Source organism: Patiria miniata, unplaced genomic scaffold (assembly GCF_015706575.1).
Source record: "Patiria miniata isolate m_02_andy unplaced genomic scaffold, ASM1570657v1 HiC_scaffold_7, whole genome shotgun sequence".
NCBI lineage: Eukaryota > Metazoa > Echinodermata > Asteroidea > Valvatida > Asterinidae > Patiria > Patiria miniata.
Window position 1 is genome coordinate 34,128,458 of NW_024037074.1, and position 144,179 is coordinate 34,272,636.

Sequence of the window (144,179 nt, forward strand, 5' to 3'; positions counted from 1 at the left end):
TTTATGAATGGGAATAAATATGTACTCCGTCGGTATTTATCACTCTGTTTAAAACCACTTAGAGTCTGGGTGCTGATAATTACCCTCGCCTCCGGCTCGGGTAATTATCAGCACCCAGACTCTAAGTGGTATTAAACAGAGTGATAAAAACCTCCGGAGCACACATTTATTCCCTTATTAATGGGTTTTGAGCATAGACATAAAGAACCTATGTCTATGGTTTTTGAGATCGTACCGTTAATTGTGAAGAGCGCCGCCTGTTGTTTGATGATATCACCATTATTGTCGGATCGGAGTAGCGCAGGAGACGGGTCATATCGTGTAAGTCTTGACTGCCAACACGATAAATATTGAGACAGACAAATTTCGTGGTGACCAAAAAAAAAGGCTTTTGGGAATTGACTCAAATTTAAGGCAGCTATTCATGTTGACAAATTTTTTTTTTACGGTGATTAGGAGTGACTGTAAACGCCTAGGGTATATAACTTGTCAAATTCAGTAAATAAAGGGCGGACCAGGCCCTAGAGAAATGGTAACGGTAACGGGAGTGTGCCGAGGCCGAAGGGCTCTCTCAAGTGGAAAAAATACCTTATTCGAGAACAATACGGCTATATTGAGAATTTTTTCAGGAATAGGCCTACACTGTAATTTTAATTAAGGGAATTAAGATTGTTATTTTTGTTACGCAAACCATGGAGGTAGAATTTCCATGCGCAAACTTTTTAAAAAGTGTATATCAATGTTGTTAGCAAATTTTTGTTCTAGGTAATATGTGTTCCTTGCAATGTGAACGAAAATAGTTTCACAATTTTCTCCTCTTTCACACCGACGGAAAGTGATTTTTTTCTGAGCAAGTGCCCCTTTTTGGTGATCCCCCCCCCCCCCCGGGTGAAAAGCGTTCCGCGTCGCTGGTACGGTATCCCTACTGATTCGAAGTCAGCATCGATTATGGAGGGACTGGGAACTAGTCTATGTTCGCATGTGAATATTGCATAGAGCTATATAATAAATATTGCTAATAGCGCCCTCTGTTAAATTTAAATGACGATAAATAAAAGGAAGGTGCAACGATTGGAATATTGAGGGGGTTTAAATTGACCCTCGATCAAACAGTTGACTTAGCGGTCGAGTATTTGGACATTAAATGCAAACAATTAGTTAGAGAAGAAAATAATCATCAAATTAATAGATTTAGAAAGAGTTATGTGTGTCAAAACGGAAACTTAGCAAGCCTGACAGCAATAATTGTGGTTGAACACGGCATTGCACTACCCATTTTGTAATGGTTGAATCTGACAACAGCGCGTAACCGCAGCATATACAACGTGTACACAAACGCCGCTGGACTAGCGCAGTAAACGGCAGGTGCATTTTGTGTACACGTTGTATGATATAAAAATGTAAATTCTGGATAAAAAACCACAAAAGACAATGATTAACTTTCTCAAAGTCCAGATGTAATTCACCAGTGTCACAGTGAGTATACTGTTCATAGTCGTTCACTTAAATCGACATAATTTAGGACTGGTTAAATATTAACCAACAACTTGTTTAAAAAGCAGTGTTTGTTGATGAATGGGGGGTGTCTCCTTTTCGTAGACGATGCGTCATCGTACACGCATTCCAATGTCAGTGAGCAGTGTGTATTAAATCCATGGAGGTGATTAACAGAGCAAAGATCACTCCACTTTTCATATTATGGTTGCACTTGCAAAGCTTATTCATTTGCTTATTACTAAACAAAATTAACAAGTTGCTCGTCAATGTTGATTGGTAATTTCAAGAAATTAACTGACATTTTTCACAATTTCCAAAATAGCATGCAATGGGGAAAAAATGTTTTTAATGTATTTTAATTAGATGCACCATAGAACAACATGTACAAACTTTTGTGTTGGACTTTGAGTTGGTTTATGAATACACATGTTTGTCATTTGAAAAAAAAAATGGACGAATGCTTTGGCCTAAAAATGTTAACTATTGTGAATTATGTCAATCATAATGCGTGGGTTGTGACATTTGAATAATTTATCCAAGTTTATTGCTTCGTAAATGGAATCACTGAAATTTTACAGACATTGGGGCTATTGGGATTATTCAACAACAGCTGTTTCATGGTTTTTTTATGGATTCTTATGTCTGGACTGTTTATATTTCATTTTGAAGCAGACCAATAATGAGAGACTTTTTTATCTTTACTGTAGGATTGTTGCCTTGTATTAAACTGCCTTTGTTCAAGTGACTACCTTCACTACATGAACACACACACCATTGGAGAAAGAGATTCACAACCTTCCATCAGCGATGCCAATAAGCGAGGAAAATGCAGCCAGATCGCTGTGCCTCCTCACCGAATTCCGAGACGCGTCAGGCAGCAGTGCGCAACAGCAGGAAGATGTCCAACGCAGCATCAACGTCCTCAGTGCCTACCTCAACAGCATTCTACCCGCAGCCACGTCAGTAGCTGCAACCACTGCGGCTAGCCAGGCTGGGGCAGTAGGATCAGAAGCCCCCTACGAAAAGCCTGGGGGTGAAGGTGATCGCAACAGAGAGGAGATCAAAGTTTTTGCGTTTCAGTCTCCCCCGGCCCCGAAGAGCACCTTAGACTTCGGGTTGATCTTGCAGAACGGCGGCGCGACAACGGCGACGCTGCAACGGCAGCAGAAACCGGAACCTTTTGTAGCACCTCCGGCAAACAGCAAAGCATTGGGGAACATACGCATCGCTGCGATCGCACCGGGGTCATTTGTGCAGCAGGACGGACAGCTGAAAGTTGGGGATGAAATCATTGAGATCAATGGACATCTGATGGAGCGATGCTCTGCTGAGCGAGCAAGGTAAGGCAGACATTTGTGTATTATCTTGTACCTTCATTGAAGGTATACATGTATATGTACTTACTAGAAGATATCCCTGTAATGTTCCAACTATAGCTGTGGCCCAATCTACATGTATAGTTGCGACAGTCCCGACTATTGTTGAGGCGATCCTAACAATAACTTGGGATCTTCTCAACTATTGTTGAGACCACCCCGACCATAATTGGGATGATGCTATAGTTGGAGCTTAACATACCCGCGCATAAAAAAATAGTAATGTTTTGGCGTCTTTGTTGTGCATACATTTTTTTTTTGCCTCAGGTTTGTATAAATCCGTTTGACAGATTGTTCTGTCCATAATTATTGTTCAATAACGATGGTGGATCTGAACAAGATTCGGTAGCAAATAAGACTTGGTCGTCATAAACTGAGACATGGCCAATTCAAGAATTTTATTGATGCCCCCAAAGCATGTCTAGTTTTCCAAATTTTCTGGAGGAGCATGCCCGCGGACCCCCTAGTAAAAGTGTTCAATGAGCACCCAAACCCTAACGGTCCTGAATCCACCAATCATAATAGGATTTAACACACAGCATCTAGGGAGTTTTCATTCAAAGCTGATGTATACCTTGGAACCCCAAACCTTGGCCTGCATTTCAGAGTACAGGGATTTTTTGTGTTCCCCAAATATGCAGTGTATTTTGTGTGTTGTTTACACTGTACACAAATTGTGTATTGTCCGTGATTGCTCAAGTACAGTGATAAGACTTGTTGAATGGACAAAAGTTTTTTTGTTTGAACACGCAGTAGCTGATTGTTCAAACAAACTCAAGGGTCCCAAAATATGTAGCTGATGGTCAATCTGGCTAGATATGAAATTACTAAAGTGCAAACTCTTCATTCCCTCGCATATAATCCTTAACCCCAGACATTTTTTTTTAAGTTGAACTTTAGATTGACTGGAATTTCGAGTAGGTCTAATGTGTTGTCAGTATTAACCAGCTACAGCAAAAGAGGCATAGGGCCTATAGATCATAAATTTGCTTTTCATGCTTTTTGTTCATTTCCAATAATAACACCACTCAAAATCCAATTAAGAGGTATATTTCAAAACCTAACCCATTAAAATTTCAGCTCATGATATTTCACTTTCAAGAAAACAGTGAAAAACAATGCACGATATTAACCCAAAATGCGATTTTGTCCATAGCAGTACTCTTTATTTCCAAAAATCAGTCAGAACTGATCGTTGGAAATCACCTACGTTTCTCGATTTCTTCCAAGTGACAGCAAGCCGAAAGGAATTATTTCACAGGGCGTTTAGTACTGGTACGATCTTTAATTAATAGCTTTTAAACTTTGGTCGGTTACTTTTGGGATAAATGCAACATACCTTTAAATGTCAGATGTGGAAGAAAATAATATTTTCCTGAAATTCCCAGAAATCCTTGGCAAGCTCTGCCGTGGGTATGGTTTCCTCTCTCTAAAGGGCAGATAGAGGCAGTGATAATTTGTTCTCTTCTGTTGGATAATTAAATTGTCAACAGTTCCTGAGAGCTGTGTATAGGGGTCTCTTAGGGAACATGGAGGAGCAAAGGATGTTTCAGATTACCAGGGGGACTCCCTGTCAGATGTTGTTATGAGTCGAGGAGCCCCAATTTTCTGTGGAAGTTCATTTTAATGAGATATTTAAAGTTCACTTGTCCTTGTGTGTTTCAAATTGGGAGGTAGGCCTACCGTTAACTCCTAATTACATCAAATTTGCCATAATCCAGCACCTGGCAATGCCGACTTGGGACTCTTTACATTAAGCAAATATTTTCTAAGGGGCCAAGGGGCTTGAAGTCCCAATGTTGTTTATAAATGCAGTATATGAAGAAGACAATTTGAAAGAGAGCGTGTACATGTATAGAGCGCCCTGTGTGGACAGAGACTTGTTCTTCTATGATCAGCTCCTCAAATCATGACAGATTCGATCAATTTTGTGAGAAGTTTGATTGGGTTGGATTTCAGTGAAAATGATAGTAAAGGCAGACGAAGAATTTTCAGGCGGCAAACAAAAAGAGGACGTAAAGGTATGCACCTTCTCACATTTGTCTGGATTGATAGCAAAGTCATTTTCCTCACTTTACATCGCATCGAGTCGCTTCGGTCAAGTAGCTGACTATTTGAGCGTGTGAAAGTTATGTCATGTCTCGATGTTAACATGTTACAATTCGATAACCATTTAGGTCAAAGGTTATTGTGCACAGTGCCTGCAATATGTGACATTCTACAGCCACTCACGGCGAATAAACGTTCCATCGGTGTTCAAAAAATGATGACAGTGAGTCGAGTACGTTTCTGCAAGGCCGCGAAAGAAAAAGTCCAGTGGGAACACGGCGTTAGCCCATTAATAAAGTGGACTCTAGGCTTGGCCTTTGGGCCCAGGAATAAGAAACATTTATATTACAATTCAGGACAGGTGAACAAAAAGTGGTTTAGTTTTAACTTAATACCAAGTAAATTTGTTTCTAAGCAAAAAACGATAAGTTTGTTTCATAATCATGTCTTTGTGATTGACAAGCATTTGGAAAAGACAAAGTCTCCACAGCAATGACAGCATGTATATTTAATAAGTTGCATCGTCATTTTTGCACAGCACATGCCCCACAGCTGTTTGATTTTTTCCATTGTGAGCAACAAAGAAAAAAATTATATGATGAGATCATTTTGTTAAGTCACTGTTTGATAGGGGAAGCCCACATTTTGGAACTTAGTTCAATCTAGTGTCAATTCATACTAAGAATTATTCGTCAGTTTGTGTCTGCAATGACAGCTGGGCCATTTTGTGGAATAACGATAAAAAAATTAGAAAATTATTTAAAATTGATTTTAACAAAAGGTATATTACACAAACTTTGTACATGCAAATTGTACTTTACAAAACTATTTAAAATTGATTTAACAAAAGAAATGCGTGTAATTTCAAATCTGAAACATGCAAATTGTAGGCCTACTTTAGTAGGCCTAATTGTAATCAAGTAAATTGAAGTGGATACGGATGTGCTTGGCAAACCTATGGCAATTTGATTTTTCAAGTAATCCTTTGCTTAGCACATTTATTAAACAGAAACTGAAATTGTGCCAATCTTATAATGATTGTTCCTATCCAATGTGTACACTGTAAATGATGATCACTGTAGTTCACTAGTATTCGTTTATTTAGTGAGCACTGTCGATATTAGAATGTTCAATAAATGATACCAGTATCGAGAATGTTCAATTTATTGATAACCCTTTGTAAAAGTACAAGACCATGAAATAAAAATCTTAAATCCAGATTTCTTACAGCTTTCTCGGCATATTACACAAACTTTTTCAAACAAATCTCAGTACTGACAGTTTGTCCAGAACAGGCGATTTAATTTCTTTTGAGGTTTTACATTGGGGAGACCGCAAATTCCAGCGAATGCAGCTAGCTAGAAGCGACATCGCGTGGCATTTGAATAAACAAACTTGTACAAGTACTATGTACAGCAAACGTCAACACAAACAGGAGATTTATTTTGACAATAATCTAATAGCATTTTGCGATATTTTTAATATCATTCCTTAATATCGAAAATTTTGATATTTTGATATGATTAGACAATTGCTATCAGCAATATTTATATCAAAATGATATCACATAATCGAGTAATGATATATCGACGGTGCTTAACTTAGGCCTATACAGGCATGCAACTTTTCCTCGGATCAGCTGATTTCCTCTTCTTGTACTTCCCAAGTGTGCCATTGAAAATAGAAAAACACTGTACAAAGTCTGGGGAAAATTTAAATTTCCTCTTTTTTGTGATTTCCCAGTTGCATGCCTGCCTATAGCAGACAATAAAATACAATCAGTCAACAATTTACAATAAACAATTTGTCGAGTGTACATGTGAAGATAGTCATGAACTGGAAAATTCTTTGCATGAGATCTGGCAAACCTGTGTAGTTTGTTTTAGGCTAGATAGCTCCATGCTATTATGATTTGTGGAAAAGCTGGAACAAAAGGTCACTACCCCCTGCTGTCAAGGTTGACTGCTACACTTTTGCCATTGCCATAGCAACCTTGGCATTCCTCTATACATGTACCTGTACCCCCCCCCCCCCCCCCCCCCAGGGCTCAGTGGTTCAGGTCCAATGGTCAAGGTTCAGTGTTGGGCCAAATTCTTGGGCCCACTAGTACAAAAAGAGTGGAATTCAAAGTTGAAATCCGCAGATTTTAAAAGGGAATTGTGAAGGTGATGAAAGACTTTCCAAATTTAATGCGAAATACACAGGTGGGGGATTCAGGTATAAGAAGTAAACTCTAAAGTCACACATGTTTCACTGAAAGTCCAAAAGAATTTTGTAGAATTCATTGTTTGGTGTCACTGATTTAAGTTAACAGAAACATGTAGAATGCCATAAATATTTTGTAAAGACTGCCTTTTTCCATTCAAATGCCTTTTTTTCACCAGCGCTTACCCCCCCCCCCATATTTGTAAAGAGTGCCCTTTTTTGTTAACAAACTTGTGCCTTTTTTTCTGAATAAGTTCCCTTTTAAAAAAAAAGTTGTGCGCTCTTTTGTGCCAGCAGCTGTTATGAGTGTCTTTTTTTTTACATTTTGCGCATGTTTCGCCCAGAAAAGTGACAGCGCCCCCATCGACAGATGATACCAGCCCCCCTCCCCCCCCCCCCTCACTATATGATTTTACAGAGGCCAAGTGTCCGGAGAGAAAAAACGTGTGTACATTTTCAGTACAGATGTGCAAGTGTTACCCCCCCCCCCCCCCCCCCCCCCAGTAAATATGACCTTGCTACGCCCCTGCAAATACATGTAACATTCTTTTCATGAACCGGGTACATGTTCCCGGGAACTCCCGAACTTTCATGGAATACTTGAACAAAGTCTACATTGTACTTACTGACCATAACATCTTCAGGGTTTTATTTGATGTGAACCCGCTTCAACATGTTTTTTTTTACCCGCACATTTTTTTCAGAAACATACATGTAATCAGGGGTGTGAAATCTCAGCTATAAAGCTGATATCAGCTTTTTTTGGTTTTGGATTTCAGCTTTTTTCCCTCACTTGCTGTATACAAAAGTATAGGAGATTTCCAAAGTTCAGCCTTTTTACACCTGTTTCAGCTGTTTTCAGCTATTTTCATCAGTGGTCACTCACACCCCTGCATAATGTACACACATTATACATTGTACAATTGTTTGATTTTCTTCAGTTCTGTAGCATTTCCTGTAACACGACATTTTAACATTTTGCTGGTTGCTACAATTGCAGTTACATAACTTTGAGCAATAACTTAACTGTTTTTCTTTCCAGATTATGAAGATTTTTCACAAACTTTAAATATGATTGGAACTTTGAGGGACTTTTCCAAACCATTGTTGGGGGACAAAGTTAGAAACCTATTCCTTCATGAAAGGAAAAAAAAACAGTTTTACACATTACCTTGAGCAATAATCGACTGGGTAGCAGGTTTTTCTTTCCAGATTATGAACATTTTTCACAAACTTTAAATATGATTTGAATGGAATGAAAAGTCTTGCCCAAACTTCCTCTTTCGTGTTATAAGTTTTGAGGGACTTTCCAAACTATTGTTGTGAGGGAAACTTTTCTTTATGTCGCCACGCTAGGCTGTCCTTGTGTGGGGCACGCATTGTGAGCTTTTTAATACCGAAAATCCGATGACTCATTTTTAAATGACATGTTGGGATTGCAACAATTTTGGGGGTTTTACCTGCAACTTGGGAACAATGAAGATAGTTCCCGTTCGAAATCCTTGAATGGTTTGCTATTTTGTCAGGTATGTGGGCTGGGTAGTTGGGTTCGCATGTTTGCTTTTAAGAAAAACTTGCAAAATACAGAATTGATCTCTGCTTGACACTTTCAGGAAAAATTTGATAAAAAAGGCCAATTTTGTTATGCCACGTACTCAGTCGTGTGTCTGTGTTCGTTCGGACAGCAGGAAATATTGCAACTTTTGTGTACGGTACTGTACTTTCTATTACTCCTGAGTAAACACTCTAATACAGTGTGGAGATGCAAAAAGAATCCAGTTTGCCTGAAGAGCAGTTTCTGAAGGTACGCACCTTACGTTTTAGTTGGTTTGTCTTTTGTAGGCTAAATTTGAGATTTGTAGAATGGATTCCTAGAATGGACTGTCTCAGTGCTATCCCACTGCCTCATAAATATGTAATATTGCTGTTGAAAATGCTGCAGGGGCATATCCACCATATTTTACAACCATCAGACGTAATTGCAAGGAATTAAAAAAAATTATATTGTTGCCCTGGCAACCGTGGATTGAATCAAGTATTTTGGCTAATTGGTGTGAAGCAGGCGTGCATCCAGCAGATGTCTTCTGGGAAAAAACATCTGTGCCAGAATGAATCAATATATGATTATCATAATTTCAGTTCTTGATTTTCTAATTTTCTGAATGTCGCAGTTGTTTTCATAAAATTATTCATCAAAGGATGTACAAATACATGCTGAATGAAAATGTACTTCGATTCATGACAATTACATGTGAATGAATGCTTAGTTGTGACTTAATTTCGTGAATAATGAAAGTGCAATCTTTTTTAAGGCTACCTGTACATGTACATGTAGTGTACATTTTTTTTTTATGTTGAAGAAACGGTAGAATATTGATTGTTTCAATTACTTAAATATTTTATAAATATATATTTGTTTGTTGGTGTGTCCTGCAGGTTGTTTGTGTTTAATGCAAACTATAGTTACGGTGTAGTTCGGTATCTTGATGAAGTTGACCAGGTCAAAGTTCATTCGGAAATAAAATCGTCGACGCGATGTAATGCGAATGCCCATTCAGCTTGTCGTGCGAGCATTGTGCGACCATCTCCTTGCGCGTTCATGCACCTTCAATGAGCGTTTGATTATCCCGAATGCCCCGGAACCCAACATTGTGCGCATGCGCAGTTGAAATACCGAAACATTTCGCTTAGTACATTATGTAGTTGGGACTCTCTCAAATACTAGACTCTATAGTCAGGACTGACCCAACTAAACTTTGGGGCCATTTCTTACATGTTCACACTTCCCCCCCCCCCCTTTTTTTCAGGCTTGTTCATTGCACACTACCAACTTTTCTGAGGGAAATTGGGGAGGAGGAGGGAGATTAAGTTCTTTGTGGTGTACTGAAGATTATTTTAAAACAAACTATCTTAAAGGGAAAATACAACATTTGCAAACATCAAAAAATAAAACTACCAAATCATTTTGAAATACCTTGCTGGACTGTTACAAGTGTTAGTGAATGACAGTGTAAAGCATCCTGTAAAATCATGGCACCTGGTATACTGTCATTTTCAAGAAAAGTGGTGTTTTTGTATCAATTTGACCATCAGTTGACCATCGCACTTGTTTGCAATCGATTACACACCTATGAATGGGTACAAGCCAGCTAGACTGGTTCCCTGACCTTACAATTTCCCAATGTATGTAAACTGCTCTGTTTCTTCTTATATGGAGTCAGGGAACCAGACTACAGGAAAACGATTGTTTTTCTTGGTTTTTATAGCATTTTCGAACCCAAAACCTCAAAAAAGTCAGTGTAACTATATTTGCTATATATTTCCAACCCCCCAATTCCATCCATTTCTGAAAATTACAGCAAAAGCAAATGATGTATATTCCCTTTAAGTTCTTTGTGGTGTACATACGGATTATTTTAAAACCAACTATCTTAACTTAGGGGCAACTAGTGTTAGGTACAAGTGTAAATGGTCATTTCAAGAAACTGTCTGCAATCCAAACTGATGATAAGAGTAGGCCTACACTGTACACATCATAATGACTCAATTGAGGGTCGTCTAATTTGTACATGATTGCCCTGCAGATTTGGCAGATCTTAACGGAACCACAGACTCATTAAAGCCTTGCGCCACTTGCAGGCCGAATCAATTCCAAGGGTTTCCTCTTTCGCACACCCTCTCGGCGTGCGTGCAGACCGTGTTTACTTCAGGAAATAACCTGATCACTGCTGCCCTTTCCTGTCTCAGCTTGATACACCCAGAAAGAGATAAGAAATTCTAGTCTTTCGGCAAAACAGAAATATGTAGGAAAGTGTTAAGGCCATTGATTGACTGGATAATAATAAGTCCACTTTGCTTTGGGAATAAGGAATTGTGGATCAGCCCTCAGGCAAAACTGTGTCTCTGGAAATGGTGTCTGGTAAGTGGATCGTTAACCTAATTTGGGTGTGTTTTGATTACTTTTTTTTACAAGTAGGCCGGCTTGTGAAGGGGGATAATCATGTTGGCCCAATTTCAGGGCTCTGCTTAGCGTAATTAATTTTGTTGCTAAACTATTGAAGAAAAAGTTTGAACTAATGGTTATTGTAGTTTGTACAGTTCACAGGTTAACAAGCAATTTGGGCTTGTCAGCACGTGTTCTTTAACTTAAGATTTTGTGCTTACAGGGTATGACGTATCTATCTTTTTAAGCACTGCATGTCTTGATGTACACATAGGCCTACACGTTTGCAGTGTTGGAAAGAAAATCTATTTGTGCTTATTCGACTAGTTGGATGAAAAAGTTGTTTTTAAAATGTATAAAAAGTGCAAAGTAATGAAATCCCCAGAAAGTTGTATTGTGTTCAGAATGGCCAGGGCTACATTTATATGTTTGAAAAAAAAGTAGAAGGAAAGTGAGAGGAAAGTGGAAGGAAAGTGAAAGGGAAGTCATAAATTTGAAATGAACCTCATACTAGTAACTGACATAAATTTGGCATTCAACTTCTATTTTGAAGACTAAGAGCATACATACATGTACATGTACATCGTATATTGTGCGGCTCTGATAACATTTAAGAAAGATCAAAGTCAGCACTGTCCTGTCTGGATTCTCAAGAGCACTTTGTGATCTGGAGTGGGCAGTGGCCCAAATGAAAAAGAGGATGGTCCTCAAATTAGGGTGTTCAACATTTTTTGCGAGCTATAAATAAAATGCACAAAAGCAACACAGATAGTACTACTATACACATGTACATGTGAGTATAAAACAGGAAAACAAGCACCTGCTATTACAATAAAAATGTCTAAACTGCCTTATTCTACTCGCTGATGTTCCAGAGCCACCTCGCAAAAGTACAGGATATTATGCCAGATTTTATTTTCAAAATTTAGACTTTGGCTTGCATGCATGCAGACATTTGTTTTCAACACCTTGCCACATAACGTACACTGTACATACATTGTACATCTTTTCCTCTTGTTTATCACATGCCTAAGACTGAACATTCACAGTTTGTGATCTTTATTTCTAGATGGATTACTGGCTTGGCATATTTCACACAGTATACTGTTTGTGTAAACAGGGCCAACTAATGCACATTTTTTAAAGCAACCGTCTCTTCTTGGGGGGTTGTTCTAATGGGGGGGGGGGGGAATTGGGAAATAAAGAGGTTCACTGCAGGTTTTGGTGAACATTCTTTCTGTGCTGAAGTGGGCACTTCATGATATGTACCCCAAACCTGGTTGGCAATGCCTCCTTGAAGTCTACGTGTACTTTACCATCTAAATGCGTCAGCCATCAGAACATCCCTGAAAGAGTCACTCAGCCTACATTGTATACACGTTGTTCAAGAACCCATCCACACAATACAGAGTTTTGGAGTATATTTACAAACAAGCTACCCGGAATGAAGTTTGATCTGAATACCTCCGAGTTGAATATTAATCTTAGTTTCTTGTCAAAATATTTAATCCTTAACTTTTGAACTTGAGCAGGCGTGCTTGACCTTTACACAGCGTCATTGTTGTGATTTTGGAGTGGTCCAGTGTATAGTGGCTTCCATGTACACGTATGCTGTATAGTCTAGTAGGAGCTAGCATGAGTTCCTTTTCAAGATTCGTGTGGATCTGGTGTGGATATAAGTGCACAAATGTATGTTGTGACTGATAACTACCAACAAGAAATGTTGGGTATGATTATTCTTTACAATCTTTTTGAGAGAATCTGTAATGCACCGTATACAGTGTATATTTAAACACTGTACATGCACATGGCTGTACTTCAAAATGTGAGAGATTCATGACTGCAGTTGGTCAACAAATTCACACAAGTTTCAGTTGACTGTCAACGTTTTTTCCAGGTACAGGTTTTGTGTAAATTTACACACACTGATGACAGTTTGCCCAGCCATTTCCAATGCATTTTGTATGTCATGTATGTACTCTTTGTACTTGTAAATTCTTAATTATGGGTTTTTTTGGGCAAGTTTTCATTGCGTTATCCATGTGTCTACATGTAAAAATGTTCACATGTACAGGTACGCTGTACATGTATACATAGACCGTACATGTACATGTACATGTACATGTACATGTCATGAGTGGCCAACTCAAGTGGTTTCTCTGTGCATGGAGTAATGTTCACCTGTGGAATTTCGTAAGTTGATCATCCATGACCTTAAACTCTGGGGTCCTAATTCTTCATGAATGTTACACTCTCAATTTCGTTACTTGGTCCTGTCAACATTACTCCATTGCCCCACTGGTTTGCGTCCCTCAAGAATTGGCTACATCCATGTAGCAATTTGGCATACAGCCATGCTTTCCAAAGAGTAAGGTTATGGTATAAAAAAGCTGGTCACTGCATTAACACTGCATTCAAACACAACTTGAAGGACGGGTGAAATTTGAAATCAGTGGAAAATTATTGAATTCCCTAGGTGTGTTTTAGCCAAGGGGTTCACTAATGACATGAAATTGGGACTTGAGCCCCTCGACTTCCCCCCACCCCCACCCCTGACACCTGGAATAGGCTCCATTTTGTTACCAGTACTAGCATGACTAGGGGTGTGTATCGGAACCAGGTACCCAAGTACCCGACTGCTGATGTCAGGAACCGGTTTCAGATTATGGGATCGGGTACCTGTAACCAACCTGACAAATTACTGAGTAAGTTCTTAGACAATGAAAAAGAAAGGTTTTGAAAGCCATTTGTGTGGAATTTTCAAAATGAAAACCTGGCTATAGTATAGGCCAACATGGAAAACCCAAAAAGATATTCCACGTTTGTGCATATTTATGCGCGACAGATGACGCTTGTGAAAGTTGCAGTTTTACACCGTAAAGCTAAAGCCTTCGAAAAACTTCTGGGATTTGAATTTTGGGGTTAGGTTTCTTTTACGAGTACCCAGTTACCCGTGTTTGCTTTAATTGGGTACCCTGTTCCCGTACTACCCGTAAATGCACACCACTAACCAGTACACATACATATGCTACATGTTGGCTTTGATATGTGTCTGAATTTTACATCAAGTTTTAATTTCTAACCTCCTACTATTTTTTTTCTTTCTATTTTTTAATTTTTTAATACTTCAAGATTATATATAGTGTTTATTACTGGAAAGTGTGTTCTTGAGTGCTTTAATGGCTACATTTTGATTAAAATCAGTAGTTTGAAATTTGACCTCAAAATTACGAGGTACAGCCCGTCTCATGTGTAAAGCGTACTTTAGTCAAATGTCAGGTGCCGGCCTGTACATATGTGAGATGAAAATTCAGACGTTTGTTTTCATAATGTCTGATCCCAGCTTTTTGGGGGAAAAGGCTGTCTGTGTTTCTCAAGCTTCCCTAGAGGTTTTGGAGACTGCAAATTTGTAAAGTAACTGCACAATGTTTGCCTTCCTCCTTCAGATTCCTCTTGGATAGTGCCTTAAGGTCAGGTAAACTGTGCGTGGCTATCTTACGGAAGACCAAAAGGAAAGCGCCCAGGCCCCCTCCAGGTAGCAGCCCAGCCCAGACGTTGGACCAGACCAGCCCCCTGCCGGCTCGCAGACAGGTATCCCTCCCGCCGCCAAGCAGACAACCACTTAGTGCCCCTTCCCAGGCAGCCGATCTCAGCAACGCTGCGCTTCATGCCTCGCAACATCTGAGCGCGATTTCCCCCGAGACTGAAAGGCGTGCCGGCATCAGCGGTCAGCCTCGCGGGACGCAACATCTGAACGCCATTTCCCCCGAGGCCGTGGCCAAAAACAGCAACGGCCCGGTGCGCAGCACACACCATCTGAGTTTGATCTCGCCAGAAGACCAGATGAATTTCAGCAGAGGTCAACCCTTACCCGTCGGAAGTATGTGGGGCACCGGCGGGGAGAGGAGCCAAAGTACAAAGAGAGCAGCACCCAGACAGCCCCAAGGGACGGGTGCCAGTCAGGAGACACAAGCAGGCAGGATGGATGAGCACGTACCCCCATCGAAGACGGTCAAGGTATCGGAGACGGCACCCCCTGTGTCGGTGGCCAGGAGTGACTCGGTGCTATCCAAAATGTTACCAGAAGTCAAGCGGAATGTAAGTGCAGATAATCACCTCTCTCATCATGTTCTCTGTTGTCTTTGTGAGTACTTTTTGAATATTTTCCAAAGTTTTATGTACTAGGAAACTTGCTTTATGGACACTTATGAGGAAGAGACCAAACTGGTACCGAATCTGTTTGAATATTATTCCATCTCTTATTTTTACATTTGTATTGCATGTTCCTGGCACAAATGCAAACCGGGTTTGGTTTTGAAATGAAGCAGAAAAATATTTTTAAAAAACAGTACTTAAGCCAATTTTTTTGTAAGCTTTTGCCTATGAAAACACCACTGTTTGACACATGAATATGAGAAGGTCCATTCGTATGAAAAAAACCAAAAACAAAACAAAACCATAAAACACCATTAAATGGCACTAAAAAGATTGAACATAAAGGTAGAGTAAACAAAACATTCCATTTATGGGCCATTTAATGTCAGTTTTACATATTACCAATACATGTACATGTACCTGCACCACACATGTGTACACACGTACTTCAGCTTCAGACAATTTTTTTCAATGAAATGTGCATACATGTACATGTACCTTCCAATGGCTGAATTTGAGGAACATGTCAACATGACTGTGAAATCCAGCCCTGTTTATCATTTCTCATTTTTTGGCGTCTAGGGATGACCATTTTTCAACAGATGGAAAATGTGTTCCGAACACCTGCGTCTTTCTTGACACACAGTGACCTTTTCCGGCAGCACTCCAAAACAAAATGTCGCAGAACCATTTTGACAGACTTTGACACTTGAGCAAATTAACCATTTCCCCCCTGCACTCCGATGTACCAGGCACGCAAGGGAGTTGAGATTCCCTTGGAGACACAAAACATGAAGCCACATTTGTTTGTCCATCATTTTTATCCTAAATGGTGACATTGTCCATTAAATTCAAGATCGGTGTCGTGCAAGCTTAAAACTGAAATGTGATATTTACAAAATCCGGCTTTTTTAAACAAGACGATGCAAGCTGAGTAAAGCTGGTCCCAGAGTGCCTAAAATTCTATTCGATTACAGGCGATTCCAAATACAGTGCGCCACCAAGAGTTTCCCACGGAGAGCCCCTTTTTCAACTTTACGGTCGACAAAAACATGGCCGTCTTTTTTGAATGAATGGCCGCGATTTGAAGGAAATGAGGAAAAATTTGAGGAAATGTTTGATACATTGCAGCCTAGCATTCTGAAGCCTCACAAAAAAATGCCATCTTGGTAAAAAGAAAAGAAAAGAAAGATTATTGAATCAAACACGAAACTAACAATTTTAAGTGTCTCGCGCCTAGCAAATTTGTCGAATGTCTCCCACAATGCTCTGCGAAAAAATGGACTCTTCTTGGCAAGGAATCTTTTTTAGGAATCGCCTGTATTGATTCAGATGATTGAGAGTAGCTGAAAAGTTTGTCAAATAAGTAAGGTGATGGAAATGAAAATGTTATCAACTTTCAACTTATTGTCTGCACATGTATCATGTAAGTATATGAAAGAACCAGCGGCAGGCTAATGCGCATGTGGTGAGGGATGCAACAACACACAGGCCTACCCGAATAGGAAAGGGGTCGTAAAGCTGGTCGCAGGCCAGCGTAAGTCACAAATGACAGTCTGGCTGTAAGATAGGTAACCAGTCAAGTTAAGACGTGAGTCAGTGAGATAGGTATACATACTACATAGAAGACATTATAACACCTCACCCACAGGTTCTGTATCTTGATTGGCCTAAAGCGAGTCACATGGTATTCACTATTTTTGCTATCTTGCTGTGCTATCTTGCGTATATACATGTAGCACCATACCCTTAGCAACCAAAGTACTATACCCTTAGCAACCAAAGTACTAAGGCTTACAAAGTACTATACACAAATGCATATATGGGTGTGCGTGTTGCGCGTTCAAACATTTCGTGAAGGGTTGGTTTGAAAAAGGGCAAGTAAATTTTCAACTATAATTTCGTATTCAAATAGAAGTACATTTTATTTTTATTTAGATGAAATGAATCAGATATTGCTTAAAATCAAGCAGAATCTGTGGGAGAGGTGTTATAAAACAAACATTGACTGTTTTATCTTGTGGTATAGTAAAACTAATGTATGTTTGATAAAACTATGTTTGATGTTGCTGACATTTTCCTGTTTTTTTCTATCTTTGTTTTCAGAAACGGGAAGTTGTGAAAATCCACCTTGTCAAGAGCAAAGGAATACTGGGTATCCAGATCGCTGGCGGCAGAGGGTCCAGGAAGGGAGACATTGGTATCTTTGTGGCTGGTATAGACTCTGGAAGTCCTGCTGAAAGGTGAGAAATTCAAGCATCAATTCCAACAATGTCTTTTTTTATTCATGCCAACCAGACTAACACACACTGTCAAAGTTACTGGTATGTGGCTATGGCTAGCCAGTACTGCTGATTTGTATTGGAAGTGGAATTAGCCGCATCCATTGCGCATGTGTAATTGCAAGCCATAGTCAAGTACATGTAACTTGGACAAGGCCTTGGAACCAAGTACTCCTATGTGTGATTATTTTATGTGACAAGTGCTAGTCATACAATTATTAGCCCAGACTTGTGCATCAAAAGTTGAACCAAGGTGATCCCATTGTAACAGCGCTTGAGATACCCAAATGCCTCACCCCCCAGCTAAAAGGAAAACAAAAATGTTAATTTGTTCATGAAGAATATTCAATGTACTTATGTCATAAAAGTAAAGATGGTTTAAAGGTCTTTATTAAAGGATGCCACTGCTTGCCTAGAGGCACAGTATCCAAAAACACAGCACTAAGGGTGCTTCTTAAAATATTTTAATTCACACAAACATTTCTGTGTTGCTTTTTAGGGCTGTCCTGAATATACTCCAAATATTCGACCATCAACCGAATATTAGAATAGCTTTCAAATGAATATTCGAAGACAAAGAAAACTACACACATACACACGGCATTTTAATGTCAGGAGCCACTTTTTTTGTGGAAAGTAATTTTTTTGTCGATGGCAGTTCATTGTTTATTTCCTTTTAGCAGGTTAAAGCCATTGACAATTATATAATACTTACTGCAGAACACTCCATATCGATCGCCGCACACAAAGTTTAACTGGCGCTCTGCATGCAACTTTTGACCAGCGCGGCAAGTATTTGCAGCTGGCAGTTTCGAATATCTGAATATTCTGTCAAACACAGTTTCGAGTAATTGAATACTAAATTATTAAAAAGAATGGACAGCCTTATTGCGTGTACATGCATCTGTTTTAGCACATTTAAGTCAGGTGAAATGTTAAGTTGGTGCTTTGAAACATTTCAGTTGGCTGTACTCATGTAAATGCAGTATTGGTCAATACTTCTCATTTTCAGTTTTTTATTCGTCATTTCATTTTAGTTGTTTCATGTTCATTCTTTTACATTGTTTTTGACAAGTGACAAACACAAACGGTACTTAAGAAAAAAGATTGAGTCCAGTGTGACTGAATGTAGGCCGGGTCATTTTCTTTAAAATAAATAAAAAAGTTCGTAACCAGATCAGAGTTACCATCACTTGTTTAATGGTCACCAGGGATGGACGTCTTCAGAAGGGGGATGAGATACTGATGATCAACGGTCACAGCCTGATCGCCGTGACTCACCAGGACGTAGTGGACATCCTCTGCCGGTCCGGAAGCATCGTCCAACTGGTCATCGCGAGAAAGGTACGGTCAGCTTTTGTCAGGGCTGCTGATGACAGATGCCTTAAAAAGTTTGAAAGGGGGATAGGGGAGAGGGGAGGGGGATGATTAGTAATCAAAGTAACAAAAGCATCTTTGTGAGAAAAGTACTGCATTGATGTGTGCAGTTTAAATCATATTTTTTCCTTGTTATTATTTTTTAAAATATAAACTATCAGAGGAACAGCAGTTTATATTATTATTCTATTGTATTAATAAATTCCTTAGACAGTTTACCCATTCCTATTGGTCGAGAGCCTGACATGTGGCCAGTCTTAAACGGTTGATAAAACACCCACTGGCTGGTCTTAAATATTTTTCAGTGTCTGTGAAATTTTTACTCCTATGAAATCCGGTCTCTTTTATCCTTGTATTGGTTGAACGTTCACAGTCCTTAGTTAGGCCCAAACAAACAAATAGTTCTGCTTCCGATTACATGCCATTGGCAAATAGGGTAGGTAGGTAGGTAGGGAATTTTTTTTTTTTTTTTGGGCCAATTTTTTTGTGTATGATCATATGGAGGCGTCTGCATGTAGGCAAGGGTAAAAGGTAGAAATTGATGTGTTTTTTTTTTTTTTTTTTTTTCATTTTTCCCATAAAAAAAATTAGGGTAGGGGCTGTCTGAATAGGGTAGGTAGGGAAACCGGAAGCAGAAGTATCTTTTTTTTTTGGCCTTAGGCATGCGCAATACTACCAATGAGTTCGTACATGTATTTCATAGTCCTAAATTCACACTACACTGGCAAAGCTGCATTCTGCGCCACATCGCACAGTATGCGCAACTTGCGTGCAATCTCTGTGTGAGGAGTTGTTTAATTTTGACCAAAAAGATATTTAATAATTTGGCTCGGGTCATTATCAATGTCCAGACTCCAAGCCAGTCTGAAACATAGTGTTTGAAGTCTATGGTTACATTGTATCTCTGTATCTGGATGAAGCTGTTGCACATGTATGGAGTTCGGTAAAGAAATAAAAGGTCTTTCACTTGATAAAACAAAAGGTCTTTGATCCCATAGGCTGTCAGTACCAGCGGGATGACTAAGCTGTCAAAACGTGTTACCAACTCTCACACTTTTTTCAAGGGTGCGAGCCATCAAATATCCCCCTTCAGTATCTAACACAGATATGTCAGCAGAAATCCCATGGGGCTACGGGAAAAGGCTGTGAGAAATCTAATCCACAAGCTCAGAAGAAAAACCCAGGGTATGCTATTGGATGGTTGGCTTAGTGAACACAACTAAATTCAGTAATTAGGGCCTATGCTTTGAGCTAGTAAACCTGACTTGTGTACAATATTTCTCCAAGGGCTGCAAAAGTGGCTGAGTGTAAGACTACGTTGGCTACGGCTGGCATTAAGACATACGTCTATGGGAATGGATGTAGCCACCTCTATGGGCTCCGTGTGTTAACAAAAGAGGGCATGTTTTTACCTCTTTTGAGAGCTCCGTGGACAGGACACACAGCGTGCGCGTACTGTACTGTTAATGGTTCGCGTGCGAAGTATGCATGATTTCCTGAATGTGCGAAAGTTATAGCCACCGCATCGTCGCGTGAGCGTCAGGCGTCATCGGCGCGCGAATACATTCGAATTCAACTTGCGATGGTCTCAGAGACTAATCCCAGCCTCCAATAACTTTGGATACATTCAAAATACGTAGTGGATGGATCGGGAACCAGTCTAGGTCACCCCCAACTCTCATTTTCTGGCCGTTGATGGGGTACTTGTGCATGTAGCCCATAGGCGTATGTGTTGGGCTCCTTCTGAGTCTCTTGGCTAGGGCTATTGTCTAGGTCTTGGCCAATTACATGTACAATTACATGGGAACATGCTGACAGTAGATGTAGCCATAGCTCAGTCTTCAGGCTTACAGACAAACAGCAAGGTAATTGGTGGTTTAGATGCAGTCTAAGACTACAGGCAGAAAATTTTGCCTGGAATCCTTGAGTTCATGGCACAGGATCCTCAAGAGTTTTGGACCTCTTCATGATGCTGAAGAATAATTCCTTCAAGTTACTAGGCTTTAAGAAAAGTTCCAAACAGTTGCCAACAGTTCCACTTCAGTGGTACGTGAATACTTTTGTGATGAATGCAAAGATGATTTTCTGAGAGGCTTCGATCGACATGATGCAAGTTTTTACCTTGTAGGCTTCAGAGACTCAAGAAAATCAGATGCAGAACATTTTCAACAACTATGTTTTTTAATTGTTTAAATAGGTAATTTTTTGGCCTTTCAAAATCCTTTTCTTCAAAGCTTAAAGGGAATATACAACATTTGCAAACATCAAAAAACAAAACTACCGGTACCAAATTATTATTAAATACCTTACTGGACTGTTAGTGAATGACAGTCTAAAGCAGCCTGTAAAATCATGGCACCTGGTGTGCTGACATTTTCAAGAAAAGGGGTATTTTTTGGAAAGGAACTGGCTTTTTTCAAATACTGCCCCCAAATTACCATATTTAGTTAGTCTGAATTTTTGATTACACATCTATGAATGGGTACAAGCCTTCCAGACTGCATGGGTCCCTGACCTTACAATAAGTTGCTCCATTTCAACTTAAGCGAGGTCAGGGAACCAGACTACAAGAAGATGATTGTTTTTCATGGTTTTTTTTCTGGCATCTACGAACACAAAATTTCAAACAAGTCAGTGTAACAATATTTGCTATAAAATACTAATCCCCCAAATCCATCCATTTCTTAAAAATTACAGAAAAAGCAAATGTTGTATATTCTCTTTAACAGGAAGTGGATCTGAAATTAGGCTTCAGAAATTCCAATCTGTGACGTGGAACATTTTCTGTAGCAGATGTATATGTATTGGGCCACTGATTTTTGTTTTCTTCAAATATTTGTTTAAAAGAATATTCTTGGTAAAATTCCACAACCTCTCAGAAACCATTTTCTGTGAAGCTTTTTCAGGGTAGGTTTGTTCTTCAATTGGCTTTAGATGTGGAAAATTCAAAATGTGACGTTGAACAATTTCTACATACATGTAAGCTGTCATTGGACACTATAACATGAATTCATATGATGGTTCATTAAAAACATATTCTTGGTATAAACTGTTTTGATATAAGGAAAGCTTCTAAGAAAGAAAAAATACTCCAAAGATCTTGACCTTTCCCAGATTAAGTGATGCTTCATCCCCTGTGAACTTGAAGCCTAATAGTAAGCACATGCTTTTCTCAGGAATAGTGCCAACCCGTACCAGTAGGCGTAGCTCGCAGTAATAGACTTACCATCGGCCCCATCTAACCTTTGACCTCAACCTTACCCAGGTGAATTGGGTCAGTTTTGGATGTTTTCCAGCTTGAGTTCATTGCCCTAGCCTTTAAGTGGAAGGTCCTCCCGAGGAGGTTTGTTGTGTGTTGTGTTTTAGGGAGGGGGAAATTTTATGCTGTTTGAAGAGATAAGCCATTTTCCTGTTACGCTGGCTGACTTTTTCGTTTGGGCGTGACGATTTTGTCCTAAGGTCATACGCTTTGGCAAGCAAATCTATTTATATCAAAGTGTTTATTTTGCTTTGTTGAAGGGGGAGGAGAGGGGGGGGGGGTAGTGGTAGGGGTAGGGGCTATTGGGCATAATAATATGTACTGCGGAATTGTGTTATGAAGTGCTTTGTTCATGAAAACTGCTGTTTTGAAGTTGATGCGTTGTCTAACTGGTAACCAATGTAATTGTAGAAGGAGTGGAGAGGCATGTGTGTATTTGGGTTGAGATAATGTGATACGAGCAGCATTGTTTTGAAGCCGTTGGAGTCGATCAACCTCATACTGATTAATACCATTGAGAAGAGAGTTGCAATAATCGAGTCTGGATAGTACAAGTGCTCGGACAGCGGCATAGTATGTCCTCCATTTCATGCAGGTGGTTCCCAGATGCTTTTGTCTCAACTTCACCTGAAAAGAGCTAGGTTTTTAGGCCCCCTTACAGTGGGAAGAAGGGGTAATTCTTTCCCCCCCCCCCCCCACCTTCTGATCTTTACGGAAGCAATGACAGACATACACAAGTACATACATAAAGGTTATGCAAAGATTTAGCTCCATGGGAGAAGGTGCTTTGTAAATGTTACGGTCTGAGACTGAGACGGGCGTTTTCCTCCTCATGGTCACTGGAAAAGAAACCAAACCCCCCAAGGGCTAAATCAAGTGGCACAAGTGGAAATCCTTTTTAAAATTTGTAAAGTGCAACAGTTTTTTTGTTTTTGTTTGCAATATTTTGATCCCTTTTTATGCACACAAGGTTTTTAATGTTCAGACAGCCCTGGCAATCTCGGTGGTCGAGTGGTTACGGTGTCTGCACTGGCAAGCAGGTGGTCGTGTAAATTCGGTCCCACGTGAGTGTTTTATTACTCGCAAGCTCTCAGACAACACTGAGCATATAGTGTTTATAAAATCATAACTGCAGACAGTGGGAGGGGGGGGGTGAGGGGTAGAGGTTAACACCCCCCCCCCCCAAAAAAAAAGGAGTGTGGAAGGGAGGGCAGAAATAAGGGAGGGTTAGCCGTACATCTGATCAATGTGCTGAACGTGCTCTGTGTACACGGCCTGCTTGCACATATCCGTGGCTTAAACCATCAGCCACAGTAATACCCCCTCCACCCATTAATGATAATTTTCTCACTACGCCTCTTTAATGCAGGACTAAACGTGATATTGAAAATCCCAAAATTCACATTAAACCAAACGGACGCCGCTTTAGTGACTTGCATCTTGTGGATGCTGAAAGCGCACTGTTAACCCCAGGAATTGGCCCGAAATCAGCTTTTGTTAGATAACATCTCCCACGTACCTGTTCCATCCGATTCCCTGGGTGTGTAAACCCTAAACCAGGCTGGTACAGCCTCTGGCGATAGGCACTCTACGTGTCTCGTTGGTCAGGTGAGTCAATACACCTGTTACGTGTTACGTACCTGAACGTGAGTTGGAAAGTGAGGGGAATTGCGGAGACTTTCATCTACCTACGACTATTCTATGACACAATTTTACTTCTTTGAATTGAATGTCTTCCCAGGTTTCTGAATTATGTTGCAGAGATTTTGTCAAGTCCTTAGATGCTAATCATACAGTTGCCTAGTCATCAAAGTCACAAGCTTTTTAAAAACGCACCTTGCAAATTTACTGTGAATTGACTTGTGATTTATTCCTGATGGTCTTGGCATCTACGACAACAATTTTTCCTCTGTGAATTTGAATATCTAGCATCCCCTCAACAGTTACAGACGGATTGAGGGACTTTTTGAACGTGTTACGCAATTTGACTATGGTCCCAACTTTGGATGGGACCATTCCAACTTTACCTGGGACCATCCCAAGTGTGTTCCAGTTGGACCACTTGTGTCAGGATAGACCAAAGTTGGGACCAATGGTCAGGTTGGGGCGTAATCTGTTGGCTTTAAGCCTGAGGCTTATACGAAGAAGGCATGGGTTTGTGAAGGTTTAGATGAAAAGTAATCAGTCGTACCTTGCACCAATTTACGAAGTGCAATCTACTATTCATATCACAAAGTCCTTATACCTCTTTGACATTGACATATGCCTGTAATGAACCCATAACCAATGTTGTAAGAATGCCAAGTTTACAAGTAGATCATACATGTATAAAAGTGGCACCAAACAGCAATAGAGGGCTTTCAGTATTGAATGTAGTTTTCATGTTGTTTTGATCAATGGGATATTGAACCTGACTGTTAGTAAATAAACCACATACACCATACTTAACCTTTTAGTCCAGTGGGTTCAAAGGGAATTCCCTAGACAGCAAACCTGGATGATGTGGGCTCAGCTTGATATTTGCCTGTATCCCTAAAGTTGAAGAAAAGTTTGAAGGTTCATGCCCGGACCTATACCTATACAAAAGTTTACATGTATGTCTGTTCTTGGACATTAAAATTGGTTGGCATTCTAGATTTCATTTTAATGTAGTTGAGAGCGTTCAGCAGGGTACAGGGTGTGTTCTAATGGAACATACCCGTACTGTTTTGGCATCGAGTCCAAGAATTGTGTTGACTTTTATTAATGCCATATCATTGTGCTGCTGTGTACTTTTTCTGTATAGCATGATCAATAATATGAGTGTTTTGGCAAACTATATGCAGGCATGCAACTTATCTTTGGATCAGCTGATTCCCTCGTTTTTTACTTCTCATGAATGCAATTACAATTGAAAAACACTGTACAAAGTCATGTGTGGTTTGGAATTTCTGCGTTTTTTCTACATACCCAGTTGCATGCCTGTACATGTACTTTAGAAGAATCCGGGCACGTGATCACTGTACACTCATGAGGGCCCCCTCCAATGGAGAAACCATGGTGCATCCTATTGTCACTTGTGCACAGCAACTACCCTGTGACGGATCATCCGAACAATAGCTAGCACAACATATTTGCCATTGAATGGGCCTTCATGATAGAATTGATAGCGTGTCTGGTTTGCTACCACTGCCAGTATGTATGTACATGTATGCCAAGTATGCACCGGTAGGTGTACATATACATGTACCGGTATATGAACATGTTGCTTTCATGTTCAACACAAAATGTACTGCCTGTCATTTATGCAAGGGTGTCACTTACAAATTTGCAACATGTAATTGCTAAGCTAGCGTCAGTCATCAGTAAAAAGTTGAGCAAAGACATTTGACTAGAGCAGGATTTGAACCTGCAACCTCTAGAGCACAGTCCTTACACTCTGCCAACTGAGCTATCCATCCCTGTATTGTCAGTCTGTGAGTTTGTCAAGGAGCTTACAAAGCTCTTCAAAACAAATTGAGTGCATATAAATGTTATTTTTAAAGGTCTTGTTTCATTTTCTTTTGACAGAGGAAACACCGCCACCGCAATCGTCAACAGCACCTCGCCCTCAACCAAACAGCGTCCAGCACCTCAGAGTCCGACAGTATCTCCAGCCAGCACTCCACGCCCCGCAGCTCACCGCGGGGGTCGGCGCGGCAGATCCAAGAGAGGAATAATGCCGCAGCGGTACTTAGCCCTAACCTCCTGGGAACCGTCGCAGACGAGACTGATCTTGGGACCCCTAGGTAAGGAACCCTCTCCCTCCCCCCCCCCCCCCTTCCCACGGACCGTACTTTGAAATTCATTCAATTTCCAGTCGCTGATCAGAAACAGCTTATCGTCTCATCGCATGCATTACTGGCTTTCCTCCGAGCGAAAAGTCCAGATTGAGGAGGTGGGTTGTTGTCAAACATCGCATGAAGCAACAGTAATCCATTGCTCTCCCTTGCAGCCCCCCCCCCCCCTTCACCCTTGGGTGGAAGGAAGCAATTGTGGAGAGGAATACGCAACTACGTGCCTAGTTGCTCCAGATTTCCTGTCGTATCCGCATCCAGCATCTTGGAATTTTTATGTAAAGGGCTAGGTCACTTTCGGTCAGAAGGCGTCTCTCAAAAATATTTGGTGCGTCATGTATGTTTGGGAGCACATGTTGCATATTTATGTGTACTCAAACAAGTTAACGTGTACTTTACTTTAATAGGCAGAGTTCCGGCATGTCATTGCATATACATGTATGCACTTTGCTGTTTAGGTCAGATGATAATGCCTTATCTGTGCATCACCCGACCTCGTTTTCATGGTACATGTATTTCAGGGTTTTCTGTGAACAGAACCTGTGTCCAATTTGCAGAAACCGAAACCAGTAAGCACTGCAACGAAAACAACTAACTTAAAGAGTTTGAATTTGGTTGAAAAATAAAAGAAGTCTCCATGTGCATGCAAGTGTTCAAAAATGTAGGCATTGACATGATTTTGCTTAAAACTCTTTTGCTGAAAACCTGGTTCATTGCTCAGGCAAGCTTCCAGAGCGAAGCAAATTTGTTAAGAACGGTGACAAATTTCTATCGTTTGTCATGACATGAGCTTTGCTTTCACATGAATTGTGAACTGACCTACAATGAGCGCATTACATTTTGCCAACCATTCGGTAAACTTGAAACCTGATCTCATCACACATTTGTATGAGGACAGGCAGTGGTTCTGAAATCCTATTGGTTGCTATGCACCTTGACGATGTGCTTTACCAACACTCTGATTGGCCTTCCTCTCCAGTTCGCTTATCATGCTGAACGCATCACCTCATTCGTATATGAATGCATATATTTGAATGAAGTTGACCCAAACATGAAATCCAAAAGATGCACTGGTGGATCACAGACTCGAAAACTGCCCTCAGCAAGATTTTGGGGTTTTGCACAAACTATTCATTCAAGTAGCTGGCTGGGCCTTGTCTCTTTAAGGTGAGAGGAACTCCATTTGATAAAGCTATCAAAAGTTGCACTCGATATTTTTTCCCACAGCTGTGACATATTTTGGTGCCACAGAGTGTCGTAGTGGATAAAACCTGACAGTTTGGGTTAAGTATGACAAATTTATCAACAGTATAGAAGGTCTATTGGTTGGTGGGTGCCGAGTGTCTTTCTTTCACACGGACGAGAAAGCTACCGGTAATACTCCCAGCCTGATAAAGATGTGTGTGTTGAGGTCTGGTAAGATAACGGTATTTTGATTGAGGAAACAGGTGTTTCGGAAAGCGGAAAGGTTCTATGAAAGTGGAGGATGTACAGATGTCCTTATCTGAGATTCCATGGTGCATGCATTTGGAGTGAGGTGCAGTGTGCATATTACCTAAAACACTTTAGCATGCAGTACATACCGGTATTGCAGTGCGTTATGCATCTGTGAGCGCAGTTGAACAGTTTTGCAGTTGTTTTTGTTTACAATTACTGTTGGTGATATTTTTTTAAAGATAATGTATTCTCTTTTGTTATATCCTTTCCTGGGTACTGAAATGTACATGGATATGCAACAACAGTCAGAGCATCATCACAAAATTTCCAATCCCCATTTCCAACTTCCCAGAAACACTGTATGTTATTGTTGGGGCTGCTGGTAACCAACAATGCAATCAACCTTATAGTTGGCTGATCCCGAACAGTCAGCCAGACTGAATTACATGTACATGTATAGTCCGTAGGCGTTGGTTCGAGTGAAGATAGTCTAGCTACGGTATGGTTAACCCTAACCTTGCTTGTAGTTTACAAGAGTAAGACACAGTGCCGTGTACTTTCCTGAAGTCAGCGCTCTTCAACCAGGGAAGGTTCCCTGCACTCTGTCATTAATTCACAGTGGTTTACAACACCGGGGAACCTGACCATTGCCTCTCGCAGAGAGAACTTCGATATATTGATTTATCATGAGTGGTAAACAGTATTGCTCATACTTGGAATAAACGTACTCGCACACACAAAAAGCAAACGAGGAAGCCACCTCTAGATGATTGATATCTTAGGATCTGTAGGGCCTCATCTCATGGCCGGGACTTTGCCAGCCAATCCCAGCTGGCTCTCATTACCGGAAGAGATAAAGTTTGCATTATTCCGGTGTTTCTGCAATTAGAAAATTCCCAGGTGGTGTTATACAGACATTGAAGGTACCAGGTCATACAACTAGTTGCATGGTGCATGTATGTGAGAAGACCTACCACTATCTCAAACGATCGAGCCTCTTTCACATAGCGACTCACGCTGTTTATGCGTGTTTGGCTGCAGATGATTTTACTTTTTACACGGACATGGTGATTCAAGAATGTATGACATACATTGTAGCAAGTACCGTAATCCGAACTTGCCTAAATTTTGTAGCAAATGTTTTGGGACCAAATCCAGCTTGCACATTTACAATCGAATGAAGTATGAGCCAGCCTTTATACAGCAGTGTCTTTAATTAAATTCTGCTCACATATATGTGTCCGCATTGGATTGTACAATTGTCCTATTTGCTATTGTCTCGTTTGCACTGTGGGCTCCTTTCTTCCAACAGTGCAAGCAAAGAAAACCGTCATTTTGTCATTGTGGGCTTCTCACCCCCCCCCCCCCCCAGCAAGTTTAGGAAGCATGCTTTGCAGAATGAAACTCAATCAGGCGTGCCATACAATCTTTCATTTTCCAGACGGGCGTTACTTTGTCTGGATTCTTATGAAAAGGGTGGCTAATTCTTTAACCCCCACCCCCTCCAAAAAGGTAATCGTTTACCAGTTTGCTGAAAATTCATGTTTTTTTCTTCTTCTTTTTTCTAATGCAAGAGTGACGTATAAAGCATGGTGTCCTCATGGGTGTTCAGGCACTATATCACCCCTGCATTACCCAGGAGGCCTGTAGTGTGTACTGCCATAGATGTCAAACATAAGTACAAGGACCCTGTGACCTTACCGCGAACTCTTGACTCCCCTCCCCCCACCTTTTCTCCACAACACCCCCCCCCCCCACACACACACACTTTCCACCTGTTATCCAGTGCAGGAAACGGGACCGGGGATTAACTCCGAAATCCCTTTTGCCTGCTTTAAGACGAACCGGTTGTAGACTTGCAAAAGTCTTTCTCAGAATTCCTATAGTTTCAATAACTGGTTACTATGTTTTGGGGCTCTCTCCTTGGTGGAGAAATATAGTCCCATAGATCGTGTAACCAACTCAGTATGTAATGGTACATACATGTACATGTACAATGTAGATGTGAAAAAGTGTGCTGAGCATTCAGAATTTGCTTAGTTCATTGAGGCTATGTTAACATAGTTCAGCACTAGACTTGGTGCACACATTATGGCCATTTGAGTTTCATTGCCGCCGTGTTCTCGTGCTCATGTGCTCACATGTGTTCCTCTACCAAGATGCTATAGGTGTGCTAACCACATTTTAAAAAAATTGGTTGTGCGCACTCCCGGCAGATTTCAAGTCAAGTCCTCACATGTCAGTTATCAGAAGCCAGTCACAAGTTCTTCAGTCTCAAATCAAGTCGCAAGTTGAATTGTGCCCAAGAGACTTCTCTGTCCTTGTTCATCTGCTGACCATACTGTAGGATTGACTTGTATTTTCACTTGATGGACTTGTGATTCAAAGATGGACTTGTGATTCAACATGTGATGGACTCTTACGCTTCACACATGCTGTGAATCAGTGCATATCCTGAACACAATGGCCCTCAGGGGCATCTAGAAAGCACCATCAGACTGTTCCGAGAGAGTCTGCAGTGTCCCCAAGCCTCCATTTCAGCAACACTTTCAGCAGTGTCAGCTGCAAAAAAGCTGTCACTTTTAACACCCCCAGAAAAATGTGGGCATATCGCTTGTGATGACAGTTCCCCCCGCTTGCATTGTCACGGCGTGTTTTGCTCAAGTCCCTGGATACTTTCAGCAGCTGCAACTTTTCTCCTCAAGAGGAGCAGAGTTTGAACAACTTTGTCAGATACCTTATGTTATGTCCCATATCTGTGGATTATATTGGCCCCAAATGTACAGAATACATCATTTTTTTGAACCAGCTTCCAGGATATTAAGATCCATCCAGAGAGCAAAGAACAGTGACAGCTGAGAGTTATTTTTGAAGAAACCCTGTTGGCGGTGGGCTTGATTTCGCGACCGAGGTGCCATGTTCGATAGTCAAAAGTCTTGATGTGATAATTTGTACTGGCGTCATCGGAACTTGGAAGTTTACAGCTCTGTACATCATCAGAGCAATGAATCAGCATTAAGTTAATTTGTGTCAGATTTTTGGCAAGGAATTTGGGCTGGTGTTACATGTACATTGCGTAAGGACACTGAAATAGAACATTAATGTTTCCACGTGGCGAAAACCATTTAGCACTTGATTCTTTGAAAGCAGTTTTGAAGAAACTTAACAACACTTTGCCCCTCCTTTATTTTTCTGGAAACAAGAATTAAACACTGATCATGAAAAAGATCTGCACTATTTAGTTTCACTCCAGTTTTAAAGGTTGGCTCGTGTTTAGGACAGAAAAATGAATTGAAGCAAATTTCATTTTGTCTTGTCACAACAAGCATTTGCGCAAATTGAACACAATTTGACTCGGGTGAATTTTTTTCTGTGAATGCTTTGTGACAACAAATTCTTGTGCTGTCTGTATAGACAAATCCGGTTGCAGCCATTTTCTGCGGTGGCACCAGGCTCCCGTGAGTGGCACTCAGGTAGTACCACTGATCTCTATATAAAGACTGGATAGCGGATATGCATACAAGTGATACAACATTTCACACAGTAGACTTTGCATATTGACCAATTCGCCCCCGGTCTCACGAAGATGGCCGCGTATAATACGAACGTTCTACGCGTAAATACGCGCGCGTTGTATCAACAGTTTACGCGCATTTTGGTCACGTACACATATTATGATGTTCTAAAAGGGACACATTTCCGTAGTGATTATTATTTCAAAAACGTCGAAAAATTGATTTGCGGCATTATAAAAGTAACCACGACGTTAGAAAAATTGTAGTAAACCTTGGTCAGTTGGTCAGTGGTGGTGGCCAAAATTTAAGTCAAGTGAACCGCGACGTTACAAAAGAAATCATGCTGTCTATAAAGACGGCAACTTGTCCTTTGTAGATCACCAGCCGGTCTCACCAATATGGCGTCAAATTCATTCATTGTGCGGCTCTTTATTAGCTATCCAGTCTTTATATAGAGATCAGTGGGTAGTACACACGCACTCCAGGCTCCTTCGACCAATAGGAATACCGAAATGCGTGTCTGCCTCAGTCTGTAAGAACGCGTGCAGTTTGAGCGTGATCTTGACACCACCCCTCTTATTCTGGTCTCCAGATTCCACTGCATACCCCTTAAAGTATGGCCAATATCTGGCCTGTATGCTGATTTGCATGTAGAACACGTTTAACGCTCTTCAAGTTTAAAGGCAGAAATTTCAAACCATTGTGGAGAGCTTTGTTACCTATTCCGGGCCCAATTTTCCATGTTATGTGTGGTGAGATGGCACCTGTCGCTCTATGCTCTGTGCCCCTCCATTAACCACTGTTCAACTTGCAGAAAACCTTATGTGACAGTGGAAAGTGTCATACATGTAATACACAAACTAAAGACTGAGGCAAATCCATCAACGATGCATCTTGAAGGCAAATTGCAGCTGAGCTTTGCGGTTGCTGTAAGAGGATAATTCCCTACAGCTCTCTTACTTGTCATATAAACCACCGTGTCCTGGATCGTAGGCATCTGTAGTCTGTTAATGTCAATCGCAGACCTTTCGACGTTTCCATTCAAGTGGGAAAATGGGGAAGTGAGGATTATTTATTACTCTGCGCCAAGAAAAAGATTGCCTCCTAACATGCCTAAGGCTAAATTTTTCCAGAGGATTTTCTGTTGTTCCTCTTCCATTTTCCTTTGTTAAACACCTTTTTTTGCAACAGCTCTCATTGGTTTTGTACACGTTTTCTAATCGAGGTCTTCCTCCATTTGGTTCCTGTCCTCAATTCATCGATGATGTACAATGTAGCATGTGTGTTTCCTAGCTTTACACCATAAATACGCACAAGTGTGTATTTGCCTGCAATCGGGGACCCCCTATTGTCCCTCTTTTGTTTGTACTTTGGGGACCTTCGGGAATAGGTCTGGTTCAAATGACGTCATTTCCTACAGACCATCAACGTGCATCGGCATTTTGAGCGTCAACTTGCATAACGCACATCGGCGTTTCGAGCAACAAGCGTGCGTGTTTGGAACATTTTCAACACAGCGCAATGCGTGCTTGATTGCATAAAATACGCAGTTGCATTTCTCCTACAGAGATGGCCGACATTGAACGAGCCCTATTGGGGACCCTATTGTCCTCTATTGTTCAGGTTCCCCTATTGAATGAATGCAGAAACAAACTCACACACACACCAGTAGTGACAATTACCAACAGGAATTCCTTGGCTAAGCATCAGTTGACTCATACAGTAAAAACCACACTATTGTGGAAATTTCCATGCAGCCTCTTGATGCCGTGAAAGGATTCGTGAAAGGAGACAATCCACTGACATGGCACTGAAGATTCCTTTTCCAAAAAAAAAGAATGTCATGCCACCAGCTTTGCTGTAACTGGTATGGAATACTTTGCATATGTACAGTTGACAACCATGACTTCTCTAACCTCATTCAAATCTGAAGTACGTAAATCGTTCAATCAGTAATATTCCTGCATAGATGTCAGCAATTCCGTTAGATTTATTAGATCTAAATCTGATTTACAAAGTTGACAAACTCTTTATATGGAGATTGGCGAGTGTGTGGCGTGTACTGCGTGTCATAGTGTAGTGCGCGACATGGTGTAGTGTGAATTTAGGAGTCTATGAAATACAGACTCATTGGTAGTATTGCGCATGCCTTGAAGTGAAGATTGTAAGAACATCCAACCAGTAAAAGGGTAAAAGGGACCAGATTTCTCATGAGTCAAAATTTCACGTAGCACCGGAAAAGTGTTTAAAACCAGCCAGCTGGTGTTTTTTATCGACTGTTTAAAACCACCCACGTGATGGGCTCTCGACCAATAGGAATGGGTAAACTGTCCTAGGTATTATACAAACACAGCATGGTTTGAGGGGAAGTAGTGGGAATTACAGGTTCCTCGGTGTAGGTCAGCTTGACTACCTCCCGACGCAAAGCGGAGGGAGGTATTCAAGCTGACCTACACCGAGGGACCAGTAATTCCAACTATTTTCCAGAAATAAACCATGCTGTATTTGTTTTACTACACCTCATAAATATTTAGCAGCCTCACTGTCATTTTAGTAGCCTCACTGCCTTGTCGATAACGGCCTTCGTAGATTTTGCATCTTTATTCAGCTTGGCAGAAAGCTCTATTGCTGTCTTTGTACACAGAGAACTTGTTCCATAAACTTTTAATACAAGTCCTGGAAAACTCCGCCGTGTACATGTGGCCTCAGCATCTGAGTTCGGAGGCAGTGACTCAGAGTTTATTCAGGAAATTCACTTCTGGTTCCAAATAAGAACAATAATGCAAGAAAAGTTCTCTCCAGAGGGTTTTGCAAAAGTGTAAGACTGCGTCTGAATTACGTGGCAGCAACGCACGTGCGTGCGTAGGCAAGTGGCTGCAGCCATTTCCCATAGGGGCGTGTGTATAGTTTGCAAGTCATATTATTTGGCAGCGGCTTAACGTTAAATTGGAAAGTGTAGACTTCTTTGTAGTCAGTGTGTGATGAGATGCTGATACGGTTCTTGATCTCTTCTTGATTGCTTTTTGTGTTTTTTCTTTCTCATGATATGCCTCGGCATGTTCTGTTGTGAAGACTGTGGCGGACTTTATTTTATAATTCGTACTGTTTTTGTACTTTTGGATAGGAAATAAAGGCAAGCACAACCATATATCAATTGAGTGACTTGGAGGGGAGAAAAAAAATGATACAGAATCTTACTTAAAATTAAGAATGCCAACAAATCAAGCAGACAAAACAAATCTAAAAGTAGACAAAAATGGAGGTATGTGAGTGGTGGCTCTTTTCCAAAACTCACCCATGCACATTTTTTGTTTACACAAGGGCGAGATGCGCATGGCTTTATAGCTGCCTCACTATACAAGTAATATCTTCCAATTCTTGTTGCTAGTGTTCAGTTTCAAATATGTGCAAAGAGCAAATATTTTCAACAAATTTCTTCAACACATTTTAAATTTGTGCATGTTTTATTTTTAAATTACTCTTTCTGTTAAAGATGTCTGCAACCTTCTGGGGAAAAAAAGGCTGTCATTTTCGGTGGTATTTGTGCCTCTAACATACTTAAAAGATCTACCTGAATTTTTGTCGGGCAGCAAATAATTTGAACCTGTAAATTAATTATTCCATTCTATTTATTTTTCTTCAACAAATTTCAATTTGTACATTTTATTTTAATGACTGAATTATTCCATACACTATAATTGCCAGAAAAATAGCAATGTAAGGTAAAAATGTAAGGTGTAAACTCAAAAGGAACTTCTTAAAGATTATGTACATGTAACTGTAGCCATCTTGTGTCATTTTCAGACAGTATGCCGACAGAATTCTCTGTTACTCTATACACAATCTGGCCAGCAATTGCAGCCCAAAAAAAAGGAAACTAAGTTGGCCCTGCCCGCCCTGCCTAGTTCCCTTTTTTATTTTCAGGGACGCTATAGATTTTACTTCATATAATCCCAGTGACTGTATGAGTCATGCCGCGCGCCGGCATCGGAATCACCTCTGTGCCAAGCACTGTGTGCAAACAATTTATTTGTGTGTTTCCTTCCATTTTTTTTCTTGGAGGTCTGTTGGACTTTGATGCAGAGGAGAAAACAAAACAGCAAATGGAAATTTGTAGCATCCTCTTTGGACTTATCGGTGTTTGTATTAAAAAACTCCTCTTTCTTGTGATTTTCATAGAGGCACTCATTACATGTACATCCACTGATTACCATCAGGGCAAATTTCAAGGCTCTGCTTACCCTAATCTAGTCTGAGTATCACCCGTTGTCCAACGGAGCCTCTGTCTCCAGTCCAACATCTGATGTAACTAATAAGCATGCGTGACGTCATTTCATTCCGAAATCTGGACTAAGATTTTGATTGGTCAATTTCAATGCAAATTTCAAGGCTCTGCTTACCCTAATCTAGTCTGAGTATCACCCGTTGTCCAACGGAGCCTCTGTCTCCAGTCCAACGTCTGATGTAACTAATAAGCATGCGTGACGTCATTTCATTCCGAAATCTGGACTAAGATTTTGATTGGTCAATTTCAATACAACAGCCTGTACAAAAGGCCGTAATGTCCCTTTAAATGTAAAGTTCTAGTAAACCCTTAAATGACTTGTGTCTGGAACATTATGCACCATTTTCAATTCAAAGTAACCTAATCTACCCGAATTCCCACTCGCGTCCCCTCCCTGATCCAGGAACTTCGTCCACCCAGAACCCCACCTACTAGATTTGTGTCCTCATGAATAACTCAGGAAGCATTGTTTTCCAGGTCACAGGGAGCTCATTGTTAATTATTGTACAGCTAGCAGTGAGCCTTCCCCGAGGCACAGGCAGTAGCAGACAAATTGACCCCCTTCCTGCACCCCTTACGCCCACTCACCTTCACCACTCCCCCCCCCCCCCCCCAACTCTCTGTCATACCTGTAGAATACAAAATCCAGGGTCTGGTCATAGAAGGGTGTGTATACATATGGCCATATCCGATACAGGCACTGTTGTCTAAGACTATAAGGCTATCCTCTGTAGTTCTATCCTCTGCAGAAATAAGCTGCAAAATAAGTTATTTGCATCCTGTTAGTCCGATCTCCGATTTTAATGTCGCAAATAGGCTAGATCGATTGCTCATGGTTCAGAACACAAATGTACCAACATTCGTGGGGGTAGGATAATTTGAAATGGGGGTTAGTGGTCATGAAAGTTTGAAAATGTTTGTGCACAAGTCTATGGGAATGTCTACCTAAGGTACCATTTTCTGTGGTAATATTAATAATACCCTATAGAATGATCCAATGACCCATTCCCCCCCCCCCCAAAAAAAAGCAGGGGGACATGCATACGTGTATGATCTCCCATCCCCCATGATTTACGTCCATATCAGATTAAGCCAACTTAAAAACTTTCTGGGTTTTTTTTGGGGGGGGGGGGGGGTTTAGAGTTGGCCCGGAGACCAGGGTCTGAGTAGGATTACCTTTGACCTTGAACATGGCTGAAAGGAAACTATGTTCTTCCATTAAAGCTTGCATTGCTTGTATACACACTTACAAAATCAGCAGCAGTTATCTTCACTGTGCATTATCACAATGAAGAGGAACAGGGTGTGGTAATGTAGTTAAGTGTCAGCATTAGGGAGGGGAAAGGGGGGGCATGCCCCTTCCCACTCATTTCCTCTGGAAGTTCACACCCCTTACTCCCCAAACCACCCCACCCGTTCCACCCGACCTCTTCCACCCCCCCCCCCCATGTATAGATGGTAACATTCATAAGGATTAAACATTTGTAGAGTCCAAAGCCATCAAACGTGTTCAATACAAACTTAAAGGGAATATACAACATTTGCAAACATCGAAAAACAAAACTACCAAATTTTTACGAACTACCTTAATAGGATGTTGATAAATGACAGTCTAAAACATCCTGTAAAATTATGGCACCTGGTGTGAAGTCATTTTCAAGAAAAGTGGTATTTTTGTATAAATTTCCAACGGTGGTCGGCCGACCACCGTTGGAAAAACCTAACTATTTTTCAACTACTGCTCCAAATTTACCATTTTTTTTTTCAGTCCAAATTTTGTTTGCTATTGGTTACATGTTCACGAACGGGTGCAGGCCATCTAGACTGGTTCCCTTACCTTACAATTTTCCGGCATCTATAAATTGATCCATTTCATCTTGAGTGGAGTCAGGGAACAAGACTACTTGAACATTTTTGTTTTTCTTGGTTTTTCCAGCATTTTCGAACACAAAGCCTCAAACATGTCAGTGTAACAATATTTGATCTATTATACTTACCCCTCAAATAGTTCATTTCTGAAAAATAAAGCAAGAGCCAATGATGTACATTCCCTTTAAATACGACTGATATAGCTCTTTGATGCTGTCTTGGACAAATTTTCATCCCATATTTTCCTGTGTGTAATACTTCACCATTCTCAAATGTTAGTTGGGATTGTGATAATTGAGGTCATGGATACAAGTTGGACAATATTTTGGATATGTTAACCAGCATTACATGCTCCGTCTTACTATAAAATGTTGTAATGAAATCGTAGTTCTTGCTTTCTAGAAAATTAGTTTCCATTCCAGTTAGGCACATAGGAAGACAGTCAAGAAATACAATTCCAAATTGAAATGTTATGACTTCAAAAGTTCTGTGTAAAGCCAAGTTCCCATGCGTATTCCACTCTTTTTCTTTTTTGTAAGGATCCCACTTGCAAAAGGCGTATGTGGTTTATTATTAGAAACTGTATCATGTTTCATAGTCCTATACCTGGATGAGTAATATTTTCCGTACCTTTGCTGGCAACTGTCAAGTTGACGCCATGGCTAATCCCTTGGGCTCTTGGAAACAGGTGGGGACACGCACGTGAGTATTCAAAAGTCTATTATCTCTCTCTCTCTCTCTCCCCCCCCCCCCCCCCCCCCATCCGCCCGCCCTCAAGCTTCCCTACCTAACTGTTGGGGATTGTCACTTTCATGCTTTCAGAGGGACAGTGCTTCCCCTCGGTCTAAATATGCCAATCAGTCCCCTATCTTTCTCCCCCCCCCTTCAATCCTCCCTCATGCCCCACCCCCCCCCCTTCCCCTTCCCCCTCCCCCTCCCCCTCCCAACCCTACCACCACCCTCTCATACTGGACATGACACCGTTCGACAAGTATCTCTGTTGGTTACAGTAAATCAAAATCGCACCAAAATCCACTGCATGTCAAACCCTGCTCAAAGGTTAATCCGCAACAGGAAAAACCCCATCAATTGGCAGTGTCTCTCCTCCCAAAATTAATTAAAATGACAACCGGTGTTTGCTTTGATAAAGGTAAAATTCTCGATCCTTACCAGTCAAAAAAGGAAGCTAGCTGGTGTCATTTTTCCAGCCTAACACAATCAAGCCATTTTATTCGCTCTGATGGAAACAGTGATAAGGTTTTTGTAATCAGATATTAGTCCTTAATTATAAAGGGAGTGTTATCGCGATGATAACGTGAAGTTGCAAGCTCAGTGTTTACCCTGCGTCTCAAGTTAAACTTTTTGACCGATCTTTTAGCTTGTGGTGTGACAGATTGCTATGCAGCTTGGGGCTACGGCCCTTGTACCATACAGAGTTTTACAAAAGCAGAAATCTAGATTGGTTGCAATCGTTTAAGAGCAGTGTTCTTTCTTAGTACAGAATACTTCGTCTTAACAGTTACAGATTAACAACCAAAAAGTCATTTGAAATGCATATTTTACAACTGCAAGGTAAGTTTGCGGAAATACCGTGTGAAATTAATCGCTTTTGTGTTGGTTCTGAGAACAACCGGTTTGGACTCAACTTTTTGGACAGCATACTCTGTCCATCGTCAGGAGACTGGAAATTAAAGGATTAATTTCACATGGTGTTTCCACAAACTTACCTTGCTGTTATCCTCACCAAGCAAACTTGCCAAGTTCTTATATTTTACAACTGGTTTTCAGCTCATTTTGTTTCCCTTTAGGATACAAATTTGCTTGGAAATATTTTTTGCTTAGCAGATTTGGCTCTAAAGACCCCCCCCCCCAAATAAATTGATCATACAAAATGCTGATGTGTACATGTGCATAGAATTCATGCATGCATTGATCAATATCCTAACTAGCCCTCTGATTGGGAGACCACCACCACAGGGCTGGATAGCTCAGTTGGTAGAGCACCATGACAGTTATCAGGAGGTGGCAGGTTCAAACCCCATGCCAGTCAAGTTCTGTATCCAGCCTTTATTCAATTTCCCTTCGTGGTCAAATATATTGATGAGTCAACAGTTTTTAATTAATCTCTCAATTCATAAAAGTCAGGTGTTATGTAGCTGCCTAATTGGACCGATGGCGATGGATCCTCAAAAATCCCAAATAAAAAGGACGGTGGCGAAGGTCACAGGACTGCCCAGCCAAAGCTCGTCCAATTATGACCGGCAGGTTGGACAATCACAAAAGGAGCAAGTGTTTGATGACAAGCCGTGATTGTTTGCCGTTTGGATGGAAGCGCGCCGCTCGTGTCATTCTGTGTCCTACATCTACAACAACAGTCCACTGTGTGCTTGGGTATTTTCAGTCTTTTGTGGTAGATGAAGTGGGTGGATGCACAAATAGAATCGGACCGATGCCAACTGTTTGAGGGTTTTCTGCAGCGACAATAATATAGGGGCGGATGACAACACGCGATGTCTGCTGCGTTACTGCTCTCTGGCTCCCTGTATTAATAGATGTGACAAAAGTGTACAGGTTTTTCTATATTGGGGAATCGGGAGGGGTACATGTGTAATACAGATGATCTGCAGGATGCTTGTAATCACACAGTATAAGGTGACTACAATTTTAGTTTAGTGTTTGGAGAATGGAGCTAGGCAGCAGATTGTTTCCCAGTGGCTTTTTCCAGAAAAGGTAACAAACTTGTGCATTTATTTGAATGAACCTTTCAATGCTAAGTGTATCTGCATTGGCCCTTTAATAGTTCTGCGTACGTAAAGCGAGTGTGGTAAAGTTTGAGAGTTGCAGTGTATTGTATCGATGAATCAAATGTTCGGCTGCTGCGTGACCCGTGCAGGTTCGCTCCTGTAATATTTTCCTTTGTAATGGAGAATTCATTTTTTTGCAGCTTTGGTAGTGGTATGTGCTTATAGTGATTGTCTGTTTGCTTTTAAAAATCCTCTGGGGACTTTTATAAACCTATTCTGAACTTTGGTACTGTTCCTATTGCTCTGACATGTCTGACTTGTCTGAAGTTAATATTTGCCATACACTTTGTCGCAGATTGGGTTGCTTATTCTAATTATAAAGTTCTAGACCAGCAGCACCCATAAATGTGGGTACACACACGTTCCTGCACTATCCAATAAATTGTACTTCTTACTATATAACTATTGATGGAAATCTTTCCGAGGTGTGTATGTATGGGCATTATACATGTAAGCCCAGTTGTTAACATCTTCTGGCACTTTTCTTTGAATAGGAAAATGTAATAAAGTCTTTCTTTTTGTCCAATTTCATCCAAATATCTCAGAAATACAAGCTCACAGTCCAGTCCAGAGCTTCGTTCCTTCATTGTTGTAATCTCGAGCGCATGGCTTACAAAATTTTCTATCAATAAGCGATAGTTGAGGGTATGCAAATCATTATTAGGTCAGCGTAGGTGATTTTGGGCCCTTTACTGGCCTGCATCCATTACAACCCGTTCATTTAAGTCTTTCAGTTATCCCAAGTGAATATGTAGGGTACATTTTGTATGCACCTTCCTTTAACCCTCCTGCTATCTGAACAGTCACAGACGGTCAAACAAATCAATCCTCTTCCCCTGCCATACCTTTCACACTGGCAAGCCACCAATAGTCAGATCATATTTCAAGCAAGCACTAATTCAGTCAACAGACAAAAACATGCAATGTAGGCACAGCCGGCTTATCAATCACCCACAGTCAAAGCATAGTTGTATCAAGTTACATAAACAGTCAGCCAGCCAATCCATCCTGCTTTATGTAGGCTGGGTGCTCCTAACTGTTGAAAACAGTCACTTGATTGATTTTGACTGAAAGGACAACTTTGCACAGAATGTATTTTGCATAGGAGGGTTAATATTTCTTCCCTTCTTCACATGAGCCCATTTTATCCTCACTGGTAGTGCCCACCCGCATCAAGACGCAGTTGGGGAAGTCACCTTTTCTTTTGTGGATTTGCGTTCTGTATTCTTGTTTACCTATAAGCTTAACCTGGTTGTGTGAGTAAACAGATTTAGGTTGTGGCTTTCCATCAAGGACTTGACATGGTTCACAACTACTTTTGAACAGGTTTGCCACAGGGATTACTGGTACCTTGCCTACATGTACCTATTTGGCACTGTTAGGCCAAATGACAACCCCCTCCCAACAGACTCCCAAAATCATAGTGCTGTGGCCATGTCTTAACAAATAGGTGCAAGTGGTGTTTTTTTTGTATAGACATTACGCATACAGCCATAGGGTGGACTTCACACAATTTTCAATCAGTAACAATTAATTCCCAAAAGAACTACACATGCCTATCCAAGGTCTATTCTTGTCCACTTTTGCTTTCACTTAAAGGGAAGATACAATATTTGCAAACATAAAAAAACCAAATGATCAAATTATCACAAAATACCTTACTAGATTGTTAGGGAATGACAGTCTAAAGCATCCTGTAAAATCGTGGCTCCTGGTGTGCTGGCATTTTCAAGAAAATGTGTATTTTTCCAACGCTGGTCGGCCGACCAGCGTTGGGAAAAACTGGCTAATTTTCAAAAACTACTCCTAATTTTTCATATTTAGTTATTCCGCATTTTCTTTGCAATTGATTACACACCTGCAAAGGGGTACAAGCCTGCCAGACTGATTCTCTGACCTTACAATTCCCCAAAGTCTACAAATTGCTCCATTTCATCATAAGTGAGGTCAGGGAACCAGACTACAAGAACGTGATTGGTTTTCTTGGTTTTTCCAGCATCTACAAGCCCAAATCGTGAAACAAGTCAGCTTAACAATATTTGCTATAACATTCTAATCCTCCAAATCCATTTATTTCTGAAAATTGCAGCAAAAGCAAATGTTGTACATTCCCTTTAAAGTAAGAAATCACCTTTTTAGGACTGAGAAGCATGATATCTGGCAATTGGGATTGGTCAGCAGGAGATGAGATCTTCTTCTCCTTCTTCTGAAATCGGTAGTCTTCCTCTCAAATTGATTGAGTTGTTAATTTTTTTATCTGATGATTCAAAGTGGATCTCATTATGTATGGCCTTCTGGCAAAATGAGACGGAACTGGGCACAGGCCGTGATTGAATAAAATGCAAAAACCGAATAGGGGTGATTTTTTTTCTATTTTCAGATTTATTGATATTTGTAATCTTTGACATGCCGGTATGTCTACTACACATATTTCAAAGAAATAGTATAAAATCATGGAGTACAAGTGTTTTTAAGGGAAATCAATTGACATCTTTCATTTTCACGAAAACAAAGCAGGAAACTTTAAAGGCATTTTTCTCAGTATTTTACTTTTTTGACATGTCGATAAACGTGAAATTTAAACAACCATAACCTGTTAACAGACTGTCCAATTGAAGTGCAACAAACAGTATTGTAAGAAGAATGTTAGTCTCTTTCCAAATACTGGCAAAACCCTTATTTTTGACCTCTGTTTCATTTTGGCAGAACGCCTCACATATTTGGTGTCAGACCCAATGTTGTATCCAACATAGGAATGGATGGGGACTTATTCACTTTCTACGCAGGAATGCTAGAAATCCATTTGTAGCTTAGAGAAAGAGAGAGAAATGTCATCTACAGAGCTTTCCGAGTGTCTTGTAGGTTTTTACAGATTTTCTGAGATGTAATAAGGCTTTACTCAATGGAAGTCTTCCGCACTTCAGGATATGGCAAGCCTGTTTTTAAGACCCATAAAGCAGGCACGCCCACCGTTACGGAACTTGTTAAACTGTGCATCCTTTGTTCCGCACATCCTGAACAACATGAGGCAGTTATTAGCACCACCAGATTTCACAAAAATAGGCTCACTGTCAGATCCATATTTCTTCTCTGAGTTCCAAATGAATACCAAAAAGTTTGAAAAGTTGTTCCCAACGACAACTGATGTCTGTTGAGCCAGGAAGAGGTTTGGCTGTTCCTGTGTTAATTGTAGAATCACCAGGTTTCTTGAAATCATGTTTTGCAGGTTGGGGGCACGGGAGGGGAGGTGAAACATTCCATAGGTTATTTGTCCAGGTACATGTGCAGTCTGCCCCATCTAGAAAATTTGGAATCAATTTAGGAGTTTCCTGAGGAAATCTGCCTGTGACTTGTGCCCACGTCTCCTTCCGAGCTGAACCTTTGATTTTCTCTCTTTAATACAAGTTATTTTGTAATTGTTTTAAAAGAACGGCAGAATATATTTTTGAAGTTAAATTTTTGGATCAGTTACCATCAGTATTTCATGTCTGTATTTCATCAGTCTTAATTTGTTTTAGACTGTTTTTGAGCGGCTTTAACTTACAACTACATGGAAGTACTAGCCATGAAGAATATCTCGACAGCACGTTTTGAACATTCACCATTTTTAATTTAACTTTGCAAGCTATGAGATGATGATAAATCAGTCAGTTTATTTTTGGATTGTTACAAACGTTGTGGTTGGCCCTTGTAATCTTGACCAAGAACTTACAGTGCAGTGACCAAGAACCCAGACTCCGTGTACACTCGCCACCCTTTAATTTGAATATTTATAGACAAGTGAATCATAGGTTTTAGTCACTTCTTGCGATGCCTAAAGTAGCACCCGAAATTGGCACAAATGTACCTCACCTTTGTGCAAAACCCCTCTTGTAATTTGTAAGTTGGTGAGTTTCCAACTTTTGGCAAATGCAGGCACAGTTGGCCAGTGAACAATGTCATGCCTGCAATTATGCTGGCTATATTTAGGAACTTACATCAGCTGCCAAACAAAGTTATAAAGAGAAAAATTGTTTTTTGTTTAGTCAAGTCATCATTGATTAAGTTCGAGCAAGTTGTGTGGAATATTTTGAAAATTGTTCTGGAAGTTTGGCTGTCAATGTGGCATCGCCTTTGACTATCATTTCAAAGAAAAGGTCCCCTTTTTGTCCCATACGTAACACCAGGTTTTCTTTAATTACGTAATCAACGCAAAGACCAGTAACATAACAATTATTGTGGGTATTTTCCTTGCAGATGACCAACAGTAGAATAAAAATAGCACATAAATATCTTAGAGGGTTAAACTTTCGTTAGGTATGGGACGTAGCGGGCGCGAATTCTTGGACTTGCCCTACTAGGTAGTTTTAACTTCTTGGCCTTTGTTTCTTACTTCATATTCCATTGGTTTAAAACATCCCACCAAATGCCATATAAGCTCTTTTCTTTTATCAAGAAGGAATATTTCCCCTTTTGTTTTCTGCTGGATTTTTGTTTTGTTTTGCAGTCCCTTATTGTTTTACAAGTCTGCACAAACTTTGCAGGAATATAGCTGTTTAAAAGATGATTTGATACAAAGCTACGTACCTGATAGTTTTGTATCCATAAAAATCCACATGTACTAGGTTTGCAGTGGAGTGTATTTATTTCTGTGTAATCAGGCAGTGTTGTAGTTGAGTGCATTTGGACTACTATGAGTATGAGTATGTTCCTATGAGTATGACTACTTCGTTATGAGTGCAAGGCCAATGTTTTCTATGAGCACAAGTACATGTATGAGTACCAAAAAATTAACCGAGTACAAGTACTTCTGATGTTCTACTTGTTTTCAAGGGGGTTATCAAACTAGGCATTAAGCAAACGCTCCAAATGAGTAGCAAACTGGTTCTTTTCTTGCATCTAGCTCTTAATTTTTTTTAAAATTCTTGCGGGAGAATATTTGCAAGAGTACGACTACGAGTACAAGTATGAGTACAAGCATGAGTACGAGTATGAGTACCAGTCCAGGTAATTTTTTTTGTACGAATACAAGTATATATATCCACGAGTACGAGTACCAAAAAAATGTTACTAGAGTATGAGAACTACAAGTATGGCCCAGCCACTATTGACCCAGTTTGATCAAAGTACAATGACTGTGTCATTTGTTGTCACTTCTCATCTACCATATTCAGTACTGAGAATGTCTAATTTCTTTTGTGACTACTAAAATAGTTCAACCCAGATCTTATAATTGGTTCAACCCATAATGCAGCAACCAGATAGAGTAAAGTTTATTACTGTCATTTTAAATTTTTAGAATTTATTGTGAAAGTAATTAAATTTCGATTTTTTTTTCTTGCTGATTTCTCCAACAGGAAGACCAGCTTGGAGACGCAGCATGAAACCCTGGTGAATCGGTTGGCTGTCCCCGATGCGTCATCTCCACCCAAGGTTTGTCATTTTTTCATTTCTGGATCCAATTTTATAAAGCTGCTAAGCAGACAAATATTGCTTAGCTAATTTATATGTACAAGCAAAAAACAGCTGAGAACCAGTTGCAAGCAATACACATTGCATGACATTTTGACTGGTAACCTGTTTCTGCTGAACAGATATTTTCTGTGCTAAGCAGATTTCTGGCTTAGCTCCACGAAATTTGCCTGTTTATTTGAAAACATACTGATTAAGTTTAAAGGCAGAGTATATGATTTGCAGCTATCTAAAAAGTAACTGACCAAATTATTGTTGAAAACCTACTTGGGTTAAAGATAGTAATGGCAATAAACTCCCTGTGAAATTAGTCTTTCTGGCATGCTGTCAGTATGAAGAAAACCAAAAAGAAGGCCATTTCCAAAGATAAGTCAAGTGACACATTTTTGGAAATTTCCATTAGTAGTGGTTTGTATTCTCAGCGAATCCGTGAATGGATCTGCGCAAGCGTCGACAAGAAGCACAGGCGTGCGTGGTTGCTATTATTCGTCGGTACGTGACATCGCGTAGCTGCAATCAGCTGAATGAGAAAGTGTCCCTTTCGCTGACAACAACATGTGCGCCTCTCCAGTGCCAAAGTGCATGTTCCAGCTGTGCATGTCATACCCATGTACATGTACATGTACGTGTACATGTACATGCATCCTAGACTCTTGTGCATCCATGTCAGGCATTTATCACCGCTGTAATTGGTCAAAACGTCATGGAGCGAGACTTAATGGATCTACTTGAATTCATGCAGCATCGATTGCCTTCTTTTTTTTGCCAGTTCCAAAGCAGAAAATCGTCCCCAGCTGTTCCATCTGCTTTGAGTCATACCTCAAATGAGGATTATTGTTGTGGATTACAGTGCGGTTTAAGCCACTTTTCTACGCCTCGTTTTTTTCTCCTCGAGAGAGGCTACAGCTGGGAGGAAATGGGAAAAGCGTCAATTGATGGATTTTTAGCCGAGGATCGGTTTGTATTGTCTCGGAAATTGTGCTATTTCGAGTCTTGTTCATCCTCGTGGAACAATCACTTCGCTTTTATTTGATATGGGCTCTGTAATCCAGTTGATCCACTTTGCTGTGCTGTCAGTCAAGTTTAACAGTATGTTTGTAAGATGTTTAGAACTACGTGTAGCTGTAAAGCATGATGCCCAGTTTTTTCAAGTTTTAAAATGATGCCCAGTTTTTCAAGTAACAATAACAAAAAAAGTCCTCAAACACACACTACATCATTAATATACTCGAATACTGGTGGTTGTTGGGAAGGTTGTTCTCCAAAGTACATTTAAAAAAATCAAATCAACGTGCTGGGGATGGATGAAACAAGTTTCAGGAAGGGAGTTCCAGAGAGAGTCAGTATGAGGGGAAAAACTTGAGAAGTATCTCGCAGAACAATCCTTCGGAACCCCTACAACAATATAGCAAAGCAGAGTTATGTTAGATATTGCTACAGCGTAGCAAGCAACATTGTGGTGTTTTTACACCCCACCCAACTCCTGTGTTCCTCTTCTGAAGTAGGGAAAATATCTAGCCTTTTGTTATTCATAAGACACACCCATTTCTGCTCCATCTGAAAAATATCTGGCTTTATGTCTGCCACCCTGGCTATGTGTCGGCCTCATTGCATGTACAGGATACAACCTTTATTGACTTGGATCAATTTCACAATGAAATCATAGGTCTTCTTGTTGTTTTTCAAAAAAAAAACCCTTTTCAAAATTGGATACTTCAGAAAATCACAAGTAGGGGTGTGCATCGGAACTGGGTACCCGGGTAATCGACTGCCGATGTCAGGGAACGGTTCCAGATTATGGGATCAGGTACCCAAAACCAACTGTACAAATGACAAAGTTACTTCTCAGACAATGAAAAAGACAAGTTTTTGAATGTCATTTGTGCGAATTTTCAAAATAAAAACCAGGCTACATTGAAAATCAAAACAGATTTCATGTATAACATGCAACAGATGATGCTCAGGAAAGTTGCAGTTTTCACCATAAAGCTATTAAAAGCCCTTCAGACAACTTCCGGGATTGGAATTTTGGGATGGGGTTTCTTTTACGAGTACCCGGTTATCCGTGTTTTACTTCAATCGGGTACCCGGTTCCCGTACTACCCGTAAATGCACACCACTAATCACAAGCCGTTCCAGTTGAGAAACCTTTACAAATAGAAGTACATGTAAGCAATTTGATTGAGTAGTTTTAGTCATAATGGCTTGGATTTCATCAAGAAAAAAGTCTGTTTAACTTCAAGTCTGGACAACCAGATTAACGAGATGAAGTATTGGCCGTCAAAAAGGGTGGACCCCCCCCCCCAAAAAAAGTGCAAGAGCACCATCAGGATAGGCTTCTCAGTTACACAGGCTGCTATCTATTGAGTAATTATAATTAACCTCCTGCTCACCCCAGGAAAACCCCAAGCCTGAGCTTGATCGCCCCCCTGTGTCTCTCCCAAACCCCCCCCCCCCCCCCATTGCGTGCCACTCTGCGGCGAGCCCCCGTTGTTCCTCGGTAATTGGTGACATCCTCAGGAGGAAGGACTCGCTTGTTAGACGGGCCACGGCGCAGCGGGGATCAAATCTCCCTCCCCTCCTCCTTTTTCACTTCTCTTGGCGGCGCCGCTGAGTGAAATTTCCTCTCTGCCCGGGCTCTCTTCTTTTTCTTGTCACCTTGAGAAGTTGATGATGGAGTTCGCAGCTCCACCCCCCTGAATTTCTTGGGGTAATTTCTTTTTTGGAGTCGAAGGCTCAAATTTGATTGGGATTTTGGTCGCTCGTTTTTTCCTGCCATTTGGATAAAAATCTTGTTGAACTGCATAATTACAGGCCCACCTGGATTTTGTAGAATTAAATTGTTTTCTTCAATAGATTGTTTTCTTCAAAAATCTGGCGAGATATGAAATCTGGGGGTGTTCTTTCTTTTCTGCCCTTTGGATAAAAAGTTTGCTGACTGGGGCCAATTTCAAGTAGTCTGAGTATCACCCATTGTCCAACGGTGCCCTCTCAGTAGCCAACGTCTGATATATCTGAGCAAGGCAAATTTTATGCAACCCCGCTCGCCAGCCAATCGGAAGCGAATTTAGAAATTGTGTTGTTATTTCGATCAGAAATGTGGACTACATTGTAAGCTTTTTTTTGGTCAGTTTGGCTGAAGTGTTTTTGTCATACAACAACGTCTTACGGACGACCCGCTAGAAGTAAGGCACCCGCTGAATGGACAGAATCTCGAGGTCAGGACACAGTCTTGTTGTGCATAATTAATCACCGATTCTGCTTGTTTATCATAGACCCTTGCAGTGCAAGGGGGTACTCCATAGACTATATTTCAAGAAGTTGCCAAGAATCACACATAATTGCTTAGCACAAACATAGTATGTGCATAATAGCAAACATAGGTTACCAGCCAAAATGTCATGCAATTTACATTTCATGTGACTGGTCCCCAGCAAATGTTCACTCGGCACACGAATCTGCTAAGCAATATTTTCTACAGAGTAGCTTTGTGCAATCGTGCCCTGGATGCGCCCAATTAGAAGGGATTAATAAGACAGTGACCCATAACACATCTGCATCACTTTTCAACTGAACAGTTGGTCATATTTCTGCATATTTATTTTTAAAACAAATAATAAAACTGCAAAAAAACCTCCTTGCGTTCAAAGTGATTCCTGCAAGTTCTCACACTCGCAGACACTTTCTGTGATTTCGTTCATTCAGAAGTTTCTCAAAGATCCCCTTGTGAAAGCCACAAATACAGCCCCAAGCTATCCGGTGATAAGACTCCCAAGATTATTACAGGAAGCTCCTGGTATATCCATATCATATTTCTAGCCCCCGAGGCATTCATATTCGGACGACTCTGGCTTATGTTAACCTGACAAGTCATCCTGGATGTACGGACCAGGAGAAGGTGCTGTTGAATCAGTCAGGAACTTGTACATTACAGGTGCATTGATATGTGATACCTGTAGCTGAAGGAGTTGAGCTTATCTGATCAGAGATTCCTGGACAGGTAGACTGGATACCTTGCCTCGTAGTGTACCAATATCTCCATGTCGGACCCAGGTCCAAAACAGAGACTTTGGTAATTCCTTTTGCTCAAGGAAGAATCCAGCATGGCTTCTATACACGGGTCCAGTGCTATTTACACGGGTAAAAACCCAACCCTGGTTAGGACAAGGGTTGAGAAGCATGGGCGTCGCCAGGATTTTTTCTAGAGGGGGGCAAAACATATTTTTCCCCAAAAAATGCCTGTATTTCTCAATATATTCCGAATTTCTCAATTTAAGAGGGGGGCAGGGACATTTTGCCCCCAAAAAACTCTTTAAATTTACACCACTATGACTTGGCGTCTCTTTTTCTTTTCTTTTCTTTTCTTTTTTTTCCTTCCTTTTTTTTTTTTTGGTGCTTTTCCAGGGGGGCAAGCGCCCCCCCCTTGCCCCCCCCTCACGACTCCCATGTTGAGAAGCTCTACGCCGACCTGTGTACACACTGGTGTAAGTGCGGGCGGGCCGTCACCGTGTTACAGGGAAGTTTTTATTGTTGGGGAAAGGAGGATCGAGTTGTGGGGACTTTCTGCTGTCCCCACAGCGTCTTCGGTCCCCATAATACCATGGAACAACACGTGTGTAGTCCCCACAGTTACAGAACAAGAGTGTGTGAACAGTATGCCTTACCTACCCCGATTCAATGGGACCCACAATCCCGGTCCAAAATGGTTGGGACACTTCCTGAGCCTGCCACGGTCACCCACTCCCCCGCTCCCCCGGTCAATGTTGTTCTCTCCAGCTGATGGAGCACACACCGCGCAATGAGAGACAACATTGAACGGGGGCCGGGGGTTGGAGGCCCAGCAAGATTTGGCCAGGATTGCAGTTGCACTTTTAGTGGACCTGTGTTGATGTAAATAAATATAAATTATTAATTTATGTAAATTTTAACATGGGTAGGCAAGATGTAAGTGTGAAAAGGTATTATGAGAACAAAACAATGCCCATAAATGTACTCAAATTTATTATTGAAATACCTGCAAAGCTGAATTGTATTTGTTGCTGGCTCAAATAAAGTGAACTTTTTGCTTCTGTTGGGCTGAGGTATTTTGATTTCTACATTGTTCATCAAATTTCCCCAGTTGTTTCATATATGTGTATTACTAGCAAAATTTGACTTGAAGAAAAGTGACATTTGTGTGTGGTGAGTGTTAATCAAACCAAATCATTGAGTGCATGGGTTTAAAATGATAGATATATGTACCAGCCAAAGTCATGATTAAAAAATAAAGAACGAATGGGGCCTCGCCTTGCCCACTGCATGGGGTAGGCGGCTTCACCGCCTGGCCCGTTATGTGGACAACATCCACCTTGCCAGCAATCATCTTGAGAACAGTCAATGCTTGAACAACTCATGAAGACACACATCCACATTCTTTTGTGCTTTATGATATAGCACAATGCTTTGAACATGCAGCATATTCTGTTACGGCTGAGTTGGCGTCATGATCCATGCACGTACATTACGACCGTGTTCGATTACTTCCCTGCACTTACTCATGCAAGTGCGACTGCGTCCAATTTAACTCTCACATGACTTCTCTCGCTTACTCAAAGCCTGGCCCAAGTAACCGACCCGCTAAGCTGGTTACTTGGGTAAGTATCCCACAACACAGTGCGAATATATTGCTATGGCTCGACCTCGAGCAACCCAAGGTCGATCGTTTATTGCTACAGATTGGGCATACATGTGCATCTATACCCAAGACGAAAGTACGGGTAAGCACGAGAGAAGTGAGGGAAGTTATCAAACGCGGTGGTAATTAATGCATGTGTGCTATTCAAGAACAGAAATGTCAACCTGGTGTCTCTGGTTTTTATGAAGCTGTGAGAGCTGCCACATGAGACAAGGAAGCTGGTGTAAAGCCATTTCAATGCCACACTATTAACCAGTCCTTAAGCTCACCCATTTGCTGTCAACTTGCATTACACAAAGTTTTCCTCAGGATAAAACTTGTTCCTCCCACTGATCTTGCCCTACATGCGTACAGGGTCAAAACTAGCTTCTGTTTAGGGAAGTGGTCCTGGAGCCCAATAAATCAAAACTTATGGGGTGTAATGACACTTTTTTGCAATTATCTGTCATCCATCATTTCAGATGAGGGTTGCCTGATACTTTAATAGCCCTCCCCTTCCCCCAAGCAATTGGTTTGGCCTTCATAGTTCTTGCACCTCTCCCCATCCACCTTTTCCTTCCAATTGGGGAGGGGAGACATGTCAACGTAGATGATGTCCATGAGGCACTTAGGACTTGGCTCTGTAGGATTCCAGCTGTTTTGCCCCTCCCTTCCCCTCCCAGTTTGACCTGGGGGGACATTTTCAGAGAAACATTGAACCCTTCCCTTCGAAAATCTGCATCATGGCTATAAAGTACTGTAGAAAATGTGGCTTAATTAAAGGCTATGGTAGATCTAGAGACTAGTGGCTTCTTCACACTGTCATCACGCGTACCAGTGTTAAAATAAACAGGGGTCCACTATACATGGAAGATCGGATCGATCACAGGTTGACAAGGCATACAACTCACACTTGACACAAACCAGAGCTAAATTGTACCCGTGTAGAGTGCTGGACCTTCGCAGAAGCCATGTTAGATTCTAGCTAGTGTGAAAGTGTTCCTGAAATCTCTGGTTCTCCTACTTGGGTCCAACACAGAAATTTTGCATAGTGTGAATGGGCCTTAGGCTTGGGTGATTCAAGAATAGAATCAATTGTGAACATGGAATAATTTTGGAGGAATTGATTCCCTGGACAATTGATTCCAGACACCTCAAAACAAATGACCTCGTGATTCATGTTTCAGTTCTATAGTTCATTAGTGAAATAACAGTATGTATTATTTTGTCGTCCAAAGACATTTTAAGGTAGAGTAGATCATTTGTCATTTGTGCATTTGTTTCGTTTGAAGCTACAAAAATGCTCTAAATCTACAGACGGGTGCTTCACAACTAACCTGATGAAATTTTAGCTCAGTGAATGCTGTATATTTTGAGGAAACAACATTCTAGAAGTTCCATTTTAACTCAAAACTTGTCAATTCATATTTTGAATTGCGCCCCAAATCAGCATCTGGAACAAGTTCCCATTCAGCTGATTGGATGTCACCCACTGAACCAACGAATAATAGCAACTGCACGCGTGTGTGCGTTGTGTCAATGTTTGCGCGCATCCACAAACGGATTTGCCAGTTACAAACCAACTGCTATTGGAAATTTCCAAAAATGTGTCATTTGACACATCTTTGGAAATTCCTTCTTTGATTGTTTTCCTCAAATGATAACATGCAAGCAGGAACAATTTCACAGGGAGATTAGTGCCATTACTATCTTTATACCAATTAAGCATTTTTTTACAATAATTTGGTCAGTTACTTTTTGGGTAGCTGCAAATGATGTGCTTTTTCCCTTTAATTCAACAGTGTATTCCCATATGTCCGGAAAGTCAGTTAATTTAATTTAAGGGGGAGGCGAGGGATTATCACATTGACATGATAATAAATTGAACTGAGTAATCATGTGCTACAGACAGAGTATATCAGAGAAATTTTAAAAAAAAAAGTAAAAAAATTTTGACAGCAGAGTTGGGTGTCCATTACAAGTGAAAAATATATTGACATAATTGGGTCAGATCGTCAATTTTGTTGCCAGTGATGTCTGATCCACTCGTAATGAAGCGTTATTTTACGGGAAGCAAGCCATTATTCAATTGGCAGGAATATATCCTGTCCTGTGGGCAAAGCTGCCAAAAATGGAAATACATCGAGACTCAAATTGTGAGACTATTGGGAGCTGAAAGGCGTCAGTGTCAATCTCTTTCATCTTTTGTCTAAGCGAGATATCGCTTCAATCAACAACTGTGAGATGAAATGCCGGCGGCCATTTTGGAGTTTACAGGAAAAAAAATTGTTCGGGTCACTCCCTGACCCCGCTGCTAATTGACGATAATATTTTCCATAATAACAAATAGGAGGCAGAATCAGAAAGCCTGTAGTCCTCTTTGCACTCGACTGACTGAATGACTGAGTCACTTACTGATTTACTCATTGACTTTCCCTCTGACTAAGGCTATGTTCGAATTACTTGCCTACGGCTTAAAATTACACACGAGTCTACGGGAAGCGGCTGCAGCCACTTCGCATAGACTCGTGTGTAATTCAAGCCGTAGCCAAGTACATGTCTGAATTACTTGACTACGGCTTGAAATTACACATGAGTCTATGCGAAGTGGCTGCAGCCACTTCGCATAGACTCGTGTGTAATTCAAGCCGTAGCCAAGTACATGTCTGAATTACTTGACTACGGCTTGAAATTACACATGAGTCTATGCGAAGCGGCTGCGGCCACTTCGCATAGACTTGTGTGTAATTCAAGCCGTAGCCAAGTACATGTACATGTCTGAATTACTTGACTACGGCTTGAAATTACACATGAGTCTATGCGAAGCGGCTGCAGTCACTTCGCATAGACTTGTGTGTAATTCAAGCCGTAGCCAAGTAATTCGGACATGGGCTAACTGTCACTTGTGAATTAGACTTGCGTAAGGCTCACCTTTGCCCAAATGTTTGAAAAGGATAACCTCATAATGCCAACAACGAATGGGCTAAATCCGGCCCATTTTTTTAGGCCACATGCATGGAAAGACTTCCAGTGAATTGCTGTTCTGAACGGATTGAATAGAATTTTTGTGCACTCGTGGACCAGCCTTACTAGGCTAAGAACCTTCCCGATCCTCCACGATTCTCCACGGTGCAGGAAATGATTACTACATTCTTTGCACTTAAAGTAACTTAAAGTTCCAAAAGTAACCGACCGAATATCATCAAAAACTTACTCAGATTAAAGATCAGACTGGTACTAAAGACCCCATGAAATTATTCCATCTGGCTTGCTGTCAATTAGAAGAAATTAAGAAATGTAGGTGATTTCCAGCAATCTGTCACTTGACTGAGTTTTGGAAATAAAGAATGCCATGGACGAAATCGTGTTTTGTGTTCAAAACATGTCCATGGTTTTTTTCACTGTTTTCTCAAAAGGTGCAATATTCATTGAGCTGAAACTTCCACAGGCTAGGTTTTGACCATTCTTCTTTTGGATTTTGAGTGGTGTTATTATTGGAAAAAGAACAAAATGCATGAAAAACTAATGATCTTGTATGTCTTTAAACTTTGAAGGGGCATTAAAACACCCATACATTTTTAGTGGTTGATATAATATATCGACATCCATGGGCAAGTTCGCGCAAGGACTATAGTTAACCATTGGTCGACTAACGCTTGCCCGAACTCTGTCTAGTCGACGATTGTTAACTACGCTAGTCGACTATTTGGAACCAACCTACTGGGGTTGGTTGCTTCGCTGGTAACCATAGCCGGGCGCGTTCATAACGTACAGCAGGGAGCCGGGATCCAGACGTTTTGCAATGACATTTTGACCAGCGTTCGACTAGAGACGTTCGCACTTTGCTATTAGTGCGCAGGCGTAAGGTACGTCACAAATCAACCACTAGTCGACTAATGGTCCTTGCCCGAACTTGGCCCATGTAGCACATTTATTTTATTCTGTCTAATTAAGACAACTCATTCTGCACACAAAGAGTGATTATTCCTTATTTGTTCTAACCAGCAGCCAGCAAGGAGTGACAGCCCCAAGCTTTCCCACCACCCCACGGGCCGGAATTCGCCCAGCCTCACCGTGGTGCAGCAGATCGCGCTCATCAAGGGGGCTTATGGGAAGGGGTTGGGGTTCAGCATCGTCGGGGGCGAGGACTCGATTAAAGGCAAGATGGGGATATTCGTCAAGACCGTCTTTCCATCGGGTGCCGCTGCTGCCGATAACAGACTCAAGGAAGGTACGGTGCAATAGACTTTTTGCATATTTCTTTGTCAGTTCTGTTTTAACGTGAAAGAACATACTTTTGGTGAAAATCCAAGGGGCTTTTTCAGGCAACGTCTTAGGCACCTTGTGACACCAGTTTTGTAAAATTGGACTCGCATTTTTGTGTATCATGGGCACATCTGGGGGGTGTGGGGGGAGGTGTGGCATCGGGGGGAGGTGTGGCATGGGGGGGGGGGAGGTGTGGCAGATCCCCATATCCCAACATGCCAAATTCAAAATATCACATTGCTCTGACCACCTACACGTAGATCCCTGACAAAGCCTCTGAACCCTGAACACCCCCACTCCCTCCCCCATACCCCACCCCACCCCCACCCCCACCCCACCCCACCCCGACTCACCCCGACCCACCCCACCCCCGCTAAAAACAATCCCTTACAAATGTACTTGGCATTCTTATGAAAGAAAATGCTATTGGATGTCCATTTTTTGTTCATAGGAGATGAAATACTGGCAGTGAATGCTGAATCCATGGAAGGAATGACCCACAAGCAAGCAATCAACAAATTCAAGGTATTTCCAAGATAAAAGATCGTTTGTACTGTGAATAAAATAAGATCATCTGTACTGTGATTGATATTAGCTAGTACTACTGCCGAACAGTGTCATGGAGCTGTGTGAGCTGAGATAGTCTTTGGAATGTTTTCTGGGCCCGTTGTGCAAGGTTAAAAATGATGTAGGGCCTTCAGCACCAATAGCCATGGATGTGTGACTTTATAAATTTATGCACTATTATTATTAACTTGGTTTAAATATTGACCAGTGCACATGTGTGTGATTTGCCATATCATTGCTTACAGTTGCGTACATGTACATGTATGTACGTCTAACCTCTAACCTGGGGCATAACAGCGAATGCAAATTCATAGTTTTTTGGGGGGGTCCTTGCTGTCCTTGTTCGTGGGCCAGATATCCAGTCTAGTAAAGTCTAAAGGCCAATGCACTGTCTTGTCTCCACAGGCTGATGAGCGCTATTGTAACCCTAACTAATTTTTTCACCTGTGCCCTGTCCTACCAGAATTCCAGTCTGTTCACCAGGCTATCTACCTGCCATGTCTGTCAGTCTGTCTGTCAGACCGTCCATCTTGATTAGCCTGGCAGTCAGACCCTCTGCTGGGACTGCCAGTCCATTTCCTGTCTGCCATTAATTCACACCTGTGGGTGACCCACCCAACTTTTTGGGGGGCACAACCCGGTTAACACCCTGAATGGCGCCTTTTCATATGTCAGGATTTCGAAGTGGTGTACTTTTCCAGAATAGGATTTTGCGTTCAGATTTTTGAATTCCTTTTTGCAATTTTTCAAACTTTTTTATTGTAACAAATCTATAAATTGAACCGTAATTTGGCCACTATGGCTGTGAGAGTTCGGACGTAAGTAACAAACAATGTATTAAAACCTTAATCTTGAAGAGTATCTTAGTATGGATTCACATTCAATTAAAAAAAAAATTAAAGGGAAAATACAACATTTGCAAACATCGGAAAAAAAAAACTACCAAATCATTTTGAAATACCTTGCTGGACTGTTAGTGAATGACAGTGTAAAGCATCCTGTAAAATCATGGCACCTGGTATACTGTCATTTTCAAGAAAAGTGGTATTTTTGTATCAATTTCCAACGCTGATCGGCCGACCAGCGTTGGAAAAAAACTGGCTTTTTTTTCTCAAATACTGGCCCCGATTGACCATCGCACTTGTTTGCAATTGATTACAAACCTATGAACGGGTACGGGCCAGCTAGACTGGTTCCCTGACCTTACAATTCCCCAATGTATGTAAACTGCTCTGTTTCTTCTTATATGGAGTCAGGGAACCAGACTACAGGAAAATGATCGTTATTCTTGGTTTTTTATAGCATTTTCGAACCCAAAACCTCAAAAAAGTCAGTGTAACTATATTTGCTATATATTTCCAACCCCCCAATTCCATCCATTTCTGAAAATTACAGCAAAAGCAAATGATGTATATTCCCTTTAACTAACCTCTTTCTTATCTTAATTTTTTTGGGGTTAATTTTCTTTACATTAATTTTGCAGCCCATTAAAAATGAATGACATTAAAACAGGTTCAACATGAAGTTATTGCCCTAAAAAAAATTCTCTTTAAGAAACCTCCCTCATGCAACTTTCAAGCTGTTAAAAAACCTAATCAGCTCTACTCACCAATTTCTGATCCCATTTTATCTCTCGCCGGTCAAAAGTAAAGAAGTCAGGAACCTTTTTAGTGCAATCACACCATCATGTTTGGTTTCCATGGCAACACAACACAGGAAATCAAAACTGAGCCCCGTGAAGGAAGTACCTTGTTTGGAGTAGCTAGGTACTAGTTCTGACTGGATTTTATAGACAGAAATTACAGCTTAAAACGCTCCCCCCCCCCCCTCCCAAAAAAAAGGCCATGACTAATGATATAGCCTGTCTTGTATTGGATAATCGGAACATAAAACGTAATGTGATCTATTTCATCAATGCGAACTGTTTGACAGGCAGGAAGAGTCAATAGCTGTCAGGGGCCAATTTTATGGAACAACATGGATAAGGACACAGATTGCTGAGCTCAAAAAAGAACTCCCCCCCCCTCCCCCCAAAAAGGAAAGTTTAGGCCTTTTCACACTAGACAAATCTCGGAGATTACACAGGGTTGACACGTCAGGGTTGACGCAGGGTTGAAAACATGTAGCATTTCACACTTGAAACTGTTCAACCCAGCGTCAACCCTGAGCTTGATTTTGCCCGGGGTTGAAGTCAACCCTGCTCCAGACCAGGGTTGAGATTTTCAACCCGGGTTGAAACTCTCTACCGTAGTAATTGAGCGAAATAAGCTCGGTTTGCACGAAACAAGTGTGAAACAATGCGGGGTTGAACGCGGGGTCGAAATATCAAAACTTCAAACCGGGGCGGCACTGGTTCACCCAGGGTTGAGTTCAACCCGGGTGGACAGGCTCTAAAGTGAAAAGGCCTTTATCATGAGCCACCAGCTAGGTTACCAGCCAAAATTTCATGCGATGAACAATGCTTGTTACTGGAACCCAGCTAACCATTTTTAGTGTAAAAAAATTCACTAAGCAATATCTTTGGTTTTAATCGCCGCAAAAATAAGGCCCCGGTTTGTCAGAACAAGCTGCTTACTGTGACCAACATGTAAACTCTTCACTTATTCTTTGTACATTACATACAGGGTGAGTAAAAAAAACGAAACCCAAATGTTGGGACCATTGGTTTTAGGGAGGTTCTGCATGTAGCATTTTCAAAATGTAGGATATGAAAGCCCAAGTCTTAAGCTTTCTTTTAGTACAAAAATCATTCAAATCACTCATGTACTTTTCATGTTACAGAATTTTAAACACAACCACCGTTTTAAGGTTCTGTGCACGGATCACAAAAAGATCAGTGTTCTTACAACAAAACGAAAAGAAATCACATAGAGATGTGTGTGAATTGTAGTCGTTTTGCTGAAAGAACGAACACTTTTTTTGTGATCCGTGGACAGAACCTTAAAACGGTGGTTGTATTTAAAATTGCGGAACTTGAAAAGTACATGAGTGATTTGAATGATTTTTTTCTTAAAAGAAAGCTGATTAATTGGGCTTTCATATCCTAGATTTTGAAAGTGCTACATGCAGAACTTCAATAAAACAGTAGTCCCGACATTTGGGTTTCATTTTTTTTACTCGCCCTGTATCGTTGGTCGCACCACGAAGTGAGGTATCTTGTGCACAAAGTCCATAGACGATCCGTCACTTCGTGGTGCACACGACGATGTACACCCTAATGAATTGTGTGCTGAGTATTATTATCTAACAGCAGTGATTCACCTCCCCCATCTCTCACACTACTGCAGCTGTCCAAAGCAATTGGCTGGTTTCCTATTTAAAACGAAAATCTATTACAGAGGCTTAGAATTCAGGTTATGTAATCAATTAATAGGGATTACAAATGGGGCTTGACTGTCCATTGTATACAGATTTGTCCAGGAAGATGTTTGTTTTCACTCATTAATTGGCCATTTGTTGATATTTGGGACAGATTTGTCCCATTCATTCCAGCCCCCCCCCCCCCCCCAAAAAAAAGAGCACAAGTGAAAAGAAGGAAAGAATGTTGCAACCTGATGCCACTTTTTCTTCATATATCATCTCAATGACGGTCAGTCATTGCAAAAAATGATGATAAGACATGAACCTGGGACTGAGAAACATTTCCAATTTTGTTAAGAAATACTTAGACAATTTTCTTGACTCTCCATAGACTTTGTACACAACCGCTGAATCTGAAACAAAACTCACTGTTTGCTTTTGAATGATGATTATCTCTGCTTATTTTTGGGATGTTTCTATTTATAGCAAATAAAGAAAGGGGTCGTGACCCTGACAGTGCGGAGCCGACTGGTTGGGAGGCCAGCCTCGCCCGCAGACAGTCCGGTGGCCCCGCCCAGAAGGTAAAGGGATCAACTTCAACTTCAAGGGATTATGATTAAATCGTCACCTCCGACACTTCCCAAATGAATACCATCTTCCTGTACCATACTTTTCTTTTCCTTCTGTTAAAGAGAAATATACCGGTATATTTATATTAGCCATATTCATAAATTGACTCTGTTATCTTGCTTAGAAAAATGATCCCTGTTTGAGACCAAGTTCCTTTACTTTAGTTTTCTCAATAATTCAGTTGGCCTTTTTTAGGGCAAGTGTAAGGCATTGAAGACCAACTCCAACAATGAATGGAAACTGCAATAAAGAGTTCCGTTCCTTATTTTTGGACAATTTTCGTACTCATTTCAAAGAAATCAAGCAGCTCAATTTTGTTCAAATACGGACAAACTACGGACATTGGAAAAAATATTAGACAATTTTCCAAACAAAAATTCACACTTCAGCCACCGGGGACACTTTATGCATTTTATCTGAAAGAGGCATGATTGGAGGAGCAACACTGTTTGCCCTCTGGAAATGTTCAAAAGGTGTCCTCAAAGCTTCATGTATCACTTTTTCAAAGCAACCGAATACTCATCATATGTAATAAGATGAACTTTTTGGGGAAAAAAGGACTTTTAAAACTTACTGAGTACATATTGCATTAGATTTGGGTCAATACTTTGCATCTTTGTGTGATACTAATATTGACAATGCCAGATTTACTTGTGACCAGACTTGTAATAGACTCAACTACATTATTACATGTAACCTCTGACTCGCTTTAACAGGAAGAGGTCTCGAGCTGAGAGTGGTTTCAAGGATGCAGCCAGGCAGTACTCTCCAGCCTCTGCCGTTCAAGATTCAGCCCCGGTCATCAAGGAAGACCCCAGTGTCAAGATGACCAAGGAGATTGTACTACATAAAGGTAATTGGTGCAATATATCAAACCTCTTTCCTGACCTGAGAATGGGAGGGTCATCAACCTCCAAAGTGGAAGTTTGCATCTCAATGACACAGCATGTGCCATGTTGTGTTTGTGCGACGGGGTTCCCATCCACTCCGTTCACAAGTACCCCCTCACCGGCAAAGAAAGCACAGTTGGGGTGACCGACCGACGCCATCTTGCTTGACTGCAATTTTGGCCGCGACGCGCAGCCGTACCATGTACCACTGCGTGTACATTGTACAAATCCCCTGGTGTACGTGCGTCACACACAAGGAACGGTGCGCGTCAACCAGCTAAATGTCCCGCCCATGGGACGTTGTTGCTAGGTAAAAGGGCGTCCTCTCTCATTGGCGCACGGAGCCCATATAGCCACTTTGGAAATCAGGGAAAACCTTGAAAATGGCTTTCAATTTTTTTAGACACGGGAAAACTTGGGAAATTTGTGAACAACGCCAAAAAATCAGGAAAAACACAGGGAGTGCGACACTGACCTAGGAGGGAAAATTTTTCGCCAGTTTGGTGCATGTGCGTCTTGTGTCATGTGTCCAAGCTGAGTGTATTGATTGTCTGGCTATGGTGGCTTTTTAGTGTTTTTTGCAGTGTGAATATTACTTTGCTTTGCTGCAACAATCTCTTGACTTCCCAGCAACCTCATTAAATGTCATTGTACTCAAGGTTACTCAGCTCATCTGGGGGTGGGGGTGGGGGAGTGAGGGGCCCCAAAGTTTCCCTCCAGTCAAAAACAAGCCAAAGGTTAAAAAATCTCAATAATGTTGAATATTATTAAGTAATGAAAACCTAGCCTCCATGTAATTTGTTTCTTTTTGAATTACTGACATCTAATTTACGCTCTTCTTTTCTGTCTCTGCCTAACCAGAGCAAGGAGAGAGTCTAGGCATCGGCGTCGTGTGTCTGCCAGAGCCTGACGCTAGTGACGAGAGGAGGGTGTATATCCAGCATCTTGAAGAGACATCGCCTGCCAAGAAAGACGGCCGATTGTGGTAAGTCTCACAGGTGAATTCTTGGAGATCCAATATACTGGAATCCAATTTTGCATCCCCCTTATCCATTTTCTGGAAGGGGAAATAGTTGGGTTTTAATAATGAACAGCCCTATTTTGCGTTGCCTACAATCTTGAGGGGATCATGGGGGATAAAGAGGCCTCGTGCAGCTTGATCCCCCTCCCACCCCACCCCGTTCCTCATCCCTTGTCTCCCTTGTCCCCTCCACAATCTTGAGGGGATCATGGTTGAGGGTAAGAGGCCTCGTGCAGCTTGATCCCCCTCCCACCCCACCCCGTTTCTCATCCCTTGTCCCCCTCCACAATCTTGAGGGGATCATGGGGCATCATGGGAGAAGGTTAGGGTCCTCGTGCAGCTTGATCCCCTTCCCACCCCACCCTGTTCCTCATCCCTCATGTCCCCCCCCCCCGCCCCATTCCACCATGCGCCCCCGTTAGTAATGCCACTGCTTGTCCGTAATGGAGAGACGTCCAGAAAGCTGCTGTGTAGTGCTGCATGCAACTTTTATTTTACTAAGTAAAGACGGAGCTCAAGGGATAATTTAATTGAGTTGGCCATATACAGAAAGCACACAAAAATATTTGATTAGGAAAAGAATGGTAACCAGCCACGCTGTCATGCAATAAGCGTTGGCTGGTGACTGATTCTTTGCCGAAATTTGCTTTGCAGATGCATTTGGGAAGATCTATTTTCTGCGTCGCAGATTCTAGAAATTAGGCCGAGATGTGGACATCACAATTGCTTAGATGGAAACCTGTTCTTGCTTGTAACCTATTATGTGCTCAAATGTCTTGGAACTTTTACTTCTACATTCACAGATTAACTGCCTCGTTTCCGTGGTGGTCTGTCCAAAACAGGCCTCCATATATACAACCCTATCCAAAACAGGCCTCCTAAGCTTATGGCTCTGTCTTTTGTCAGATAGTTGCCACAAAGTTGTCTTTGTCGAAGACGTAGACAATAGTGCTAGACAAGAGATTCAGACATGTCCTACTTTCCATGATAGCTTGTAAAATTTGTCGGACCAGTTTCCGAAAGTAATGAGGCTGCAACCAGACCGGGCAGAGCATCGTACAAGCTGGCACCTGTCAGGCTCGTTGAACTGTTGATTAGTTTTGTCAGGTTATTAGGAATTGCCCGGAGAGAGACAATGCCTGTAGGAGGCTCTAGTGACCTGACCCCATTGTCCAAAAGGATGCTTAAAACTGGACATTCCCGCCATGCTTAACACCCTCCTTCCCCCAAGTAAAAACTTTGCAGGGTTGTACAGAACATGATATAGATTTTTATGAATACAATAAGCACATGTATATTAAGTAAACGACCTCTGACTTTCTGCCATTTTCACATAGGAATGTATGTTAATTGTTTTCGTTTTGCTGAAAGAACACTTATCTTTTTTGTGATCTGTGGACAGAACTTAAAAACGGTGTTTGTGTTTAAAATTCCATAACTTGAAAAGTACTTGAGTGATTTGAATGATTCTTGTACTAACGGCAAGCTTATTAATTGGGCTTTCATAGCCTAGATTTTGAAAGTGCTACATGCAGAACTTCATTGAAAAAAAAGTCCTAACTTTTGGGTTTACTTTTTTGTTTTTACTCACCCTGGACTTTCAATAGATTGTCAACCCGTGGTTGGCAAAAAAAGTGCTAACCACGGGTTAACAAGGTCTGGGAATATACTTGAATGGTTTCAAGGGAGAGTACCAGTGAAAATTAACTCTTGCAGGGGTAGACTTTTGTCAGGAGTTTGGAACCAGTGAATTTCTAAAGGGATTCATGTAAGAATGTGCTGGGAGCCAGTGAAAGGATGGGGTACCAGTGTCCTGTAATTGACATCTTTGGGGTTTAGGAGGTGAAAATAACCTTACCAGCGATCCGGTGAACCGGTAACATAGGAAAGGTGTGCGGCGGGCTTAAGGGTTACGCACCCGTCAAGTTTGACTCGCGGGTTAAGGGGGAGGGGGTGGGGGATGGTTTTGTCGGGCATGCAGCCAAGTTAAGGACAGGAAATTAGGCCCATTTCATCATTTGTGGGTTGCCCTCTTATCTATAATTATATCTGTCAGGAAGGCTGACATGCACTGGCCAGATAGGCTGATTTATGAGGATCATCTACGCAAGAGACCTGAAAAGAAATATCTATAGGAATGGTCAAGTTCAGAGTGTTCAATGTCAACAAAAATTATAGTAATTGCTCAACAAATTGGGATTATAGTTGCAGGTCGTAATTTGGATAGTCGTGACCTAAGATTCAAATCTCCGGAAATGCACAGAATTAGTGCTAGACAAACACACAAACTGTTTATTTGTGTATTTTTTTTTAAGATTATGAAGTTGGGTGAGGCCCAATGATGAGTCAAAACAGACCAGGCCAGTCCACACGCAACACCTAATTAACTTCAATCTCTGTAAATTAGGAAATGAATGACATTATTTGATCGTTCAATCAAACTTCTAGGTAGCAGTGTCATGCCGTGAAAAGATGATTCCGTTTAATACATAAATGACAGTGGAGGAAATGTTAATTACTGCGAGTAATCATAGTGACGTTTGCCGTAACGAACTGATGCTGTAAATAATGATCATAATTTGAATTTAATGTATTTTACATGATATTTTTATGCAGGTCGATGCCTGACTAACAAAAGAGAATGCTTTGTTGCTATGGCAACAGAGTGCCAAATCACACCTGTTTTTTTTCCCCACATATCCCAGATGATGTCATCTACAGCTGTTATGTGTGATCATCGTTATCATTGTTAAAAAATTAATTTATATGGAAATTTACTGAATTTTGATGTTTAATTTTTTTTTCCCACTAGCCGTGGCTCTCAGTTGTTGGAGGTGAATGGGGAAGATCTACGCAATGTGAACTTACAGAGAGCACACAAAGTGTTTGGGGCTGTGCAGTCCGGCCCGGTTCAGCTGAAAATTGCAAGGCATCCTAATGAACAGGTATTCAAATTGTTTTTTTCTTGTACTCTCTGAATATGCAACCATTGTGAAGTTATGTCAGCAATTGGTGTGCATTGAAAAATCTGATCATTGCATTCCATTTTTTTTGAGAGGTTTTTTTTTTTTAGTGAGGCATTAACATCAATATGGCAACAATTGTAATGTGTCCAATGTGTGTAATACAAATCGGACATAATCTTGGATAAAATTAAAGATCTCGCGTAATGTGAATTATTAAGGCAAAGTAAATTGGATTCCATGCAACATTCACATGAGTACTGATCAAGTGTTTTAGTGTTTTCATACCCTATGTTCTGGGGGAAGTTAATTGACAGTGGAACCCCCCCCCCCCCCTCCCCCCCAAAAAATGGAATGTGGTCTGAATTGGATAAACAAAAATAGAGGAAAACATGATGTGTTTTTTATAATGACCACATTTCTGTTAAATATGTAATGTTAGTCTGGAATTTCCTTTTTTTAATACAAGGTGGTCCAATAATTGTTTTATACTTATTCAGATGCAGACTTGTCGAAATTGGAGAGACGTGTTGACATTTTTAAAAGATATTCTTAAACTACAAGATCGTGGTCGTATATTGTGAAAACGGCGGTGGCCATTTACAGAAAAATGGTCAAAAACCAGTTTGTCCACATGTGTGTATGAGATATGGTCGTCATTTTTGCAGTTTGTTTTGCACGCAGTGCTATTGTTTTGACCATGTCTCGTAGATTTACGTGTGGACAAACATTTTTTTTACCATTTTTTTGTATTAATGGCCGCCATTCTTAATTTAGGCTTTATTTTCAACGCCTTTATCATTATATACCAAGATCTTGTACATTGAGTTTAGGAATATTTTAAAACAATTTCAACATGTCTCCCCAATTTCGAGAAATCTGCATCTGAAAAGGTGTAAATTGGTTTTTTTTTACACCCTGTAGAATTTTTTTTTTTTTTTCCATTTGACAAGGATGGGTATATGCTTGATGGTCAGTCATGTCTTGTCAAACGTTTTTCAACAATTTTAGTCGGTTGTCTTTTTTACCGTTTCCCTTGTTTTTTTCGTGGAAATTAGGAATGTGAAGCAGAGATGGAGAAAGCCATGGAGATGGTAGCGTTGTCAGGGCAACCAGATGATAACAACATTGACATAACATCAGAAGGTAGCACCCCACGACAAGATCTCTCAATGGGTAAACTCAATGTCAATCATTTTTGTTTTTAAAACTGGAAACATTGTCACATGTCAAACCAGGTTGTCTGTAACATAAGTTCCTTAAACGTTCACAGATTTGACCAGGCCTGTGAAAAATGGCTTTCTCTCCTTTTTTTTTTTACTTTAGCAATGTCACTAATTGGTGACGTTTTTACTGTAATTTTATACCATAAAATTTGACATGAAACTTTGTCTTTGGCATTTACATATCATAACCTGCCTTGTTTTTGTGTAATTAAATAATTGAAACAAGCAAAAAATATTAGGGTTACTCAGCCCAAAACAGGAAATTCATCTTGTTTTTATATTTAATCCTACCCCCTAGGCCCTTTCGGCTAGGAACCATCCTCAATCCTGCAAAATCCTCCAATTGCCACCATGTATAAATTGGATTCAGCCCAATCCTCCACAACCATCCATTATTTCCTGAATTTGTTCAGTGGAGGGGTGACCATTGCCTCAATCCTTCGAAATCCTCCAACAATCACTGTTAATGGTTTGAGGCATGCCGATAACATTCAGAAGCAATGTGGATGATATCGATCTTAATGCAGGGCTCAATTATGTATGGCTGAACATAAACAATGCAGAGTACAGCCAACGAACTCGACACATTGCATCCTCCAAAATCAACCGACACTTTTTTGCCATTCAGCCTCAACCCTTCTCAATCCTCTTAAACCGCCTGGAGGATTTTGGAGGATTGAGGAGGGTCAGGGTTAATGACTATAATGATGATAAACATAAGATTTCCTGCTGGAATATCCACAACAGTGTCCAAAACTGTACGAAATTTGTTTTTCATGACAGAATCCACTTAACAATTGGCACATGTTAACCCTAACCCCCTAGGCCCTTGTTGCTTACAACCATCCTCAATCTTCCAAAATCCTCCAAAATTGTTCAACTCCGCCTAAATTTTTCAAAATTGTCAGACAGTCCTGCCTCAAAATGCATTCATCCTCAATCCTCCAAAATCCTCCTCATCCCAAAACTTTGCACTCGTGTTTAAATGAAGGATAACCAACGCCAAATCCTTCAAAATCATCAGACAGTCCTGCCTCAAAATGCATTCATCCTCAATCCTCCAAAATCCTCTTGTGCTTCATTCACCATTCATCCTCAATCCTCCAAAATCCTCATGTGCTTCAATCACCATTCATCCTCAATCCTCCAGAATCCTCATTTGATTCAATCACCATTCATCCTCAATCCTCTAGAGTCCTCCAAAACCGCCAGGAGGATTTTGGAGGAGTGAGGTGGGTTAGGGTTATTAATTGTGGATCAATGCAAATTTTGTGGTCTTCCCCACAGATGTGGAACCCTCAACTGAAGAAACGGAACCCCCACAGCCACCAGCCAGGCCCAAGGTAAAGATCAAAATTAATTTGCTATAGTGTGATTTCACAAACATTTTATATGTAGATCTTGCTTCCTTCCGACTTTTTCTACCTCATCTTTACTTCATCTTTTGTCATGTTATTTTGCAAGTCATTTCTTCACATTAATTTCCATGTTTCATCAATACGGGCGATTACCAATACAGTGCGCCAACAAGGGGTTGCCTTGGAGAGTCCAATTTTCGCAGTGCATTATGGGAGACAGTCGACAAATTTGCCACAGTGCAGGACACTTAAAATTGTTTGTTTGTCCGGTCAGTAGTTTTGTGAGCAAATGATTTAAGTACCTTTAGTATTTCTTTCCTTTCTATCAAGATGATGTTTTATGTGAAGCGGAAGAGTGCTATGATCTATCAAAAAAATTTCCTCAGGTTGTCTACTGACAATCGTTCAAATCACAGCAGGTTGGCCATGTTTTTGTCAACCGTGAACTTGAAAAATGGGCTCTCCATGGGAAACTCTTGGTGGCGCACTGTATTTGGAATCGCCTGTATTAACTCATCTTTTAGTAACCTATCAGTACTTATAATGACAGCTAAGGCCAAAAAAAAAAGTCTCCGGTTTCTGGTATGGAGCTTGCCCAAAAAGTGGTGCGGCTACGCATCTTTTTTTTTTTTTTTTACCTGATTTTTTTGCTTGAAATGTCGGCTGATGACTGCAAATGGTGCCCGACTAAACTTAGTGCAAATATATGGGAGTCCAGAGAGGCCACATAAAGCTTATTCTTGACCATAACCCAATCTAAAAACACGTTAAAATTGTGCAGCAGCAAGATTCCAGTCAAACCAGTGAGTTTGGCGGTTTTGAGATATCATCTTTCATTGAAAAAAAAATGTTTTCATTTTGCCGACGCGCATGGCTACAGCGACGCGCGCGCATACCAGAAACCGGAGTGGTTTTTTTTGGCCTAAGGGCTTGTTTATACGTGACCCAAAGTGAACTCAAAAAATGGATTTTTGATGTCACGTTTAATATTCAAGTTGCACATTCACAAAAGTCCAAAGCCTTTTAGTTGCTCTGAGTTTTGCCATGTGTGATTCATGACACAAAACTTGCTTTTTATTTGACATGAAGTCCAAACGACTATAAAGTTGTCAACACCAAATACTAGGGTTTGTTTAGCAGGAGCTGTTCAGTAGGGATAATCTCATGTTTGTCTTAGAAGTTCAGAAAGCAGTGAAAATCCCCCATTGGGGGAATGTATATTCCCTACAGCAGTTAACTAGGCTCTGACATCAAATCTTATCACTTCTTGGAGGGACATGAGTAACTCTGGAATCAGCAGAGTACATGAGTCGCGTGTCCCATGTTTTGCAGCCCTGATAAGACGCAAGCGACCTTGGGTGATCCTTGTCTGGATATCACCCATGTTGCATGATCGCAAGTTCCGCTCGGTGGACTTTTACGTATGATGTCTGGGGGAGGTTGCTATAGTCTGGGACCCAGTCTGTTTGATAACAATCACCTTCATCGGGTGTGTTTCCTTCCTGCGTTAGACCTAGCATATTCCCGCTAGAGTGGTCCCCAGATGTTTTCCCATGTCTCCATGCTCCTGTAGGAGGTCAATGATTTTTTTTCCCCCTGCTAGTTTTTGGGAGGGGATTTTTAATAGGAGTGCTCATGCAGTCTGATATGACATGCAGTCTGACAGGAGTTGTATTTTTATGGTGTATATTAAGTAGGAGATTTTACTGGGCTTTAGTCTATATCATTCATATTCAGAATAGGCAGGTTTCTGTTTTGTTTTTAAGGACAAACAAAAAATGACTAGTAACCACTGAAATGTTTCTTTAAGAACTCAATTCAATGTAAGGACCAAAGTTGACATTGTAGGGCTGTCCATTTTTGAGTGATTTAGTATTCGATTACTCGAAACTGCGTTTGACCGAATATTCGGATATTCAATAATGCCAGCTGCAAGTGCATGCTGCGCCGGTAAAAATTTGCACAAAGTGCGCCAGTTAAAATTTGCGTGCAGTGATCGATATGAGGCACTGGAGTGTTTTGCAGTATTTTATAACAGTAAAGGCTTTAACCTGCCAAATGGATGTGAACAATGAACTGCCGTCGACAAAAAAGTTACCATCGACAAAAAAAGTGGCACTTGACAATAAAGCGCCGCAACTTTAAAATAATAAAATAAAATAACATCACGATCGTGTGTTAATGTGTGTAGTTTTTTAATATTCAAACCGGCAAAAAGCTATTCAAATATTTGGTTGATGATTGAGTATTTGAATATTTGGTGTATTCGGGACAGCCCTATGACATTGGTGTGTTGTCATATCAATATCTCAATTTGTTGTAGAGGAGCAATGAAGGTACTAAAAGGAGACTAAATACTAGTCCACTTTAATATCCATGTGGGCTTTTCATCCATATACATTTGAAAATCAAAGGGTGCTGTCCGACTTGGGTAAACACAAAAGAGCCAGTCTAATCAAATGCTCACATGCTCTCATGCTTCTCACATAAGTAAATGTCAAGGTCAACCAGTTTTTATTAATGGGATATAGCTTTGGGGTTATATTTTTGGTTTTTATTTAATTGACGGTGTGGGGAAAAGTTGTAGCTATAGATGAAACTGCTGAATTTGGACAGAGAGTGAGGAGTCTAGCACTAATTGATGCGTTCATTGAATTAGACATTCTTAAACGGCATCCTTTTCAAGTAACTGAATTTTTTTTTTACATAAAGCCTGCATCATTTCTGTCTTTTTTAAAATCCCAATAATGTCAAATGGATATCTCCAGTTGGTGTGTTTTTTTTTCAATCTCTAGCATCATTTAACATTTTTTTTCTCTTGTACCCATCTCTTTCTACTTTGCATTTAATACTAACAGCGAATCAAACGTGTGCGGTGGGCATCAAGGGTATGTTTGCATGCATACAGCTTCAGTGCATTGATGTGTACAGGGTTTCGATCTTGCTTCGCCAAATTTTCAAAAAGCTTTTTCCCTTTCCATTCAGCTGGTTAAACTCTGTGGCTTATCTTACAACTTCTGTGCTTTGTCGCTTATCATGTGTTCTGTGTTTGCATCTGTTTTTATCTTTGCTTCATTGTTACTCGTTTAGTGTTGACTAAAAAGAATAAATATGAAAAGGCAACTAACGTTTGTCCGTGTTTGTACAATTTGGATATGCTCACACGCTTTTGGTAGAATTGAGTAACAGTTGCTTTCAGTGATACCGGTATTCAAACAAAAAGACAACAATGAATACTAATAGGTTTACACATTTCAGTTAAGGCCAAAAAAAAAAAAGTCTCCAGTTTCTGGTATGCGCGCGCGTCGCCGTAGCCATGCGCGTCGGCAAAATGAAAAAGTTTTTTTTTTTCAGTGAAAGATGATGTCTCAAAACCGCCAAACTCACTGGTTTGACTGGAATCCTGCTGCTGCACAATTTTAACGTGTTTTTAGATTGGGTTATGGTCGAGAATAAGCTTTATGTGGCCTCTCTGGACTCCCATATATTTGCACTAAGTTTAGTCGGGCACCATTTGCAGTCATCAGCCGACATTTAAAGCAAAAAAATCAGGTAAAAAAAAAAAAAGCCGCGTCGCCGCACCACTTTTTGGGCAAGCTCCATACCAGAAACCAGAGACTTTTTTTTTTGGCCTAAGAGTACCTGTCCACACCTTTTTTTCAATACCTTCCCTTCAAGTTCAGTTGCCCGCTTTGCTATTGGTTGTCACAAAAATACTATTTTCTGTTGGTTCCATAAATGTACCATTCTTTAATAAAAGGTTCCTATATACCTTATGTGTTCAGGTGGAGTTAGACAGCAGTGGACAGGCATGAGTAAGCCTGTTGCGTCTTCATTATTTCTAAATTGAAATAACAAAGCACCCCCTCTGAGGTCCAAGCAATGTGGCTCAAATTTCAAAAGTTAGCCATTCCAGACCCTCCACCCAGCCTTGCCAGTCTGCTTCATTTTTCCCCGGTGTCGTTGACACCATTCCTATTTTGAAGTGGATTGCTTGAGACCAGAGCCAATATTGTTGGAAATCTGGACCAGCTGTCATTTATTCCCAATCTCCCTTTATGACGTCCAGTCATAACCGCTGTTCGGCCAAGCAACTGCAAACTAACGTCACCGCATTTCGTGGTGTAACCCCCAATGGGTGTTTCTGACTACTTTCCTGTGGATTTCAGTCTCCATTTTTCTTTCTTAACTGAGACACAATACCTAAAATTGTCTGCTTCCCCTAATTGTGTGTATACTTCCCAGAAGCTGACAAATTGCATTGTTAAATAATTTTGAAGTGTAATTGTCAGGTTGACGGCCTCAGCATTTCCCCTCATTTTTTTTTTGCTGCTGTCTTTTGCTTTGTACAATGTACATGTATAGTTGTATTTCAATTTAACAACTTTATTGTTTGTATGCATGTGGTGTGCATTTGAGATCAAATATCTTGGTGATGTACTGTGTACAAATACATGTACAAAGAAGTGTCTTTTAAATACTTGGACCATGAATGGCAAGTCTGAAAAGAGATATAAGGCCAAAAAAAAAAAAATATTCGGTCTCTGGTCAGACCAAAGTTCCAGAATTGACGCGGCCACGCGGCTTTTTTTTTTTTTTGCTTTTTTTTTTTTTTTCTTCAAGCTTGGATTGTACAGACAAGGTGGGTACTATTTTGCTTTTTTGGTGTCCTCATGTACATTGGTGCCCTCCATAATTTGCCTTGGTGCTTTCGATCATTTGCCTTGGTGCAATTTCCCATTCCTTGGTGCTCTTTGGTAAACAAAATTGAGGAGGTGCGGAAATAGAGGGCGCTGTTGGAGCTACCGCGGAACATTTTGGAAAAAAAAAAGATCGACGCGCATGATTAAAATCGACGCGCGCGCTGACCAGAGACCGACTAATTTTTTTTTTGGCCTAAAAGGCATTTTTTTTCTTCACTGGCAAATTTCTGTGATATTCAAGATAAGCTTTAACGTCTCAATTCACATATAAATATCGACAGTCACATCACACAAAGTCCATAGATGATCTATCACTTTGTGATGCACCTGACGATATGGTGAGAAATTGTATCAACTGGAGCCTTAGTTATAGTCGAGTCCATCAAAAATCACTGGAAAGTCAAATCACAATTTAAGTCATAAATAGCAAGGGATGAACATAGACAAAGGAAGGACTTTAATCACAGATCATTTGAGACTCGTGAGGTCTTATGTGGACTTGACATCTGTTCTGGCCGGAAATGTGAGACTTCTAAAAATGGTCGTAAAAATGAGGTGTTTTATTTTAACTTGTTCAATTTCTTTGTCTTTGCTTTTTGTTGTATAACAGAATGAAGAATATGCCATTGACAAATCAGCACCAATCACTGCCGACCACGTGGAGCCAGTCATACAGAGCACCACAGCGTCTTCATCTCACCAAGCCCCGCCCGCCAGTGGTAGTCTCCAGTCCCCGACAGTCAGCGAACTCGCCATGGCAACCATGCAAAGCATGAACTTTATGGGGCCGAGACGGGACCTGAAAAACGAGAAATCGTCATCCTTGTCATCGTCCATGTCATCATCATCCATGTCTCTCATGGACAGCCAGTCCTACAAATCAGGCTCTGAGAGTGAATTGAACAGCAGCATGGAGAGGGAATTAGACTCCGCCTCAGACTTGTCACCCATCCGAGCCGTAGGCAGGCCCGGCCGACGACCTGGCAATTCCAGACGGAAAGGTAGGGTCGGGTCGGACCTAGCCAACGAGTACGAGGCCTACCTTCATTCCTGCCAGAACAGCGATGTCAGTGAGGAAAAGGAAGACGAGGGGAACAAAGAAAACAGGGACCAGGGTAAAGATACTTTCCAGGAATTGGCCCCAGGAAAACAGATTGACATCCTACAGATATGCCGCAGCCCTGGGGAAAGACTAGGCATGGGTTTAAACATCCAACACACTAAAGGGCCCAACAGCATCATCCAGGGGGTCTCTGTGAAGAATGTCACTCCAGGTGGAGCAGCAGAGCGAGCGACGGGAGGCCGACGGGGAATATGCATCAGCGATGCCATTCTTGCCATAGAGGAGAGCATATTGGAAGTCATGACCTATGCCGAAACGGTCAAACTTCTCTCAGAGTTGCCCCTGAATATTCAGATTGTTGTTGCCAGGGACATGAAGGATCCTCCGCTGGAAAATCCAACTTCCATCTCGGAAAAGATGACCGAAGGCATTTATGAGAATTTGCAAACAACTGAGGTTGCTCTGACTGAGAACCAATACTGGGAGCGTATTGAGCAAAGCGAACCCAATGCCATCCTGCTGAATGCGACCAGACTCATAAACACCACAGATGCCGAGAAGCGAAATGGCATCACCTTGGAGTACAGGACACAAGAATTGTGGAACACCATAGAGTCCTGTACAAACAACTCCCTCACAAAGAAAACCAACGGAAATGCTAATGATGCCGCAGAAGAGAGTATGGCTGAGCAGCTAGATAACCACAGAGACAGGGTTCCAGACGAGTCACCTGCCAAAAAAGAAGTGAAAGCCACTGATGCAGATCAAGAACCAGACTCTCCACAAGCCTCAAAGAAAATCTGTTTGGCCAATGAGAACCATTCTATGTATCCAGACGAGGATTCATCTGACACAAATGAGGAGGATGAGGAGGAGGATGAGGACCTGGGTGATCTACTGATGCTGGATACTGAATTAACTGATGAAGAAGATGACGTTGAACCGATCATCGGGAGGCACAGGTATTCAATTCCCCTGCCAAAACCACAGAGAGACTCTCAACAGGGTGCTGCACAGAAAAAAACTGAAGACCAGATTACGGTTGCTGTAAACCACAGCGAAGAAAACCCAGTTAGCCAACAACAGATTGACAACCATCGTCTTGGTGGTAATGTTGGGGGATTTGAAGAACAAGATGCCATGGATACCAGTGATCCTCCAGTCACGGACATTGATGATCTGATATTGTCCGATGAAGAGGATGTGGTGGAGATGAATGAGAATGAGGAGGCTGCAGGTGGTGTTGGAAAGATGTGCACACTTCCAGACATGCCCAACTTGCCGACGTTTACCTCCTATGATGAAACAGATGCTGGGCAAAATCATCTTAGGAACCATCGGCTCTCAGAGGTTGTCGAGGAGGAGATTGTCATGAGAAACGACACTCCTGTCTTCACCCCACCTCCTCTGATGAGGGACTCTGTAGCAAGCTGTGAAGTCCGTGACAGTGATGATGAAGATGACAGCAGGCCAGAAGCAAAGACCCTGGATACAGATGACGAGAATGCCATCCCTCCTCCATTACCATCCACCAGTCCTCCCAAGGAGTTCATCCTGGAATTTTCCCACAATATGCCTCCGTCTGTTCCCATCACCTCTCACAATAAGGATGAGGACAGTGCAGATGGGCATTTTAGCGAGGCCAGCCAGATTCAGTCAAACCTGACCCGATCCATGTTTTTACCCAAAAGGGCCTCCACAGAGCCAGTGGTCAAAGGTAGTCAAGGCCTGCCTCTCCTGGCGAAACCCAAGACCCTGTCAACACTTCCCATTGCAAAGGGCAAAGAGTCTGATAGTCTGAGAGTGACCTCTCTGAAATTGGGTCCTGGGTCTGCATCCCAACTCCGCCCACTCTCTCTACCCTTGAAATTACCAAGCCCTCTGACAACTCCAGTCAAGTCTGAGAAGTCTGCTACTCCTGCCTTGTCCAGTCGGCAAGATGACCAACTCAAAATGAATCAATCTGAATCTGCTGATTGGGAATCAAAACCAGTAGATAACTCTCAGGATAGCTCCCGGGAATTGAGTTCTGCCGTCGAAGACATTTTTGCATCTGTCATGGACAATTCTGAAGACTTGTCAGACAACAGCATGGAATTGATTGTGGAACACACAGAGGAAATGTCTGCCGAGAGCGTCCTTCAAGTTCCAAGTCCTGGATCCCCGGAGAAGGCATCCTCTTTTTTTATGAGACCACCAACAGGATTTGGAGATGATTCGCTGAGCTCCTGCTCTTCCCCTGACAAGGAGTACCAACCCATCATTTCAGAGAACGGTCAGATTGAGAGAACAGTCAGTGAATCCTCATCATCTCTGAATCTAAGCGATGCCTCTGACCAATTGTCAGAGGACGACTTCCAAGCTGTTTCACCTCTACCTTCTGACACACCTATGACACCTTTCCCGGAGACCTTCTCGAACCTAAACACCACCAACAGCAATTCAAACAACACTACGCAGTTGCGATTGTTCCAGAGGGCACAGTCTCTGGATGACAGTGCCATCAAGGGCAGGAAAGTCATCAAGGCCAACCCAGCATCATTCAATTTTGATCAAGATTCCAGTGATGACGAAATCATTCCCAGTCATGTTCGCATGAATGGACTCAGAAGAGACAACTCAGACACTAAAGCCTCAGAAAAATCAGACATAGCAAGTGCCAAACCTAAAACCTCTCTACAGCCCAAAGTTGCCACTGGTGTGGAAAACAAGAAGCCACATTCTTTTGCCCAAGATGCTGAACCGGAAGTGAAACCAGAAAACCTTACATCCCACCGCCTTCACAAGTTGGACAAGTCAGACTCTTCTGGTAGTGACACAGTGACTCCTACATCACCAAGGTTGCCACCAGATGGTCACGAATCCCCTGAACAGATCTCAAAGTGTCCCAGTGCCGGAAACTCTCCTTCCCCTTCTCCAACTGGGACTATTAAAACCAGCAGAGACCTACTGTTTGAAAAAGTGCCTAACCCAATCATAACTGAAGTTGTTCAGAGTGCCTCACCAGTTGAACCTTCCAAACCAGTTGACGTGGTAAAAGAGCCTGTCAAGCGACCCAGTGAAATTAAGCTGGGTTCTCCTGACACTTCAGTTTCACCAACTTCAAAGGCTTCCATTTCTCCGAATCTTCTCAGTACACTGGATGAAGACAAGGAGCCAACAACACCGACTAGTGTTAAGGAGAGAGCCTCCATGTTTGGCTCTGTGCTCAAACGTCGTGCCCCATCAGGATCCCCCAAGTCCCCTGTTGCTCTATTTGAGACGGATGGCGAAGCTTCAAAAGACCCACAGGTGGCAGAGCAAAGAAAGAGCCCTTCTTTTACACCAGTTGGTCGGAATCTGAAATCATCACAGGACAGTAGTTCTGGCAATGATGATAAATTTGCCAAACATGAAGACAGGGTACGTGATGATAGTGGAGATGCTACTGATGACAATGAAGTTCCACCTCCTCTTCCAGGAAGCCCTCCTCCTCTCCCAAATAGCCCACCTCCAACTGGTCAGCAGTCTGATGAGCTGTACAGTGATCTTCATCCAGAGGAATTTGTTCCAGAAAGTACAGGTCATGATGAAGGCCTTGCAAACCCACCCTCACCTGTCCTGATGAGCAGCCCTCTGGAAAAGACATCTCATCAATCACCAGGAGGTGCATCCAATCCTAGGAGCTCTACACCAAAAAGATCAGAGAGTCCTCCAAGTGCCTCTATTGACCCTGTTGAGGAGTTGATTGCACCAAAACATCTTCAGGAAGTGGCAGCTATACCGTCATTAAATCGATTGCCATCCAACTCGGAACCTACTGCAGACATTAAGACTTCCAAACTAAAAGAAAATCGCCCTGTTCCAAAGGCAAGGTCTTCAAAGGTAAAGCTTTCACCCGGAGATTTTGAACTAGAAAAGAATAGTCTGGATGAGCTTCCTGTTACGACTGATGAATCATCCACAAAAACAACAAAGATTCAACTCTCAGCTGCCAGTCTTGATTTCAACTCTGAAAGAGATGATGCCACATCTCCTGTACAAGATCCACTGCCTGTTGAAGACACTACTAACAAGGAAGACAGTCTCGCAAACACTGAAAAATCCATGCCTACCTCCTACCTCTCCAAGCCATTGTCTCTCCAATCTCCCGAAAAGAGTAAAAACCTGGTGGTTCCCCCCTTGAGAGCAAGCCAGTTTCCAAAGAAGCCATCTATATTGGATAGCGTCGGCCCAAAACCGGTCGGAGCTTCCAAGCTGAAGGGTCTGTCTGTCCCTAAGAAGCTCTCAGGGTCTGCAACAATGACCAGTCCAACTCAGGGAAGCCTGCCAAAAATTGGTACGTCAGCCATCAGCCCCAAGTCAATGCCTGTCCTCCTGTCAACCAAAGCTAACAGTCAAGGGACAGCAGGGCCTTCACGCACAAAGTTGACGATGAAAACGTTCCCGTGGGACAAAGAAGTGTCTGGTTCAGAACAAAAAGCTGATGATACAGGTGCAAAACCGAGTCAACTCCTCCAACCAGGCATTAGAGTTGATTCAAAGCCGGCGCCAAAACCAGTTGCGAGGCTGAACCCACCACACATTGGTCCTAAACCCCAGCCAGAGCCCAGGATGTCTGCACTTGCTCCTGCAGGCAAGTCAACATTAAGGCAAGGGATGCTGAATGTTTCGTCAGCTTTAACAAGTCCAGTGCTAGGGAACGACCAGTCAAAATCCCTAAACTCGGAACTGAATGTAAGGAGAACTGCACAAGCACCAAGCAATGCCCAAAATGCAAAGTCGCCAATATGTGAATGCCAGAAGGATGTTGCTCCCCTTCCATCAAGTGGACCGCCTCCCCTACCAGAATCCTCTCCGCCACGGACCTCCACTCCAAGCTCTAGCCCACTGAAGTTGGATGAGGATGGGGATGAGTCTCCCCCGGCTCTTCCATCATTACCACCTCCATCCTCACTTGGCAACTCCCCAAGATTGGATGAAAGCATCGAGAGCCAGGACGACCCAGATGAGGGTGTGCTAGAGATAAAGGTAAGACCAAATTTTCTGACTTTCTCTAAAAAGAAAGAGGGAAGAATTACACCTTGGATACCTGAGAAAAGTTGTATATTCGGAAATAATTTTGTCTGGCATTCTTTATTTGAAGAAGCCTCAATTGTATGTTGAAAGACCATCACTGAAAGATGATAATGCAACTATAAAATGAAGGCATTATGTTTGTACCATGTTGACAAAATCTAATGCTATATTTTTGTTTGTGAGGTTTAACATCCACACTGCTGGAAATTAAACAGGTTCATTTTAAACATCCTGAAAATGTGGATGATTGGTATTTATATTAAAATGTCCACAGTGTATTTCATGTCATTGCAACCAAATGCATGTGGCCATCACTCACCTTTCGTCCCCAAAAGGTTTGCTGGCACAGTACAGTGGACTCTCGTTAATACAAATTCTGTTAATACAAATTCTGCTTATAGCAAACATAAAGCCTTAATTCTGACTGTGCATATTATGTGCACAATGAATGGGACCAGCACTCCACTTACAAAATACAAAATTCTGATATACAAACATTTTGGCTAAGTCCGGCTGAGTTTGTATTAACGAGAGTCGACTGTAGGACATTGCTATTAGAACAACTATACCAACAAATTCACGATAGTGAACTTCCAGTATACCAAACAGTCTTTCATGGACCCATTGCGTTTATTATAGCAAAGTTCTACTGTACTTGCAAAGAGACACATATGCTTTCAGAGGGCTTTCCACACTGTACAGCCTGTCTCAAAAAAAATGGTACAATCAGAAAAACAGTTGGTTAAATATGAAATTTCAAAATAATAAAGAACTAATTTCTAATATTAAAGAACAAAGACTGGGCTTTCCAATAGTGTTTGTTTGATCTTATTTGCTTTTGTCAATTCAGAGATATAATCAATTTAGTGCGATACACCAAAATCAATTTTGTGCCACTTTTATGCATGGGCAGAGTTGTTTCGAGTACTGTGCCATGCTGTCTTGAAGCTCACAAAAGATTGCAACTTGGCAAAAGAAACAAACTCGATTTTTGTGTTCCGCAGTAAACTGGAGTTATCTCTGGATTGACAAAAGCAAATGAGATGAAACAAAAAGTATTGGAAAGCCTGGTCTTTTTTCTTTAATGTGATGCTCAAAACGACTTACTTATGTTGAGATTTAATATTGAAAAAAAAATCATTTTCGATTGTACCATTTTTTTGGAGACAGGCTGTATATGCATGTAAACTTTGAAAACACACACGTGTATGCTTACCCATGTTCTTCTGATCTTAGATGTACGGGTGTGCATAGGAACCGGGTACCCGACCGTTGATGTTAGGAACCGGTTCCAGATTATGGGATCAGGTATCGGTAACCAACTTAACAAATTACTTAGTTACTTCTCAGACAATGAAAAAGAAAGGTTTTGAATGCCATTTGTGGGGAATTTAAGAATGAAAACCAGGCTACACGGACAACCAAAACAGATTTTGAAATTGTAGTTTTACACCGTTAGACGACTTCTAGGATTTGAATTTTGGGGTTGGGTTTCTTTTACGGGTACCCGGGTATCCGTGTGTAATTTCTATAGGGTGCCCGGTTCCTGTACTACCCATAATAAACAATTAGATGTACATGTATACACTTCAAAACAAACCAGCCGTGTAAAACTACAAATATTAAGTGACGAGCTGAATATCTGACATTATAACACCTCATGTGAAGACGCTGTCTCTTTATTTTCTCAGAGGATGCCGCGCTGTATTTGCAGTTTTTAACTATTTACCCCCACACCCTCCCGCCCCCCCCCCCCTCCATCGAAAAATATATCATGGCCATAATATACTATTAAAAAAACAAGGAATGGAGGAGCAAACTTATACATTGAATGCATGAACAAGTTTGAAAGGATGAATATGACAGATACTAGGGCAAATAATAATTACTTGTTGACTGCTGAGATGTGGGATATGACGTTTGTAACACCCGAGGGGGGCATAGCACGTTAAAAACGGCGTATCCCACATCACAGCAGTCAACAATTGTTTTGTTATATCGTGCCAATAACTCAAAAAGATACATGGTTGTAACTTACAGTGTGAGAAATAAATTAAATCTGTGTGACGTTACCTTTAATAACCGAAGGCTTTGGTGTCCTGCCGGACATGAGACTGAGCGTTTGACGTTGCAGTTCTCATTGTGCGAAGCTAGCGCCCTGGCAGGTTCCACACGCGCGCGCAACGTGTGCAATGAACGCATTGGGACATCACCCTCAGTGTGTGGCATGCGTTTTTATTGTCCAGACACGTGGCCATCCTAGACCAATGAAATTACAGTATCCAAGAACACGATATAACAATATTAATTGTTCATAAGGCAGAAAAAAAAAAATCTCTTTAAAATCTCTTTTTAATTTGAAATATCTTACATGTAGTTTAGCACTTTTTAAATTGAAATTAGATAAATATACTTTAAAATTCCAACACTTTTTTCTCATGCGGCAAAATCATCAGCTTTGGAACAACTGCATAAATAAATTCACAAACCTCCAAAATATGCTGTGTTTTGAAAAGTCCATCTTCGGAAACCCAGATCTGTGAATTGAATTCCATTCTCTGCAGGTCATGCATGCAATGTTACATTTTATTAAATAGAATGTGTTATTGAATTCTTCAACAGCTGGGCAAAAGATCATGTCTGTTCACATTAAAGGGGCTTCGTTTTATTCTACATGTTCTAAACAAGTGCTTTATATATATATATGGGTCATTCCAAAAAAAATGGCATCTACTTTTTTTCTGTCCCTGTTACATCTGACATCAAATAAGATTGAATAATTTTGGATGCATTCTTTAATGTAGTCATCCTCCAGAGTGATTACAAATAGCAGACTACTAACCAAACAAAAATGTTTGAAGTCTTTATAAATGATTTTTGAGTGGCAGACTACAAAGTACCAAGGTGACAGGGTAAGGAAAAATGTCACACGTTGGACACTAACGTTATACCATGACACATATACAGCTTGCATTCAGCAGCCATTGTTGAGGTAGTTTGTAATTCAGTTACAATGAATGCACAAGAGGTCTAGAGCCTGTCTACTCACGCATTTCCCTGTTGAATGATTGCACACACTTCTGAAATGGCTCCAGTGCAAAAGATCTATAAACCTCCTTTAGCATTATTAAAATGCTGTCAGACCATTTCTTTGCAATTTGTTTAAATCCATAGAAATAAATGGTATCTAAGTTCAGCTTATTTGAATAGAGCTTTGCACACACTTTTATCTGTTTTCACATTTACATGTAAATCATTGAATGTTATTAAAATATAATGCTAGAAGAAGTAAAGGCAGGATCCCTTAAAAAAAAAAATTTTCGTGGGATAAATTGAAACATAATTTTGTGCTATGAACAACTTTTTGGTATATATGTACATGTAGGTCATTTTGATTGAATACAATCAGATCTTAAATATTTCTAAAAAGAAAATTGAGTTTCACTTTCAGGAGAAAACAAAACAGAACCTGAAGGACATTTGTGTTATGTTCCTAGTGATTTCATGTTGGATGTTGCATCACAAGTGACTCACAGGGACACCCCTTCCCCCTCCCTAGAGATTAGTTCCTGGAAGGGGCTATCTACAAAAATAACACCAGTAGATAAACAAACCATCCCACATTCTCCCTCTATTCATTCCATGGTCCTTAGCTCCCCCTCTGTCCCTGTGGGGTTTCACGCCCCATTTCCCGCCAAAATTTGATTTGAATAATTGATAAAGAAGCTGGATAAATCCAGCTTGGGTCGAGAGTGGTCGAAATTACTGCATAGCCAATTGGGCAATTTTTTTTTCACACTTGACAGTCGCTGTGTCAGCCAGACAGCAGGGTGATTACCTCCTTATTATTACACAACTGACTCTCGGCCTGGGCAATTATCATTGACCTCCTTTTTGTTAATTAAATTCAGGGCCAGTGCTTCAGGTGACTTCTTCTGCCTAAATCATTATGCATTTCTTGGAGATTTTGAAATTGTGTTTGATGTACATAACCTTGCTTTTTTATTTGAGGAAAATGTTGAAAGTTTATACATTAATTCTTGTTTTTATCCTTGTTGGGGCATGTATGAATGTGTAATATTTCATTAAAATCAATGAAATATTTTGATTTTTTTTTGCTATTCAAGCTGTCAGGTTTGCGGGTAAATATGCCACTACAGACGAACAATTATCATGATTTTATAAATTTAAAGATCAGATTCGCAAATCAAATAGCAGAAATGCAAGATTTGTAAGTATATGTTATCTCTTTTCCAAAAAATAAATCAGATAAGGTGAATTTAAAATGTGAAAGATTTCCACTGCAATACAAAATAAATTAGGCTTAGTTCACACGAACGGAACTTTTGTGTTGCAAGTATCTCAGACTGTGATTCTTTGTGATTTTAATTTAGTAGCGATAAAAGTACAAAAGGTTAACCCATGCCTATCCAGGCGGTACACAACCATTGCCCACCAGCTGCGCCTTCACACATCAGGCTGAAGCTTGATTAAAATTGAATAAATGTATTCTATCCTCAAGAATATATTCTGTATCACAATTGAAAAAATCAGACATGTCAACACCCATCCTCTCCAACAAAAAAACTAGAGCACAATTTTTGAAAAGATAGTCTTGTTTGTGAGTCTTGCTTGCCCACATTGCCCAAATCAAATCTTGAGAAACTCCCACAGATTCACGCTTGAGGTAACATCATTTAGTTTCCAGCTGGCCGGCCTGATTAAACCGTTGAGCCTTGTCAATCGCTGGCTCACTCGCTGGGGCTGGATTGAGGGTAAAGTTGTGATATTGCATGAACTGCGTGTTGTGTCAACCAAAGGACTGAAGAGAGCTAGCTTACAGCTGAAGAGCAAATACAAGCCCCGTTCTTCGCACCTGGCCTATGTGGTGGACTCTGCTCACCCCTTGACTTGTTAGCTTTGGCACAGCTAGCTCGACAAAAACCCTCTGGATTCTCTCTTCAGCCTCGCACAGCACCAGCAACTCTGGTAAATTTTGGGGGACAACTGGAATATTTCCTGTGTAGCACTATGTCCGTGTATGGTCGGTGCATCGATGCCATACCTGGAGGGGGTCTTCAGTTCCATGCCTAATGATGCGGATAACATTTCGCTGAATTGTGTGTGTAAGTACCATGAGCTCAGAGTGCTGGCATCTTTTTCCTGAGATATTTTCTTCCTGTCTACATTGGGAACGACAACCTACAGTGCAGCAAAAATAAATTTTTAAAGGAAGCAAGCTGTGTCTTCTTCAGTTTGTATTTCTGGTATTTGATCTGGTTTTTCATCAGAGCTGCACCGTTTGTGCATTTGTAATGTTTATGTCACCTCAAACTCAAGTGAAACATCTGCATTGGAATGTGCACTGAATTTGTTTCCAATACCACTGGCATTCTCAGGAAGAAGTATTATCTTTCAGTTTGGCTTTTTTTTTTCTTCGTGCTTCATCATTCATCAAGTAAACATCATGGTTCTAGTGCGTTCATTGTGAAATAAGTTATATCCCACAAAATCTCTGCATTTTATTGATGTTGATGTCTGTTGTAAAATGCACATGGTCTCTGCTTGGTCTTTGCAGTGGAAATTAGAAATTGGCAAAGATGGGTATTACAGAGAAATCTCTATCTGTTTTTTTTAATAACGGCCCTCAGGTGTGATTGTCAGATTCACAATTTAGTTGTAAATCCAAAAGATTAACACATCTGTGTGTACATTTATTGATGCAAACATGTATCTTCTGACTTTGTGGGCTGTGGCATGGCAAGTATTCACTCGGCAATTAAAAAAAAAATCTGCATATTTTAGATCTCAACATATCACTTTCATTAGCATCTACCCCTTTCTTATACTTTGATGTGTTTTACATGTCTACCAGTTTCTGTAAAGGAAGCTATGTATGTGTGTTCATTATAAAAGAAATGTGGAGTCAGGTTGGCGTAGCGGTACTTTCCTCGCCTTCCACTACTGTGACAAGGGTTCGAATCCCGCCTGGGCCAATATGTGGATTGGGTTTTCTGTCCCTACATGATTCCGTGGGTTTTCCCAAGAATATTCTTCTGGGGTTTTCCTCCCATCACTAAAACTGTAATTTCTTCTCATTGTCTCCTCTCGACTGGTTTATTCAGGCTTTCGAGCTAAAGTGTTTAGGGAACTTTTGAGGAATCCTTGGTTTTATTACCAGAAGATTTGTTTAAACTTTAAAAAAAAAAAAAATGATAATGGAAGGGCCTGGAACAAGCCCTCGCAATTATCTCAAGAACTGAACATGTAAATTGGTGAACAACACACTATTGAAGCTCAAGAGCCCTTCACTAGCACTTGTTGGGCTAACACAGTACCCAAGGCGCTTTTGAGAAAATCATTGGTTTCATTACCAGAAATAAATGATGATAATAAAAAAATATAAAAAACTTGCTTGGTATGTAACACATACATGTAGTTGTCTGCAGCTCAAAACCAACTTTGGATACACTCCATGAAAGTGGCCACAATTTATTGTACACACATAGAAGAAAATAAAAAAATCAACAGCTTCATTTATCATGGACACAATGCATAGTTCTGCTTCATAAAACCCACGCTGGTTGGCAAGTAATGTTTCTGTAGCTTGAAGTTGGCTCATGCAGACATAATGCCTGAATCAACGACTACAGAACTTCAGGCCATCATTGAAAAGTATGAGCCCCTACAAATTGCACACTAAACTGTGAAACTACGAAACACAATACACAAGGGAGCTCCCCATACATGCTTGATGAATCTCTATTCTATGAGGAGATAAAGATTTGCCTCCTGGTTCTCAAAGCTTCTTAAATCTCTGTCACTATTCTTGCAGTCTTTTTGGGACACAATGCATAGACGCTGGATATGTACGTAATGCACAGTGTGGATTGGCAGGGATATATTGAAAACGTTGCTCAACCATGAAAACTGTTATTTGTTGAGTAACGCCGCGTATCTGTTGTGTGCATTCGAGGAATACAAAAAGTAAAGGTGCAGGGAATTAGATAGACATGCACATTGCTGAAAAAAAGTCTTGGATTTTAAAATGTCTGGTGTATGTACTCTACATACCGGACATTTTGATTCCAACCTATTTAACAACACACGATATGTATACTTTATACACTGTATGTTGTGTTTTTTTCCACAAATACGAAACTTGAGCGGTAAATTTTAAAAATAATTCCCATGTCCAGAAAGTAACATTGGCAAAGCAATCCGAAAAATGTGTGTGAACAAATTTAGTAAGTTAATAAAGAGAAGAACAACGATCAAAGGTTTTAGCCATAGGCGATCATTTTTGGACAAACTGTTAAAAAAAGTGTGCAAATTAACTTGCCTTAATCCATGGTAAATTGCAGTACATTTAAAACTGTGCTTGTTTGCATCTTAAATGTATCTCATGTTAGTAAATTACACCAAAAAAAACACCTTGAATTGAGAAAAAAAAATGATCGCAAGAAGAAAGTAAATATATTTTCCAATTCAGATTTGGCTTGACCAATAGCATTCCATTTGTAGTTTGAAAAACGACTATCTAAAAAAACTCATGTCTTTAAAAAAAAAATGTTAAAAAAAAAAAAGGATTTGAAAAACCCTGATGATATAACTCATTTGATATTTGCCCTCGAACAGACTAACTCCTAGATACACTTTCAACAGACTTGTTATTCTGTGGCGGTACTTTGCCAAAAAAAAAGAATCTGTATGCGAAAAATTCCTTAAGCTTTCTCACAGATGCCAAGCGGCACATCTTTCCACGTTCTTCCTCATCTGTGATATTAATTTGATCAGCGACAGTTCCCTTATCCCTGTTTAATTACTGCGTGGCTTCTGGCCTCAAGGCATTCCAATGCCATGGGTTTATATTATTAATTTGCAGCATATTCCGGTCTTTAATGGAGTGCACATGGTGGTCAGTGGCCTGGGCCATATTTCACGAAGCTTTAAGCAGAATTTTGTTTATTTATTTGCATACATGTATTTATAATATGAGCTTAAATCGGCTGGGAACCAGTCACAGGCAATATATAATGTAAGGCAGTTTGGCTGGTAACCACTTTTTGCTAAACAAATAATATATGTGCTCAGCAATTAATTACAATGCTTGTTAGCTTCATGTGATTTTGCCCTGGTTGGATGTATTTACACACAAAAATGTAAATACCATTTGGAAAAAGTATTAAATTTCTCTCTGAAAAGCATTTTATAGAAAAACCTATCTGAAAAAATTGACTTATTTGCACTTGTAAGTAATGCAAGTCAGACGAGGCAAAAGTTGTGACTTTTAATTTTAAAATGTTCTTGTGATAATTTAATTGTACACTCAATAGCTTCACATGAAGTGAAATTTTGACAGATTTGTTCTTCTCAGAATTTATGCAGAGTTTGACGCTAGTGGCTTCTCGCGTCCTATCAAACAAAAGTGAATTCTCTTTGAATTGATGACATTGAATGGAAACATGACATACACGTATGTTGCACAGGGAGGGGCTATAAACTGAATATGCCACATTCCCAATTGCTTCTTTGACATAGGTCACCAGGCCAAGTTGAATATTTACCCAAAACCACACGCAATTAGCATATCAATAGGAGACATCTATTGACATTTGCAGTATGTAGCAAAAGCCCAATGTGGGGAACTGCACAGAAAACTTTACAGAGAAAACATTGGGTTGTAGGCTGAAGACCAAAGTCTAACGATAGAAGTTTAGAAATAGCAGTGCACCTGCATGTATGCCTAACTTGTAATAATAACATAATAACAGTCTATAAATTGCCTTAATTGGGGGTAAGGTTTCAGAACTGAAGTTTCAATTTGAATCATCAGAGTGATTTATCAAACAAATTGTTATGACATTATTCGAAGGTGATAAAAAAAAATGGGAACACCAGAATTTCTGAAATTGCCTTTAAATGTATCATCTCCACCCACAAACTTCAGTGGGTGCTGCAACAGTGCGGGTCAGTGAAAAGCAATTACAATTTGATGGTTTGTATGGAAATGGAGATCATGTAGAAAGCGTCAAGCCCAACAGTAAAGCAAAGTTATAGAAAGTCTGTTTTCAGGCCCTCAGGACTTCCAAAGGAGTGGACAGGTACCTTATAATGGCCTTACAAAAATACAATAAATGTGCCATTGGGTTCCTGTGCAGTAGCGGATTTTAGAGGCTTCTGAAAAAATGCCTGCAATTTTGCTCTAAATTTAACAAATCTGTAAAACTATGATCATCCAGTTTCATTATGTGGCCTCTTGCTGGGTTCAAACCCAATGTACACGCACTGTCATCATGCCAGCACACCCAGCAGTAAAGTGCAAAGTCTACAACATTGATATTTGCTCCATGGAAACCGTTGCGAGTCTGCGACTCTTTTGTCAAACTTAACCTAGTGAACTAGTAAAGGTTTGCATTGTGAATTGACAGGGGAAATAACGATAGAGAGTTATAAACCAAATAAATGAAGATTTCGATAGAGGAAGATACAGGGAAATTATCTCTGTATGGGTCATTTAGTACAGCCATCATATTATTTCTGTTGACAGAGATTGATAGATGTTCAAAGTTTCTGAAAGTTCACGATAGCTTTGAAAAAAAAAGATTTCGCTACCTGAGCTGTTATGACTTTTTAGCCTCGAGCCTTGCGCATCTTTTGATACCAAAAACATAAAAATAGGACCACGGGTAGCCGCGCAACGAAAACTTTTCCAGCGCTATGTGCCGTGAAAACTGAATTTTCCCATATACGTCGTGTACATAGAGCAGAATTACCATTTGTACATATGAATAATTAATTAGCCATAATTCCAAAACCCTTTGACCTATAGTCATGAAATTTCTTGGGTATGTTCATGATAAGTTGCTCTATCATCTATGAATGTACCGAGTTTCAAAACTTTTCGTCACTCGACTGAGAGATGGTCAAAATAACCCAGCCCTTTTAGAGTTAAAGAAAAAACATGAAAAGTGGGACCGATGTAAAGAATAGCCCCGTTCCATTTTAAACTAATTTAGCAATAGGAAATGACTGGAACTAAGCATGCCACAAAACATCATACATGTACGTACATACAAACATGTACATATAACGTGTACATGTGTATATGAGCTTGCTCAAGCATTATGATTTTTTTTTCCAAGTGAGTTGTTTATTAATCAATAAAAAATCTCAAACTCTGCTTCACCCTTTCAAACTTAATATACCAGACATGTTCTACATGCATGGTGCATACACAAGTAGAACTAGGAAACATGTCATGAATGGCATGCAGTATGCTGTGCCAAGAATTTAGAGGTAAAACATGTATCTCATGTCAGAAATTGAATGGGTTATTATCATGTCTTGTCTTTCCTCTTCTCTTTGCTCCAGATCGTGAAAAATCCTGGTGAGAAACTCGGCGTCGGCATCGAGGGTGGCTCGGACACGTCCAAAAGCTGCATATACGTTAAGACCATCGCCCCCGGATCAGCCAGCCGCCGCACTGGTAGACTGCGCATCGGGGACCAGCTACTGGACGTGAACGGTAACTGCATGGTGGGCATTACCAACGCCCAGGCCATGAACCTTCTGGAGGCCGCCCCCTCCCACATCACGCTAGTCGTTGCCCGGAAGAAACCGGAAGAAAGCTCATACGCGTCGGACACGGACGAGGAAATCACGGACCTGGCGACGGAACTTGCTCATGCCGTAACAATGGACGGTGCCTCTTCAGACGAGGATTCAAGTACCAAAATCATTAGGGGACACGGGAGACTAGACAGTGACGAGCCAGACTCTGTATTTTCGGGAAGTAAGTCCTCCACGCCAGAGCCGCCGTACAGCCCAAATTCAGACGGTGGCCCCAGCCCAAGGAAAACCGCATTCCCTAAACTCAGCATGGATGGAGATGAGCCGGACTCCAAGAGCGTGGTCATGAGGAAAAAGATCAATGAAAGAGCAAAGAGGAATTTCCCTATGGGTGAGTATGAGGCCTCATGTTGAGGGAAAAACTCATCCATGTTTAGCTCCCAACCTCTGACACATATCCTCAACAGCCAGAAGCCTGATTCATACCAGAGACAAATTTCAGGGAGCTTCATGGCACAAAAAACTGTTAAGCTCAAAGTAGTTACTTAGCAGAAAATGGTTACCATCCCAATTGTATGATGTACATTGCCTGTAAACGTTTCTCAGGTGATTTTTTGATGAAGCTTGTAAATATGGTTAGCACATATATTTTGCTGGGTATCGTATTCTTTTTAATCCCCCCATGTATGAAGATCAAGTTCTCAGACCACAGTGGGTTTTTTTTCTCTGATTGAACTTTAGAGAAAGGAGAGGGCAGAGGGTCCTGAGATTGTATCCCCCCAACACACACACACCCTTACATAGGCATAGAAGTGGGGTACTTCCTTTTGCAATGTCGCACACTAACTTCAAAATGCTCTTATTTTAACCAGAATTAATTTCCTGGGCTGAAATTTGGACTTAATATCCCTTTTCTAAAACTCTTCCATTTGCGACAGATCAACCAACCTTGGAAATTCCTAGTTTTTTTTAGTAAAATCCATATATCTATTTTGTGAAAAACTTGTGGGGTACCAAAACGGTACCCCACAAGTCGGTGGGCATTCCTTGTGGGGTACGTCCCATTGTTCAGGTACCCTGTAAGGCAGTGTTTATACGTTCATTTAAGGGTGAATCTGCCTGCAATCGGGGACCCCCTATTGTCCCTCTTTTGTTTGTACGTTCTTAATTTTTATATTTTTTATTTTACTGTATTCTGGGTTCTCTCTTTTTGTTTCAGAACGAGATCCGCGAGGACTCTTGGAGCGTTCCTGGTCAGAGAGTTCCACCTCCACCATCCTGCTATCCACCAGCGAGCTGGAGAAGCTGATAGAGGACGCCAATGAATCCCTGGATGACATGACAGACAGCAACGTGTCGGTCGTCATCCTGCACAAGGAGAACGAGACCCAGGGACTCGGGCTGACTGTGTCCGGAGGCATTGACCAGGAGAAGAAAGAAATAATGGTAGGTCCACGATCCATCGCTGGGCAATTTGGAATAGGCACTTTGCAGTCAGTGGCCATCTTAGAGGTATTATGAGTTACTTTACTTCATTTACAGTGCGTGCAAAAGATGTCATCAATTATTTTATTCATAAGATGGAATTTGCGTCGGGGAGATGTAAATCACACTAACGTATAAACACTATATTCTCAATGAATTACCTCCCGATTGAAAGTTGGAAAAAATCACACGGGAGGGACTCGAACCCACGACCTCCTGGTTTCTAGTGCAGACATCTTAAACCACTCGACCACCGAGCTAACGGGATCGGTTGGCTGGTTCGAATCTGATGCACAATCTAGCAGCGGATACCGCAATTAAATTATTTGTAAGATGGAATTTGTGTCAATTATTTGTTTTATGTTTAAAAAAAACAGGTGCATCGGGTGATACCCAACGGGCTGGCTGATCGCACTGGGCGCATCCAGCGGGGAGACCGCGTGCTATCCGTCAACGGCCGGGTCCTGAAGGATGCCACTCACACTGAGCTGTTGGAGATGCTCAAGAGCAAACGGCAGGACGTGGTGCTGGTGGTGGCAAGACACCACGTTCCTGAAGAGGGTAAGGTCACATACATGTAGATGACGATCAAGAAATGTTCTCATTCTATCAGATATACACACCAGAATCCCTTTGGCTTCCCACCAAACAAACAAAAATCCAACAAAATTTTTTTTTCAACAAACAAACAACCCAATAAACAACAAAAATTCAATTTTCTTTGTTTTTTGATTTTTTTTGTTTTTGTTTTTGTTTTTTTAATAATTAAGCCAAAAAAGAGTGAAGACAACTCTTTAGAAATCGATACAGTTGTCTGTTCATTGTCGTTCAATAGATTTGCAAAATGTTGATAGAAAGAACGAAAAGAAAAAAGTGGAAAAGAGGTCCCCCATGCATCATCTGAATGATGATGATTAAATACAATATATTACACAAACTACATCTTTTGCATAGAGCATTAATAATTCAAATATGGAGAGTATTTAACAAAAAAGGAGTTGATCTCCATGTCACAAACATGAGGCCGTTACTCTGGTGTTAAGAATCAAAAGCCACCGACAGTAAATGGATATTATTTGCAATGGTGCATATTCAGAGTATATAAAATTGTGCGTACTTCTGGCTATTATATGCACGCAAACCAGTACGTGCATGCTGTGTCACATCCACTGCCCTCTAAAATAGCTCCCTCTCTTGTTCACGCATGGAGCACATAGCTGAACTCCTCAAGTAGACCATTCAAAAGCAACCTTCCTGTTATTTTTAACAATTTCTTTTCAATTAGCAATCACACATATAATACTCGGTCCTCTAAACATAAATACACTCAAGTTAAATGTAAAACCACAGCTCTCCAACACAGCATTCGCTATCAAGGCTGCAAACTCTGGAACGGATTGCCATCTTTCATTTCTGAAGCGAAGTCTTTAACTGTTTTCAAAACATTGTATAGAAACTACCTGCAAGGAAATTGATTTTGTTTTTTTTGTTTATTACTACTTTTCCACTCTCACAGTGTTTACATTGTACATTGTTTTATACATACATTCTTGTCTTTATTAAGTTAATGGAACATCTTAGGTTGGGGTGGGGTAGTTGGGTGTAACGGGAACACTTGGGATTTTCTCTCGGGGGTGGGGGGTGGGGGGTTTAAAAGGGAGTGTTTCATAAGTCCTTGGACTTCTTACAACTTCCTTATAACTTCTCTGCTTTTCATTTATCTTTGTTACTTATCCTTGTCATTTACTTTTATGTTTTGTTTATCTATTAAGTTGCGTACTTTATATGTTTTCATTATGAAGTTATGAAATAAACTAGATTGATTGATTGAAGGATTCAGTAGTTTATCCTGCTTGTCTCATCCAACAGAAGAGGAATCGCCAGCCTCTGAGATGGCCGATATCGAGATGGCCAAGGGGCCGGCCGGGCTGGGCTTCAGCGTAGAAGGCGGCAAGAGCTCCCCAAAGGGTGACCTCCCGATCACCGTCAAGAAGATCTTCACTGGCGGGGTGGCCAATCGCAGCGGGCAGATACATGTCGGGGACGAAATCGTGGAGGTCAACGGCAAGAAAATGGCCCCCATGACCCATTTTGAGGCCTGGACCTTTCTGAAAGCCCTGCCGATTGGGATCGTGAAGATGAGGATCAGACTGGCCAAGAAAGCAGAGTAGTGCGCACCTCAGTAGGTGTCCTTGCTGAATTGGGGGAATCACTGTGCACAAAATAGTGCCCTCTGTTGACCCGGATTTGACAACCAAACTTATGCGTTCTGTTGAAAGTGAAGGACAGTCAAAAATTGCGCCCTCTGACAACGGGGATTTCCAAGCCAAAGTAACATCCTCTGTTGACAGGGATGTGTCAGCCAAAAGTGTGCCCTCTGTTTACGAGGATTGCAGAGGCAAAATAGGGCCCTCTGTTGGCAGTGATGGACAGTCAAAATAGCGCCCTCTGACAACAGGGATTTCAAAGCCTAAATAGGGTCCTTTGTTGAACCGGGATTTCATCAGCGCCAACATAGCTCCCTCGAAACAGCAGTGTGTGTGATGGATAGTATTCTGTGCTAAAAAGTTTCTGTTCAGAAAAACGTGTTGTCGAATATGTCAAGAGCTTATTCCTATAATAGTTCCTGCATGTGAACTCACTGTTGACTGAGCAGCTTTATGATGCACATTAATAGGCAGAATATTAAAGTGAAAACACTTCACCGCTGGCCACTACCGTAACGTTTGTTGAACTAGTCGACGCCTCTTAAAAATTGGCCAACCTAGTTGGCAATGTTTCCTGTTATCGTGTTTATGGCTTCAAGCTGTTCCACTGACTCCCATCAGGTAGTGAATGGAGAGGGTAGTCAAGTTCACTCCTACCCAATACCCTGTCCAAGAGGCCTGCAACCGCTCATCTCTGTCAGAAAATTTGGGAAGTGAAGATATCGCCAAGCATTGTTATAGTAAACACCGCAAAAAAAGGAGAATTCCACGCTCATTGGAAAAGTTGCAAATGTAAAAGATTACGTGAGTGGAAATTGCGCTGTGACAATGTTACACTGCCCGAAATGAAAGCCAGGGAATATCGATCCCACAGTGCTTGTATGCATTGGAGCACGCAGGCTATTTGAATGACCCCCGCTTTGTTCGGGCACTGTGCAATCTATAGCGGCCAATGACGGGCATGTGTGGTTACGCTAATTTCCCCTCTTTTAATTTGCAACTTTTCCAACTGTGTCATTTTTCATAAACCGTTGTCAATGTTGGACAATTACAGTCTTCGGTAGCAAACGGGGTATCAAAATGTAGCTTACAAAATTCCCCAAAGGTCTATATAAAAGGCATCATCACAAGACGATCAGATTTAAAATTATGACCCCTCCAGTGAGTGTGGACTTTCTTTTTTTGTGGTATTTAGTTTACTGCCAAAATCAATCCACGAACATTCCAAACACACATGTTGCGCATATGCCGAAGTGTTGACCAACAAGTGTTGTTGGTTAAACAAATCTGTCCAATGAAACTTTATAGATAATTTAAGAGATCACCAGGGCCCATGGATTGGGAAGAACAGATGAAATAGTTGACTAGCCTAAAAATAGCCCCCTCTATTGTCCATGCAGGGAGACGTTAGTGCTATATATTGGAGTCATGTCTTAGAAATGTAAATTGTGTGCTCTTTTACATTTATTCTTGCTCTTTTATCCAAGTTCTTCACGATGGACTTTTGGTGGTGACGACCACCTATTTGTTCAATGACTGGAAAATTCTTGTTGATATTATAAATATTGGTAAAAAAATTATGTCATTTTGATTATTGGGATAATGAGCAATAAAAAGCTGCCTTTATTTTTAATATTTTCTGCACATTATATGTGTGTATTGCAACTTTGTGATGCTCTATGTTTTAATTTTTTAATGAAATGAAACAATTATCGGAAGCGATTTCTTATTCATAAATAATTTAAGAGTGCAAATAGGCCGTTGGAGACTTGAGATGTTAATACACATACCCATTGATTGTGTTTATTATTTTTTCTCTTCATTTGTAATATGACAAATGGGGGAAAAAAGGAAATTAGAAGACTTTTAGTGAAATTTGCCCTTTTTTAATCACCATCCATAAGTCGTCCCAAATTTAAGCCTAATCCCTCATAAATGTTATTCTAATTTGCAGAATTTATTTTTTGTGTATAAATATTGTATTTTATTCGGTTTATTCACAACTTATGAATTTAAAAACATCTTATTCGCTCATCCGTTTTATGTATAATTTGTAAATACTTTTATTTTTATGTAAATAAACACGTGCAATATCAGTGTTCTGTCAACATAGCCAAAAAAATATCCAACAATTGAAACAACATAATGAAATACAATTCAATTTCAAATTATTTGTTCCTTAAAACTTGATTTTTTTCTTTAGTGTAGGAACCTTCTTTTACATTGTAAATCAATGACTTTTTATATTTTTCTCAGTGTTTACTCCAGAGTTGATCCATATCCGAATCAGTTTCAGGTTGGGGGGGGGGGCAATTTCAAGCAAAGGTTTGGAGATATTTTTGTTGACTTTTTGTAACAATTGTACATTTCATTGTCATTGAGCCCTAAGGGCGTTGTCCAATGTGTATAGTAATTGTAACTGCATAAATGTCCCACTTCTATTTTGTACATTTATTTTAGTGCATTAATTTTCATTTCTTTAATTGGTGTCAATCCATAAAGAGGGGACTCGCCTTTTGTTAAAGGTAGAGTCCATCATTTGTAATTTGTGCATTTTGTTCGTTTGAAGCAACAAAAGAGTTCAAAATCTAATGAAGGATACTGAGCAACTAACCTGATGAAGTTTCAGCTAAGCTTCAGCTGTACATTCCGAGAAAAACAGCATTCTAAGATCTCAATTTCAAATCAAAAGTTGTGAATCATGTTTTGAATTGTTTTGAATTGCAACTATACGCGACGTCGCGCACTGATCGGACGAATTATAACAACTGCGCGCGCGTGTGCGTCGTTCGAATACTTGTGCGCGCTGCGCTGAATAACAAAACGAACTACTAATTTAAATTTTCCTACGGTGCTTCTTAAGAATCACCGTTGGAAATGCCTTCTTTCGTTGATTACTTCAAAATGACAGCTTCCCAGAAAGAGTAATTTCACAGGGAGTTTAGTCTCCTTACTATCTTTCAACCAAGTTAGTTTTTCAACAATAATTACGCCAGTTACTTTTCGGATGGCTGCAAATGATGGACTCTACCTTTAATTATATCGTGCGCAAAAAAAATAATTAATTCAGGATCTAAATTGCCTGAGAACTTTAATCAAATAACCATTAATTTTTCCCTCCAATCTTTAAGGCTGAAATAACCTTGAGTTGCCTTGATTGCTACAAATGCCTTGTAAAAATGTCCAAAGTTCTGTTGTGTTTTAAGTGTAATTGTAAAGCTAAGAATTGCTGTTTTAGTTTGTAGGTCTGTGGATATCTGCAACTTGTTTGCAACCTGTCTTCCGTGTTTGTTCAGAGAGAAAAATACTATATTATGCTGTTGTGGGCTAAGTAGATATTTTGTAGGGGAAAAAAATCTATATGTATTGTATTCTTAGCTATTTTTTCATTATTAAAAATACTGAAACGAAATCTGGAATTGTTTTCTGAGTGCACTTGTTTTTCTTTTTCCCAGCAAAAATAGGATGTATCCCAAAACTTGAGACAGTGAAAACTCCTGCTGAACAAGAAAACTGAGTGGTGCATAAAATAACTAGTCCAACCTACATATTTGTTTTTTGTATTTCTATATTTCATAAGTACTGCATGATGTCAAGCAATCTGGTACCTGGTCTGGTCCCTGTTGTACACAACTTCTTTGTAGTCATGGCACCAGACTACTTTGGTTTCAAAATTTGAAACAGTTGGCTTTACTCCATGGGACCAAAAATAGTGTTGAAAAGAACTCTTCTTTGGACATTTGGAAAATTGAGACCTCAAACATGGCTGGTAAAATACAAAGGACTTTATCTTGACCCTGTGGACATGTGGGAGAATTGTTGTCAGCTTGTGGGTGAGTAGGCCCTACTATATTATTGTGAGTTCCTGTACTGTTTTAACTGTTTTATGGATATGCATCTGAAGCGCCCTGTACTGACAAAGCTGAATTTGCTGGAATTGGTCAAATCATCATTTTCTGTTCTGAAATAATTGCTTATGTTTAAGGCTTTTTTAGCTGTTTCAGGGTACATGCTCCGATACAACTTTTTTTTAGCTGTTTCAGAGTACATGCTCCGAAACAGCTCTTGTTTTTTTCCCTCTTTTTTCCCTCTTCCCCCCCCCCCCCCTTTTTCCCCCCTTTTTTTTCCCTTTTTCAGACTTCTTTCCCTTATGTTCACGTTTTCTTCCACCCAAAAACTTTGACACTTTCGCAAATCCGATCGACTTCAGACTTGGCACACACTTAGGCCACCACTTGAAGATGTATGCCGAAGATTTTCGTCACGATTACATAAATCAGGTGCCAAGTTATGTCACATTAAAGGTTCATTTTTCAAAGCCCTATACATGTATGTTCTGAAGTACAAGTCTGATTGGGTTGAATCGTTAGTTGGTATATAGACAGGAATGGGTTCTAGATGTGCATTTAAGTGACGTCGTGATGACGTCATCACGTGTCACATGACCTCACATTAAAGGGGCATTTTCTGAGGCCCACATCTAGAGGAATAAAGGTCCACCTCGGTTGTACTTGATAGTGTTTATCATTGTTATGCATTAAACATATTTAGTGACATGAATTCACGCTGAAACATCACATCACAGAGGCTGACAGAGCCATTTTAAAAACAGACAAAACAGCTTGTGGTCGTACACAAACACATCTGTAGTATTCCTCCTAAATACTCCATATTGAGTTTTAACTGGAGAAACTGTTTTTCTTTTATTTCCAAAGATAAAACATCTTCCCATGGCCCTATGACAACCAATGTACACAATCTTCAAGTACATTCTGAAGAAAATCGTGGAGGGATTCCCCAAAGTGTTTCCTTTCCCCCACCCAACAGATGCCCCCTCCCCCCCCCCCCCCCCCCCCCCCAGTTTTTCCCCAACACTTTATCTACAAATAGAGTAATTATGTCTATTTTGTTCGCTGTGAAGAATAAGATACATACATGTAACAAGTTGAAGATAGAGAGTGAATCATCGGTTCTGTGGACACATTTTGGGCCAATGAGAGCATTATAAACATTGGTACTTTGGTAGACAAAACACGCCACACATGCATTTATGAACCCGAAGATAATCAGCCAACGTCTTTGTACATTTGTTGTACATTTGTTATACACCATTCTGCGGTTTGATACATTTCTCATTCAGAAAAAAGACTACACTCTACTTATTTCCAGACCATTGACTGCCCCCAACAAATATTTCCTTGCCCCCCCCATCCCCCCCCCCCCAAGTCTATGGTCTATTATGCATGTTATGTGTGAACAAATTCGCTGATTAATTAGGCAAGGCCCCGCCTCTTGACCTCCTAGATTTTGACCAATCAGCGGGTGCTTTCTATATGTGCCATTCACCTGTTGCGCGTCATAGACAATGGATACAAAAATTTGTGACACGCTCTGTATCATGTTACGCGATATCGCACCTGCATGCTGTTGTTGTATCACAAAACACTGCATTCGAATTGACCATCAAACCATTTAGTCCCGATTTAGGAATGAAATGACATCGCGGCTTGCATATATCTGCATGTCTAGACATATTAGAGCAGAGGTTATACAGGACTTGGTTCAATGGATAACAGGTAATACTCAGACTACCCCCCCCCCCAATTTTTTTTTTTTTGAGAGTCTGGCGCCGCCACTGGCCCCTTTCAAATGTAAAGCTTACACATTTAAGTGATGATATCTTACCAGACCAAATGATGCTGACTATTTCTGATCGCAATCCGGCCAATTACGTACTAGTCTTATACCAGCCGCGCCAAAGGAGTTCAGCTGAAGTTCACAGACAAAATACGACCAACGACTGGTCATCAAGTCTAGGGGGGGGGTCTCTTTGGCAAATAACCTTTTACTAATTTCTAGAACTTATTAAACCAAGCCCTACATGTACCCCAGACTATATCTAGGCCAGTGGTATTCCTTTTCGAGTTTTGTTTAAAAGACTGAATTTTTTTTAAAATAAACAACGCATTGAAATGAATTCCACCACAACACTCGTTCTTTCTTAGCTTAAATCTTTATTTCTGTCATTATGGTATTAGATTTACAAAGGGTTTCGTACTCAGTATACACAAGGAAGAAAAAAAGAAAATGAAAAATGAAGAACAACTTAAATCCAATACATACTTGAGAAATATATACATAGTGGAGTAATTGGGGTTTGAAAACCTGACCATGTGTTTGAATATCTCAATTTGGTTACATGTACATTTGTTCTAAGCTGGTACTAATGAACAAAATTTCAAATTTATAGTTTTCTGTCAATACATGTCAGGATACATTTCTTTTGAATGTGAATCAAATAGCTACATTATAAATGTATGTGTATTATGTATATGTGTCTCACAGGCACATTTTGAGGTCATCGCACTTGACGTACAAAAAGTAAACATGTATTTACATGAAACAACTGAAAATAAGGGTCGGGCTGTGACCCAAGTAAAAGATGACACACGCATTCAGATGTAACATTTAAGGTTCTTATGAACAGGGCCCAATTTCATGGCACTGCGTAACAGTTAGCGGAAAAGTTTGGCCAGTCACAAGTAATATACATTGCATGACATTTTGGCTGGTAACCTGTTTTTTTGCTAAGCAAATGTTTCCATGCTTAGCAGCTTTGTGAAATCGGCACCCACAGAATCTCCTTTCGAGAAAGCCACTGAGTACTACACAGTTTTATGTACGCATGACATATTTAGTATCTTACAATGAGAATACGTCTAAATCTTGTTTCATCTCAACACATGAAAAATTTTGAAATATGTGTCTTGAAAAAAAAAAATTCACAAAGACATTGCCTGTTTAAGCACATTGTTAAATTTTGTGTAGACTTAATTAGCATCCTTAGTAAAACAAAATTAGCAGTGGAGAACACTAAATGTGCACTTGTTTGACCAGTTTTCGTTATTGAACTTTTAATACACGTTGGATAGTTATCACTCTTGATTTTGAATCTATCTCCCAGAATTACCACCTCCTACAAAACCACTTCAAAAATCTGCGTTCTAACTTTTAACTTGCATCAATATAGCAAATCACCAAAATGGCTTATTACTTTACTGGAAAAAAAAAGAATATAGATACAGTAAGACCAAATTTGTGTACATTACATAGATTTACATTCTAATAATAATAATAATAATAGTGTATTTATAAAGTGCACACATCTACCATGTGCTTGATCATACCCCTGTTCGTCAAGCCCACAAAGCAGTGTGGGTGGTTTATCAATGTTAACTGAAGTTTATACGGCGACTCCGAAAAAGTAATGTTGGTTTGGTAAGACAAAAACAGATTTTTTAACATGGAAAACCCTACAGTTCATTACAAACATGATCGATAGACTTCATTTTCTAGCAAAATTGGGAAAAAAAATCCCCCAAACATTACGCAAATCACACCAACTGCCCTCAGTCAAGAATCTTTTTTTTTTCCATTAATTTCAAAAATATCACTACTTCAAAATACGTGACACAAAAACAACTCAAAACTCTTGTATCGTGCCAGTGTTTTCTGCTTATTCTTAAAACACTTGAACCTCCAATAATTTTAAAAGCAAACAATATACAGAAGCCACAAGAAGAAGTTAGGAAAAAATTAAAATCAGCTCGTGTCCCTTCTACACATACTTTGGGTTTTTGTTTTTATTTCACCAACTTGAACAAAGCTGTGAGACCCAAATTTAAAATTATTAAATTTATAATACAGTCAGGAATTACAAATCAAAAATAAATGTATGGAAACCTACTTTTTCTTTGACACTACACTTTATAGTTTCTTTTTAACATGCAACGCAAGTATATACAACCAAATATAGGGGAGATGGATTTTTCCACAGAACTACCGGTAGATGTAAAAAAAAAAGACCAGCGCATCAGTGTGTGTGCAGACCTACGGAAACATCAAATTTTTTCAAGAGCATCCAATTTGCTTGACGCAAACGATGCATGAGAATGCTTTTTTTCATTGTTTTTTATGAGAACGCATCCTGAATGAATGTAGTATTAAGAAAGAATAACGCGATATCAAGCTGCACTTGACACAAACCTTCACATTTTTACAACGCCTTAAATACATACAGGATTTTTTACATGTTATACCGAGTGTCCCATGCTCTGCATCTGTTGAATACTGTGTAAACTCCTTCATAGGACATCCCGCACAGGGGGATACAATGTACATGTATACGTACTCGGCAATTTAAATGCCAGATACTGGGGTGCGCTCCAATTACGCGACTAGTACCAACGTTTGCCAACAATTGTGCAAGTGGGACTCACTATTTGTCACCAACGTTGGTGAACGTTAGCGACAAAGGCTAATGGCCTCCCAAGTTGTATGCTATGTTTCCCAAAATGGCCGACGCACACAATGAATGTAATGATTTTGTTGAGGGCTGAAGTTAGTTCATACATCAATGACAAGAGTTGACGTCTAGTCACACTTGCAGGATTGGCATACAGGGCACCGCCATTTGACAACAGCCTTTTGACAACATTACCGCTGCATATAAGGCTGACTCATTCACAGAGCCTAACAAATGTACACATGTCCAAGTAGTTTACTGTGACTGTGTTAATGTAGTGCACTTTCCTCAGTGTGCGACAAGTCTTCTAGACTACATATAACCTGTGATTACAGTACATGCAGGTGCATGTATAAAAAAATAGTGCTGTCAACTCTCACAGAGTCAGGTTGGCGCAGTGGTTACTTTCCTCGCATTCCACTGCTGCGACCCGGGATCGATTCCTGCCTGGGCCAACATGTGGATTGGGTTTTCAGTCCATGCCTGATTCTGTGGGTTTTCCCCAGAATATTCTTCTGGGGTTTTCCTCCCGCCTCTAAAACTGTAATTTCTTCTCATTGTCTTCTTTCTACAGGTTTCCTCAGGCTTTCGAGCTCAGTGCATAGGGCACTTTTGCGGAATCCTTGGTATTATAATTAGCAGAAAGATTTGTTTTAAATGATAATGGAAGGGCCTGGAACAAGCCCTCATAAATTGGTGAACGACACACTATTGAAACTCAAGAGCCCTTCACTAGCACTTGTTGGGCTACCGAACACCTTCTTCAGTTCATACATAGTACTCATGTGCTTGAACAACACGCAGTAAACATACATGTACAATGTACCCTGGAAAAAATATTCAAAGTGCATGCACCACTGAAGTACAAGAAAGTTCAACTATTGACAAATCCAAAACTAGCACTGAAACTGAGGCGCTCAGTGCTAAGCCATTGTACAATTTGAGGACCCGGTTTTTTTTTTTTAATCCTCTCAACAAAAGACAGCACTATTGAAATTCCTCTATTGCAAACTTGCTCAATGGTTGACCAAGCACGTGAAGATAAACGGACATGTACATTGTACATGTATACATGTACAAATTCAGTTAGGGTACATGTACATGAACTGCACAACAGAGGATGTGACTCAGCAACGAGTCTAAATGCACATGTACATGTACATGCATGCACAATTGTGTGGACCTTTCAGTTATATTTTGTGATTATTGTGAAACAACTTATGTGTTCAAACATGGAGGACGGAACACCAAGTATGTAAAATGAAAGTAGCGGAAGTATTCTCACCACAGAGTTTAATATTAACCAGTTACGTTCCTTTGTGGCAAACACAGTAAGCAATGTAAACAGTTTGGAGTCATTACCAATGTCCGTTTTTTTTACAGCCAATTTTCCCGTTCTTGAGTTTAACTTTACACAAGATTTTTTAAATTTTTTTATAAAACAGCTATCTTACAATGCACTGAATACTCCATCACTACAACTGACCAGGTTACCTCATTAGCCTTTACCTTTGTTTTATTTTTGGAAGCAAAAGAAAATTAAACAAATAAATAAATTTGAAAAAAAAAAAAAGATCTAGTAGTCAAATCCTTAAACCAATAACATCAACTAATTGTAAGGGGAGAATGCAAAACTGAACAGGTGATCACTTGAGGTTCACCTCAACTTTTTTAACAATTTTTTTTTCGGGGTTTATTGGGTACATCAAAGGAGTTTTGTTTACTCCAAACAATTCTGCACTGCAAAATTTTAAAAAATGTTCCAGTCTTTATCGATTCATGTTCCACCAGTTCACCACCGACAGTATACATTCGTTATTTATACATGTACATAAATAAACACACAGGGGCAACCATTTTTGAAAAAATTGAAAAATTTGAGCACCTTAAATTTCTTATTCCTAAATACCCTTTTTCCCAAGAAACTCATTCATACGTGTATCACATTTACCACATTATTGTAAATAATTATAGTAATAAAAATAATAGTTGAGCATGTGTGTGTGTGTGTTAAACACATGGGCAAAAAGAAAAGAAAAATCTTCTTTAGTATATAAACAGCTGACCCTATTTATGTACATTTTCCAATAGAGGTTTTAATTCAACTCTTTCAACTACACCTGGCGCAATGGGCGCTGAATAAACATAAGCGGACAAAACGACCAGATGTTCCTATTATTTTTATTAAATACATGCACATATATGTAGAGGTTAGTGGGTAGAGTTAGAAATTGGTTGTATTTTAGAGATAATGCATTTTTCTGTGCCAAGAGGAAAATGACTTTTACAATAAAATATTGAATAGTAATTACTGCATTTTCTGTAATTATGTTATCACACAATGAACTGGACGATCATCTGTGCAAAAGAATAGGTACTATTACTATACTGCAGATAAATTTGTAAGTCCAATGGCATATGCACAGCATAAATAATGCACATGTGTGCACATATTTACAATTATCTTTTGAAATTATCTTCAAGGTTGCTAGTTTTAGAGAAGGGAAACATTCACAAATGTATGTGGTTTATTTACAGAGAATTTTCTATAAAATAGGGAACTATTTCCGTTAAATTTGAAAATGTATGAAAAAAGGCATGCAACTGGGAATTTAGAAAAACAAAAATGTGTAAATTCCAGACCACACAAGACTTTGTACAGTGTTTTTCAATTTGTAATGGCATTCAGGAGAAGTTAAAAAAAAAGAAGAGGAAATCAACGGATTCGAGGAAAAGTTGCATGCCTGTTGTTTTTTTTAGCCAAGACCCATTTTGGTATCTGGTTGAATTTTAATAGTTGACTTTACACGGATTATGTTACCTGTTCCTGTTTATGAATGTAATTTTAATTTTTTACAAAAAGAAATAAAAGGCCCTCAGGTACATGTACTTAATAAGTAAAATAGAAACTCTGGATTAGAAGAATTCAAATCGGGAAATTTTGTCCATTGGTCCTTTTTCGGGGATAATATTTTGAGCTAAATTTACGAATCTTGGAAGTGTTGTCAACTGAATCACAAACTTTTTAGTTCAACTAAAAGGTTTTCAAAAAAAAAAATAATAATAATATTTCTATCATATCAAACAGCGATGCAACAACATTCATAGTTCCAGTAATATCTACCAAGGCATCTTGTGCATAAATGATCATTTTGCAACCAAAACCAAAAAACCCACAATCTTGTTGCATCATTTTCACTTCATCAACTTATTCGGTTCCCAACTTTTTTTTTTTAACAATAAACTATTCTATGCAGAGTTGAGAGAAGACAAGTTTTACTCCCACTTCATGAAAAAAAAAAAAAACTCTAAGTACAAGTAGGCTTACGTTAACGGAGATCATTTGATGAAAGCTGCAACAACGGCCCACATTACGTCGTTGACGCCCGGCTTGCCTATCTGGGCGTCGGGATCCAGGTCTAGGAGTTCACGCACTCGCTTCATCGCCAACTGAAACGCAAAGAACAACAGAAACTTGATCATTCGTTGCATGTATGCTACAGATTGAAGTGGACAAGAAATCTGATTTAAGGCCGGAAAATACTTAGTCTATGATATGACAGCAGATTTGCTGATTAATTAGGCAAGACCTCTAGATTTTGACCAATCAGTGAGCGATTTCTATATCGGGTCATTCACCCATTGCGCGTCATAGACAACTGAAACACAAAGAACAACAGAAACTTGATCATTCGTTGCATATATGCTACAGATTGAAGTGGACAAGAAATCTGATTTAAGGCCGGAAAATACTTAGTCTATGATATGACAGCAGATTTGCTGATTAATTAGGCAAGACCTCTAGATTTTGACCAATCAGTGAGCAATTTCTATATCGGGTCATTCACCCATTGCGCGTCATAGACAATGGATAAAAAAAAACTGTCATGCGCTCTGTATCATGTTACGGGATATCGCAGCCAGCTGTTGTATTACAAAACACTGCAATCGAATTGACCAATCGAACAATTTAGTCCTGATTTGGGAATGAAATGACGTCACAATTTAGTAAAGTTGACTCCGATTGGCTGGCGTGTGGCTTGCATATCTGCATGTCTAGACATATCAGACGTTATACAGGAGACTTGCTCCATGGATAACGAAAGACTCATAAATACTTGGTTTTTAAAGCACATATCAGAAATTTTTGACATTGCTCTAACTTACTCTATGCAACTTTCTTAAAGTGGAACACATTTCAACTCCAGCAAATTTTGCCGTGCATGTTCCATGACATCATCTTTGCTTTGCAAGTGCATTCGCATGAAGTACGAGCTGGCCTTTATGATATCAAACTGTACATCATAACCATGTACATGTAAATTATGTACATGTAAATTATGTACATGTAAATAGAAAGTTAGTGGTAGTGCTATGCATTTTTGAATAACTTAGTATCTGATTATTCCATCTTGGCATTGATCGCATATTCAAATCATATTCAATTTTGAAATGTACCGGGTGAAAAAAATTCATGCGCCAGCTTTAATCGGCTGCCAATTGGGATTTGCATGCACCTGCACTTGTCAAACATTCTGTTCGGATATATTGAGTTGATGGTCGAATATTCCAATGTTTCATATATTTGACACAGCCCTAGTTAATAAAAAGATACAGTGCAAACTATACTGTTGGCATTTAATGTTGGTAGTTTCAAATTGCAGACAGTCAGCCATGCTCATCTCTTCCAGAAATTGTTGGGAAATTGTACAATTGCAGTTGTCCCTTCACAAATTAGCACCAACATTTCACCCACAAGATTTTCTTTTCTTTTCATATGTTCACATCTGTGAATGTATTCAAATGTGTGGGACAAAGAAAAATAATAACATCTATAATAAGCTTGTTCTTCTTGGCATTAAGGCATTTGCACACGTAAACCAACCACTAATACGAAATAATCATTTCAAGCACTTGGTTAAAACTTGCTGGAATCTGGAGATACATGTATGTAAATGGTTCATTATTTTATGCATGCAGAGGACTTTAATAATCCCTTACCACTTTGATCCTGAATATCTTGAGCTTATCAATTTCAGTTTTGTCCTTGGGACAGCTGTATATGTCTTATAGGGCTATCCATATGCTACCATTTACATATTTTTGTTAGTGTGTTGATTTGGATGTTTTCATTCATGATATCTACATTGCACTTGCATCTAATTGTAAAACAAAACTAGTACGCAAAGGAAGTAGCATCAGGGGAAAGTTAGTGCATGGTGTGCATAGGTCTCTCTTAAATGATGTCATTTCCTAAAGACCAGAAGTGGGCATCGGCGTTTTTGAGCGTCAACTTGCATAACACGCATCAGCTGTGTCATATTTCGAACACATTTCGAGCAACAAGCGCGCGGGAGCATGTTTGGAACAGTTTCAACAGTGCGCAATGCGTGCTTGATGGCGTAAAATACGCAGTTGCAGTTCTCCTACAAACCTAGAATCTAGTCAAATCCGAATCTAGTTCTCCAGAGACCTAGAATCTAGTCAAATCCGAATCTAGTTCTCCAGAGACCTAGAATCTAGTCAAATCCGTATCCCTAGCCATTTCCATGATGTCGTGATATACGTTTTTCAATGACTCATAAATGTCACCTCGTAATCTTCATCGGAGAGTGGCGCAAACGCATTTTCCAGGACGTCGGACGAGTGGGCCAGATAGACGAGGGACAGCAGGCGCTTCTCGATGCGGTGGGGGTTGTTGGGCCAGCGGCTCAGCATGCCGTCCTGCACCCGTTTGATGAGTCGCTGCTTGGCCGTGGTGTCCGTCAGTGGGTGCGTCGTCATGTCAAACAGCAGGAAGTTCTGTTTCTCCGTGGTCAGGACCCCCTTCTCTACCAGGTTCTTGGCCAGGCGTTCCCGCACGTTGCGCAGCTGGAAGCGCAGCTTGGCAGGGTTCCAAGTTTCACCTACAACACAAAAAGATTGTATAACGTGACCAGATCCCACAAAATGAGTCCAAAGGAAAGTCAGTCACTGATTGGCGTTTCACCTGCAGTAGGAAGTGTATAATCTTCATTTTGACATAGCACTCAGTTTGTTTCATTCAATATGCAGATATTGAGTAGGTTGAAAGGTTGACTGTTTCCACCATGTAAGATTATGTTAACAGGCCAATTACTCAAAAGGAGCTCTGGCAGGGATGTAGTCGAGTCCATCACAAGTCCCTGCAAGTCCATCACAAGTCCTCCAGTCCCAATTCAACTCACAAGCTATTCAAATGAGCTTTGACAAAGTGATTCATTTGTTATTGTTCATCCACAGTTATTTGTGATTTACATGTACTTGTGACTGGACTTATGTACTTGTGATGAACTGGCCTACATTCCCGACTTCTGGCGAATTTTGGAACTTGACAAACTAGTTCCTTTGGCAAAATTGAGGGAACTATTTTGACAACTTTCGATACTGAGGGGAGCTAATATCGACTGCCCACCTGAAACAAACCATGTTTAAATATACCTCAAAAACCCAGTTGGCACTATTTTGTACTTTCAGGAGCCTGGGAAAAGAAAAGCCATTTTTCCCACCGTTAAGTGGAAGTGGGGCGTCCGTACCTGTCCCTACGTCTTGCAATCCACTGGCATCCCGTGATATAGTTCTATACTGATCAGTAAAGCACACGCATAGTAGACTATCGCACGAGTGTCCAACGTAATAGTCCACTTAATAGTGGATCTTTTAAGCGACGTCGTAAAAAAAGGCAGCCACCACGTACACCACCCACAAAACATATAAGCAATACATGTACATAGTGCCTCCACTGCTTTTCACATTAAATTAGGGGCGGAAACATTTTAGACCAACTTTTCCAGGAACAAAATTGTTTGTGCCCCCCCCCCCCCTCCAAAAAAAATTGCGTTCTGGATCCAGCCTCGAGTCTACTGTATCACATGTACATTCCCCACGCAAATCTTTTGTGTGCACTTTATATTTAAAAGACAAAAGGAATGACTGGCATGTGATTGCAAATAAGGTGTTTCACGGTAATATGCCCCATCTTGGGGCAAAAAGAACAACTACAATATGGCTCTCTCCGTCGTGATTATGTATGAGGTAAAAGTAATTTCCTTCTCAATAACCCACCGCTGAGTAGTTCGATCCAGCCTTGCGTCGTCTCCATGTTACTGGTGTCTTTGATGAGTTTCAAGGCCTCGTCTAGTAGCACGTCACCAGTGGGCGTGTCCGATTTGCACAGGACCTTGCGATTTAATAGACTTCTCCGCCTCATGCCTGTCTTTTCAAGTTCAATGCGACCTTTCAGGCCCAATTCTATTAGCATGCAGCCGCGCAGGCCGGATGATATACAATCGTTCCAGAATGATGTGTACCCCTGTGGACAGAATAAGACATACCTTTGTTAGTGTTGCATGTGATCATTGCATACAAATTGTTTATAATTTATTTAAATTTATTATTATTGTTTTTACTGCAGCACCCTAACTCTGGATGTAGCAAGTTTACCCATCTCACTGGTTTGTTGTTTAAGGCCCAAAGGTGGGCATCATAATTTCATTCAGTGTAAATAAAAATATTTCCCTATTTTTTTCCGGGTACCAGTTTCTTATTTAAATGTAAATGATGATGGGGGGGGGGGGGTGGCGATCATGTAGTTACAGGCACCTCTTTAGTTTCGATCAAATTAGAGTCAAGGGTGTTTTGTATCCTTCAAAAATGAAGGATTTTCAAACCTAATGTCGTCTTCTCTCAATTCTAATGACATTTTCCCCAAATTCACATCTATGATCTTTGAGGTTTGAAATCACATTTTTACCCGAGTGGGCCCAACACCGGTAGGTACTGGAAAAGTCAGCAAGTTGGTCATTTATACTGGAAATATGTGATGTATATTTTCCCATTTCAAGAGCAAGTTTTGAGACAAAAATTCTCAACATTTCGGTAAGGATGTAGGATCCAGACGCCACTTCTTTGGTTGTAAATAAAGTCTTTGGAGAGTTAAGTGCATTTTCAAAGTATTTTGTAACAAAATTGGAAATATTTCTCAGTCCCAGATTCACGTCTTTTAAATATTTGTTTCAATGTGTGACCTTCACTGATAATATGATGAAAAAAGTGGCGTCAGGATACAACATTCCTTCCCAAGTTTATTCAAAAATATTATGTGCAAATTAGACAAACAGCAAATAGCAATGGTGCCCAACCAAACCCATACCAACCCAGTTTCCCAACTCAATTTATAGGACTGGGCATTGGGGAAAAAGTAACGTAGGCCTAGGCAGTTTGTACACAAAACAGCGATCGTGTAGTGTAGGGCCCGGTTCCTATAACTAAGGGAACAAAATCCACTTTTTAAGTTATTTGACCAACCAAACTAGTTGGCGACATTTAGAACATGATAGGTATGTCATACTCATAGATAAAGGGCAGGGTTTTGAATTTTTGAAGGAAATTCGAGGGTAAAATGACGATGATGACAAAACGCAACACGAAAATAAAGATGGCGATCACTGCGCGTCGTACATTGAGCACGCAAGTCACGCTGCACGGCACCAACGGGCCGTAAACCGCGCTGGAAAATCGTAATTTCTACCCCAAGAAACTGTTCAAAAATTACCAAAAAGTGTCATTAGATTGAGAAAAGTCTGCTTTAGCATGTTTAGGTTGACAATGTCGAAACAAAACAGGGGCCCTACACGTAGGGCATGTAGGGGCCGTTGACTGTCAAACATCATCACATGCACCTCCGAGGCAAAGAATATGTTACATTCCCAATCAAACGATTTAATGTTGTGTGAGCTTTCCTCTTTAAAACCAAAACTTCTGAAGATGAATGACGCAATTCCAGCCGTCAATTCTGACCTCTTTATCTTTGAGTCCAAGCAACAACACTTCTTCCATGAGTGTCAATCTCTTCTCTTTCGACGAATCCTGGTCGAATTCCTCGTCCACTTCCTCGACGTCTGGTGAAAAGTTTTCCTCTTCATCGCCGCCATCTGCACCAGCCTTGTGTCTCTGGGTGAGATTCCCACCCCTTCGAGTCAGAGATGTCATGATTTTTGCGCCTTATTTCTGACGGAATGTGGGAGGAATTTCTAGCAAAACTTTCACTGCCGACTACGCACACACTTGCACGGCCGGAGGACAACAAATATGGCCGCTGTTCGTCTGTGACGAAAGCAGCTGCACATCCAAATATAGAGGGCGCTATCTTTAAAGTACGGTCCAAAAATATAGTCATGATCATACGACGGTCCAAAAATATAGTCACGATCATATGACAAACTCTCTGAGAAATTCGGCAAATTTGCCCCCCCACAAAAAAAAAACAATAAAGGAACACTAGTTACACTACAAGTTGAAAACATTACAGGGTTCATATGATGAAAGTTTCCGAGGAACACTTTTTGTGAAACTTTCTACTCCTCTCCTAAGTGTATGGAAACTATTTGACATTTCTTTTTTATTAATTTTATTGAAAAATGCACAATTTTTCCATGCTAGCCTGCAACTAGTTAAAATCTAACTGAAGGCGCGCGTGCTGTGAATTTGTTAATTGAAGAGTGACATTTTTTTGGCGAAAAAAATTGCTCATAGGCTTCATGCCATGTACTGACACAACAGAACCCATCAGCAAAGAAAAGAAATTAACCAGGATATCCAAAATTCTGGCAAAATCCGTGGTGCTGAAATAGCTGTAACATTGAGGTTTCTGCCTGAAACGGTCGACATCACACACATTTGCTCATGAATATGAAAATTTTCGTTCGCATAAAAAAACAAAAAGGCACCAAGATGAACTTGATATGGGAAAAAAAATGAAAATAAGATTATTAAAACGGGACACAAAGGTATATTTTTTTTTATTCAGCATTCTCTTGAAACAGCTAATGCACCGTACCGTTAAGTTTAACAGCGCCCTCTAGAAAAGTCTCACTGAGTGGCGTTTCTGAAACTTCGGCCTAGCTTCGGTCTCAGAGTCATGACTGTATAGTAAAACGCTAGCATTTCGCCAACAACTTACATGTCCAATCCAAGCATAGCGACTCTAAACATTTGGACTGTGAACAAGAATGTGATGTTTTAAATGCAGAATAGTCAGCCATAACAATATATCCAGAAAGTGACAACATAATTGACATCGGTGGAAGTGGAAGCTACGTTTCAAACGAAACCGATGTTTGAGAAAGATGCCAAGGTATGCGCATCTTTGCCCGCGTGATGGCGCGCACAGGTGTTGCTGTTTTGTGAGAGGCATTCAAAATGAATGGGATCTGTTCTGCTGCACGTGCAGCTGTGATTTTACAATCACAATGCGATGGAATGGCTGTAATACTGAACTTCCTGAAGTCCGCCATTTTTAAAGTTGTCTCGCCGTACTGTGGTCATGTTGTCGTGGAACTAAGCTGTTGTCATGGTTGTATCTCTGCTGACTTTTGAGGTGGTTTTGTCCGCCGTCAACCAAATGTTAAAAACCTGAAAACTGCAAGACGTTCATGGTCTGGTCGATCGTGAGTATTTAGCTGGGAGTGGGGAAGAATCGCATACCAAGGTTGCGATCATGGCGATGTAATGTGCATTCATAAAAAGCCCGGTGTTCGCAATCGCATGCACTTCCATACTAATCCTAAACCGCAGATCTGAGATTTCCAAACCTTATAAATTTCCCTCAAAAAATCAAAACCCTGCCCTCTGCCTGTATATTTTTAATGTCGCCAATTAGTTTGATAGGTCAAACATTTTAGTGGGTGTGTTCCCTTTTAGGAACTGGACCCATGGATACGCAATCGCCATTAACCATAGATCTAAGATTTTCTTATATAAGACTTGTAGGTGTTATAAGACTTATAGGTGTTTAAACATTTTGGATGTTGAGCATGTTGAGGAAGTGACAAGCAAGTGGTTACTCACATACATCAAATAACTAAGTGCATTTGTTTCATTTTGAATCTCTTGGAAGTGTTTAACATATTTAATTGGCTTGATCGAAGATAAATCTGATAATTGAACAATTATTGCACCAAAAATAGGGCTGATGGCTTTCAGGGACTTCATTCAATACTTGCAACATATCTGTCTCTGTAATGTTAGTCTCATAAAGTCATAGGTAGGGTGAAATAATTTTCTTAAGGAAATAATGCTGGGTTTCTTTTTTTAATAGGGCCCAAAGAAATATTGATTTTGTTTCATATAAAATTTCCACTGTTGGGAAATACAGTTTAATTGAGAAATAAATCCTTGGTTTGAATTCTTCTCCACTATCATGAATAACAATTCATGTTAATTTTATGGAAGAGAAAAAAATCATAGTCTCTCAATTGAGGAAACCTGATTTTGTTTAAGACATTAATTTTTTTATGGCTGTCTCATTATCCTAAAATAAAAAAGAACCATTTACAAAGCTATAATTCTGGATTATTTGATTCGCTTCATGTTTTTACATTATGAAGCAGGCCAACTGCTTCATGTAAAAACATGAAATGTTGCAGGCCAACTTGGAACCTGTTATCTTTTAAAATAATGAATGCTTCCTAGGCCGTCTGAAGTATTTTTCAGTTGTGGCCATACATTTTCAAGTTCTTATTAATTAAAATAAGAACTTGAATGGAGTGTACATGCAGAAACAAATTCAGGATAAACATTTCCAAGATTCTGGATAGAAATTAATAAACCCATGAATGATTCTAGCGTAAGGTTGATGCAATGGCCAGTTGTACTGTTACATGTTAATTTTATCACTTTTAATTTTTACTCCTTTTTTGGTCTTGTTTTTTTTGATCGTGCTTTTATGTATGATCAACTTGGATGGGGTTTGTTAGTTTTAGTGATTTTTTTTTAATTAACATGCATTTTTTATGTAATTGTCCTTAAGTTTACTCGTTTTTAATAGCTTATCGTTGTTCTTTTTTTGTCTTGTCTTTGTTTACATTTTGTGAGGGCCCAAAATGGTCAGCTTCTGCTGGATGGGTTACCCTCATTAAAGATGGTTTGAAATAAACAATTAATGAAGTTCTGTTCACTATAGGGTGTCAATGGGTACATTGAATTATTGAAAGTAAGCTGAAACAAGAAGCAGAGGGTGAAAAGAAACAAAAATCCTCTGACAAAAGATACTTTCATAAATGCAATTTAGCCAGTTGATCTTTGCACATCAATTTCAATAAATATATAAACTCAATAAATATATAAAATCTGATATCAAAAAAGTAATTCCATCCTTTGCAGGCTGAGTGTCAACATTAGACTGAAATCCACAGGCAAAAGGGGAACTATGTATTGGTGGAGTGAAAAAATTATGGATGTGACCAAATTTACACTTTTAAACATTTAAAATGATGAAAAATTATGAATCTATCTGCAAATTTTCCAAAACAGCACTTGATTACATTCAGGCTACAAATTTATCTTTTTAGTGATTTCAATGACAGCCCTCTTTTTGTTATGTTACTCATTTTTATTTATTGTGTCGATCACGTTGGTCTGCATCATGGGCAGTCGTCAGTCTTTGTGAAATGGCTAAACATTGATTGAAGTGGTTCTTAATATTTGCTAAACATTTAGGAAATAAAATGTCACATCCTTAGAAGACATTGGAGGAGGAGGTCTAAGAAATTGGAGGAGGAAGGGAATCGGAGGTCTGTGGATGTTTGAGCTACTACGTACATGTAGAGGGTAACAGATCTCTGATGTTGATGCTGAAGTTTTGTGGAACTATCTTCTGTTTGCTGACCTTCATTGCTTGACAGACAGAGCATGGATGTAGCTGCTTGATTCTCATGATGATGGTGTCCCTTTTGGTGAGTGCTGGACGTTCACTGATTTCCTGTACTTCTCCCCATCTGCCATGTGCTCTGTGTTTGTGCTGTCTGGTGTTGAGTTCTCTTGCTGGTGTACCCAGTGTACACCTTCTGCATTTGCAGGGGATGCATCAGGTTCGGTCTTGGAGGCTTGCTTGTCCTGCGGGCTATTGTGGATCTTGTGGGTTTGGAAAGCCCGGATACCTTTGTCATTTCGGAAGTACTGGATGTGATGAGAACTGCCTGTGTTGGGCTGTGTAATAGGCGGGTTGAGCCTAGTGGGTTCGACCTTGGGTGTAGGGGACCCTTTGGTAGGTGAACGACTTTGGATCTTGCGTCTTGACTTGATGAGCCTTGAATCTGTTGTGTTGTAGTGCTGTCTTGACGTGGTATAGTTGTTGCTGGCCAGGATTGTGGTTGCAGATGCAGGCTTCCCAGACAAGGTTGCTCTTTGACTGATGTTTGGATTTCCGGGTGCAGGAAGGATTGGTTGTCGATGTTGCTGGTCAGTGTCTGTTGGTCATCTCTAATAGACCCAAGGGTCGAGGGTGTTGTCAGACTGTTTTGAGACCTTAGCATCCAGGGATGAGATTCACGAGGCGCCTGATCCTTGCTGCGCCAGATGCTGCTGTAAATCCAGTTGAAGTCTTTCAGGACCTGCTGGAGGTCCTATGCTGTATGATGAAGCGATGAGAGTCTCATCCATGTAGTGAAGACAGACTCTTGGTCTCAGATCTACGAAGGCAGTACTCCTATGTGAAGGCATTGACTAAAACTGGGGATAGAGTTGATCCTGTGGAAGTTCCAGAAGGCTGCTTGGACAACTGTCTGTTCACTGGAAGAAAGACAGCAGGATGTAGGTGGGTCGGAGATCATGAACCTGGTTTGGAGTGTGGGGATTCATATTTCTGCAGGGCGTAGTCAAGTCGGAGTCCCCCTTGGCACCGAGGCATGAGTAGCCTGTGGGGATGGCAGTGAATATCTGAGAGCCTTCATCGGGGTTGACCATGGTGTCATTTGGGAACACTGTGAGGTTGCGATCATCACCCCCACCATCACCATCACCCGCACCACCACCCCCCCCCCACTGGCGGCCGCCACCACCCCCCTCACCATCACCATCACCATCACCCTCCTGCTGCTGCTGCTGCTGCCGCCGCCGCTGCTGCTGCTGCTGCTGCTGCTGCTGCTGCCGCCGCTGCTGCTGCTGCTGCCGCCGCTGCTGCTGCTGCCGCTGCTGCCGCTGCTGCTGCTGCGAACACCTTCACTTGTGATCCCAATAAAGCCATGTGCAGTTTCAGTGGAGACTTCAGGTATTCATCACCAATCCCATGGGGGAGGCATGTCTCACGGTCTCGGTCAGGAAACCTTCATGAAGACAAGCTGCGTGAGTGTGAAGCCCTCTCTCTGGATTAGGTTTGTGATCTCCTACCCATCTACATCCTGCCGTCCTTCATCCAGTGGACAGGTCAATTCTTCAAGCAGTCAGCTGGAACATCCACAGGATTAACCCCATCTCCAGGTCTGGCCAATATCATCATGTAGTTTTGTACTGCTTTCGTGGATTTGAGAGCAACAGTTTATCTTCAGTTCATGGATGACACTTTCATCGTCTTATCACACAGCACAGTACCTCCAGCAGTTCCTGAGACACTTCAACTGGTTCACACAGCAGCATCTGGCTCACCTTGGATCAAATCTTCTTCCTGGATATCAAGGTCTCCAGGCAGTCTAGCAGTACCCTCAGCCTTTTTGTCTATCAGAGATCCACACACATTGATAGGCATCTCCACAATCAATCTTTCCAGTGCCCTGGGATCTATTCATCAGTCATTGGCACCCTTGTCTGGCAATCCTTCATCGTTGACCATGATCCTTTCCTGCGACAACTTTGCTATGTCAAGGCAACACTCCAACACAACCGATTTGGGGCACATCAAGTTGAGACACTTGATCTGAAGTCTTTCACCGACTGAAGTGTTTCGTATACTCAAGGTCTACCCATCAGGTTCATCTTGTCCATTACACTTCCCTTCATAGGCAGCTCTTATTGCATTTAGTCCTTCCTGAATGACACTGGCATCTAGGTTTTCCATGCCTAACATGATCTGCAATAGCCTACAAGGATGAGTAAGACTCCGAGACCTAACCTGATGTAACACCTGTGAATACAGAAAGGTCTGCATTGGGTACATCGGTGAGGAACTTAGTGCTGGACTCATGAACACAAAGCACATGGTTTTTTGAGGAGATTACAGGGAATTTGTGATTATTCAGCATTTCACCAATAGGTATCACCTCATCATTAGTATTGAGTGCCACAATCCGTGCCGAGTCTGAAAGGCCTTGGATGTCTGGCACAGGATTTTTCTGCAGGACATCAGTTTCATCATCAGTGATATCTGGAGTCCTTTGCTGTGCTAGCAGCTCAATATTCCATAGGCCTCCAACACTCACTCCACCAATACTTAACATCTAGTTCCCCTTTTAGTTTTTATGTGGGTGTCTGTACTATGTGGGTGTCTGTAAGTTACATGTACCCATTTGGCATTCTATAGTGAACAAAAGTTGCCCTTTCTTGCCTAAGGTTAATTGCCCAGTCTTGCCTTTTATGCCTTTCTTGCCTTATGTTAATTGCCCTCTGCCAATATTCTTGCTTAAAGTGCCAATTCTGGAATAAATTGCCAATATTCTTGCTTCAAATGCATAAATTCTTGCCTCAAGTGCCAAAACTCTTGCTTAGTGCCAATTTTCTTGCTTCGCCAATTTTCTTGCTTTATTTGCCAATGTTCTTGCTTTAAGTGCCAACATTCTTGCTTCAAATGCCAAAATTCTTGCCTCATATGCCAAAATTCTTGCTTAGTGCCATTTTTCTTGCTTCAAGTGCCAATTTTCTTGCTTAGTGCCAATTGTCTTGCTTCCAGTGCCAATTTTCTTGCTTCACTAGCCAATATTCTTGCTTCAAGTGCCAATATTCTTGCTTCAAATTGCCCTTCTTGCCCTTTCTTGCCTAAGGTTAATTGCCCAGTCTTGCCTTTTATGCCTTTCTTGCCTTATGTTAATGCCCCTCTGCCAATATTCTTGCTTAAAGTGCCAATTCTGGAATAAATTGCCAATATTCTTGCTTCAAATGCATAAATTCTTGCCTCAAGTGCCAAAATTCTTGCTTAGTGCCAATTGTCTTGCTTCCAGTGCCAATTTTCTTGCTTCATTTGCCAATGTTCTTGCTTTAAGTGCCAACATTCTTGCTTCAAATGCCAAAATTCTTGCCTCAAATGCCAAAATTCTTGCTTAGTGTCATTTTTCTTGTTTCAAGTGTCAATTTTCTTGCTTAGTGCCAATTTTCTTGCTTCCTGTGCCAATTTTCTTGCTTCATTTGCCAATATTCTTGCTTCATTTGCCAATATTCTTGCTTCAAGTGCCAATATTCTTGCTTCAAATGCCAAAAGTCTTGCCTAAAGTGCCAAAATTCTTGCTTAAAGTGCCAATTTTCTTGCTTCAAGTGCCAATGTTCTTGCTTCAAGTGCCAAAATTCTTGCCATATTGGCATAATGTATATGCCTGCTGCCATCTCTTGCCATTATTACATGTCCCTCCTTACTTATACTGTCATACGTGAAATATGTTGTTCCAGTCCAAGCTGCCATGCATCAACCCTTCGTGCCATACTGTACACTCCCATTCTAGACACAATGCTACTTTCTTTCCTCAGTAGTTGCCTTCAAGTCGATGGCTGGATTGAAGGTTTAGTTCAAGAGATTTTTTTAAGTCAAGATGTATTGAAAGTTATCCCTAGCTAATTTTTGTAGTCATAATAAAGACAATTGGGTAAAAGTTCACACTGAAAGCCACAGCCCTTAATACATTGTTTATTTCAATTAGTTGTGCTGGATGCTAGTATTGCTGTTGCAAGTAGGTCATCACCCACATTAGGTAAACCATGCAAAGCCAAACCATTGGCACCAGTTGCCTTTCATGTGGACGGCCACACAAGTAATGCTCATGCAAACGTATGGTGAGTAACCACTTAATTTGTCACTTCCTTTGAAAAGCATGTTTACCAGAGATCTTAAAATTGAAATTATGTTTGAAACACCAATGACTCAGCATGGCGACACTTTTAAATCTTTGATACTCAATAAAAAAAATTACTTCTTATCAAAAAAGAACTTTTAAATGCATTCAATGTTCTTAGTGCTTCAAATTTGTCCGATAGTGACAGTGTATTTTTGATAACTTTTTGTTGGTGTCAATTTTGCCAGTGACATTCTGGATTTTCAAAGAATTTGGGGTCAGGGAAAGCAAACCCAACTACATGTAAGAGTGATTATGCTGATTAACTGAGTGTATATGTTGCCTCAAGTTGGCTTACTCAATTAGTAAAAGTTGGTCGAAACGTTGCACTTTGTCCACGTAGCAAGTGCGAGGACATAAATGTAAAAAAAATTAAAAATTTTGATTTAAATAAGATCGATTTTCTTCATTTCCATCATTTTTGTACAAAAAAAAATTTAATTCTTAGAATGACAGGATATTTTCTAAATAAACACTAAGTGAACCCTCCCTCTTTAGGTGGCAATTTCAGCAAGTCCAGCCCAGCAGTCCAAATAAATCAAGTGACACATTTTGCAGTTTAGTGTTCCCTGTGTTCATAAAGCAGGATTGACTTGCTGTGACTGGTCATGTAACTTGATACACCTTTGACTGTAGTATATTGATTTATAGCCAACTGTGCAGTGAACGCCTATCCAATCTCCTGCTTTGTTTGTTGATTGAATGGACTGTCATAGTGCCCTGTGTAAAAGGCATGGCAGGGGAACAGAAGTGAAATTTTGACTGTCTGTGACTGATCAAACTAAAGTAAAGTCTGCTTTCAAACAGTTATGACCAAAATTAAATCATTGCCAGCACTTGTAGTTGTACTTCACAAAAATCGAAACCCATGCATGCAACTTTTCCTTGTCTGCTGATTTCCTTGGTTTGAACTTTTCGTGAATGCTATTACAAATTGAACAGTTCAAAGTCTTGTGTGGTTTGGAGTTTCCTTGTTTTCTCTAAAGTTCAAGTTGCATGCCTGAAAACAGTGAACATACATGAGCATTTGAACAATAAGCATTTAGAAAAAAAGGTTCCAAATTATATTTTGATAAAACACTGAGGCACACAAATTGTATTCATTTCAAAAGTATTTCAAAAGGGTTTGTTTCAACTGTTTAAAAATGATTCAGTTCAATGTCATAACAATTCAATTGATTAGGCCTATTTCACTTGAAAAATATTCCTAAACTAGCAATTTGCTCCCAGAATTCCTCCAGTTACAAGAATTAGGAAACTAGTATTTTTAAGTTGGTCACCAGTAATTCTCACCGTTTGGAGATATCCCAATCTATAGACAAGACAACTGAATGAGTGAGTGAAGCGCAATAAAGAGACAATGATAGCAGTTACTACATTCAACACATTTACTAATATTAAGTAATGTTAAAAAAAACAAAGATGAAATCCTTCAGCCTGGGTAGGAAATGGATTGCACGCCGATTGCGTGCCTCCAACAGTATGTGCTACTACCCCTGTTTGAGTCAATGCAGCACTCGCTATGCAGCACATCCAAGCCATGCATTAAATACTCACAGGCCTGACCAATAAGCATGCCGGCCCGTCACACTAATATTAATTACATTAATTTAAAAATACAATTTTGCCAGTATACAAAGGTACCTCTTCTTAACTCTGGTACTGGAGGTGTCCTACAATTGAAAGTTTGCTTTACTTATGAGCACATGTTAAGGGAATACTTGAAGAACATGTTCAGAATAATTTAAGAACAATTTAAGAACTTTTTCCAAACAAGTTAAGAATAATTTAAGAACAATTCAAGAGCACTTTAATAAATCTTTTAAATTAGAAGACGTTTCTAATGGAAGCAGTACTCAAAAAGAATAATTTGGGACCTGACAGTTTATGTCTTCTTAAGCTTGGCATCAAAGATGACGTCAAACACCCACATCCTCTTCTGTTCCTTGGTTGCGATGCAGGACTGAAATTTGCTGATGATGAATGTTTATGTCACCTTGGTAGCAGTCCCTCTCAATGTCTCCTCAAGGTCGATGTCTGGCACCAGCTCACTGGAAGTGGTCCCAGTTGGACATTGTTTTTGATGCTGGACCATTTATCGATACGGCACTCCAGTCTGGTCCCAGTCTGGTTGGCCGCTGCCCTTTTCTCCTTCAGAATGCAGGTTATGGTGTCGTTCTTTAGTAAGGCCTCCCGTAGGGCGTCGCTTGTTTTGATTGGCTCTGCATGTAGATATCAGGCATGCATGGCTTCTTGTACAGGTGACTCGGATATGGTATCAGCATCTCCGGATATACCTTCTTCTAAAGCCATTCCACACTGACATCATCGTGGGTGAATGATGGTGTAGTCGTAACCATCATGCTAACTGCCCTTCTGGATTACGGAAGTATGTGAGCGATGATAGGAGCCATGATCCGTCTGGATTATAATCTTACGCCCATAGAGGTATTGCTTGCAATGCTTGAGGAAGTGGACAACAGCCAGCAATTTACGCCTTTTACTCAGTAATAAGGTTTGGGTTTGGATGGGGTCTACCCGATGTTCCTCAATATCTATGTTCCCCAAAATCTTTAGGGTAAAGGTAGGCTTAGGGTTAGATAGTTAGGGTTAGATTCTTAGGGTTAGATGATTAGGGTTTATAGATGCTTAGGGTTATATGATTAGAGTTAGATGATTAGAGTTAGATGCTTAAAGTTAGATGATTAGAGTTAGATGATTAGGGTTAGATGCTTAGGGTTAGATGCTTAGGATTAGATGCTTAGGGTTGGATGCTTAAGGGTTGGGGTTAGGGTTGGGGAACATGTATTGTGGAACATAGGTATGCACCCGGTTCAGACAATGCCAGACTTACATAGGTGATAACTCTTTCTTTTCCATCCTGAACTTGCGAAAGAACTGCACTAATCCCATCCCCGCTGGCATCGGTATCGAGTATGTATTGGCCCTCCAGTTGAGAGTGACCCAAGACATTTTCTCTGTCTTCCCCCCCCCCCCCTTTTGCTGATTTCTTAGCCTGTTGTGGGCCAGTTCGAATTTCACGGCTTCCAAATATTCCTCTAGTGTTGCACTAGGGGACGATTTTTGATGCCAGTTTGACGGTAATTTGAAGGGATGGTTTTAGGAAATGCAATTATTAGTCTTCGATTGAAGGTATTTATGTCTCTTACAAGTGATTTGTGGTTTGGTTTAGCAGGAGTAGGTACAAAATGTAGGCCTTTTCCTAAAGCATTTATTTCGGTTTGCGATAATGTTGCTTTGGATAGGTTGATTCTGAAGGATTGACATTGTTCTGCTATTGAACGCAAATGATTAGAGTTGAATTGTTTGGTTTTCGATTTGCATTTGTCAGAGAAGTTTTTAGATTTCTGTTGACTTATTGATCTCTTGGTCTTTGATGAGTTTCCTTCTTGTCATTGTAGTTAACAGGTTTGTGTTTTGAATATAACAGATAAGGTGGAATGGGTTATATTCCAGAGGTGGGATTATTTATTATAATAATCTTATAATAAAAGCTGAATGGCACAATATTTCTTTTGGGAAGATGTGGTGGTCCTGAAAAGGATCGTTTGGTTTTATGGTCGGTTATGATCGGTTGGCTTGATGCCTCTCGATGGTTGCCGGAGTCTTGTGAAGAAATTCAGAAGTTGCTGAGTGGTGTGATGGTCTTGACCCTTGAAATCTTCAGTAAGTTGTTCTTGAGCTGAGTGTCTGGCGTTGGTCAGCTGGGCCTCGGTGAAATTGAGCTGGTGCTCATATTCTTCTAGCATAACCTTTGTGAATAGCAACGATGTTCTTTTTTGGAGATTGCTCCAGCGTTCCTGGAATGATTTCTGAAATTTCAGAGAAAGTGGTGGCCGTAGCTGTACTTCGATGTACGGTGGTGGTGTGGTAGTCTCGATTGACCGGGACAGGAGCTGTATTTGGTGGGTGATGTGACTTCTGACAGACGTCAAGTTGTTGACGGTTTCTGCTAGGAGCTTCACCTGTTTGAAATGTTTGTCCGGTAGTCGGTACCTCCCTCTCTCTTCAGTCCGATGGCGCAATTTGTGCTGCCATGGCCATCACTAGCCCACACGAACGACCTTGGTCCACTGCTGATCTTGATGCAGCTGCAAGTCCCTGTCCGGTCCACTGCTTTATGTCGTCCCTCCATGATGTTGTTGGATGACCTCTCCGTCTCTTCCCATCGACTGACCCCTGGATTATTTCTCTGTCGAATCCTCCGCGGCGCATGACGTGGCCAAAGAAACACATCTTCTGCACAGCCTATGGTATCCAATACCCAGCGTTTCGTCCTCCTCTCCATCAACGACACTCGGAGAACATGTCTGTACACCCAGATCTTCAAGGCATCCACTCTACGCTGGTTAGCCCTTGTCATGGCCCAGGACTCACAACCATAGGAAGCTATAGCTATAAATAGTAACACGCACATTGTTACAATAAACAAATAATAATATAAAAGACATCAATACAGTAGTACAGTAAATTGTAAGAATTATGCACAGAAGATACATGTACCAAAATATTGCACTATGAGACAAAACAAAACAAGAAAAAAAGCACACATTCGCATCTCAAAAAAACACCACATTCTTAAAAAAGTAAAATATACTTAAAGAACAAAACAAAGATTAAAAATGACGGGCCTGGTGTGCTATTACCCAAATTTGAGTCTATGCAGCGCTCTGTTCCCTGGCTAACAACAGACTGATGCACAACGCCTCTTTGTCACGGCTAGCGGCAGTGTCCACCATTTTCAGCCGGACAGGGAACACATACAATATCAAAGGAAATAAAGTTAGCCAGATTAATGGACAAACAAACTCAATTTCTCTTTCGGATGATCTTATTTCCAATAACCCACAAAAGTATTATTTACACGTTAACGCAATCCAGTCCAATCAAATCTTCAAAGTAAAAGTAATCCAAATACTCAATTCCAAAACTTCAAATGTACGTGAATCAGTTTCTCTTACAACTTGGTTGTCTCAATACAATTAAATTCGATACAGTCCCAAAACTTAATTCCAAATTACATGTGTTCAAAATGCGTTAACGCTCAAAGGTACATTTTGATCAATTAAATCCACTATAGAAGTTCAAATACTGATCTGTTTAAATCACTAGTAATTAAGTTCAATGATCAAAATTATGGTCACATCATCAGAATATCAAGCCAATAATGATGTATGTCATTCAGTGAACTCGATATACAATACTAAATGTCTTGATTCTTTGAATCCTGGTCAAGTCAAACCTCCATCTTCTTAGCGTGCGCTATCTGGCATGGAACTCCAGCCGGTCTTTGGCAAACGAGGTCTCAGCAACCCAGCAGCCTGCGGTCAAGCCTCAAAGGGGTCCCATCTAGTTCTGTCACAGTGGTCGCTCAATGATAAGTACATCAATGCTCGCTCATATACTTGGCCATCTAAAACATCAAAATATATAACCCGAAATCTAATCATTTCACATTCCTAAAACATCATCTCAACTTGACAATCTTTCAAGAAAAGTCGACTTGGCATATGCACTTCATGCCAAACTATTTGCAAATCTAATTTAAAACTCGAACATGTATTCGGCCTCGATAAATCTCCATTATAATTTCAACTTCAATCTCGCAATATCAAAGTCTCCATTAACAATTCCCTAATTGCAATCCAATTAGAATTTACACACAGTTACTTCAAATCACACTTATTCAATAAATAATTCCTTCACAATCAATCTTTGAAAATCTGAACATTTTAAATAAAAGAAATTGTGCTTACAGTTAGTCTCTTCTCAGTCCAACTCTTCCTCCACACAGGATGCCCAAACTGGCATAAATGAGTGCCAAACTGGCACCGAACTTCACGCAGAATTTCACGCAGAATTCTTGGCAAAAGCCAAAACGCACACAGCACTGCTTCACACAGAAGCAAAAGGTGCCCAAATTGGCACAAAATCACGAAGTCAAAATATCTTAGCTCCAATCAAAATATACAGGCGAACTAACTGACTGGGCGGACAGGTCCTATACCTCTGGCGTCTAGTGAGTGTTCTGGGCTGTGGGACTACGCCCAAGCTTAAATATACCAGTTAAAGAACAATAAAATTCCTGGCAATCTCTTCTACACTGTATGTGGTTCACTAAATTCCTGAAGTCCCTATTGCAACAAAGATCTAATTTGACTAACTATGACCCTACTGCAAAACCCTAAAGGCGCTGGATGGGAGAACACAATCTGAAGACTATTGTGTTTCTTCACCTGAGAATGAAATAGCTATACTGTGGGGAGACATACAAACAAGATTAAAGGAACATTCTATATCTACATTTACAGAAAGAATAAACATAAAATTACAACAGGGAAAATCAAGTTACTATGACACTCTTCTTCGCGCAAGTACGCCCTCAATGATCATGGGCTACCAAACTGATCAGGTGACGCGCTTCATAGCAGCACTTCACGCACTTCATAGTTGTCAACTCTAATATGTCGGAATCTATACTCACCAACTAAACTTTGCAAATAAACTTTTCATTGGAATAATACCTATGGCAATGAAGGGTTAAAGTAACTGCAGAAATAGATTAAACATTAATGCCACCATGCTCTGTGTGCCTCTGTGTTTCATAAAAATATAATTTCGAAACTGTTCTCTAATTAATTTCATTTAAACACGATGTAGGCTTACTTTGACAAATAAAAATGGTAATCTAATTCTTGTGACATATGGATGTTGTGCCAACTTTCTAACCACAAATATTTTACTTTCTTCAATTAATGACTATAAAAAAACATTGAAAATACCAGTAAAATGTGAAATTATTCTTTTAAATTAGAAAACTCTGGAAATGTTTGAAAAATATAGTACTCAAGTGATTTCAGAACAGGTTTACTTGATTAAATAAGAACAATATACCACTATACTCTTTGAAAAATGGCATTTTACTGTTCTAGAATATTGGTATTCAGAACAAGTCATAGTATATACATGTAGGATACTTAAGTTGGGGTTTGCTTTCTCTGACGATCAAATTAAGAGTCAACAAATTAGAATCAATGTTGACTCCAATGAAACTTCTGCATTGTGCCAAATTGAATGTCAGTTGGAAGACCACCTTACCACTGGCCAGTTGTTTGGTGGTTAGCTATGCTATGTTATACATGCACACTAATCAGTATGAAGCCTTTTACAATCCCACAAGGACAAGCAGGACCTAAAGTCCAGACTTGGAGAATCTGCTGCAAATGTGGTGACGTGCAAGACATCACCTATGAGACCCAAGGACTCGGCACCCATAGCAATGTGTCCCCACTTTAGCAAGCCTACGGGTCTTCTATACCCATGGCATCTTACTCAGTGTGCTGGGCCCAGGGACAATAGACCTGCTTCATTGACCTTCACTGGAGGAGCAGTTATGATTGACTGTACTCTGTGAGGAGCATCTCCATAGCCAAGGAGTCAGGAGTCATCCAGCCCTCAAGGATAGCACCAGCTTCTCTCGTCTCATTAGCATCTCCTGTCACTGATGATGCACAGAATGGAGACCATGGAGCCACGGAAACATGAGCTTGCCCCAGTTGCTGGTTTCACTTTAAAGGTAAGACTGTGCCACACTTTTTAATCGTTTTGAAGAGAAAATATCTCTGAAGAAAAACATTTAATCTCCTTGGTGAAAACTGAATAGCACAGCGATTGTTGGCCTCTACTTTTGAATCCCCTCATGCAAAGTTGTTCTTGTCATGTGGATTAATTGTCTTTGTGACTTCGAAACATTTCAAATCATAATACGCATCTAGTCAATGTCTATGTTGGCTCATTTTCCTGCCAACTAAGTTGGCATGTCTTGAAACAGTACAAACACGGGTTCTTTTCCATCGTAAACAGTATGTAGGCTGGCTGCCCTTATATGCTGTACCTCTTTCCTCTTTGAATAAATCTTTCACCGAGAGCTTGTTCTTCTTTGATTCACTCAGGCCACTTTTTCCCCCCATGTGTCCCTCTCTGTTGCCTTGATGAATTGGCCCTGCTAGTGTGTCATTATGTAGGTTGTTTTACCTGACAAAATGACTGAATATTGAAATATGACCAAATATGGCAATTAATTTCTTAAGGGAAGGTGTCACTGTTGCTGTAAGGCATACAGAGTGCATACTCCAATAAATTTCACTTTCAAACAAATGTTTGATATGAAGTGTATAATCTCTTGAAATTGCTAGTTTAAAACAAACTATGGCTTCCCTCACAACCAAATCCTGGTCCGCAGCAAGAGTTTCTGTGAAACTACGGGACAAGCATTGTCAGATAGTGATGTTGCTGTGGCTTAATTATTTCTCTTCTCTTTACAACTGCAACTTCTCAGAGAATTCTATGAAAACCATCGCAAGAATGTAAAAAGAAAATACTTTTTAATTGACCCGGGTTCTTAACAATTGCGTAACATGGTGCACAACTTCAAAACAAAAAGAAAGAAAAACTTGATAGAAGAAGTCGTTATTGGAATTCCCCCCCCCCCTATTTTTCGCGTAAAACACCTCATAGTTGGGTTTGAATGATGAAGATCTAATTTCCTATCAGTGAGAACCTTTTTCTAGTTAAAGCTGTAATAAGAAATGTTTGTTGTGTGGTGTATGAACATACATGTATGAAGAGTTCATTTCCCAAATGCGATATATGTACGCCATTGTCTTCCCTTTGAGAATCCTACTCTCCCCTGGCTGCCCAAAAGCAGTTTCACCAGCTGTTATAGGGTGTCCCTCCAAAAACGCATCAGTTTCAAAAACTGTGATTACGAACAATCAAGAAACTTTGATGATATAAACTTTGGTAGTGTATAGTGCACTTGACCATAAGCTTTGATTGGATACCAATTGCAATTTATGTTCTTTCCGGTTGGCTGAGCAATCTTTTTTTAACTGATGTACGATAAAATGAAAATTGCCGCATTTGGACATGTGGAAGGATTTGGAGAATAGGCAAAAAGACTTCCAAATAACTGTTGATATGAGGCAGTGTCATGAAGTCTGTCTTTCTCTAACATTTTCAAAGAGTGATAAAAGTTAAGATTCAATCGAATTTTTGTTTCTGTTGGAAGCAGCTCATTGATTTTTATGTTAGATGTGAAATCCAGATAACCAATGCTTCTTAAATGTGGCAGTGGGCATTTCAGACTACTTTAGTCAAACAATGAATACTCAGGCATCCGGAAAAGGATCAACATCCCATTTCTGTTTCCTAAAATCATAACTGTTACAGTTTTTAATTCTGAACTTCAGAACACAATAGAGCCAAATATTAAGTTTAGAAACAGTAGTTATACTGTTTTTATTCTTTACAGTTTTGTAACTGAGCAAAGTTTGCACCTGCTATTATCGTCAATATAATTACCCCATCAGCATCTGGGTCTGTATTGTATTACAGTGTATTTATTCACCGAATAATAAATCATAGGGTGCCTTCAAATAGCTCACCGGGATCAACTCTGTTAAAGGAGACGTTAGCTATGACAGCCGGACTAATCGAACATTCAACCACGGGCCATCACGATCCGCACGTGATGTCCGTACAAAATGCCCATTTTAGACTGGGTCATAAGTTTGAGATTTACTGCTTTTCAGTAAGTTGCAAAAGTAAAAAATGTTGGGCTGGAATTACAGCCTCTAAAGTTGAAATTAACTAATTAAACAATGACCCTTTACTTGAAATAAGTTGATTTTTGGGTCTGCTCGAGATTTTCGTTGTCCAGCTTCCAAACTTGTTATTTCTTGAAATGAACAACACATGTATTCATGTGACCTGTTTCCCGCACTGAGTCTGCTCCTTGAGCAGTTTCTGTGGTGCCTGACTCGAGTGAGCTCCTAGACTGACGTCAGAGCAAATTGAACAGCAAGGGGCTAACTTGAGACATCGATCCGGGTGAGCTATACTCGAACGTACCATAAGAGTGCTGGGACAGTTTTGAGGCTACAGTGAGTAACAGGCAGGGTAGGTTTGGGCGCTACAGTGACTAAAAGTTAAAATAAAATATGCAGGCCTGTACCAGGGATGGGTGCTAATACATGTACATGTACCTTTGAAAAGTGTCATTTGAACAGCTGAATTATATTTTTGTTGTGTGATTTATGGCTTGCATACATTTTGCTTGCACAATGTAGGCCTAAGTCTTTACAATTTGCAATAATTAGGTTTTGCCCTTCACCGACATATAACCACTGTCTACTCGGTGTGTTACCCCGATTGAAAGTTAAACAATCTCTCGTGCTCGGTGGTCGAGTGGTAAGACGTCTGCTCAACAAAGCAGAAGGTTGTGGGTTCGATTCCCACCCGAGTGCTTTTGCTGACTTTCACTCGGGGTGTAACACACTGAGTATACAGTGTTTGTACGTCGATGAAGGGCAAAACCTAATATTGACAGGAATTCCATCTTATGAATAGTCTTTACAACTTGATATGAACACTCCTCGATAGAAAATCCTCTGTACAGGCCTGGCATATCTTTCAAAAGTAAAGGCCTCATTGGCCTACCGGTACATGTAGGTTGGAGGTAACTTCATTTTATATGATTATTTGCAATTACTCAAAAATTTCTTACTAAAATATCTGTTAAATAAAGGCACAAACTTTGTTCATGGTCTTTCTGTTTTATTTTATAACACCTCGCCCACAGATTCTGTGTCTTGATTGGCCGAGAACGAGTCACATGGTACTTTCTATTTTTGCTATCTTTCTGTGCACAGCCAAAAGGTACTTTGCCTGTAGCAACCAAAGTACTTTACCATTATCAACCAAAGTACTGTTTCCACAGCACAGTATTTGTGTGCAAATGCATGCTGGTGTGCAAATGCATGCTGGTGTGCACGTATTATTCGAGAGTGCGCCACAGAGTTGGGTGCAAACACTTCGTGAAGGAGTGGTTTGGAAGAAAGAAATACATTTCCCACCAATTTTATATTAGAATTGAAGTTTATTGTTAAATGTGTTCAGATTTGAATAATTTAAAGTATTAAAACGAAGCAGAATCTGTGGTGAAGTGTTATAAAACAAATATTGACTACTTTATCTCATGGTGTAGTAAAACAAGCCTCCCTCGGTGATCCATGGAGCATTCTATTTTCCCTCGGCTTTGCCTCAGGAAAAATAGAATGTCCATGGATCACCGAGGGAGGCTAGTTTTACTACACCACTCGAAGCAGCCCATATTATGAATGATTAAGCAGTGCCTGTAATTATAGTAGGAAATTATCCTGATGCAAATTCCATCCAAAGTGTAATTTTAAACGATAAATGGAAAGAGAGCCACATGTTTACAATTTTAGTGGCTTAATGTAAGATTATGGTCTTGTAACAGCCCTTATGTTGCAGTTAGAAGTGGATTGCACCAGAATTCCTGGTGTAATTTTTACAGGACAAAAAAGGTAATGACAAAACTATATATTGGCCAATTATAAAGCTAAGCAGGTCAATGACATTTACTGATGTGGGGCGTTTATTGCTCAAGATGTACATGTACATGGCACTCAAGAACACACAACTGAATGTACCATGGAGCACTTGGTCTTGAAAAACACCATGCCCCACACGATGGCAGTCTTACAATATTGATCTAATTTCGTACCAGAAGCCATCTGCCCATTCACTGCTTGTACATGTACATAGTTATGTACCATGATCAAAGCAGGATACATTGAAAATAAAAGTGAAGATAGCATCGGCCTCCTTGGCGAGTGCAAGATACAATTATTACACATTATTGATACGTGCAATGCCATATTGTGACAAGATGGCTTTTATGTCTATAGATGTATATAAACCACTACTTCACTGCATCTTGGTGCCAAGACATGATATGAATGTGCATTTATTTTGGTGTAAAGTAAACACTTTACCTGGGTTAAAGCCAAAAGTATCCTCTTTATAAATAAATGCAAATGTGATGTATGATCTGGCAAGGATTCTAAAGAAAATGTAATAAGCAGTGCATGCAGCTGTGTCATTGCAATTGCTTCTTCAGGGAGTTTGGATCCTGCCAGTGCCAACCAAAGGGTCTCGATCTCAGGATGACAAGTTTACAGTGCAGTGGAAATGATCAAAGGTGAACTTTGCGCCATCACTGATCAACACGAGGCATTGATGCATGTTGGAATATTTGTCTCTAAAGAAACACGGCAGAGCTCTTCACGTAAAGTTCAAGTTAGCAGGGAAATGACAGTGACAGCTCATCAGATCCTGGTCGACTTTTACCAGTATAATGCAGCAGAAACCTGCAGTATTAGAAATCCAGGATAAGCCTTACTGGATGATGGGCAAGAAACTTGACATAAACACCTGCAGACTCAACTAGGCCTGAAATGATTGCAAGTAGTACAAGCTGCCCCTTGCTTACAGCTAAAAGGGTAACTGTACATACGCCTAGTGAGATGGTTGTTTTCCCCTGAGCTGTCACATTGGTAATCCTGCCGAACCCCACTAACAGTGAAACAGATCAGCATGTAGTTGGGCTGTTGAAAGATGTCTGTATCCTAGGATACTGCAAAGCCAGAAATGATGTTAATCTGAGCATGCTTGTACATCAGAGATTCTGCCATTGAAGTGGCTCAATATAGAAACTGTACGTGCACATGTTTTCCTGAGCTGTAGAGACGTTGCAGAGACAAAACTGGAAAGTTTGCAACAGAACATGGCATACATGCATGTCGATGGTCTTGGATTTAGTTCTGATGACGTTTTCTGAGCCAATGCATGGCAGTGACTCCACTCCATAACCTCCAACATTGCAGTGGGACATCTGATACAGCAGCTTTTTGTGTATGTCCTGGGTTAGTTTGAGCTGTGGGTCACTCTGCAGAAATCCGCCGAACCTGAAACTTTGCAGCAGGACTTGGCATAGATGATCAAGGATTCAGCTCTGATAGTGATGTTTTCTGATGAGCTCTTCGGCATTACAGAGACTCAGCAAGATCGAGACCCTTAAACAAGTGGCACATGGCATAAAGGCGAGCTGCTTATAATTAGCACAGAGTTTAAAAGAGGAGGTGCCTGATCCTTGGAATAACCCAACATCAGGGTGACGGCGGGGTATCAGTATCCTGCTGTCGGTAAAGGCGTAATCCTCTACTCTCGTTTAGGACTGAAGTTTTACATGATATGCATAATTCATCTTGGGCTTTTATTCAAAAGAAAAAGTAAGATTCTTATAAATAACAGTTTGATATTTGATTCAGCAGCATTTAAATTTATTGCTGTTTATACTTCATCGAACCAAAGCATTTAAGCTGTTATAATTTTAGCAATTATATTTTGTGCTCACTTTTCATTGTGATGAATTCTTTTAAATAGATAATTTACATGGTTGTGACTTTTGATGGAAATTGTGTCAGGTTGGTGTAATGTTTATTTAAAGTTTTCCGTAATGACATGGTAATTCTCAAGTTTAACCCTCCTGCTGTTTCAACAAACACAGACAGTAAAACAAGCCATGCTTTTTACACAAGCTAGTCACCAACAGTCACATCATATTTCATGCAAGTTAGCATGTGACTAGTCAAATTCAGTTAGCAGACAAAAGCAGGCAAGAAGTACTGTAGATACAGCTGGCTTATCAATCGCCTGCAGTCAAAACATAGCTGTATCAAGTTACATAAACAGTCACAGCCAGTCAATCCTGCTTTATGTAGGCTGGGATCTCTATACTGTTGAAAACAGTCACTGAATTGATTTTGACTGAAAGGACAACTTTTAAACACAATGTATGTTTGCGTAGGAGGGTTAACGTTGTTTTTTCAATGCTGGAATTTGCCCTTCACTGATTACGGCAGTGGAGGACAAAATGCAGTGGAATTTTGGCTTACATGTAAATGCATGTAGGTGTTCAGACCAAATGCCTTTGTAAAAACTAATTAGATGCATTACAGTGGCGTATATTAAGCTGGGTGGTGGTGGGGGGGGGGGGTAGGCAGCCCCCTGGCAGCATTTGACGGTGTCATAAAAATAAAATAAAAACAAATAGTCTATTTAAGAGCTTTGAAGATGCTTCAGACATCGCCCCCCCACAAAAAGATATACGCTACTGACTACATTCATACATGTACATGTACCCTAATTTTTGTTTAATAAGTTAATTAATGCACTTGTGTCTGCCAACCTACATGTACCTGAGATTGATGCTTGATAACAATCCATCTTTTTTTTTCAAATGATTTTGGACTGATTAATCCTGTCAGTTTTAGTGGCAAACACAAGCGTAGGTGCTAGTTTGTTGTATAGCCCAACCATAACGCCAAGGCCATGTGTTGGCTACAAACTATTGAAAGAACACAGAAAGACATGAAGTCATTGTGAAATGTTTCGTATTTAAGTGGAATTGAACATGAAAGTTCAACCATGCCAATGTGGTTTTTGTTGCCTGTGAATATGTTTCCCATGAGTGCGATGCCATTTTCTTTGCATCTTTGTATGGTACATGTATGTGGAAATAAGGAATAGGCGCCTAATCCTCGGAATAACCCAACATCAGGGTGACACTGGGGGTATCTCCAGCTGTCGGTGACGGCGCAAATAACCCTAAATACTTTGAACAGTTTAGGAGCCCTGTGTTAGATAATATGACCGTTTTAACTCTTCATTTACAATGTGCTTTTCATTTGTTGCTTATTAAAGCTATACATGTACTGGTACATTGTTTGTATGGAAAATAAAAGCCATATTTTCCTGACCATGTACCTCACTTGTTACAGTGATGAATTCAAGGGCTTTTAACGTTGATGTTAGTTTTCTACTGTCAGTCTAACAATTTATTTGTAGAGTGTGATTGGGGTTTACATTCATTAGAAGGACTAGCCTTTTTTAAAGAATTAAATATCTAACCCTTTCACAGGCACTGTAGTGTGCAAAACTGTCATGCCTAAGTCACTGTACTATGTAGCACCTGAAACAGCCAATGCACTCCATGGTTTTATTGATTGTTTACGTTCATTGGGAAAAAAAACACAATGTAGTACAAGTGCTGATGGAATTAACATTTATTTAAGTCTATGACCAGGAAGGAATGCATAAAATAATGTCATTTTCTTTGATACAAAATAAGTTAGCTGATGCCGTCAGTTTGATGAACTTTTGTGTTCTGTAAATTTTAACATAAGGTATTTGCCTTTTAACAATGTCTTTTTTGGCGAATAAAATTTCTTAATTATTTGAGCTAATTATATTTGAATATAAACAGGAGGTCATTGGTTCACTCCCAGCTGAGCAAGCTTGTGATTTTGTTTCCTACCAAGCTCTTAGAAAAAGCACTGGTGTACATGCACATGTACATATACCCACAATGACAAACTATCAAAGTCATAAAACAGGTCTTCATCATTCAGTCCATTACCTTTGAGTTACCTTTCGCATCCGTTGAACATTGCCCCCTGCAATTGTTAAAGTCGTTCGCGTAATAGGTACTAACGGGTACAGAAATAGTCTTAAATGTATTTAATGTTCTGTTGTTTATAATGAATGATTCCATGGCAAACTGTAAGTGTACTTTTGGCCAAAGAAATCTTGTCCACTTGACCATCATGAAAAATGATAGAGACACCCTTCTTGATATTCTTGGCTGGTTCATATACTGATTTCGAGGAAGTGCAGTTGAACCCTTTATTATGTCTTTCACCTTACCTCTTGTATTTTCTTTGCTGTCCTTAACTTCAACATATTTGCAAACGTCTTGTGGAAAGCCTGATACAGAATCTTGACAGAGTAAAACTGGCTTTTGATGATGCCCAGTTGCCTACAATCCTATGCATCTCATGTTCTTTGAGAAGATAAGACTGCTCTTGCCATTAAATCCTGGAATTAATCATGACAGGGCCAACACGTGTATCCCCATGGGAAACAAAAGGTGACGCTGCACCACTAAGCCAACAATGCTGTGTTATTTTGGATAAGTTTTCACCAATGTTTTATTGTGTGCAGAATACTTATTTTGGGCTCTGCATTGCCAATTTGTTTTTGCAGAACCTGAAAATATAATCCTTTGAAATAATTACTTTCTGGTATAGCAACTACATGTGTAGCCCTTTAAGCAGGGAAACTACCTTGTAATTTACAGCTCATGAGTTCCTGGTGCAGTTTACAACTGTACAATATATTTTGCTGACAAACACCAATGAGGAACAGAGTGCTATGATACCATGTCACGTAGATACCCTGGATAACTGGAGAACTTGCAGATGGGGTGCAAGGAACTTGTCATAATTGCCTGTCGATACAGCTCGGTATGATATGACAGATTGATCTGTTTTGACTCTGCATGAATACCACTGAATGATTAGCACATCAATTGAGCTTGGTATGGTATACCTGCCCTATGGAGAAGGTGGGATTACTGAGCTATGCACGGATCTTTCTTCTTGCCAAAGGAATCAAACTAATGGCAATGTACTTGGCTTGGTAATACACTGTAGCCATTTTTGATAGAATTTTATGTGGAGGAGAATGCAAATGTTAATACCTTTGGTCCCCCCCCCCCATACTGGAAATTTTTTAGACCTGTTTCAAGAGGCCTTTTTTCACGACTGCCCCTTTTTAAAATAGAGTGAATGTCTTCAATTGAAAAGCACCACCAATCATCCGATAATGTCGGATGACATTATCAATGGACAAGTGTCCGACCTGTAAACACTTTAGGAACTTCAATTGCATTCTTTTGCCAAACGGCCAATGGTACCACATTGGGCACAGGTGCATACCTGGCCCGGCGGAGAAATCCAGGAATTGCGATCTCCTATTCTGATGACCAAAGGGATGTTCCATGCGATCCTCATTCTTTGTCACCCCCCCCCCACACCCAAATACTGGACATTTTTTAGACCTGTTTCAAGAGGCCTTTTTTCACGAGTGCCCCTTTTTAAAACAGAGTGAACGTCTTCAATTAAAAAGCACCACTAATCATCCGATAATGTCGGATGACATTATCAATGGACAAGTGTCCAACCTGTATACACTCTAGGAACTTCAATGCTTTGCATTCTTTTGCCAAACGGCTAATGGTACCACATCGAGCACAGGTGCGTACCTGGCCTGACTGAGAAATCCAGGCATTGCGATCTCCTATTCTGATGACCGAAGGGATGTTCCATGCGATCCTCATTCTACACCGATGGTTTCCTTTGAAGACAGTGGGCTCATGCTGAAAGTTGCAGAAACGTCCCTCTAACACCTGACCATATCAGGACAGAATTGAGCGGACCACATTGTCATCCATATCTAAAGATACATATTTCACCATGACGACAGTGATGCCATCAAAGTCAGTCAGCTGACACCCGTTGAGAGCCTCTAATTTTGCAACAGAGTCTTGAACTTGACGACTTGAACTTGACATTGAAATGGTTGCCAAGCAACTGCTTGGCAGCAGAAAGGTGGTCCTTGGTTAAAAATTCCCACCTTGCGCAGTTTCTTGAATAGCTAAGTAAATTATGCCGAGAGAAATAACATACATTTAATAATCATACGAAATTAATTAAATAAAAAAAAAAGTTTGTAAATTATTGTAAAAGCAAACATGAACGCCCCAATATTTAATGGAAATAAAAAAAAATCATACTGTACAATTTAAGTACATGCATTTACAACGTGTGTGCAACTTGAAGAATTTACCAAGATTTACAGAAAATCTTGCAAAATTAAATATACAAAAAACCCAAGTCAGACTCAGACAATCAGTGAAAACAAAACAAAGAGAATGCAGCACACAAATCAGATCACTAAATAGTGTAAAATTGTACTAAGTCCATAGGTACGGACTGCTGACTTTAAATCTGAAGGTTGCATGTTCAATGCCAGGGGCGGGGGGGAATTTTAGATTTAAAAATTTTGTTTCTTTTTGGGTAAATTGAAACTTTATAGTTAATTTCGTAACCACTAAAAAGTGTGAAATTATGCTTAATCCAATGGTATGGACTGCTGACTCTGAAGGTTGCGGGTTCAAATGCAGGGTGGGAATTTTAGATTTTAAAATTTTATTTCTTTTTGGGTAAAATGAAACTTTATAGTTAATTTTGTAACCTCTAAAAAGTGTGATTTATGCTTAGTCCAATGGTACGGACTGCTGACTCTAAATCTGAAGGTTGTGGGTTCAAATCCAGGGTGAGAATTTTAGATTAAAAAATTTTGTTACTTTTTGGGTAAATTGAAACTTTATAGTTAATTTCTTAACCATTTAAAAGTGTGAAATTATGCTTAGTCCAATGGTACGGACTGCTGACTCTAAATCTGAAGGTTGCGGGTTCAAATACAGGGTGGGAATTTTAGATTTTAAAATTTTATTTCTTTTGGGGTAAATTGAAACTTTATAGTTAATTTCGTAACCACTAAAAAGTGTGAAATTATGCTTAGTCCAATGGTACGGACTGCTGACTCTAAATCTGAAGGTTGCGGGTTCAAATCCAGGGTGGGAATTTTAGATTTTAAAATTTTATTTCTTTTCGGGTAAATTGAAACTTTATAGTTAATTTCGTAACCACTAAAAAGTGTGAAATTATGCTTAGTCCAATGGTATGGACTGCTGACTCTAAATTTGAAGGTTGCAGGTTCAAATCCAGGGTGGGAATTTTAGATTTTAAAATTTTATTTCTTTTCGGGTAAATTGAAACTTTATAGTTAATTTCGTAACCACTAAAAAGTGTGAAATCATGTTCAGTCCAATGGTATGGACAGCTGGCTCTAAATCTGTAGGTTGCGGGTTCAAATCCAGGGTGGGACTTTTAGATTTTAAAATTTGTTACTTTTTGGGTAAATTGAAACTTTATAGTTAATTTCGTAAATACTAAAAAGTGTGAAATCATGCTTACTCCAATGGTATGGACAGCTGACTCTAAATCTAAAGGTTGCGGGTTCAAATCCAGGGTGGGAATTTTAGATTTCCAAATTTTATTTCTTTTCGGGTAAATTGAAACTTTATAGTTAATTTCCTAACCACTAAAAAGTGTGAAATCATGCTTAGTCCAATGGTGCAAACTGCTGACTCTAAATCTGAAGGTTGCGGGTTCAAATCCAGGGTGGGAATTTTAGATTTTAAAATTGTATTTCTTTTTGGGTAAATTGAAACTTTATAGTTAATTTCGTGACCACTAAAAAGTGTGAATTTATGCTTAGTCCAATGGTATGGGCTGCTGACTCTAAATCTGAAGGTTGCGGGTTCAAATCCAGGGTGGGAATTTTAGATTTTAAAATTTTATTTCTTTTTGGTAAAATTGAAACTTTATAGTTAATTACGTAACCACTAAAAAGTGTAAAATTTTGCTTAGTCCAATGGTACGGACTGCTGACTCTAAATCTGAAGGTTGCGGGTTCAAATCCAGGTGGGATTTTTAGATATTAAAATTTTGTTACTTTTTGGGTAAATTGAAACTTTATAGTTAATTTCGTCGATACTAAAAAGTGTGAAATCATGCTTAGTCCAATGGTATGGACAGCTGACTCTAAAGCTGAAGGTTGCGGGATCAAATCCAGGGTGGGAATTTGAGATTTTAAAATTTTGTTACTTTTTGGGTAAATTGAAACTTTATGGTTAATTTCTTAACCATTTAAAAGTGTGAAATTATGCTTAGTCCAATGGTACGGACTGCTGACTCTAAATCTGAAGGTTGCAGGTTCAAATCCAGGGTGGGAATTTTAGATTATTAAATTTTGTTACTTTTTGGGTAAATTGAAACTTTATAGTTAATTTCGTCGATACTAAACAGTGTGAAATCATACTTAGTCCAATGGTATGGACAGCTGACTCTAAAGCTGAAGGTTGCGGGTTCAAATCCAGGGTGGGAATTTTAGATTTTAAAATTTTGTTACTTTTTGGGTAAATTGAAACTTTATAGTTAATTTCTTAACCATTTAAAAGTGTGAAATTATGCTTAGTCCAATGGTACGGACTGCTGACTCTTAATCTGAAGGTTGCAGGTTCAAATCCAGGGTGGGAATTTTAGATTTTAAAATTTTATTTCTTTTTGGGTAAATTGAAACTTTATAGTTAATTTCGTAACCACTAAAAAGTGTGAATTTATGCTTAGTCCAATGGTATGGGCTGCTGACTCTAAATCTGAAGGTTGCGGGTTCAAATCCAGGGTGGGAATTTTAAATTTCCAAATTTTATTTCTTTTCGGGTAAATTGAAACTTTATAGTTAATTTCGTAACCACTAAAAAGTGAGAATTTATGCTTAGTCCAATGGTATGGGCTGCTGACTATAAATCTGAAGGTTGCGGGTTCAAATCCAGGGGTGGAATGTTAGATTTTAAAATTGTATTTCTTTTTGGGTAAATTGAAACTTTATAGTTAATTTCGTAACCACTAAAAAGTGTGAAATTATGCTTACTCCAATGGTATGGACTGCTGACTCTCAATCTGAAGGTTGCGGGTTCAAATCCAGGGTGGGAATTTTAGTTTTTAAAATTTTATTTCTTTTTGGTAAAATTGAAACTTTATAGTTAATTACGTAACCACTAAAAAGTGTAAAATTATGCTTAGTCCAATGGTACGGACTGCTGACTCTAAATCTGAAGGTTGCGGGTTCAAATCCTGGCTGAGAATTTTAGATTTTTAAATTTTGTTACTTTTTGGGTAAATTGAAACTTTATAGTTAATTTCGTCAATACTAAAAAGTGTGAAATCATGCTGAGTCCAATGGTATGGACAGCTGACTCTAAAGCTGATGGTTGCGGGTTCAAATCCAGGGTGGGAATTTGAGATTTTAAAATTTTGTTACTTTTTGGGTAAATTGAAACTTTATAGTTAATTTCTTAACCATTTAAAAGTGTGAAATTATGCTTAGTCCAATGGTACGGACTGCTGACTCTAAATCTGAAGGTTGCGGGTTCAAATCCAGGGTGGGAATTTTAGATTTCCAAATGTTATTTCTTTTTGGGTAAATTGAAACTTTATAGTTAATTTCCTAACCACTAAAAAGTGTGAAATCATGCTTAGTCCAATGGTGCAAACTGCTGACTCTAAATCTGAAGGTTGTGGGTTCAAATCCAGGGTGGGAATTTTAGATTTTAAACTTTTATTTCTTTTTGGGTCAATTGAAACTTTATAGTTAATTTCGTAACCACTAAAAAGTGTGAATTTATGCTTGGTCCAATGGTATGGGCTGCTGACTCTAAATCTGAAGGTTGCTGGTTCAAATCCAGGGTGGGAATTTTAGATTTTAAAATTTTATTTCTTTTTGGTAAAATTGAAACTTTATAGTTAATTACGTAACCACTAAAAAGTGTAAAATTATGCTTAGTCCAATGGTACGGACTGCTGACTCTAAATCTGAAGGTTGCGGGTTCAAATCCAGGCTGGGAATTTTAGATTTTTAAATTTTGTTACTTTTTGGGTAAATTGAAACTTTATAGTTAATTTCGTCAATACTAAAAAGTGTGAAATCATGCTTAGTCGAATGGTATGGACAGCTGACTCTAAAGCTGAAGGTTGCGGGTTCAAATCCAGGGTGGGAATTTTAGATTTCAAAATTTTGTTACTTTTTGGGTAAATTGAAACTTTATAGTTAATTTCTTAACCACTAGAGAGTGTGAAATTATGCTTAGTCCAATGGTATGGACAGCTGACTCTAAATCTGAAGGTTGTGGGTTCAAATCCAGGGTGGGAATTTTAGATTTTAAACTTTTATTTCTTTTTTGGTCAATTGAAACTTTATAGTTAATTTCGTAACCACTAAAAAGTGTGAATTTATGCTTAGTCCAATGGTATGGGCTGCTGACTCTGAATCTGAAGGTTGCTGGTTCAAATCCAGGGTGGGAATTATAGATTTTAAAATTTTATTTCCTTTGGGGTAAATTGAAACTTTATAATTTATTTCGTAACTACTAAAAAGCGTGAAATTATGCTTAGTCCAATGGTATGGGCTGCTGACTCTAAATCTGAAGATTGCAGGTTCAAATCCAGGGTGGGAATTTTAGATTTTAAAATTTTGTTACTTTTTGGGTAAATTGAACCTTTATAGTTAATTTCGTAACCACTAATAAAGTGTGAAATGATGCTTAGTCCAATGGTATGGACTGCTGACCCTCAATCTGAAGGTTGTGGGTTCAAATCCAGAGTGGGAATTTTAGATTTTAAAATTTTATTTCTTTTTGGTACAATTGAAACTTTATAGTTAATTACGTAACCACTAAAAAGCGTGAAATTATGCTTAGTCCAATGGTACGGACTGCTGACTCTAAATCTGAAGGTTGCGGGTTCAAATCCGGGGTGGGAATTTTAGATTTTAAAATTTTGTAACTTTTTGGGTAAATTGAAACTTTATAGTTAATTTCTTAACCATTTAAAAGTGTGATTTATGCTTAGTCCAATGGTACGGACTGCTGACTCTAAATCTGAAGGTTGCGGGTTCAAATCCAGGGTGGGAAATTTAGATTTTAAAATTTTATTTCTTTTTTGGGTAAATTGAAACTTTATAGTTAATTTCTTAACCATTTAAAAGTGTGAATTTATGCTTAGTCCAATGGTATGGGCTGCTGACTCTAAATCTGAAGGTTGTGCGTTCAAATCCAGGGTGGGAATTTTAGATTTTAAATTTTGTTACTTTTTGGGTAAATTGAAACTTTATAGTTAATTTCGTCAATACTAAAAAGTGTGAAATCATGCTTAGTCCAATGGTACGGACAGCTGACTCTAAAGCTGAAGGTTGCGGGTTCAAATCCAGGGTGGGAATTTTAGATTTTAAAATTTTATTTCTTTTTGGTAAAATTGAAACTTTATAGTTAATTACGTAACCACTAAAAAGTGTAAAATTATGCTTAGTCCAATGGTACGGACTGCTGACTCTAAATCTGAAGGTTGCGGGTTCAAATCCAGGCTGGGAATTTTAGATTTTTAAATTTTGTTACTTTTTGGGTAAATTGAAACTTTATAGTTAATTTCGTCAATACTAAAAAGTGTGAAATCATGCTTAGTCCAATGGTATGGACAGCTGACTCTAAAGCTGAAGGTTGCGGGTTCAAATCCAGGGTGCGAATTTTAGATTTCAAAATTTTGTTACTTTTTAGGTAAATTGAAACTTTATAGTTAATTTCTTAACCACTAAAGAGTGTGAATTTATGCTTAGTCCAATGGTATGGACAGCTGACTCTAAATCTGAAGGTTGTGGGTTCAAATCCAGGGTGGGAATTTTAGATTTTAAACTTTTAATTCTTTTTTGGTCAATTGAAACTTTATAGTTAATTTCATAACCACTAAAAAGTGTGAATTTATGCTTAGTCCAATGGTATGGGCTGCTGACTCTGAATCTGAAGGTTGCTGGTTCAAATCCAGGGTGGGAATTATAGATTTTTAAATTTTGTTACTTTTTGGGTAAATTGAAACTTTATAGTTAATTTCGTCAATACTAAAAAGTGTGAAATCATGCTTAGTCCAATGGTATGGACAGCTGACTCTAAAGCTGAAGGTTGTGGGTTCAAATCCAGGGTGGGAATTTTAGATTTTAAAATTTTATTTCTTTTTGGTAAAATTGAAACTTTATAGTTAATTTCTTAACCACTAAAGAGTGTGAAATTATGCTTAGTCCAATGGTATGGACAGCTGACTCTAAATCTGAAGGTTGTGGGTTCAAATCCAGGGTTGGAATTTTAGATTTTAAACTTTTATTTCTTTTTTGGTCAATTGAAACTTTATAGTTAATTTCGTAACCACTAAAAAGTGTGAATTTATGCTTAGTCCAATGGTATGGGCTGCTGACTCTAAATCTGAAGGTTGCGGGTTCAAATCCAGGCTGGGAATTTTAGATTTTTAAATTTTGTTACTTTTTGGGTAAATTGAAACTTTATAGTTAATTTCGTCAATACTAAAAAGTGTGAAATCATGCTTAGTCCAATGGTATGGACAGCTGACTCTAAAGCTGAAGGTTGCGGGTTCAAATCCAGGGTGCGAATTTTAGATTTCAAAATTTTGTTACTTTTTAGGTAAATTGAAACTTTATAGTTAATTTCTTAACCACTAAAGAGTGTGAATTTATGCTTAGTCCAATGGTATGGACAGCTGACTCTAAATCTGAAGGTTGTGGGTTCAAATCCAGGGTGGGAATTTTAGATTTTAAACTTTTAATTCTTTTTTGGTCAATTGAAACTTTATAGTTAATTTCATAACCACTAAAAAGTGTGAATTTATGCTTAGTCCAATGGTATGGGCTGCTGACTCTGAATCTGAAGGTTGCTGGTTCAAATCCAGGGTGGGAATTATAGATTTTTAAATTTTGTTACTTTTTGGGTAAATTGAAACTTTATAGTTAATTTCGTCAATACTAAAAAGTGTGAAATCATGCTTAGTCCAATGGTATGGACAGCTGACTCTAAAGCTGAAGGTTGTGGGTTCAAATCCAGGGTGGGAATTTTAGATTTTAAAATTTTATTTCTTTTTGGTAAAATTGAAACTTTATAGTTAATTTCTTAACCACTAAAGAGTGTGAAATTATGCTTAGTCCAATGGTATGGACAGCTGACTCTAAATCTGAAGGTTGTGGGTTCAAATCCAGGGTTGGAATTTTAGATTTTAAACTTTTATTTCTTTTTTGGTCAATTGAAACTTTATAGTTAATTTCGTAACCACTAAAAAGTGTGAATTTATGCTTAGTCCAATGGTATGGGCTGCTGACTCTGAATCTGAAGGTTGCTGGTTCAAATCCAGGGTGGGAATTATAGATTTTAAAATTTTATTTCTTTTGGGGTAAATTGAAACTTTATAATTTATTTCGTAACCACTAAAAAGCGTGAAATTATGCTTAGTCCAATGGTATGGGCTGCTGACTCTAAATCTGAAGATTGCAGGTTCAAATCCAGGGTGGGAATTTTAGATTTTAAAATTTTGTTACTTTTTGGGTAAATTGAAACTTTATAGTTAATTTCGTAACCACTAATAAAGTGTGAAATGATGCTTAGTCCAATGGTATGGACTGCTGACCCTCAATCTGAAGGTTGTGGGTTCAAATCCAGGGTGGGAATTTTAGATTTTAAAATTTTATTTCTTTTTGGTAAAATTGAAACTTTATAGTTAATTACGTAACCACTAAAAAGTGTAAAATTATGCTTAGTCCAATGGTACGGACTGCTGACTCTAAATCTGAAGGTTGCGGGTTCAAATCCAGGCTGGGAATTTTAGATTTTTAAATTTTGTTACTTTTTGGGTAAATTGAAACTTTATAGTTAATTTCGTCAATACTAAAAAGTGTGAAATCATGCTTAGTCGAATGGTATGGACAGCTGACTCTAAATCTGAAGGTTGCGGGTTCAAATCCAGGGTGGGAATTTTAGATTTCAAAATTTTGTTACTTTTTGGGTAAATTGAAACTTTATAGTTAATTTCTTAACCACTAAAGAGTGTGAAATTATGCTTAGTCCAATGGTATGGACAGCTGACTCTAAATCTGAATGTTGTGGGTTCAAATCCAGGGTGGGAATTTTAGATTTTAAAATTGTATTTCTTTTTTGGTCAATTGAAACTTTATAGTTAATTTCGTAACCACTAAAAAGTGTGAATTTATGCTTAGTCCAATGGTATGGGCTGCTGACTCTGAATCTGAAGGTTGCTGGTTCAAATCCAGGGTGGGAATTATAGATTTTAAAATTTTATTTCCTTTGGGGTAAATTGAAACTTTATAATTTATTTCGTAACTACTAAAAAGCGTGAAATTATGCTTAGTCCAATGGTATGGGCTGCTGACTCTAAATCTGAAGATTGCAGGTTCAAATCCAGGGTGGGAATTTTAGATTTTAAAATTTTGTTACTTTTTGGGTAAATTGAACCTTTATAGTTAATTTCGTAACCACTAATAAAGTGTGAAATGATGCTTAGTCCAATGGTATGGACTGCTGACCCTCAATCTGAAGGTTGTGGGTTCAAATCCAGAGTGGGAATTTTAGATTTTAAAATTTTATTTCTTTTTGGTACAATTGAAACTTTATAGTTAATTACGTAACCACTAAAAAGCGTGAAATTATGCTTAGTCCAATGGTACGGACTGCTGACTCTAAATCTGAAGGTTGCGGGTTCAAATCCGGGGTGGGAATTTTAGATTTTAAAATTTTGTAACTTTTTGGGTAAATTGAAACTTTATAGTTAATTTCTTAACCATTTAAAAGTGTGATTTATGCTTAGTCCAATGGTACGGACTGCTGACTCTCAATCTGAAGGTTGCGGGTTCAAATCCAGGGTGGGAAATTTAGATTTTAAAATTTTATTTCTTTTTTGGGTAAATTGAAACTTTATAGTTAATTTCTTAACCATTTAAAAGTGTGAATTTATGCTTAGTCCAATGGTATGGGCTGCTGACTCTAAATCTGAAGGTTGTGCGTTCAAATCCAGGGTGGGAATTTTAGATTTTAAATTTTGTTACTTTTTGGGTAAATTGAAACTTTATAGTTAATTTCGTCAATACTAAAAAGTGTGAAATCATGCTTAGTCCAATGGTACGGACAGCTGACTCTAAAGCTGAAGGTTGCGGGTTCAAATCCAGGGTGGGAATTTTAGATTTTAAAATTTTATTTCTTTTTGGTAAAATTGAAACTTTATAGTTAATTACGTAACCACTAAAAAGTGTAAAATTATGCTTAGTCCAATGGTACGGACTGCTGACTCTAAATCTGAAGGTTGCGGGTTCAAATCCAGGCTGGGAATTTTAGATTTTTAAATTTTGTTACTTTTTGGGTAAATTGAAACTTTATAGTTAATTTCGTCAATACTAAAAAGTGTGAAATCATGCTTAGTCCAATGGTATGGACAGCTGACTCTAAAGCTGA

The 144,179-nt window shown here is 39.9% G+C and overlaps 2 protein-coding genes across 5 annotated transcripts; one reads left to right on the plus strand and one right to left on the minus strand.

Annotated features, from left to right (window-relative positions):
* Positions 1–1,345: 1,345 nt before the first annotated feature.
* Positions 1,346–94,444, plus strand: LOC119746231. 4 transcript variants are annotated; one of them, XM_038223050.1, is made up of 20 exons: positions 1,346–1,476; positions 2,205–2,837; positions 14,517–15,168; positions 17,332–17,468; positions 18,719–18,851; positions 25,693–25,910; positions 45,205–45,280; positions 54,978–55,203; positions 55,690–55,763; positions 59,592–59,686; positions 60,452–60,588; positions 61,487–61,610; positions 64,459–64,591; positions 65,668–65,785; positions 67,123–67,178; positions 72,507–77,969; positions 88,392–88,980; positions 89,809–90,035; positions 90,452–90,635; positions 91,944–94,444. In XM_038223050.1, the coding sequence occupies exons 2-20, from the start codon at positions 2,305–2,307 to the stop codon at positions 92,243–92,245; spliced, it is 9,477 nt and encodes a 3,158-aa protein (XP_038078978.1). In that variant the 5' UTR covers positions 1,346–1,476; positions 2,205–2,304; the 3' UTR covers positions 92,246–94,444. The 4 variants fall into 4 exon arrangements, with proteins under 4 accessions (XP_038078978.1, XP_038078979.1, XP_038078980.1 ...); XM_038223051.1 differs by having other exon boundaries at positions 54,981–55,203; XM_038223052.1 differs by lacking the exons at positions 1,346–1,476; positions 2,205–2,837; positions 14,517–15,168; ... (1 more) ...; positions 18,719–18,851; positions 25,693–25,910 and adding an exon at positions 39,403–39,794.
* Positions 94,445–103,345: 8,901 nt separating this feature from the next.
* Positions 103,346–109,595, minus strand: LOC119744779 (Golgi phosphoprotein 3-like). Its single transcript, XM_038220910.1, has 4 exons — positions 109,404–109,595; positions 107,670–107,916; positions 106,179–106,492; positions 103,346–104,036 (listed from the first exon to the last, which is right to left on the minus strand). The coding sequence occupies exons 1-4, from the start codon at positions 109,593–109,595 to the stop codon at positions 103,926–103,928; spliced, it is 864 nt and encodes a 287-aa protein (XP_038076838.1). The 3' UTR covers positions 103,346–103,925.
* Between the last annotated feature and the right edge of the window lie 34,584 nt (positions 109,596–144,179).

Coding starts and splice junctions, on each gene's coding strand:
- LOC119744779 (XM_038220910.1), bottom strand. CDS start 109,595: ATGACATCTCTGACTCGAAGGGGTGGGAATCTCACCCAGAGACACAAG. Junction 106,493..107,669: donor CTGGATCGAACTACTCAGCG/GTGGGTTATTGA, acceptor TTTGTGTTGTAG/GTGAAACTTGGAACCCTGCC. Junction 104,037..106,178: donor TCTCCGATGAAGATTACGAG/GTGACATTTATG, acceptor TTTGCGTTTCAG/TTGGCGATGAAGCGAGTGCG.
- LOC119746231 (XM_038223050.1), top strand. CDS start 2,305: ATGCCAATAAGCGAGGAAAATGCAGCCAGATCGCTGTGCCTCCTCACC. Junction 60,589..61,486: donor GGAGATTGTACTACATAAAG/GTAATTGGTGCA, acceptor CTGCCTAACCAG/AGCAAGGAGAGAGTCTAGGC. Junction 64,592..65,667: donor CAAGGCATCCTAATGAACAG/GTATTCAAATTG, acceptor CGTGGAAATTAG/GAATGTGAAGCAGAGATGGA.